The sequence below is a fragment of the Anguilla anguilla genome, chromosome 11 (assembly GCF_013347855.1).
Source record: "Anguilla anguilla isolate fAngAng1 chromosome 11, fAngAng1.pri, whole genome shotgun sequence".
Classification (NCBI taxonomy): domain Eukaryota; kingdom Metazoa; phylum Chordata; class Actinopteri; order Anguilliformes; family Anguillidae; genus Anguilla; species Anguilla anguilla.
Window position 1 is genome coordinate 34,499,060 of NC_049211.1, and position 107,678 is coordinate 34,606,737.

Below are 107,678 nucleotides of genomic sequence, written 5' to 3' on the forward strand. Positions count from 1 at the left end.
TCCTGTCTTTGCCATTTTCTTGACCTCGTCTTCGTAAATTTGATATTACTTAGCAAATATCACCAGCAATCAAGTATTTGTCCTAATTTGTACTATTGGCGGCTTACCATATATTCCATGTTCGCAGCTGGGGGAAAAACCTGAGACCTGACACGATTATGATAATCCAGCAAAGCGCTCAAATCTCTCGAGGAAATATATCGCTTGCGTCGACTCCTGCTAAAGTTAAGACAAGGCAAACCCCCGATATCAGAATCTGACGCGGGCGGTGAGTTCGACAGCTCGACGTCAGTTGAGTTTGACAGCATGGTAGACGCTGCAGTGTCCGGAATCATCCACAAGAGTGCAGCGAAGAGCAGCCAAGCGTGCGTCACACACATCGTGATTACCAGTGAGTGTGCCTGTAGGAACGCAAAACACTAATAAGTGACTGTGTAGCTACATTAAGAGGAACAAAGTGGCCTACTGTACACATTGCAACTTCATCAATGCAAACGGCAGGTGCTGAACTAGTAATTCAATAAAATGATTGTTACAAATTTCAAAGGACTAAGCACTAAAAATATTATAGTTCAATGTCTGCTGCAATTCTTGCTGTAATACCACACAGGAGTCATTATGCTGCTTGACAAATAATGTGAGATTTACCCTTGACATCTTGTAGTGAGCTATTTTGAAATGTTATATTCCTGAAAAATATTTTTTTTATGTGACTTACATCACACTAAAATCTCACACATGAAAACAGGTGGATTTATCCAGAAACACTACTGCTGTTGCTTGTTGTGCTCTTGAACAGAAAAGACAGGCTGAAAACAGAACCTACGCACAGTTTGCCACTCTGACATTACTGGCACTGTTGTAACTATTATACTCTGCCCACCCTTAAAGTAGTAATACTGTAGTTCTCAATAAACTGCATGAGTCAGAGAAGAGCAGTCATCACAGAGTGGAGCACTCATCACAGAGCAGAGCAATCATCACAGAGTAGAGCACTCATCACAGAGTGGAGCACTCATCACAGAGCAGAGCAATCATCACAGAGTAGAGCACTCATCACAGAGTGGAGCACTCATCACAGAGCAGAGCAATCGTCACAGAGTAGAGCACTCATCACAGAGCAGAGCACTCACCACAGAGTAGAGCACTCATTACAGAGTAGAACACTCATCACAGAGAAGAGCACTCATCACAGAGTAGAACACTCATCACAGAGAAGAGCACTCATCACAGAGAAGAGCAGTCCTCACAGAGTAAAGCACTCATCACAGAGAAGAGCTTTTCTCACAGAAAAGAGAAGTCAGAGAAGTCATCACAGAGTAGAGTACTCATCACAGAGTAGAGCAGTCCTCACCGAGTACAACAGTCATCACATAAAAGAGCAGTCATCACAGAGAAAACACTCATCAGAGTAGAACACTCATCACAGAGAAGAGCACTCATCACACAGTAGAGCAGCCCTCAAAGAGAAGTCATCACAGAGAAGAGCAGTCATCACAGAGAAGAGCACTCATCACAGAGTAGAGCAGTTCTCAATGAGAAGAGCTTTTCTCACTGAGTAGAGCACTCATCACAGAGAAGAACAGTAATCACAGAGCAGACTTTACAGTGAGACCAGATCAATCACATAGCATGAGACAAGCTGAAACAGGCTGAGGCAAAAGCAGCCTGGACCATAACCCAACAGACAGATGGACAAACAGAGGGAGAGATGCCTGCTGCAGGTCCCAGGAACTGCATACCTTCCCACGGTATCCCTGCGATGGAGCAAAGGAGCTGCACAGAGAGCAAGAGGGAGAGAAGAAGCAGAGAAAGAGGAGCTCAGCAGAGAGAGAGAGGATCCAAACTTCAACACCAGCCTATTCAAACATCCCCCTTTTGACTCACTCGGCAGAGAAATGTAACCCTGCCCACTTACTTTGGCACATCCGAGAGCGGAGTGTGCTGATATATGAAGCCCCCCATCGCCCCCCCCCCCCCCCCCACAACCCCCCCTTCACAGGAGCATTCCTGGGGTTTAGGAAACAGCCGTGATTTAACTGCCACTGCTCACATTGTGCTCACTCACACAAACCACAAACAAAATCACAAACAGACAGATTTATTATTTTATCCTTCAAACAAAAAGCAAGGATAAAATGACAAGCATTCCATGGTTTTGCAAATATATCACAGGATTTTTTTATTTATTTGAATTAAGAGTAGTAAGAATGACATTTTAAACTTGCTGAGCTTTTCTGTATTTATACAAAAATGCATACAATACATACACTAATTTAATTAATTATACTTTATCCACTGGTTTTCTCAATGTTAAAAATGTGATTATATGTCAAGTTCTCCTATGAAAGTAAAACAGTGATATATAGGCTACCTCATTGTTATAGCAGGTATATGAACCAATTTGCTCTTTCTGCATGACTGAACAATGTAACAGACTTGTCAGAACTTTAGATACATTTCATATTCTTAGGACATCAGCAAACATAAATCATTCTACAGTAAGGGAAAATCTACCCCTCCCACGCTCTCTCAGCTTCGCAACTAGACGCACTAAAACCATTAAATAAACAGTGCATTACAGGGAGAGGAAACGGCACGATGTGCGTTGCCCCAGGGTCACAAATCGGAGAGGGTTGAATCAGCAAATTTTTTGCCTTGGATTCCAGGAAACGCTCGCGGGATCTGTGCCATGCGTGTTGCACGGTACCCGGAGACTGCGGGCAATGCCAAAACACACTCCACGCGCCACACGGCAAGCGCTGGCATAGCTCCACCTCCCACAGTCATAGAGGCTGCCACGCTAGGAGAGAGAGAGAGAGATTCGAAGTGGTTGATAGCATGGTACAGCTACGAGCTTTGTGGGTTGCGACTCAAGGTTGGGCCACGGGAGATATATTGGGTCGTGAAATCGTTATGAGTTACCTCGGATTTACAGCAAACACGGCATCCCCGCGGCGCTCTCGTCGGAAGTAATTCATTTTCAATGCAGTGAGGCGACCACGTAATTCTTAAGCAACAAACTGCTTATAATAATTGCCTGACCTTAATGCTCTTCCTTGGCTAGAAAGTTCTTGTATAGGCCAGCGGTGCACAAACTGTGGGTCGGCCAGCCGAACTATGTCACAGGGTATATGTATTTGGTTGTGGTATCGTGTAGCTTACAGCAATTTTGCAATCCAATCAGCTCTATGAAAAGGGTGTTCGTATTCATTAATGTTGTTCCGTGTTTGTACAAATAAACGCTAAACATAAAAAATAAAACAGGTTAAAACGCATTTTTATCTTTTGCATTTGACGGTGTATTTCATATGATCACATAAATGCTTGCTTTAATGTTTAACCTCTGTTCTAATGTACATTAATGGAGGAGTGTGTGTCTGTTGGGGGACTGTTGAATCCGAAAATCATAATGGTAAAATAGAATTTGCGCAGAATGCCAGAATGTGATATTGATGTTGATTTATTTTACGCAATTCTAGTTATAGCCTATTGTGGTCGGTGTGTTGCCCTTTGGATTATATTTTCAGCTCAATCACTCCAAAGTGTTAAAAACTGTTAGATCATGGGTAATAGTAGTGCATTGATAGGCGGATTCTCTGTCCACGGGGTGGGCCCTACAGTAACCACAGGAACTGGGGCAAGGCCAGCCTCCTTACTCCCAAAACCACAAAATGCCACATCCTGCTGAGTTTCCTACCAATTCTATATAAAAGACCTTGATGTTGATTGGATGGCGGATCTCAGTGCCAGAGGGCCTCTGCTTTGAGCTTGTTGAGGCCTTACTGTACTGACATTACATGACGTGATGTCACATGACCTCATATGCTATGTCTGAATGTGGTGACGTATCGTGGAGACATTTACATGACATCACCTGTAACGGCACGCTGTGATAGGAGGAGCAGGACTGGCAGAAGCAAACAGAGCCATGTTGCTCTGAAACATTTGTGCCACTGCCTGAAATCTGGGAGATGTCCAGGACCCTGTACAGCACTAGCTTCACTCATAGGCAAGCACAGCTAAGAGTGACTGGCAATCTGGCAACCCCTGTTGTTTCTCATTCCCTTAATCAAGCCCAGTTATGAAGCTGCAACCCGCTGTGTTTTCACACGTTATTCACACTGCAGTTGCCAGATACCCTGTTTGGACCAGAATATCCCGTTTTCAAAATGTTTGTATAGGTCTGATTTTCAGCCCTGGCCAGACAATATAATGTCCTAATGTCGGGTCTGAGTAATTGGTTGAAAAAATGAGCAGTTAATTTGTAATGAATTTGCATCTGCACCATGCCCCAGTCCAGGAACCGTTCCAATGGCTTCCACCCCTCCACCTGGCCCATAAAAGGTTCCGGTAGTGATAACAAGCACAAACCAGCCCCACTCTCGGGTCCGCCATCGGTTCCGACAGCACCCCCACCCCCAGGTCCGCCACTGATGCCGACACCCACCACGCCACCCCCGGGTTCGCCATCGGCCCCCATCTCGTTCGTAATCTTCTTCTCTGTGCATGCTGTCCGGTTTGACAAATTCTAAATCTGACAACCCTAATTTACAAGTTCCAAAAGACTCTTATATAAATGCAGGCTTTCTTCATTGGCATCATCTTATGGAACCAAATGCAGCTAAGTTCATTTTTAGTACATTAAGCTTAGCAATTATGTTACCAACTGCATGAATTTCATAGGGATCATACAACAAAAGCCTCTCCTGTTCATTTTGCTATGGCCATATATTATGAACATTCATGTAAATGTAACTGCTTCCTGCAAAAGAAAAAAGAGAGTGAAAAAAGAGAGCTTCAAAGTAACATGTCTCTCAGACCAAAATCTGTGAACGCATTTCGAGCAATTCGGCTTAGCAGGAAGCCAATATCTTACGTCAAAATGATCAAATACCACACCGGTTCGGCCTCTTGACATCAAAGCCAGGGTACATGAACCAAGCCAGTTAGCTGAATGTCCACGCCGTTGGCCCCGCCCCTGGCTTCATTTCATTGGCTGTCGGTGACATTCAGTGAAAATGAGAAGAATGTTGCAGATACGTGGGAACAAGGAGCTGCCAGACCAGGAGATGTTTAGCGAAGACAGCCAGGATAAAAATAAACTTCAGAGGTTCCTCTGTCCTGCCCTTTCACGCTGCAGAGGAAGCTTTTCTGGCTTTTGATGAGCACTACAGGCAAAAATATTGCTGAATAGTTGAAAAGGTGGTCAACTATTTGTGATTTCTGCTCTTTCCCTGCAGATTGTAAAGAAATTGTGTAATTACTTCTTCAATTTGACCTGTTTTTAAGTACTAGACTGACCCTTTGAGACAAATACACGCTTGTACATACTCAGAAACATACGTACACATGCAGGAACAAAAATGAACCTGCACTTAGATTCACACAAACACAAGAAAAACACACACACGCACACAGGAGCTTGGCTTCCCTTCAAAGGGTACTGTGCTGTATGGTGAGTGAGACCTCTTTGACTGTGGGACCGAATGTCTGCATCCCAGCATGCACTGCTTCACCTTCCTTCAAAGAAGCTGCTGAATTCAGAGGTCATCAGACAGACTCCCTGCCTCCACTTAGTGTTCACCTAGACCTCCAGTCACAGGCCTTTCCCAGTGTGACTGACTGCCCCACCAGCTCTCAGTAATGCCTTTGTCCCTGAAGTTCACTCAGGGGTCAGAGGGGCTTGCTTGAGAGCAAACAGCACTTTGGTTTCAAGCTGCCTTTTTTAAATGAAGTAACATTAAAACATTTTTTTCATTTTACTGCCATTTGACGTGCTATTATTAATAATAATAAGGAGGGAGTTTTATCAGCATTACTGCCGGTCTACTCTGTTTCTTCTTTTTTTAGGAGGCTGTGTTTGAGCGACGTGAGTTCCCGCTGCAGCTGAATGGCAGTGACCCCGTGGGAACGGCGGGCGCCGGACGTGGCGGCGCTCAAGTCCACGGCAGTTCTCTCGCCTCGTTATCACTCCTGCCGTCGCACATCAAAGGAGGCCAGAACCGCGGAGAGGCAACGCAAGCCCGGGCGACCGCGCCCGCGAGGCGGGCGAGAGGACGTGTGGTAAGGCCAGGTAAACACTCCTGCACCGAGCGGCTGAAATCTGACAAATGAATCGGTGAATTATCAGTCAAAAATGGAATCCGACCTGTACGTACGCTTAGAAACTCCTTTAGGATGAGTAGATCTGACTCTCTGCTTTGCTGTATAATAAAAGCCTTCTTACATTCCACATATCACTTTGTGCTTAACTGGGTCTTCTTTCGGGTTGTGGGTAATACTGAGGTTACGTCCGATAGCGTATGCCTGGTTATTATAACGCAGGTGCGTTTGGGGTCATAACAGTGCCATAATGCTGTACTGATGATTTTAATATGCTAAGGCCAGTTGTGGCATTATGGCATTAACCAGAGCATGCACATTACATGAATAAGCAAAGCCAATGGGATTAAAATGTGACCAGCAACATACAATGTGTCAATACACAGAATACAATTTCTGTCTAATATGCATTTACACGGAGTTTGTGATTGAACTCCGTGTACACATTGCAGTGATTTAGATACATTGTTCATGAGACCATTTACCTTGCAATGTACTTATGATGAAACAATAACTGTTATATAATAGTATTAATGATGATATTTGAACTTCCATGGTTCTCTGATCCATCCTGTCTTGTCATGCTTATAATAATAATAATAATAATAATAATAATAATAATAATAATACATTTATTTTTATTGTTATTGTTGTTTTTATTGTTATTTCTATTGCTATTGTTATTATAGTTGTAGCAAACTGAGTGCTACCGCTCGTTTGAGAGATGAGAGAGAGACAAGTTCTTTTTTAGGACGCGACTGCGTCTTTTTATTTTCCGGCCGCCACGCGGCTTTCTGTTCGCAATACACAATACACAAGGTATAAGTTACAATTCACGGCTGACTGCCCGTCAGCTCTTCTTCCTCCTCCAGTTCTCCTCCTCTCTCTGTCGAGCCGCTTTTAAACGTCCAGGCTCACTGTCGAGGTAATCAGCACATTGTCAATCAATCAAACAATTAACTATCCGTGCTGATTAATAAACCCCAACAGCCGTGGCGCAGAGTTCCGAGAGCCGCCCCGCCCACTCTCTCTCTGCAGCCAACGCAAAAACCACGCCCACCTTACCACAATAGTATACTAATGTTGTTGAATATTTAGCAGCAGAGTTGTGTCTGGATCTGATTAAAACACTACAGTAGATGGAGGCCCAACATAAGGGAAAAGAAGCTGTTTCTGCAGGGCAGAGGGAGAACAATCCCAGTCTGGGCATGAAGCCGTATAAAATCAACTCATTAAAAGGACGGACTTCACAAACATTACCAGGAGTGACAGCTGTGCAGCAGGCAAGAAAAATATTTAATATCAAACTGAATGAAGAAGAGGATCTTTTACAGCAGCTGATGATCTTGGCCTCTGTGTGCCCGTGGCCAGATGTTCTTTTCATCTGGCGGCTGCATGCGTGGGCCTCTGAACTCCACCTGTGAGTAGAATCTTTACTGCGCAGTGTTGCCGTGGAAATATTCAGAGAACCCTTGGTCTTCTGTGGAGTTCTGAAGCATTACCCGGGTTGCCCACTCCTTGAGATCTTCATTGAACAGAGACTCCAGGTGTTAGTAGTTGGGAGAGTGTGATGGAGAGAAGTGAAGGTGATCAGGTAAAGCGGTAAAGGAAGCCACATAAACAAATTTAAGACAGGAAGCAGAACTTTTTCCACCACTTGGAACAATCAGTCCAGGCACCATTGGACAAAGAGGGAAATTCATCAAACTTCAGCATGTGGTTTTCACTCCGCTAACATTAAGGTGCTATATGTGAAGGCATTTATTAGCTGCTACTGTAATTCATTATCTGCCACCGCCTTGAATTGAGCCTGAGGCGCCTATCAGCCGCAATAATAGCAAAGCTCTTCATGTGATTTACACTGCTGGAACAGCAGCAGGAAGCGTCAGCCGCGGTGAATTATCCCCATTACTCTTTCAGCAGGCAAACGCAACGCTCACCTAACGCTGTCATTCTATATCAGCTGGGAAAATATTTGGACGTAGGCAAGATTTAACGGCCGAAAGATCAACTGAATCCCCTAATCAATCCACCACTCATCTTGTCAAAGTATTGCTTTTTCTCTTCTCTGTTTGGGTGTAAAAAAAAAAAGCACAAGAGGCCTATTGAGAACAGCCGACGGGTATGTCTAACAGGAGCAGTTATCCAGGAAGTTTGAATTGGGTCATGCCTGGATTTGAAGGACATGCCTGAGACAACTGGCCCAGCAGCAACTCCACCCTCGCCGCCCCACCCCCAATCCCCGCCGGCATTACGACATGGTCCGAGTCTAGACACTAAAGCACACCATCACTGGCCAATCTGTGTCTGGGAAAGCCAGGTTTACAAGCTTATCTAACAGAAAACAAATTTTTAAATCTGCCTCTCGTTTACCTTGGGAGGATATGAAATAGAATAAAGGCTGAAGCTTCACTGGCCCAAGTGTTAAACCGTCAGCCAGGACCCTTGGACCGCATTCACCCAGGTGCCTGCTGGGGGAGGGGCGGATCGGGGCGGATCGGGGGTGCTGGCGGTTCGGCGTGGCCGTTGGCACTCTTTCCCTCCCCTTGCCTTACCCGCGCACGAGGCCGCCATTTTGGCCAGGTTACGCACATCGTCCTCGGCTGTCCGTTTACGGTTCTGGGCATCAGCCTCCCAGCCGGGGGAAAGCACCATTAGGCTGAAGATGTTTCCGCAGGAGTTCTGCCTGAAAGAAGCTCAGGGCTCTCGAGCTGAGCCCCGCAGGTTAGCGCACAGCTGCCCGGAGCACCAGCCGTGTGGGCAGGACGCCCGCTCCCTCACTGCACATTCTGTTAGGCGTGTGTTAAGGCATGCAGCTCCTGCATTGGCCGTGAGACAGTGCCAAAGTAGCACGGAATTAAAAATATATATATAAATTGCATATATACATATACACTCACCGGCCACTTCATTAGGTGACAGGATTGGCACCCGGTGTGGTCTTCTGCTGCTGTAGCCCATCTACTTCAGGGTTCGACGTGTTGTGTGTTCAGAGATGCTTTATTGCATACCTTGGTTGTAACGAGTGGTTATTTGAGTTACTGTTGCCTTTCTATCAGCTTGAACCAGTCTGGCCATTCTCCTCTGACCTCTGCCATCAACATGGCATTTTCGCCCAGAGAACTGCCGCTCACTGGATATTTTCTCTTTTTCGGACCATTCTCAGTAAACCCTAGAGATGGTTGTGTGTGAAAATCCCAGTAGATCAGCAGTTTCTGAAATACTCGAACCAGCCCGTCTGGCACCAACAACCACGCCACGTTCAAAGTCACTTAAATCACCTTTCTTCCCCGTTCTGATGCTTAGTTTGAACTTCAGCAGATCGTCTTGACCATGTCTACATGCCTGAATGCATTGAGTTGCTGCCACGTGATTGGCTGATTATATATTTTTATTAGATATATTAACGAGCAGTTGAACAGGTGTACCTAATGCTGTGGCCGGTGAGTGTATATATATATATATATACATATGCATATATGTATGAAAACTTTGCATTGGGCAGTAGGTCATACCCGAAGACAACAGCATTACACCAGCAGCTGTAACACTACAGAACACCCCAAACAATCCATTGCCAATTTATACCGAGCCGGCCTCTGAATTGGAAGAATTGACCACATTCAGAGAGCTTTGTTCAATTTGTTGCATATTTAACATTCCTCGGCACCATATACCTGTACGTATACCTTACAAAGATCTTCTAAGCCTAAAGTGAGGGGATGAACGTGTGTTTGCAGAATTTTCTGTGAAAGACATAGTTCATAATGTCTTTTCTTTTTCTCCTTTCTGAAATGTGCGACATTATCGCAAGCTGCACTCCAGAGCAGCAAAGTTGAGCAAATACTGCGCTGGAACAGAGACACTGGAAGAAAGCCGGGAGACAATTTGGCAGCGTGGTCAAGAACCTGCACCCTCCTGGCGCCCAAAACGCAGATGGAAAATTTTTAAACAAAGCTCTTTTTCAATGGCTCAAGTGCCGTTCTAGACTAGAGCAACATCTCCCTTCCAGGAGCAGGTCAGACCTTCCACTTTCACCGTCTGCACTCACTCTGTCTAAACCGCCTGAACCTGTTCACTGGATATGTCCTGCAGCCCTGGAGCAGCAGCTATGGATCTCCGAACTCTCATTCATCCTTTGATAATAAAATTTGACCATACATAAGAAATTTCCCAGACTTTACCTTGAAGTTCAGTTATCGACAGATGGGGGGAAAGAAAGAACAGAGAATATCATTACCCATTTATATATTTCCATATATTAGGCTCACTTTCATATAGTGCAGGCGTGAACAGAAATGTCATGAGACAGGTGAGCATGCATGTGCAATGCATATAATATTATATAATAGAGGATAGTAATGCAAAAAAGAGTAATCTGGGTATGTGTTGAGTTTGTACTTCTTGGCTGTGCAGAAAGATACCTGAGAGACTGTCAGATCTCTGCAGCCAGGCCTTTCAGGTAAACTATTCTGGAAATATACACAGGCTGCACAGTGGTCCCCATAAAGTCTAGACACCTTGCACAAATACACACATTTAATTTTTACTGACGATTTAAACCTGCAAATTGGGAATTGTGCCATTGACTTTTCTCAAATTGTCTTGTCTGCACTTCATGATGACAAACCAAAATTTCTAAATCTCAAGGTTAAAGCTATTCTTCTTTCAAACAATCACTATAAAGTTTCAAGGTCAACTGTCCACGAGACAAAAATGATGAATGTGGTTATTTTACTGCATTCAGTATTTATTCTCCAGTAAATGCAGTTTCTCGCTAAACCTAACAAAACACATCACGGTGAAGCTGGGATCATCCTCTTTTGAATTATATAGAATGTCTGACATTTTACTTGATTACGGTGACAAATGAATAGTATCTCTACGGCTTTAAAATATCAGTGTGAAAACATAGAATGGGTAGATATTTGAGATTCACTCAAAACGATTTCAATTATCACACTAACTGATAGTTTTACATTGATACAGGGCTGACTGCATAGGGTACTGTAGAGCCAACTCAATGATCATTAGTATGGACATCTGTGAGATGGAAAAGATAATATAATCTTGTCCATCTCATCACTATTCATACTAATGGTAATGGAGCTCAGTATTACAGAACACTGACAAGAATCGATGGCCATCTTGTCTGGCCTCAGTTTCTAGACAGCTGCATGACAGAGGCCGTATCCAAGAGAAATACATTGTGAAAGTCAGGAGCAATAGATTTATAGCAACTGGAAGGATGCAAATATTCTGCAATCATTTTAACCCTTTTCAGATCCTTGCTCCATAGAAAAATACCGAGGAAGGACAAAATGTTGTTTTATATTGCTTGTTGATATAGCCCAACATTAAAATGTACAATTAAAGGGAAGAGTTTTGACTGTTTATGCCTAAATCCAAAGTATTTCTGTCCTGATATTTTCTGAGCTTTGCTGCTATCGTTTGGCCTCCTACACTAACAGTTTCTGTTCTCTTAACATTGGCCTTTAAAACAGATGTCATCTAGTTTTTGCTAAAAATGTGCACCCCAGTGTTTAGATAAAATGCAATACATGAAAGTGTGACTTTTGGGAACTGAAAATCATTTTCAGTGCACTCATCTTTCAATCCTTTTGTTAGCACAGGGTACTGAGCACACACGTGTGTGTGTGTGTGTGTGTGTGTGTGTGCGCATGTGTGTTTGTATTCATTTAATATACATCAGGATTTCATACGTCATGCTTTCATGCTTTGATGATTTCACGCTTTTATCCGCCCATTTTATGTAATAATAGTTACACTTCAGAAACTGGTTTAAAAGGAATTGAGTTTATGAAACAATGCAGAACTCAGAATATCATCATATAGGATTTGTTATTTTTTTCTCCTGGAGGAAAGAATGTATTCAAACAGCGCTGCACAAAGTTATGCCTCACGGACCTGAAGATCAGACAAAAGCAGCTCGGATATTTAACAGCTTATAGTGGCATACCAGCGCGGCCCTCGATGTTATTGAAACCCACGGCTTTGTCTTTTTAGAAAAACGTCTCTTTTTCGTCTGACATGGGGCTGTGCATTCTGCCGTGACTGCCGAGGGAAAAGCGGCCAAGCACAAGACAGTTTGGAAAACTTCCTTTCAGAGAAAGAGCCACATTTGCCAAATCCAGAGAAGGGCAAGGGCTAGACTGCAGAGCAATGTGGACTGAGTGCCTGACCCCTGGTGGGAAGGGACAGAATAGACATAAAAATGTAGAAACAGACCAGAGTCCTAGTTTAAATAATGTTACTGTCCTGAACCTAAAATATTGTATGTATATATGTTTCTGTATACAATGCAGTCTGTAAGTATTTGGACACCATTTTTGGTGTTTTGGGTCTGTATACATTTATACAGAGAGACAGAGACAGACAGATAGACAGACAGACAGACAGATGAAGCCAGCAAGCACATCACCCTTTAACCTTAATATTTAATATTTGTCTTTACTTTTTTCACAGATTTCTAATTTAGAATTGAATTTTCTCACAACACATTTATCTTCTTCCTCAAGTTATTTTTACTTCGTAATATTGTATTGTTTCCCCTGCATTCTGTGAATAATACCTGACAAGAGCAAGTTTTCTGAAAAATAAATATCTTTCATAACTTACACTGCCACCTGCTGGTCTGTGAGAGTTCTTTATGAATTATGAGTCAGCAAACTAGAGCAAGAACTGATTCAAACACACTATTTATGCATTTACCAAATGAGGACTATAGGACATTATTATAAAAAGCCTGTGCTAGCTTTTGTTCCAACCAGAGCTGCAATCCCATGATTCCAAAAAGCTGTTTTCTTAATTATGTGCTTTTTATGTTCAGAGGAATTATTTACCCTCTTACGCCATGTTATGTCAGAAATAGCTCTGCATCACATGAATAATAATAATTCTATATTCACATTGTGCTTATAGTAGTATATTATTATTATTATTGTTGTTGTTATTATTATTATTATAGCAGCGTACACAGGGGGTCCCCAGGACCAAGGTTGGGTACCATTGGTCTAAAACACACTGCACCTATGTGCACACATAGTCCGGGGTAAAACCCTGAATTATTTGATTTCTAATTTTAAAGAGATTTTAAAGATATTCCTACTTTTTATGTGTGATGTTTATATATACACAATCAATATTCTTTTTATGCATAATGTTTAGGTTTATTTGGAAAATACATTGCCTCGTGACAGTAAGTTTTACCACAAGTAACAACACATCAGTCAACTCTTGTACTGATAACCAGCAGTTCCATTTATCATATTAGAACATCAGATTATTAGAACATAGGATATTAGAACATATGATTTTTAGAACATACAATATTAGAACATATGATTGATAACTTATTTTCATGAAAGCTGTGACCCTGCAATGGTAGTTATTTAAAGTGTTGAATGGGTCGATTATTAGGTTCAGCATAGTTTGCTAACAGTAACTATGCAGGGGTGGGGTGGCCTGGGGCGCTGGGGCCCAATGCGTCATCGTTTCGTGAGACCTGATATTCCTGGCGGTACCCCCGCTGATAAAGACCAAGATTAAAGCAACATTTTCAATTACACCAATAATTGTGGAACGCGTTGGCTATTTGTTGAAAAATGAGTCGACGCCATCTCAACAAGAACGAGCCTTCCCCATTGGCCACTTGGTGAACGTGTCATATTTTATCCAATCATCTTGCTAGGTGTCTCAATGGCAATCCCCCGTTCAGATTTGACATTAACTAGTAGTTGGAAACATGGCAGCGATGGATAGTTTGGTGATGAACCTGGTGTCCTTTTGGAGGAAAACGAACATTCGCCAGAATTTTCCGTGGCTATTCCTCGTAATTTCAGTGGTGGGATCCATCGTGAAGGATATGCAGTTAATTCCGGAGACCTATTTCAGTAACAGCCGGAATGTTCTGAATGTGTAAGTAGCTAACTAGCGTGCTAAGTTAGGTATCAATGGACGGCAAACGTCAAGGTAGTTAGCCAGCTAATTTAGCCATGTCAAGATTTGAGGTAACTCGCTAAATTAACATCTTGGGCACGCAAATTACTGTCGTAATAGTCGAACCGGTGTTGTGCGCTTCAGTGCGTTAACATTAGCTTTATGGCTAACGTTCGTTTCTTTCCTACACAGATGAATGACGTTAGCGTTTTACGAGTTGCTTTTGCAGATTTGCAGAAAATACCTACAGTAGCCTTGATAACATTAGCTCGCTGAACGTACGTCTCTTGTTTACGGAACTTAAATCAGGGATTCAGAAATTAATTGTGGCTAAGAATCCCCATTCAACACTCATTATCATTAACCACGTTGCGACAGTGTCACTTTTATTGCATCACACTATGGAAGTACGTTTTAATAGTGATTCCACTAGGAATCTGTGCATTAGACTGGTTAGGCTAGATACTCGTATAATATAAATATAATTGTAGTTCTATGTATTAAAAATGTGAGCATGATAAAACATTCCTGATCTTGTTGTCAAGAATCTGTAAACCATATCAGGTTAATTTATTCTGAAAGTGTGAAGTCACTGATAAAATATGTAGGCTAAATACAAAACAAACAAAATATTCCTCAAGAATATTTATTTTCCATTTATACAGAGTAGCCCAGTTTAGGAATCCTGGAGTTAAAGGTTTTAACTAGCCAGCTAGACTCAAACTCATATGGCAAGCTGACAGATTAATGCTGGTAATCACTGAGTGTGTGTGTGTGTGTTTTTTCTCAGATATTTTGTGAAAGTTTCCTGGGGTTGGACTCTTCTCCTCCTCTTTCCTTTCGTCACCCTCTCCAACGCTCACGACCGAGGGCTGACGTTCGTCCTGCGGCGGCTCTGCTCGCTGGCGGTGGCGACGGGGGTGTGGTACGCCTGCACGCACACCTTCTTCTTCATCGAGGACTACACGGGCGCCTGCTACGAGTCCCGAGCCCTGGAGGAAGTGCGCCTCGAGTTAACCTCCAAGGCCGACTGCAGGAGAGCCGGCCTCGCCTGGGACGGCTACGACATCTCCGGCCACTGCTTCATCCTGGCGTACTCCGCCCTGGTGATCGCCGAGGAGATGGCCCCCATGGTCCAGCTGAAGGGCTCCGGCTGGCGGGGCCCGGCGTACGCGGGCGCGGCCCTGGACGCGCTCTACGTGGCGCTCAACGCCATCGTGGCGCTGTGGATATGGATGTTCGCGTGCACCTCCGTCTACTTCCACGACATGTCTCACAAGCTTCTGGGGACCTCCTGCGCGGTCCTGGGGTGGTACCTCACGTACCGGGTGTGGTACACCAAACCCCTCTCCCCGGGCCTCCCTCCACTTCAGACACAGGCCAAGAGACAAGCTTAGACCGAGTGTGACCTGCGCGACGCACCGAGTCCCATATCGCTGGTGGCGGAATCTGACTGCACTACACTGCGAAAACACTGACTCTAACTTCCTGCATAGGGTCCAGCTTGACCTCTCTCTTTTTTAAGATTTTTCCTCTCTTGCTTGCCCCCTCTTCCTTCATTCCCTCAAAGGTCGTTTAGGACTAGGGGATTGGTTTTCAGTCCCAACGTCCAGTGTGGCTGCGGCCGTCAGCTGCCGTACTTAAAATGACTTTGTGTGGGTAATCTGAGATCAGTGCTATGCGTGGTATGTGCTTCGGTGGTTGACGGTCACGTTGATTTTATTTTTTTGTCATTGTCGCCTTGAACACTGGACATTTTGTCTGGCAGTTTATCCCGGTACTGTAAGAGGGTTGCAATAAAAACAGCGTGTAGATATTTAAAGCTAGTTACTATTTATGTATATGGGAAATTACATTGGAATATTTAATATGAAAGCACTAGTGTTCACTTAACATCCTTAATATTTAAGTACGGTTTGACCTGTGCCCATATCATGTCAGTAGAATTCAAGACCTAAAAGATAATCTCCAGTGTTTCCCATATGTGCACACGGCAACATTGTGCCTTTCCTCCAGTGGGGCAGAATATTAAATAATGTGCAGTAAACTCTTATTAATGTACAGCAGGCCTGCCCCAACCCTGTTCCTGGAGATCCACCGTCCTGTAGGTTTTCGCTCCAACCCTAACAAACCACATTTCATTCAACAGCTAGAGATCTCGTTGAGCTGCTAAGCAGTATAAACAGGAGCGACAGATTTGGGTCAAAACGAAAACCTGGAGGACGGTAGATCTGCAGGAGCGGGGTTGGGCAGCCCTGATGTGTACAGCATAACTGGCCTCAGTGGGACCAGAGGGGAGGCAGATTCATGACAGCTCTCATAAACTGGTAAAAATTAAAACGAGTATGGCAGCTGGCACAATTTCAAAATGTGAACATGCAAAAATGAATTCATTATGACCAAAATATTTGGTCTCCCTGGTTACAGGTTGAAATGTTAGTCTTTCAACATAAAAATTGCCACAACATTGGACAAAAAAAATTATCAAATTAATTTAACGTGTGGAAATGTTTCAGAATTGGCCCACATGAGACGCAATGAATAAGCAAGGCTGTAGGCTGCCGCAATATAGTTACAAGTGAATTAATTCCTTGTTCAGAAATAGAGTTCATCGTAATTCTGAAATTTGAAAAGTTCATTGACCTTATCTTTGTTTAGCAGCTTGTTTGCTTTTTTGCACTGCACGTTTGGCCGTACCATTAATATACTGCATGAGCACAAGCTGCCAATCTCTATTAGAACTGGACATTTACATTAAAGTGGGGCTGTCTGATAACCTTATGTGGGAGGTGGTTATGCGCAATCTTACTGTAGTACATTCATTTTTTAATCAGAATATTTGTTTAGGCAAGAGTGAATGTTTTAATAAACCAATTTTGTCATTTGTGGCATACATTTTACAGAACCAAAGAGGCTGATCACATCTGTGTAAGCAATCAGCCTGTTTTTTGTTTTAAATGTTGATGTACAGACACCTAGTACAGTCTAAGCTGATGTTACCAAGCAGGTGTTTCTCAAAACAATGTCGCATTCATAATGTTGACTGAACTGAACTTGTTCGCAGCGCTACCTATTAAACTGTTAACAGCTGGAGGAATGTTTGGATTAGGGTCACTTTTTTATGGTTCACAGGGGGTAACAGGAGGGTCTCCGAAGTTGCTCGTCCAGACGGGGCTCTTGCTTTTTGCATAGTGCCACGCCCCTACTGTAGGGACTGAGAGGGCAGGGGTGGGGCCCCGAGTGGCAAAGCGTTCTTGGCTGTAGAGCCGTCAAGGCCAGGAGGGTTCGGTCTGATGTCCCCAGCCTCATCACTCCATAATTGGCTGCTTCTGTCTGCCTGCAGCAGCTGCAACGGTAACACCATCCCAGGTGCCACCAGTTTGGCAGGCCAGCTAGTCAACTGTATCATGAAAATGAGCTGTGGCTGATTGCAGGTTTTTTGGAGGTCATGCATGCTAGCATGCACCCAGAAGAAATGTCAGGTGCACAGTCCTACCAATACATTTGGGCATTCCAAATTTGAGGGAAATGGACTATTGAAAATAATGTGCTATGGAGAATCCCAAACAGTCCAACTAAGTCAAAACAATTGTACCGTATAAAACCGTTCTCTTGAATTGAAAATATGAATGCGGGCATGGATGTCAGTTTAGGTAATCAAAGAGCTTGAGTCAGACTGGCCATGGTCAGAATCACTCGGTCCTATTTGAACATGACCAAACGACCCAATCCATTCACTCCTCTGGGGCTGTTTGGTTTATAATTTCTGTTCCTTTCATTCTTGTGTAGTTATAGATTGTGTAGGTCTTATATGAAAATACATGGATCATTCTGTTCTGGCACTAATATTTCATAGTAGTTGTCTACTACAGTTATTAAACTTGATGCAATCAGGTGGTGTAATGGGGACAAATAAATGCTTTAAATATCCAGAGTTCTTGTCAGTGTCTTTCCAATGATAAACTGCTAGTCGGTGTTTGAGAGAAGTTATGAAAACCTAGTATCTGGGATCTTGAGAATGATTTAAAATCTTGCACGGGTTAAAAGTACTCTTAAAATGAACTAACAATTTTCAGTTTTCTTTAGGCACTCTTGATTCAGCCGTTTTTAAATCCTTTATTTGTCTATGTAAAAGCCTCATTGAGATTTAAAATCTCTATTGCAAGAGAGATCTGGCCAAACGCCAGCAAGGGATAACATTTAACGGCTACTTATGATATTCAAAAAACTTTTTTATACAGTGAAGAAAGGTTAAATGGTTGAAAAATTTGATTCATACAATGCATATATGACTGAATTTATGAATACAGCCCTGATAAAAGCATGTTAGTCTGAAATGTGTTGTAGTCAGGGAAAAAATCCCTGTATATTTTTCCCTGAGTTTTGGCTCATTTTTTAAAAATGCATAATCTTGCATTTATGCAACCACTGTCAACTTTGCCGATATGACCCGAAGAATAACCTTTTTTTTAAAAAAAGAGGAGGAGAATGAAGGGGGCAGGTGAAAAGACAGATCACAGCAGAAATTGAGATTCATCAGACCAGGCAATGTTTTCTGATCTTCAATCTTTCAGTTTTGGTGATCAAGTGCCCACTATAGCCTCATCTTCCTGTTCTTTGCTGACATGAGTGGAAGCTGGCATGGTTTTCTGGTCAAAGTTGCCATGGTCAAAGTTGCTTAGGTCATGCTATGGTCATGGTAATGTCTGGTCAAACAACAGCTAAATGTCTTCACCGTGTCTGCATGCTTTATATACTGAGCTTCATCCACATGAGTCACTGTTTGGAGGAGCAGGCTATTTGTGTTAATGAGCAGGTGTACTTAATGAAGTGGTCACTGAGTGAATATGACAAAATAATGGTCATATGCCTGTATGACCTCATAAGGTGAGACTACATATAAACATATATGCCTCATTAACAATGCCTTAACTTGGAAGATATTTTTAGGTAGATGCATTGTTGATCTTTTACCTGCATTTACTTGCTGAAGAATGCCAGTTGAAACTACTGCGGAAAAAAAGCTTGTACAGAAACATCTGTTTAACATTTTTAATTTTTATTTTATTATTATTGATGGCAACTGAACAAATTAAGGCTTATGAACAAACATCATAAAAGCACCGTAAATAAATGCATATTTATAAATATAAAAATAAAAAATACAAATTAAAAAAATACTATTGTAAAGTATAGTAGCCACATAGAACAACTAGGATTTCATTTTCCAAGAAGTGGTTGTTTACTTGCTTGTGAGATTTGTCTAAGCCTTGAAATACAGGCCTGGTATTTGACAGCTCGGTAAAAGGGATTTAGGTTTTGGCTCGAGTGAAACAATGTACTCGTGGTTATACCGTGCTCATTGTCAGTAGTATATAGGACAAAAGTATTTCTGACATTGGCTTCTTGTGGAACAACCGGACCTCAACGCCTCTGTGGTGTCATAATGTACATTGATGCTAATGTTGCTGCAGCAATTCTGGGATCCCCCTCTACAAGAAAGTAATATTGATAACATAAGCAACACAGACAACGTACACTTAGACATGAATATTTGTACATTGTGCGTCTGTGATCCTTTTCCTACCTTTCGCAGGGCTCAAACGTAGACTCCATTTTTAAGCTCTAGTAAAGATTAGCCTGAGCCACCGTTTACCAAAATTGTCATACGGACAGTTGTCTGTTTTTACAAACAAGTATCATGTATGACAGGCAATCAGGTTCAAAGTTGTCGTAAAGGGTTACTTACTTGGGTAACAGTTTCAGATACGCGTCAGACTCAGACGTAAGCGCTACTGTATACTTGCATAAACACTGCGCATTCATCCAAAGGTATGCCAATACACATAGACTGGCTTACGGTGTGTTAAGTCACCATCTGCATCATATATGTCATTAGGGTGGCATTCGATTTGAAGCTATGGTGATGTCACAACCATGTTATATGGCTGGCAACACAGCACACCCTTGATTCCATGTCAGTCACCATAGGAGTTAATGAAAGATTGCGTAATGCTCATCAAGGCTTTATGCAGCTGTTTCATTAGATCCTCCATAGAAAGTATTTCCTACAAAAACTGAGACTGATCTCTGACGTTCAGCATATGGTCTACAGTTCCCTGTATGCATACATATTTCTCTTACCCAAAATTATACTCATGTTTAAATATAGTATCATTTGTATAAAAGCAAGACATGTTTTTCATTATTTGCCATTCAAATTATTTGTCAGTCAAACTGCAATGCATTTTGTCCCTAGCCTTAGGTGTAATAAAATTTTGTGAGTTTTACTTTTTTGTTATATGTTTTCTGATACTTCCAGATTCTATAGAGCATAACGCTGGTAAATAAATACTAAGAAAGCAAGATTTGGTCAGAATGTGCATAACGTGGCTATGTTTAAAACTACGTTATGGTAACTAGGAAATTTGGACAATTATCTATCAGATTCCTTTCTATTGTTTCAGGGATTTGGTGAATATTATACTAGTATAAATCATATTATTGGTCACTGTCTTTGGTTGATTGTCTTTTAAAATAAAATAAAAACTTTATAAATACTCCGGATTAAAGAGGCAGTGAAAGCAAATGATCTTAAATTCTTCTCTCTACCGCCGCTCCCTACGTATTTTCGTGGAATCATGCTGTGACGTAACCTATCAAGCTCAAATTCCAAACAGGTGTTTTCTTCAAACGGACAGTTATATCAATGATGTTTCGGAAACAAGAGTTTAAATCATTTAGAGGGACGTAGTAGCACACAGCCCATTTTATGAACCCGTAAGAAAATATTTCATACTACATTGCGAAGCCATTACGTGGAAAATCCTATTAATTTTTAATCTTGAAATTTTCACGTTTGAGATTTCGTGAGCCTAATCCGCGCGCGTGCTAACGGGTCCGAGCTAAGAATGACAAAGACGTCAATAGCCATAAGAACCTACAGCGCGCAATAAGAGGTTTATAGGGTTTTTGCTGAGAGCAGGCCAGGAATTGCGGGAGAACTGCGCTACCCTTCCACAAAACATGTTATAACTTAAAATAATAAACAAAGGCCGGAGCTCTATCTATAAAGCTTCTCGGAGTAGGAGTGCTGAGTTGAGATCAGTTTAGCTGTGTTACTCATTACGGATAAGGACCGGATACGGTCAGAGGAAACCTGATCCTGTATCAGCACTTCTTTCCTGAGCAGGTTCGTGAATATGGAACCTCTTTGTCTCTTTCTGTGTCTCCGAAGGCTGAAATAGCAAAGTGTGAACAGGAAGTTATTATAAGAAGGACCCTGTTTTTGACTATCATACCAGCAGAAGATGCAGGGTTGGTGGGCGGGGTAGGTAACCCATGAGGGCAAGGTGCAAGGTGTTCTCTTCTCACACCAGCAGTAGGCTATTTAAAAAAAACTGCCCACTGTAGGACTGCAGAAGCAAGTTGCAACTGCTGCTGTCCAGCGTTTGCTTTCTCTTATTGATCCCCGTTAGCAAATGCGCCGCACAATCCTGATCCCAATATATTGCAATGCACGCGGGCGTCCGTTATACTCCTATCAACACTACATAACACTACACCAATGCATCTTAAGTGGGTATTATGAACTTTCTTGAAAAGTGCCATAACAATCTGCCTACTCGCTCTTATCTGAAAGCATGCTGCGTTTTCTCTTTCCTGTGATATTCCGCGTCCCCTTCCTGCCTGCCTTATTTAGACTCCACTGGCTGGCTATGTCTGGTTCGGCCTGGTTTTAGGCCTCCACGCCCCTCCACTGAAGCTGGAAAATGAAAATAAATAAAATTCATTTTGCAGTTTTTAAAATTTATATAACATTCTACAGATGAATACTGTGTGCGCTCGTGTTGCACTGTTACATCACACATGCAGTGTTCTAAAAGGTCTTTTATGAGAGATTCCATCTATACATCACAGTCTTAGTTGTGTCCTGGCAGTACTATCTGGCGGCCAGAAAAAAGTGTTATAAAGACACGGTGATATGTTTGATCGCCTGGCTTCAGTGGAAAGCCCAAGTGATTGGCTACAGGAGAAATGACATTTCAGAGCTAGAGGTGAATTCCTAAATCATAATATACTAAGAAATAAAAACAGCAGATGTGTTCTTATGCTATTAAAAATGAAAACAGCTCCACTTTGGAGCAAAAGGGATGGCTGTAAAGAGCTGTCATTCTCGCCAGGCATCAAAAACCTCCACAGACAGCAAAACCGTGTTTTGCGACGCTTGGAATTAATAAATGGTTGAGAGAGCGACCTAATGCATTCCCTCAAACTATGGGAACCCTAGCAGCCGATAAATGAAGAAGCCAACATGAGGTGAACCGAGAATTAAACAATGAAGGCATTAATTCACCGGACGAAAGGGGGGAAAAGAGAACCAAAAATAGATGCTGTGACAAATTCCTTACTACGGAATGTTCTTATTCTTGATTTGTTTGCCCAGGTAACAGTGTCTTTATATGTACTTTTACTTCGTATTTTGTCGCTTGCATCGTAAAACATTGTTACGGAAAATTTTGAAACATCACGCACATACACGGACACCGAACACTAGAGGAGGGCCATCACTACATGTATTTCTTTTTTAAATACCAGTAGGCGAAGTACCCCATCCCGCCTAGAGACCCCATGAGGAAGGACGCCCCGAAGAAAGAGGGGGGTTTTTTCTTCACCATCCGGAAGGCGTTGGGCAGGACGGCCGACAGCAGCGTGGTGTGGATGTCTCCCAGGACTTTGCGGAAGGCGTAGCGCTTCTGCGCGCGCTCAAAAAAGGAGCACAAGTTGGGCCGGTTCCCGTCCTCCCAGTATTTCTTGGATAGTCCCAGGAATTTGAGCCGGTGCAACGTTGCCCCGAGACAAACGTCGGCTAAGGTAAAATCGGGTCCGCAAAGCCACAGCTCACACTTTTGACCTGCCGAATAGAGGAAGATAAGAAAAGTGAGAGTCTCTTAAGACTCTAGTTCCATTAAAGGCATTAGTTCAACTATTCTTGTAGGTGCACGGATAAAATCTGGCATGTGAATGTAATTCTGAAATAAATTGCTAAAAAGCCATTTTATTTACTCCTTGGTTTCTCGATTAAAGCCTGAATATTTTGGGGTAACTGGGAATGTGGGTACAGATCTTGTGAGTATACAGTAGCAGTTCAGTAATAGTATCAAATTCTTCTTCTTCTGCTTCTTTCGGCTGTTCCCGTTCGGGGTCGCCACAGCGGATCATCCTGATCCCCATATTTAAGTTGGCATATGTTTTTACGCCGGATGCCCTTCCTGATGCAACCCTCCCATTTATCCGGGCTTGGGACCGGCACTGAGAATGCACTGACTTGCGCATCCCCGGTGGCTGGGTTTTAGGGGCATTGGATGGGATACGAACCCGCGCCGCCGGCGTGGCAGGCAGGAGCTCTACCACTGGGCCACCAATGCCCCCAGTAATAGTATCAAATTACAGTTACAAAAAAAAAAAATAGACACAAAACCAGTGTGAAATTGTTTGACTGCACCACAGCATTACAGAGCAAAGAAGATACCACACCACACACACGTACACAAAACCAACCTTGATATTCCAGCTTCCGTTTCTCCAGCTCGGCCTCCACCTGATCCAGTACCATAGACAGCTCCCCGAGGATCTTCTTCAGGTAGTTCACGTTGTCGTGGTCCAGGATCTTGGCCTGAGAGCAGGAATGCCTTGTCTAATGTCAGCCTTCTTTTTAACACACCCACTACCTCAGATTTATTAGGTCTGTCCTTTTCTCTCCGAATTTTAAGTTAGCAGTCCACAGGATCACTACAGCTTACACGGATGCACTTCTACAGTGCACTGTCCAACCAGTGAGTTTTGCACACGGTACCACAGGATAGAGTTAGCACCAGCTATTGGGGGAGAAGCAAATCTCTCACTGATGACAGCGGATACTCAGCTTGGCAGCACACATCGTTGGGAAGAACTAAAACAGCCACAACCCCAGAAACCTGAGGAACCCCAGCCTACTGAAACCCACCCTACCTCCAACCAAGCCCAAAGCCATAACGTAACATAACAACATAATGACAAGAACAGGCCACTCAGACCAACAATGCTCGCCATTTTCCTGACTAAATTAGCACTCTGATTTTCTACAGACTAGATATTGTCTAACATAGCTCAGGCTGAGGCTCAAACCTGCGACTACAGGGACTACGCTCACAGTGAGTGGCTCAGGAGCCCTCCTTGACCTGGTGTTGAGGGATGACCGGAGCGAGGCTTTTACAGACACGGTCAGAGACAGCTATATCTGCGCCCAAGGACTGTCGCCATGACAGCTGCTTCTGGGCTGACAAGCGGATCGATGTGGAACGATGTCAGGGCCCGACACAAGCGCTCAGAATAGCCTGTATATTACCGGGCTGAAATACTGTCAATATCAAACAGGCCCGAGGTCCATTTCAGTAAGTCAGGGCATGACACTAACAAACAGTTTTTTGTAAGGTCTGCCATCAAAACCGGAAAGGAAGCGAAATCCCTCTTCGGGTTCTGCTGCCGGATTTAAAGAAAGTAGATTCTTCCAGAGCATGATAAATCTTAAGGTCTAAGCTGTTCAGCTGGCAGCCTGGGTGCCCTGCCGTAAATATACTCCTGGTGCTTGCATTTTATAAGTATGTTTATAAAGTATATTTCAGGTGCATAAAATTTTGTGACTGCAGTATGCCTGGGTCTGCATCTGCAAGGTGTCAGCACGCCAACTATTAGAGACAAAACAACAGGCAACAGCTATGCATATTTAAAGAGGGCATCTACCCTGTCACACACACAGCACAACTTATCCATACTTTCGTATTATAAATAGTGTGTGGAAATGTCTCCCCTGGGGAAAAAAACCTTGTATAGAGTTGCACAAAAACTGGAACAGCTGACCTTGAACCTAGAACCGTCTCAAACTCTCTTCAAATTGGCACCCAGGATTTGGGCCTAGCTGTGGTCTGTTGAGATTGATCGCTCGTTTTTGTGTTAATTATAGCACAGTCCTGCTCTTTCAGATAAGGGTTAGGCCCAATGAGCATGGCAAAAAGACACAAGTTAATGCTGCGCTCATGTATTACAGTTCAGCACCTTGAAAACAGTATGAATTTAGCAAGCCGTGCATTTGCAGTGTGTTAGGCTTTGTACATAATTTTGCGTGACGTAAGAATGTTGCTCTTAAGGATCATTTTTGGAATGTTTTTTCATTGTTGTTTGTTTTGTTAGCATTTTGGTAGCCTGCTGCCATTTCCCCTACATCCACAGAGCATACTGCCATTTCCCCTACATCCACAGAGCATACTGCCATTTCCCCTACATCCACAGAGCATACTGCCATTTCCCCTACATCCACAGGGCATATTAGATAGATAGATAGATAGATAGATAGATAGATAGATAGATAGATAGATAGATAGATAGATAGATAGATAGATAGATAGATAGATAGATAGATAGATAGATAGATAGATAGATAGATAGATAGATAGATAGATAGATAGATAGATAGATAGATAGATAGATAGATAGATAGATAGATAGATAGATAGATAGATTTGCATACTGGAAAACGGACAGATAGAATGACAGGCAGGTCTGTGCAGGCCTTTCCGTTGGCTTTTAAAAGAAAGACGCCCTTTTCGGAGCGTCAGAGGGCACAGCCTCAGGGGGAAGTATAACTTTGTGGGGGAAGGAGCCCAGAGCTGGCAGAGCGGCCAGCGCTGACTGCTGCAGGGGTGAGATGTGACCCCCGCCCAGGGTCCGTCTGTCCTTGGGATCGGCCGCAGACTCCCCCCGCTGAGAGCCCCAGGGACACGCCCGCCTATTCCGCAGTCAAATACTCTGCGGCGTCTAAAACCCGCATTAAAATAAACGTTCCACTCCTGCGGTCTCTTCCCCTCCCCATCACCCAACCCCCCCCCCCCACCCCCACCCCCACCCCCCCCCCCCCCCCCCCACCTCCCCAGCCAAGTGCGATATGAAGGCGTGGTTATTTTTGGGGTAAATGATGACTCATTACAAAGGCATTTGCATTCGCTAGCATTTTTCCGGGCAGACAAATGAATAATAGAACTGTAATACATAATGTTCACAATAAAAGTTCTATTTTTGCTTAAGCTCTCATTTATGAATATTCATACAAAGAATAAAAGACCATTAAAATTCATTTTACACATGAACCTGAACTGGCAATCAAACACTGATTAAACAAATTGCTGACTGTTGAATATTCAGGTAGTCAAATATAGTGTCTCATCCCATGAGAGATCTGCCTCACTGGGTGGCTTACAAAAAATTAAACCAAAATTCAGCCTCCCCTAAATTCAATTCAACCAAAATTCAGGATGCCTAGACTAAAAATTGCTCCTCAGTTTCTAACTAGGAACTGGAGTCTATCAATTTTTTCCTTAAATTTCACTTACAAATAAACACAGTTTGGCAGATACAGCAGTCATCAAAATTTACTTCTAAAACCATTTTTGCCAACAAACAAAAATCAGCACTAATTTGTAAGTAATTTGTAATTTGAGGACAAATGTAGAGTTTAATCCAGGCATATGTTTCACATTATGTGTTTCACAATAAGTCTCTCTACTCTCACAGGGTCAGTCCTACTGCAGTTCTACCTTGCCAAGCTTTTGACTAGGCCACACTGGGGCCAGTTAGCTGACCGTGCATCCCTTCAGATCACCTACATCCCTAACAGTTGAATAACCATGTTCTTAATGGTGGAATCTCAAGGAGACAGAGGGTCTCCTAGCTGGGCTTGAGAACCAAGCCCTGGTATCCCACCCCACAGTGGGGTAATGTTTCCCCATGACAAAACGCCAGGTCTCTTGGTGAAGTGGATTATCCTGACACCCTTCCCAGCAGGCAGGTTCACCACAACATACCTTCTGCGGGTGTTTTCCTTAAAAGCTCCAGCATCGCTCTTTTCCGTTTTGGGTAAATCTGAGGGTGCCAAGCTAACACGGGTGGCCTTAGTGTGAATTCTGTTGGCCGTGTCCTACGCAATAATTGGGCTGCTCAGCCATAGTACCAGTCAAATGACTATTTTCACTGTCAGGGGAAATTGAGATACATCAAGAGAAGGGCCCTTCTTGGAGTGATGCCTGCTGCAACACTCTGACAGCCTGATGAAGCATTCAAAATGTGATTAACAACGAGCTTATAAAACTGAAAAAGCATAACTCCTAGGCATCAACGCTGGCCATCGATCTGCACAGATATAGAGAGCAATAAAATCGCCCGCTGTCCCAACTTATTTCCCTGGCACTGAAAACTTCTCTATCACTTTTCGTTTCTGTTCTGATGACCAATACAATTTTTACCTTTAAAAAAAAAACTAACTGACAGTAAACAAGCAGACTGAATTTGAATTCACAAACTTGCTACATCTGCTTTTGAGGTTTCGCTCCAGTCAGAACGGAGAATGTTGTACCCTGTTTCACATCCTTTTTATTTGTCTTGGCAGCCACTTACAAAATTTTCTTGTTGACACAACTGCTGTTCTCCATATGAGAAAAGAACATTCACATTATATCTTAACAGCCAATCTACTGTTTTAAAACCACACTATTACAGAAACTGATATTCACTGTTTTTGTTTGTATTCTGTTATTTCTTTATATTTTCCATACTTTTGTGTGAAGTGCTTCGTGTGCTATGTAGGAAACGCATTCTACAAATAAAGTTATTTATGGTATTGTTATTACTGAGAAATACTGATGCATCAGTGGGACTATATGTAGTAGCAAGCAAATGGAAAATTTGAAAAAGCAAAATAATTGTAAATTTAAAAAATATACATATTGCTAATATATTCACACATATAATTACTTAACTGGCATTGTGGTCATGGGGGTTGTATTTGGCAGGAGGGTGGGGGGGGGGAGCACATTTCTGGGCCTCACCATGAGTTTCTTCTGTTTGGAGAGATATGGCTCTGTGAGCTGAGGCTCCTCGTGGTCCAGCTTCATTAACTCTGACGCTGCGTTGGCCAGGTGTCCTGGGGACAGGGGCAGACAGCGTTTCAGCATGAACACCTGGCTCACCACCTCAGCATCAGACTGATCTCAGATCTGTCACTTCCACTTGCCATGAGGCCAGGGGAATGGAGTGCGTCATGACCACGTTCCATTGCATTTAAACATTTAGGTCAAGCTCTTAGCCCAGGCCACTTACACAGGTGTGACAGTTTTACATACATACAAAAAAAATCCTCAATTATTACATATTGGTCACACTGAATGGTTTCAGATCTTTAGACAAAATGTAATACTGGATACCTGAATAAAGATAAAACACAGTATTATTTCATTTATTTAATGAAAACAGTTATCAAACACCCATATCTCTCATGTTAAAAAGTAATTGCGTGCTTAGTTACTCAACCAATTAACCAAATTGAATTAATAATTATATTCAGCAGATTCAAAATAGCCAGGCTTGATTGCAGCCAGCCCTGTTAAATCTGAACCTCACTCATATTGTTGCTTACCATCAGTGTGAAGCAGTCAATGCAAACTATGTCACGATCAAAGAAAATTCCAGAAGACATTAGAAACATGAGAAAATTAGTTGTTGAAATATATCCGTCTACAAGGGGTTGCAAACTCATATCTAAGGCTTTGGGATTCCACCAAATCATGGAGACAGCCATTATCGCCAAATGGAGAACACTTAGAACAGTGGTGAATCTTCCCAAGAGTGGCTGTCCTGCCAAAATTTCTCCAAACATCTGTCACAATTTGCTGTCTAAAAAGTGTGGACCAAATGACCTGTCTGCCACTGGCTCAGCAGAGGCTTCCAGAAACTTCTTCCGCCAAGCATAATCCTCTTCCATGCTGTGAGACCGTGCTCTTTTTGGCACAGGGGACACTTTCTGCACTCAGACAGATTGTGTTGTTTCAACAAAAGCCAAAAACCACCACACCAAGGCAAACTGAACTGAATACCTGCACCCTGGGCACGGGTGCCATTAAAAAGCGATAAAGAAATGCTTACTTGAGGCGAATACCTGTGTTAAGTGCGCAGGTATTCATTTTTATTCCAACCATCTATTTACTTATTTTACGAACATTTACCACATTTATCTCTGTTATAACTACATCCGCACTTAGCACTTTCCATTCCAAAGAGGGAGGCATTGGTGGCAAACTGCCGTCATCAGTAGAATGCTAGTCTCGCATAGCCAGACCACACTTTGTTTCAGCACTGTGCCAGCGCTGGAGAAAGGTCTGGCTCAACCCATTATCATTGCGGTATAGGGGGAAAAAACGCTCTGGCTTGTTTGTATTTCTTTAAACCAATCACAATCGTCTTGGGCGGCGCTAAGCCCAGGATGCAGCGACGGTGTCCTTGCAAAAACGGTGACAGGCAGATAGCGGAAGGGGAGGAGAATTCCGACTGAAATAGTCGGCCAATGGCAGGCTTATACCCACAGTCTATATCCTGTGAGTCAGACTAGTAGAATGCTGATCCTCAGTAGGCCTTTCAGCACAACCCTCTGCAATCAGATTAAATTATTCACTCTCTGTGTCTTCCACCTTCCATCCCATTTCACTTCTCTTTTTAAAAAAAACTCATTTTCCCTTTTTCTTCGAAGGACACAAAGCCACTGAAGATCAGACTGAGCTGGGCCAGCGTTGGATTTACCCTTGTATAAATAAATATACATTAATAAATAAATAAATAACGTATTACCAAGTCTTTGGCTTCATTTGTTCAAAAATGTTGGCTGTGAATCTTTTAATGCAGTTACTAATTCTTAGCAGATCTTGTGTATCGCTGCAGCTCTGTTTTTAACCTCAAGGCCTGAATAAAATGTGATCCACTTGGGATATTGATCTGTAGTCTCGGGTGGTTGGGTGGCATGGTCAGAAGAAGCCCTGGTTCGGGCCTCATTATCTGGAATCAAATCCAGACTAAGGCTGGATCCAGGGGTGGGCAAAGGTGGCAGGTGCTCTGCCCTGGCAAACTTTGACCATTCACTTTGAGTAAATTAATTTGATCCACCCCTTGAAAGAATGCTACACTTTTTTTTTTACTACAACTTAATATTTCTTACTTTATTTCCAATCTTTCTCTGCTCAGGAGGCTTAGTCAAATTCTCTGTTCAACCAGTGAGGGTTGCTAAATTGTGATGAAATGTGGACTGAACTCCTATACCCTGGGCAATGAAACCAAAAATTGCCACCTAGCTGCTATGTGTTTACATATATTTTGAAGCACAATACATTTCTTGTAAAGCTGTTGTAGAGTTTAGCATAGGTTGGAAAACCCGGCTCCAAACTCACTTTGAGAGAAAGTAAAAAAATCCACATAAACATATCACTCATTTCCTCAATAAACACCGTGCAGTGAATAGTCAATGTGACTTCACAAGGAGGTTTCCCCTGGCTCTGTGTGAATGTCCTGTGATGTTTTTGGCAGGCCTAGCCCTGTTGGATTGATTGATGGAGAGCTGGCCCACTGCTTAAATGATGACTATGGCACCCCATGCTAATAACTTGGTGTCATTTTGCCATAATTGGATTATGAATCTTCATGAGGTCAAAACTGAGAAGTCACCCTGTGTCCACCCTGAGTTCCAATGCTGTGTGCAGGTGACCGCTGAGCTGAACTAATGCTAAATCTAGAATGCTAAATAGAATCTTTTCTAAAGGGCACTGCTGTGGTGCTAGTAAGATAGCTGGGCCAATGTGGTTGAGTTTCTGTTTAGTGAGAAATATTTATATTACAGAAGCTTGTAAAACAGTCAGTGTAAACAGACTAGTGTAAAAAGACAGTGTATGCCTGCGTATCACGTACACTAATGTACACCGCAGCCAGCTAGCTAGCAGGCTATGAATTTTGTCAAAATGTGTCCGTGTCGCTTTTCACCCCCTAGAGAACTTCAGCTGATGCCACTGAGCAAAAGCAATTCCAAGGTTAACTCTATATTGAACAAGCCCCGTCGACTTGTCTTTTTGCTTCACTGTATCTGGGCCATTGAAACGGCTAGCTAGCTAGCTAGCAAGATAGCAACAAACCACAAAGCTGATCCCAAACCACAGGCTCTGTAGCCACACTCACCACCGCCTACACAGAAAAGAGTGCCACGCCCAGAAACATCTCGAACACATTTTAGAATAACAAATACAGGTAAAGGTGCACAAACTCGGTGAAAGTGCATAAAGACAAAGATTGCCAGAGCATGATAGGCGTGCCTTAGCATGGTCATATTATAATATTTTCAAGTTTAAAATCCTGCCTAGCATGCCCTTTATCCTCCTTCAAACATAATTTACATGTCTGGATAATTTTGCCAAAAAGTGAATGTGTTTTTGACACCAAAGATAAGGTATGGCATGACTTCCTGAAACTGCACCCACACAGCTGATCCCTGACCCTGACCCTGACCTATGACCTTTGACCTGCTCTAAACAGCTTCCTGGTTACGTAACCAAATATTCAACCAAATAACCTGCCCTTTCTGCACAATGAGCTTCCGGTTGGTAACAGGAGTTTCCAGTGCTATATTAAAACATATCAATATTGATGAGGAGGCATGCACAAAAAAGAACCTCCGTTGCCACGGTATTGTCCCTGGCGATGCCTCCTCATTCATATTCATAGATGAATTAAATTTGAATGTTTCAGCTTCACAGGTGAGCTATTCTCCAGAATATATGTCACCAAGCCTGTATGCTTTAAAGGACTCAGTGGTGTCATGTCTTCTTATAATGTAACTTGTATGTCTGGATAATCTTAGCAAAAGCAAATATAGTCTTGGCACTACACAGGATCGACAGTGTGACTTCCTAAAATATAGTCTACTACACAGGACCTGCAGTGTGACTTCCTAAAAGCTTACCCTGGCAGCTGACCCCTGACCTCTGACGCCTGATCTGTTGTAAACGGCCCCCCAGGCAGGTGTTTTTCTCAGGGCAGTGATTGGTCTTCTCCGGAGGGCACTGAAGTCAGGCATCACTTACTACGTATTTCAGCGGTGGCGTACTTTGGGATCATGGAGTCGGCGGTGAGCTCGGGGTGCAGGATGCAGCCGTGGGTGTAGGCGTCCATGGGCAGCCCGTCCAGCAGCTCCCGGTACTGCACCACCCGGGCATGGAGCGGAGTCCCAGCCTCAGGGATCAGCGCGGCCACCGTATCTGAAACCCACACACACACACACACGTACATACACACACAGATACACACACACACAGGCAGATACACACACATAAACACAGACACACACAGGCAGATACACGCACATACACACACACAGATACACACACACACACACACAGGCAGATACACACACATAAACACAGACACACACAGGCAGATACACACACATACACACACACAGATACACGTACACACACACACACGCACACACATAGAGCTGTAATATAGTCAGTACACCACACAGCACCTCAGCACATTCAAACATAACTCAACCTAATTCCTTTTTCAGGGAGATGTCAACATTATGTTTCAAAAATCCCCTTTTCCAGATCTCAGACCTTATATATATATATATATATATATATATGTGTGTGTGTGTATAACAGATCTGTTATATCTTCTGAAAATATTCAATGTGGGTTTGGAAATTTAACAAAGCTAAAGAAGACCCTGACCAAGTTTTGACCTGATTTATGCTCAAGTGGTTTTGTAAATTTCATTATGAAGGAAGCTTGCTCCAGCAAAGTAATATCTAATATGGTTATACTTTAAAAGCAGATCTCTGAAACTGTACATGGGCTATGTCAGAGCCACATGAATTCACTGCATAGTCAGGCCTCCCTTTACTTTCTTAAACTTAGAGGTCTGCATACATTGTTTTATGAAAAGGACTGAATCCATTGTTTCATGAAAAGGACTGAATCCATTGTTTCATGAAAAGAATGCATACATTGTTTTATGAAAAGGACTGAATCCACTGTGCAATGAAAAAGACCGAATCCATTGTACCACTGAAAGGATTGAATCCATTGTGGCATGAAAAGGACTGAATCCATTGTTTCATGAAAAGAATGCAATCCATTGTTTAATGGAAAGGACTGAATCCATTGTGCCATGGAAAGGGACTGAATCCACTGTGCCTTGAAAAAGGACTGAATCCATTGTGATTATTTACTGATGACGCTGTTGCTGTCAGAGGGGGTTGGGGAGAGGTTTTCTGTGATATGGAGGGAGGGTTATGCTGGAGATAAAAGGGTACGTGAGTCTCCTCCACTGAGCTTGAAGCTGAAAGCCAGCGGCGTGTGGGCCAGGTAGAAACGCTGACAAATCTCCACTGTCCCCACAGGCTAACCATCACTGTGCAGTCACCCCACGCTGCTACACCACAGGTCCCCAGAGTTCTCCATCCCAGGGCTGCCTAAAATCTCCCCCCCCAACCCCCATGTCGGGGTTAAAGGGCAAATAGTTTGGCACAAATGCACCTGCACATTCCCGACTACGTCCCACAATTCTCCACTCTGACCCTTTACCTCCAATCTTTTTTAACAAAAAAAAACAAACAAGAGACATCATAAACAAAAAGGTTGTTTTTTTCCCCCCAGTGAATACAGTTACAAAAGCAAGGCTAGCACCAAAACTCATACACATTCAGGTACCGACAGACTCCTTGGGCAGAATATCTTGTTTCGTTTTAGTGGAGCCTCGCTTTCAGCTGAGTCACTGTACAACGAAACGGTCGCCATCATCAGCACAAAACTCATACTGATACACTCGTCTCATTTTCAGCCATCACACAGCTGCCGTACATGGGATACTGTGCAGCTTTTCTTCCTATTTTGCATTTTTGAGTGAGCGCTGAGGAAAAACTCCAGCTCCCGGGAGAAGAGGAGGAGGAGGAGGAGGAGGAGGAGCAGGAAGTGCTGGGGCCGTACAGGATGAAGCAGTTCCAAATGCACGACCATGCTTGTAAATAATTTATGCGCGCCATAAAAAAAACATCAAATTTTAATGTGTGAGCACAGAGTTCTCCTTTAAGTGCAGGCGTTTTGGTGTACTGGTGTATTTGCTGGTAGGGCAGATGTCTTGATGCCACTGAACGTTGTTACATGGCCCGCTTACGTGGAATGGTCATAACCAATGGTTAAAAAGCACCTACATGAGGTGTTGTTGTAAGTCAGAAGAGGCTTGATGAGACTTGATTTGCGGTTTGTTGCTAAAGGCTTGATGTGCATGCTGGGATTGTATAGGCCTACTGCACGCTCAGCTCTATATTCTTCGCACTGAAACTTTAAGCTCCCTACAGTTGAAGCCAAAACACTCCAATGTGATGCTTGACATGACTATTCAGTGTGGCCAAATACACCAAGTTCAGAAGTGGAGAGGACAGAAGGATCACAGGCACTGAACGTTTAGTCCGTCTGTACAATCTGGCATTCCAGACGAATTAACCGCAGTAACCCTCACTGAAGCTGCTGGGGTCCATGCATTATGATGTCACTGCACTAAAGCTGTGACAACACACAGCCCACAATGTACTGTTACATCAGTGAAATAATATAACAGCATTAGAGCAAGGAATCACAATGCAAGCAAGACAATAAGTCTTCTCTACACACTCCATAAAAAGTGATGAAATGGCACCTTCCAGAATGGAACCTTCTAGAAAGCGTGATATGTGCCATATTCAGGGATTTCACTCCATGATGAACTAAAATCAAATCAAAGTTCAACAAAACAAAACTCATAAATAAGCCAGAGAGACAATATTGCCAACACTTTAACCAGATAAATCCTGATTGTTCTTTTTTCAGTTAGTTTAACACATACAACTAGTTAAAAATTCCAACATTTCACACTAAGCACACCCAGCCTGTGACTACACATGCTATACACATCCCATGCTAGCCCTATTCTGTATTACAGCAGAACAGTGCAATACAAAGCCTATCTGGATCAAACCTACCCAATCCTGGCTGAGAAGTGAAGCCCTCCAAAAAACTACAGTACTCATTAAACAACACTTTAAACAGCCATTTCTGAACAGGGAGCAGTGGTTTAATTGGCCCAATTAAGCCATTAAGGAAATATATTCAGTGTTTAAGTTTCCCTGCGTGAAAGAGAAACCTCTAGACCGAGGCACTGGATTGGGTTTCCAAGCAACACATTCTCTTAGGGCCAAAGAGGCAGAGGTCCTGAAAGGGCAGGGGTGTCCACACACATGCCTGACAGATAATAGAGGGATAATTAATCTTTATCATGCAAACAGGATAGGGACTTGACCTTGCGAGCCCAATAGTTTCAATTTCTGGCCATCTGCTGCAGTGTCTGGTCCTTACTCTCCTCCAGCATGAGTAAAGGACCCATTCACTGGAGTCCCGTATTCAGATGAATGTGTGGGAGTCACAGTAATACATTTAGAAAGCTTAAGTACAATTACAAAGAGCAAAAAGCACCCAACCCGAACTACACAGAGTATGACATGTGCTGCTCACCCGCTAATGGGGGCATTACCCACCCTCACACGCACTACAAAACCAGCTGAAACGCACATTATCGCTTTTTTACTGCTGTCTGTTAGGAAATACTGGTATTAGAGTATAATGTTCGCAGTCACATATGTGTAAAGTCCCTAGAGGAACACAAAACTGCCCCCCCCCCCCCTTTAAAAATGGCCACTACCCTCTCTATCGTAATTTCTCTGTCTATTTTTTGAATCTCTGAATAGATTTTTTTTCAGAGAGTTTTTCACAGATAATGTTAAAATCATCAGTGGAACAGCTCGAGGGGGGGGGGGGGGGGTGGGGAGGCACTTTCTCTCCTTGCGAGCATGTGCCACTCCTAATCCCATGGAAGCCCCCTCTCAATCTGCAGCTCGTGAGGATGCTGCGCTTACACGACTGCAGCAGGGATTCTTCCTTTATTACAGGAAATGAAACAAATAACCTCCTAATGCTTTAGGCACCTGTGTGTAAAGCTGTGATGAATAACATTGTTATAACTAGTAGTAGTAGTAGTAGTAGTAGTAGTAGTGTCAAGTAGTATTAAGTATTAAATTCTGGAGTTTAAAAATTGGAGACACGCTCACCTCACAATATTAATACTCCTTGTCACATACATAATACAGTGTATTAGACTCACTGCCTCAAAGAATGCAACAAGAAAAGCAAGAAAATAAAAGCCTGATTTCCAACAAGAGCTCCAGACATGACCTTCAGTAGGCTTTACTGATGACAACCAACTCTGAGCACCCTGCTTTTACAGAAATAAAATAAGACCAAATCAGAAGACATGAGACAGATGAGTTTGAACGTGGACACACCTCCCACGAAGTTGGACTCCAGGTACTCAATGATCTGGTTGTAGTCGCTGACGATGGTGTCTCCGTGGATGAGGACAGGCACCTCCTCACCCAAGTTCAGCCTCATGAACCACGGCTCCTTGTGCTCTGTCATTGGCAGGCTCACGTCCCTCTCCTCGCACAGCAGGCCCTTCTCGTTGATGACCAACCGCACCTGCAAAATCAGAGATTCCCAAAATTTCAGAGACTGTGCCCATTTACTTTGCGAACCCCTTTTCTGTGACCCAACTGTGTCTTCACTGTAACTAGTGCTGTGTACATAACTGGTGCAGTGTTACAATAGGCTGGTGTGAATGTCAGTCAATGAAAGTTCATAACATACAGGGCATGCGTTATGCATTTACCTGATGATACACCTCCTCCCCTCTCACCACCCAACCCTGGTCCTGGGGAGCCACATGGTTTTATTTCCACCCTATAATCACCAACCTGTTCAGACCCAACTAACCAGGTGAGGTAGGTTAACTGTGTAATCAGCTGTGTTTACTGACATTACATACATTGTAACATGCAACATTTATTTGACAGAAGTTTTAATCCAAAGCAGCGTACAATAAGAGACCGAATAAATGCTGAGTGACGATGAAAGCCCACCCACCCTGTGGCTCTCCAGGAACAGGGTTTGGGACCTATGCTAAAATCAATAGATAATGTGAGGTGATATTCCCCTTATGGATCTATATAAGGCTCTAATTGCAAGTTTGGGGTTCCCAGGTGTGGTATGATGCTGAGTTCTCAGTGCACTCCTGACTGTGGCCAAGACTCCCAAAGATCAGCACATAATGGCCCTATCAAACGACTGGATCTTGACTGCAGACATGACTGGTCACCATGGGAAGTAATCACACTCTTATTGTTTCACAAGGGGCGATGTCACAGTCTCAGAGGACGATAACGTGCTAATTCACACCACAGTCTACAGTGGACATTAACGTGCTAATTCACACCACTGAACTCTATACTCTGCTACATTTCAGTTGCACACAGAAACACTGCAGCTGCCTGGCCAATCAGATGAGTCTCTTGCATGAGGCAGGGTGAGCCCTGCCAATAGACGCTCCCTCTGTGGCTGACATCAGCCAATTTGTGCTGCAGTAATGCTAGGCAGCCGTCCACAGACTACACTGTGCAATGATATGCAAAGCTATAAGCACTGTTAAGCAGCCCTGCATATCTAATAATAAAATTAATGATCGCCACAATCAAAATCGTATTGTCAGGGAAGTGAGGATTAAGTAAAATGTGTTTAAATGACAATTTCTGAATACAGCAGTTCTAAACGCTAACACCCTTGTTTAATGTTTAGCACTCTACAGAACACAAGTGGCATCAACAGTTAAACACCTCACTTATCCAATATGTAAAATATATTTGCTTGATTTAATTTGTTAATTATTATCAAAGGTATCATCTATCACAACCAGATTAAAATGAAGAGACAAATAATAAAGTTACAAATAATCACCATCTAATCTAAAGATAAAGGTACAACTACCTTAAAAAACAATAAATGTTACAGATATCAACAAGTTGCAGTCACAAAATAATGAATGAAAGAAGATACCAAACCATAGCTTGAAACCCTCCCAAGATTATCAGACGATTTCACCAAACTAATGTTGGTTGGGCCAATTGCAGACAAGAGGTCAGAGAACATGTCTACACTGGGGGCATGCACACAATGCCACGTTCAAACTCAACACATCGCATCTTTTTGTTAGTCTCTTGTTCGAAAAGGGTTGTTTTGAGTATACTGGGGCCTTAAGAGTATGAGGTGTGCCAGTTTGAGATTTCCAAGGCCACCCCTGTTCACACACACACACACACACACATACACACCCCCACCGACCGTCACACACCTCTAATGGCTGCCCTCCGGTGCCTGCTCTTTGTGTCTTATATCTAGGCTGCTCTGGCCTAGCCCTTTGAAGTTTCCTAGCGCCCAGAATGGGCCAAATGTTGAATTAGATGTCTGACAATATTATCCTTTTCATAATGTGCATATTGTCCCATGAATGAGACTTCAAACAGTTCTGTCATATTGTGGTCCTTCACACATCCCATGACACTTGAAAAAGTAGAAGTGTTAACCCTGGCTCTCAAGATTCAGCCACCTAGTCATCCTTAACATCTGATTCACTACACAATCCCCATAGAATTCCGGAGGCCAACACTGTCAAAGGGAATTCAGGCACTGGACAGATGTTCAGCACAGCTCAGCTATGCTGTCATTTCAAGGCATCGGTTCTGCCCCTCCAGACCTGAAGTAAAACCCAGCGTACTGTAGCTGCACAGCCAGCAGTTACACGCCAGCCTTTTCACTTTGTCACATTCAGTCACGCTGTATTACGACCAGCTGAGACCAATAAGCTTAATATTGGGAGATGGAGAACGTCAGAATTACGGCTATGAAGTGTTTGATTCCGATTTAGCGGTGAGATTGAGCGCAGCGACATGCCCCGCGATCTGGTATCAAGTCCTTACTGTGCCAGCGTCTACTGTGGTCGGCATCACCACACAGCTGGCCGTGGAATTGCCTAGGATAGGAGGGTTTCATTCGGGATGGTTTTCCCAAGCTCATTGCTCAAGAGCGGCTTGTCCGGCTGGCTGTGCACCGGCAGTCTGCCTGCACAGGAAGTGTCCACCTCTGACCACGCGACTGTGCAGCTCGCCCTGTGGACTGTGCCATGAAAAGCAGACGCACCCCGCAGCAGGAGACTCCGAGAACTGGTGGATGCTGTTGCAGTGATAGGGCGAGCCTACAAATACTTTAACTTTACTGCCATACGGCCCATTCATATCCAGAGTAACTTGCAGTACAGATCCAGAGATCGAATTGGAGTAAGTCCCTTGAGGGGCAAGATATAGTGCCAAGAGACACAGCAAGAACAAGACTCGACAAACAACTTTTCAAAGAAATGGATGGATGGAAGGGAAGGACGAGTAGAGAGGCCTGCATGTCAAGGTCAACTGCCAGAACATGTTGAGAATAACTGGTGGAAAATGTCAAAGATAACTGCTAGAACATGTTGAGGATAACAGGCAGAATATGTCCAGGATACCTGGTGCAACATGTCAAGGATAACTGGTGGAATATGTCAAGGATAACTGGCGGAATGTGTTGAGAATAACTGGCAGAATACGACGGAGTTAAATAGTTTTCCTCAACACCCCCTGCGCTGTTCGTGACACACTCTTGAACAAATAGTCCCCGCATATCACTGAGCCTTGGGCAGCAGCTGTCTCTGTTCCCTCCCACAGCCTGGGAGACCTACAGGCCAAACCCTGACAAGCAAGCATGCTCATCTGAGGCTGATCAGCCATCTACAATCAGCAACCTTCCTCTGGCCTGTTACTGAGACACAGCCTCCTGTGTGTGCAGGCCTCGTCAAACACACCCGTTGGGCTCATTCAGATCGCTTATTTTACCCGTCTTCATCACCTTGGTCCTCCCGTGACCCAGAAATCAATCGATGTGCAGCATCTTTAAGGACATTCCAATTCCTTAAATGCTCCTTGGAGGAGCAAGGAGCAAGGAGGCTTCTGGAGAAGGCCTCAGTGAGGATACGCAAGCACAGCATTTGTGGAAATCTTTTTTCCAACGGTGTGACGTATTTATGATCCACCTCTCCACAGCTGGCACAGTTTGAAACATGGCGGGAACATTCCTACACAAACATAAGTGTTTACCATTCCGTTCCGTTTATTATAAAGCACTTTAATCCATAGTGAAACTCATTCTTTAGGACAAACAAAAGCCATTTATGAACAAACAGGCCAAAAAACATTAGATTTAAGCATAAGCACAATATTTATTGTATGACGTTTATGTTTCCCATATTGTTCAGTTTGTTTGTTGCTGCATAGAAAACCCAACCTTCTAAGCTTAACGTTAACCCCTGTCCTTTCAAAACAATATTTAATTTTGCCATATGTGCTCTATATGTGCTTTTTGAATTGTAACTGCTTAAATATAAATACGTACGCTGCCTTGTGTTCAAAATCTTTTTTTCCTCACTCATGCATGAATGAGAAATAATGATGTCACTTTAATCTGTTTATGTCCATTTGCTGTCTTTTATCAATGCAATTCATGTTTCAGGCTATTACTATTTTGCATCATTTACTATATGTGCATAGGTCTGTAATGTCATTTCGTACAGGGCCAGCTGATAAAACCTTCAGCCTCATTCAGGTGAGGTCTGAAATTTCTAGTTCTATTGGACTGGATACTGCAGTTGATCTGATGGGACTAGATGATATGGAGCCAACTAATGTGTCATTTTTAATGTGCTTGGATTTTATTTGATAAACGTGCTTGCAAGTCCATCAATGAATACTTGAACTATGACCATTAAGCGTGTGGTTTATAGGCCAACTTACAAATTTAATGATGATCTTCTGATCTTTAATCATTCAGTTAATACAGGCTTGTGAATGTGTGCATGGGACATTGCGTGTCAAACAGCTCACATTTAATTGAGGAACAATATGTGCAATATTTCACATTTTATTTTCACATCTGTCATGTTCTATGGGAAGACACCACTGAAAATAACTGTACAGTGAAATACAGCATCCAGTAAAACAGCCATTTTCTGTGCAAAAACAAGCTCTGAGACAACAATACAGAAAGAAAAACCCGTTGCAAGCTCACTGACTGGTGACACAGCTGTGCAACACATCATTAGTAGCTGACATCGCTTCAAACTAACACTTGACTAAGCAAGAACTTTCCATTTGCCTAATACAAGTTACCCCAGTCTTTGCATCTAATCCTTGCATCTCTTTCTCACGTCCTCTGTTGGGTGGACCTGTGGAGTGAGGAAAAGATGCGAAGAAGAGATCCAAGGAGCCTATTGTGTCACTATAGTTCTCCATCCTTCTAGACTCCCTGAAAACTTATCCTGGCTACTGCTGTGTGTTCATATCCCCCCTGACTCACCATGTTTTGCTGCATCCAGACATGGGAGATATGTTTTGTTGACTGCCTTTATGTTTCCCGAGATGAAACAACCTAAGGCCATTTCCTGCATCCATTTTGGGTGTTCTCCAGTGAAATCGCTGCTCCACACAGTAGCTCCACCCTACACAGATTAATTTCCCTGGTTAACGAGCTTGCCAGTTTGAGGCTCACCCATCACTGCTGACAGCTTTCTTGCTTAATTGCTCCAGTTGAGACAGAATTAAAATACCACTGTGCCCTTCACACTAAATAATGATCACATCAAAGGGATTGCATTATATAAACTCATTTTGATATTAACAAACATCAGAGACCCTCCATTTCCCCCGAGTTGTCATCTATTTGTTACCTGCAGGTAAAATCGGCTCATGTGAGCCGCAGTAAAGTCATTGGCTCCGCAGATACAGTCAAGTAGAAGGTAACTTGGTCTGTTAATGGGGACACTTATTTAAATTGGGGGTGCTAGCTAATCACACTGAGAAACAGGTCCTGGAGGATTACATAATGGTCAGATCTCTCCTCTTTTCAGTCCCACCAGCTGGTTTACTACTGATCCAGACTCATGAAGGGGCAACAGAACCTTATGGATGTCGTATACTACAAACCATATGCATACTATATGTATATAAATATTTACATCACTTTTTGTTATGCAATTATTTTAGGATTTAGGATTGTAAATACTTTCTGGTTTTATATGGAGGTTAGCTAATTTGTATCATGGTTGTGAACTGGCGTCAAGTCAACTTATGTTTTGTGCTTCATTGATGTTGCATTAGTAGGTTATTAGCCAGCTCTGGCACTGATGCACACATAACTCATACTGAATATAATTTGAAGATGCATTCATGATTTCTGTCATTGTAAATCACTCTGGATTAGTGCATTTGCTAAATGAATGTAATATAACGTAGTGATGAGACTTCCCCAAAGGGGGGAAGCTGGAATACCACAGGCTTGGGGTGGGACCATCCCGAATTACATGTGGGGGATCTCTCGATGGGACTAGAGGGGCACAGACAAAATGGGGATTATAGGCCCTGTGTGGTCAGTGTGCAGATGTGGGCAGGACAGGTGTGTATCTCTGGGGTGTTTCAGGTAGGGGTTATGTGTATGTGTAACATGCAGGAATGTTGAATGCAGTATGTGCACACCTGTGGGGTAAGTGTATGTAAGGTGTAAGGTGGCTGTGCTATAAAAGATGTGTGTAAGTTGTGGTATAAGGTGTCTGTGTGACAGTTGTGCTATAGTGTGTGTATATGTGTAGCTGTGCTGTAAGGTCTGTATTATTTTATATGTGCCAGCAGTGTGTGCCAGCAGTGCTACATTGCAAGATGTATATACATATAAACTGTACCTGGTGTGGGGATTGTCCTGTAAGATATGTACATGTGTAAGTTGTGCTATAAGGTGTATACGTGTAAGCTGTGCTATAAGGTATGTATGTGTGTCAGCAGTGCTACATTGCATGTATATGTGTAATCTGTGCTGTAAGGTGTATATACGTCTAAGCTGTACCTGATGTGGGGGCTGTCCTGTAAGGTGGGTGTGTAAGCTACGCTACAAGGTGTGTGTGTGTGTGTGTGTGTGTAAGCTGTAGGGATACGGGGTCCAGCAGGTGCGTAGGCGTGTGGCCGGTGTGTGCTGCACCTTTACTCTCTGTCTCAGTGTGTTCATGCTCAGAGACTGTTCAGTGCGGTCAGATCAATTTCTCTGAAGCCTGGCCCCTCTTAAGTGCGTCTTCAGTGATGGTTTCTATGCTACTGATCCTGGAGCTCCCTTCTGTCTGTGGAAGCCTGAGGGAGATTCTCAGAGGATGAACTTCAATCAGTTCTGTGACTTTCCTGGATGTGTAGCTAATGGTTTCTGTTGGTGCAGACAGCAGTGTGGCGTGTCGAGCTAGCTCAAGTGGTTTTAACAGGCCGGTGGTGTTTCATTGTGCAGATATCTCATTCGCAGATCTGCTGGAGGACAGCATTTGTTTTGGCACACTGCGATGGCAAGAAGTCAAGCGTTCACATCCGAGGCGAAGGCTGAGTTATCTAATACACAAACATTCAGGATGAGAACTGAACATTCACATGGTGATTGTTTTTCTCCTTAGCATGCCAGAATAATATAATCGAAAAAGAGCAAGCTACAAATAGTTTGTAAAATGGTATCTTCCTATTAACCAAATACAATGACCTCACATACAGACAGCAGGCATGCACACCTGAGGCTGATCAGCAATCAGCTCAGGTGTTGCCCCTTGCCTTCGTCAGGCCCGTTCCCGAGGCACAGCCTCCTTGGTGTTGAGGAGAGAGACCTCTTAAAACACACTCGTTGTGTGACTAGAGCTCTCAAACCCTCGAGACCCCGTTGACAGCTTACCTTGGAAAGGGGATAAGATTCAGGGCTTAATCCAAGACAGTAAATAATATAAGGACAGAAAAATATACTGCCTTGTTTTGTGTAGTGAAGAGCCTGTCCAGTCAGAGGTACTGTAACAACGTTAAAACGGTATGCGTTCATCTACTGAAACATACAGGAATATCTACTCTTTCCCCATAAGGAGAATAAACAACAGGAGAAGTGCCAAGATGTAGGCATGGACAAGCTTAGTTTCCATTACAAGGTGCAAGTGACTGACACAGCCTGGACCCAGTCCTTTGCCAACACAAGGAAGTTGTTAATAGCAAGAGCAGACCATTCAGACCATCTAGCATCAACATTTTGTCCCACTGCCTACAGCAAGGGTGTCAAACCAGTCCCATTGGGCCAGTGTCTGCGGGTTTTTGTGGGTTTTTTTCAGTAGCCAATTAAGGCCTTGAGAACAAGGTCTTTGGAACCTTTACCCAATCAATGAATAAAATGAACCACTGGTGCCAAGAACACCCTGAAAACCAGCAGACACCGTGACCCTCCAGGACTTGAGTTCGACACCTGTGCTCTAGAGTGCATTCAGTGCTGTGCCAAACCTGGTCTTGGACACCCGAAAGATCTCTGCTTCTAGAGTGAACCCTGGAGTGAGGTTCTATGCCATGGATACTCAAATCTGGACTTTCAGGCCCTATTGCAGCAAACCATTGAGGGTTTTATGCATTACAGACATTTAGCAATTGGTGGTGTCACTGCTATGCCCTGATGCTTTGTTTGAGTTGCACATTGGATCAAAGTCACAATTTCCTAAAAACGAGCAGTACCCAGAATCCCTCTGGTGTACAGCGTCCAAAATGATGCCAAGAAAAATAGCTGCATCATTTGTTATAACCAAAGGGCTTTTATTTTGATGATAGGTGGAGGAACTCGTACTCAGAATTTGAGTACATCTGTCGTAATCAGAAGTACAAGAAAAGCAACAACCTGACCAAAACACCATTAAGAGAAAAGGGTGAGAAAAAATATTTTGAGATCAATTTCAGCTATTTTTGTCCAAAATCACAAACAATTAAATAAAAAGAAAATGAAATGAACTGAAAGGATGCAGGGCACACAAAATCAGACTTCACCAGTCTGAAGCAGCTACTGAGCCCTGAGATGAGGTTTACTACAGACAGAAGGCTGGTTATGGGCATTATTAGCCTGATTTTCATACCAACCTTTGGAGCAACTCTCTCCAGCATGCCGAAGCAGCCCCATAGTCCACCACTCTGACCCGGGCTGATCTCAGAACTCTGATCATCATCATCATCACACGGTCCTCGGGAGACACAAGCTCACGCAGCCACAGAGGAGCCAATCACTTCCGGGTTACTACTACACGCTCAGATGCACGCTGTGGCTAAGCAAGGCAGCTAGTCACGTTTTGTGCAGCATCAGCACAGGTCAGGTGGTTTGGGGACTGAGCTCGTTAACTGGAAGGTTTTGTCTTTACAGTCTACATGGCAGTTATTTTGCACTTGACTTCATCTGGACCAGTTTGGAAAATATACTCCTGTAGGCATGAATAATGTTAACCAGCCCACATTCATCAAGCAGTAGAGCAGGAGTGGGGATCAGGGATCGGTTTAGCCTTTAAGCTCATTATGGGCAAGGCTAGCAGAAACTGATCCTAGATCAGTGCGCCAATTCAGAGCTGCTTTATGAACACACGTCTTATGCTCTGGCTGAATTTCAACCTGGAGCTCCTGAATTGGAAGACACTGTTGTTATTGATTTAACTTTTATGTGTCTATTTTGGAGAAGATTTACCCTCTTAAGCTACACGTCATAAATATTAGAAATAGCTACGCATGTCATGAAGAATGAATATTACCTCATACTACTAGCTAAAATGGTCCAAATCCTGATTGATTAGAAGTCTTCAAAAAGTGAACAGCACCCTTGACTCTCTCATTCTGCTTCAAAGCATTGCCACACTCAATATTGCCATAGTTCACATAGATGTAGGTTTCATTTAAACACTGGGGGGGAAACACTCCTGCACCACCTTTTTTGGCGTAGCTAACCATCAAGTCTCACAAGCATACTAGCTGGTCTAGCAATGAATTCATATTAATGTATTAGGGGTGACACATCTCCCTGTACTCTCGCCGAACATATGCATATGGTTCATCATTAGAGTGAAAAATTAGGTGAATGGATCCTTTGCAGAAATCGCTTGGGTTACAAATCTCACTTCAGGGTGCAATTTCGACAGTCTGTTTACTTCTAAGTACTCTACGTCCTTCCATATGTCAGCACCCAGGGACTCAAGAAGGCGTGAAAAACATATCTGTTGTCCTTTTTGCAAACGGCTATTTATAACGAGGACATTTATCTTCGTGCAATGAACTGTGGTAAGTTCTGAAAACTTTAAAAAGGGTTTTTGCTCTGGAAAGGTTCTTCATTGAAATAATAAAGAAGGTTGGGTTTTATTTTTCAAACGCCACTCCAATGAAGCTTACAGCTGAAATGAGAATTCAGCAATCAATGCATTGGCAACCGTGGCTTTATTATCTCTGGTGAAAGATGTCTGTTTTTTATGTTGCGGTGTAGATGCTAGAGCCCCCCTTCGTTAAAATCAGTCAGCTGTCAACTAATCCAGTCATTTTCTAGTCACTGACTTTACTCATCTATATACAACTTAAACACCCCATGCAACTACTTTCATGCCTTTACAGAAAGTTCATTAAGTCTAAGATGAAGATATAAACTTATGTACTTTTTTAACAGGAACAGAAAATTCCCTTTTCATGTCAAGCACAGTCTATCATGAATAAGCACAAGAGCTACAGGTCTGACATGGCATGGATATTCTGTAATGATTACTCAATTAAATTCACCTCTGACAGGAAACCCACTATACAGTCACACTGCTGAGTGGTTAAAATATAGACTGCCATGTTTTATGAAATTAACAAGGACTCCAAATGACCAGTACAAAATCCTCCTTAGTAGGCAGTGCAATACTTTTGTTCCTTTAAGGATAAAAACTCATATCCCAGCTGAATAAATTAGGCTTTATATCATAGTGTTTTATTTATTTATTTATTCACTTCGTCCTTTTTTATGATAGAGAACCAGCGACTATTTTACTCCCTACAGACCACACAGCACTGCAAGAGAGCCAGTGATTACTTTACACCCTACAAACACACAGTACTAGAGGACAGCCAGTGACTATTTTACACACTACAGGACACACACAGTGCTACAGGGGAGTGCTATCACTGATCTGAGGAGAGGTGAATATCTCAATGATGACAACTGCCAGTCTGTGGGTGTTTGGCATGCAATTTAGATGAACGAATGCAGCAGTGACAGTTTATAAACTCAGTAAACTTGACTGACTTAATCCAAACCTCACTCTTTGTGGGCCAAGGCCAGCTTTGTAATATCCCGGTCACAGTCAATTAATGGCATAGATTAGGCCAGTGACAAGAGGGCCATACCTGAACACCTTCACCAACCATTACACACAAGAACCCTACTTCTTCCCACCTTGTTAAATAATCAAGTAAAAAGTCAGTCCATTTGATTAGTCACAGGATTTACTCTTGATGGAGACGTTTATTTTTTAAACTTGATGTTAAATAACCAGTCCAATTCTCAGCCACTGACAGGTCTTACAAGTGCAAGCATCCATTGTTCCCAAAGCGTTGAGCTTAGGGATTACGGGAAACCACAGGCTGAAGTCTCGTTGTGTGCAGGAGGCTGCCTGCTCTCCTGCACCCTGTCAACTGCAAGACTGCACCTTTCAGAAAGGCTGTCAACCACACCAGGACTGTACACAGTGAGGGACGTGTTCACTTAAACCCCACCGACATTAAGACCTGGCAGAGTATAATAAAGTCACCGAAGGCCAGATTTCCCTTTTGCTATGTCAGTCTTTCTGTCTTTGCGCTGTTGCAGGCTGAGAGAGACAGATGAGACTAAATGCGAGTGGGGAAAGCTGCTTTAGAAAGTTAATTAATAAAACAGTCAAGTTTGAACAGTAACGCTGCGTTTTCCCTTATCACAGATCAAACCTCCTTAAGATAAGGTGTATAATAATAATGAGACCTGTTCAATCCTTGCAGTACGCCATGGGAATCGTGACAAAACGGGCACGTCTAATGTGTTTACGGGACTGATGAGTGATCACAGCGCAAATCAGCAATTCAAAGCTACGGCTTTAGCCACCAGCTGATGGCTCGCAGGCTCAACGCCAGATCGACAGCGCAGGGTGAGTGGAGAGGACTGTAGCCCGACGAGTGCGCGGCCTGAACAGCGATTCTGTAAAACACAGAGCCGTTAAACCACTGATGTCCTGATGCGGCGATAACTACCAAGAGCTGCTGTAAATGTCAACGTAACCTTATAGTAAAAGGTCCTTGGGCGTCCTCCTAGCATTAGCATCATTGTAACAGTCATTAATTATTTGGATGAAGTAGTTTATTTGGTTACTTGTGTTCTTTGCGTGCTCAAAAAGGCGCAGTAATATTATGTGGTTCTTGGAGACCTCTGTAAGGAATTCATTTTTGTCATTTTGTATTCAACACCCAACCTGCAGATAATGGCATTCGGATACTCATGAACGCAGGAGTTTAAGAGGAATTTTGTTTTGTATATGTATCACATTTTCAATAAGGGGACAAGCCAGGGCAGTTCACGTGGAGCCTTATGTCTTTTACAATATTAAATGTTATTCTTCCCCCTATCTACATGCATCATGAGGTTCATCAACTGATAGCAGCGCTGTTCCGTCTGTCAAATCAATTCGTGGATTGAAAACGCGAGGAAATCGGGGTGGAATTAGAAATTCGTCTGCACTGCTCGAATTACTTAAAATTCAGCTTCCGTACACAGACGCCGCTGTTAGAAGCACGAGGTGACAAAAAGTTCGCTACTTTCGGTCTTTCCCTGCCTGTTAACCTTCCTCGGGCTCATTTTAATGAAGATTTTGTGACGCGCCATGTCTGCATGAGGTTAGAAAACCGACAGTAAGTGAAAACACAGTTCGTTCATTTCCTCTACCATAGAAACACCAAATTTTCCAATGAATTATTTACATTGGGCCACAGTTTGACGCACACACTAGGTGTAGCCCCTCGGGATTTTCGATGAGACGACAGTCAGGAGAGAACACCTTGCATAAATCACCCTGCACTGAATCATCGATTTGAAGTTAGAGTCTGTAGTGTACTGACTGTTTTGAACAGATAACTACATACAATTTTGCACATTCCGCAGCTGTTTCGTAATGATTTGTGATGAACCGGTGCCAGGGTAACGGTTTGTGTCTGGACATGAGAGCACGCGGATAATTCAATACCTCATACCTACGTGATTTAAGCCCTGTGGTAACATAACGTTGACCATTTCGCTGTAAAATAGAATATATACTAGAGAACACAGAATGCCCCCGTTTTCTAGCGAGGTCGTATTTTTACCTTCTGAGAGCTGAATGACTGCGTCCAGTGGTACAGCACTAGCCTGTCTTTCGAGAACGGCTTGGAATCCATGCTGTGTTCTTGGGTCTCCTCGTCGTCCGCGATTTTTCCATCTTCATCCATGGCTGATATGGGCCACCAGCTACAGTTGGTGGGGGTAACATTGTTGGAAGACGCCATGACAGAAGATTTTGTGAGCGTGAAGGTGTGGGGAGGAGAGGGACAGAAAAGAAGGGAGAGAAGGAGAGAGAAGGAGAGACAGATAGATAGAGGGTGGGACAGAAGGAGAGAAAGAGGGCAAGAGATTTCAGCACCACGAACAGAGCATCATCGATTTTAGTACCGCAGCATCCCTTACAAACCAGCCCCAGCAAGCCTTAGTCCAGGTTCAACGGAACTGACGCTCACTAACGTCTAATAAAGTGGAAAGGTGTAAAAAAAAAAAAAAAAAAAAAAAAAAAAAAATCCAACGTCACGTCCATGCAAACGCAAACGCTCACAAGAGCATGGCAAATATATAAAGCAAGATACTCTGTATTGCATCACACTGGGCATGCGCGTTGAAAGCCTTTTTAGAAACAAGAATAGGTTGCACCTCAACGGAGGGACAAGGTCAAAGTCCTTTCAGTTTCTTATGCAAATGCAATGCATATGGGGGTTATTTATGAATTTAAATGTGTAGCCGCACGGGTTTCGCCATCAAAGCATTGTCGTGTTAAAACAGATAGACCACAACGTTTGCACGGGCACTGTGAAGGATAGGTGTGACTAGTGAACAGCACAAGGGGAGGAATCTCATTTGAATGTATTTATGTAATATCCAATCATAAATCCGAAAACAAATGATGAAATAAAAAGTTGGCCCACCCCTTCCCATTGCACTTGATAATAATAATAATAATAATTATTATTATTATTATTATTATTATGTTGTTGTTGCTGCTGCTGATGATGCTACATATCTACAGTTAACAGTGTCTTCAGCAGGATCTCTGTTTTGTCGTTATTCGTTTACTATGATATTAAAGTACTGATCCAAAATCAGCAATGTGTACTATTATAATGTACTATAGGTAATGTAGCCACGATCTGCCGATAGAGGGCACCATTCGACCTGCATTCTCCAGAAGGTGGTCGTTCAATATATAGGCGCATTTTTGCAGTCAAATAAAATCATGAAGTTCTGAGTCTTGATGATTTCACAGTCCAAAAAGAAAAGAAAAGAAAAGAAAAGAAAAATCAACTCAGTAAAAAAATAATAATAATTACTTTTTATGACGGCATGCAATAAATTGAGGAATTGAGGAATTGTACCACAGTCAAAAATTATGTGTACACTAAGATGACTTTAAATGTAAAGCTGCAACGCATTTTAAATTAACATTTTATATCTTTAGACATTTGTTTAATATTTGGCTATTGTGTCGCCTATATATGGAATTATACATACGACTGAAGCGCCTAAATCTGGATATAATTCAGATTTTACAGAAGGTCTGGTAGATATTCTGCTGCCAGCAGGAGTATGGTTGGCGCAGTCCTTGCTGGGAATCACGACTGTATTCCCAACGGGGTTTATCTCAGCGCAGGATGAGTGTAAACCGTTCGTACCACTTATTAGAGTTCCATTTTTATGCATGTAAATGCATAGACTAGTGCTAGTCTCCCACGTGTTATGATGTATCTACTTTTATTTATTTATTAGCCTTATTTGGTATCTTTGCGCTTTAATCTGACTGACCATTGAGTTTTTTTGTTTTTTCTTTCCATGTAACATAATCCAACCATTAATTTTTTTTTCAGTGAAACACGCTCCAGCCAAGAAATCGCAAAGGTCCAGGAAGGCTGAACCTTGCCGGAAAAACGTACCTAACGTGCGTAGTTCAGTTCCTAAAACCTTTCTACCTCAGGGTAATTTACACCGGTAAACTTGCCTACTTAGCGACAGCAAATTCGTTTGATCTCGAAATGGACAAATCCTCGCCCAGCCCCCTCGGTTACACGCACTTTGGCACCGCTTTTAAAAGTGCCATGTTGCAGGGTAAGGATTGGACTGTATTTTTGGAACCGTGTGCGGATCTGATAGCCTTGTTGGGTCCGTTATTACATTTCCACAGTCCCTCGCAGCGAGCGAGGAGAGCGACAGTGTGGGGGTTCAGGGAGAGGGGACAGGGGCTAGTCACAGCCTCCTCTGAAGCCATGAAAAAGCCCCGGCAGGTCGACTGACAATTACTTTGGAAAATCATGTATCCAAGTAACAAACTGGCAATATTTACTGAAACAGAAGAAGGACACGACACGATTTTAAAGAGGCACGATCACAATCAACCCGAAATAGCAAGTCGCATTGCAATAAGTTCATGCCAACTTTGAAACTGCACTGATTAACAAAACGGGAAAAAAACCTGGGATATTTTCAGGACGCAAGGAATAAACGAAGAAGCGCTCATTCTTTGGAAACAATGTATTTGTGAGAAATATATGTTATGACAATACAGAAGGCTATATGAATACAACAAAAGTAAGTAAGGGGTCCTTGCAATTCCTAGGGCAAGAAAATCAAACGACTCGCTCATAAAAAGTGCTCATGAAATTTGACAACAGCTTCTTGCAGTTCAGAACTTGGACTCATTTGCATACAACTTTAACGCTCATAGGTGGTTTACAAAAAAGCAAACATGAGCGGCGGTCGCTTTGAATTCGATGATGGTGGAGCCTATTGCGGCGGGTGGGAAGGAGGCAAGGCGCACGGACATGGAATCTGCACAGGACCCAAAGGGCAAGGAGAGTTCTCCGGTTCCTGGAATTACGGCTTCGAGGTTGTTGGAGTCTACACTTGGCCCAGTGGAAACACGTACGAGGGTTACTGGTCCCAGGGGAAGCGCCACGGTCTTGGCCTCGAGACGAAGGGACAGTGGCTCTACAAGGGAGAATGGACGCACGGGTTTAAAGGCAGATACGGCACGCGCCTGAGCCAGGCGAGCGGCGCTAAGTACGAGGGGACGTGGAATAACGGTCTGCAGGACGGTTACGGAACGGAGACGTACGCAGATGGCGGTAAGCAAGGCAACTTTTGACAGTGTTTCTATCCCCCCACCCCCGTCTTGTAAACTTGAAATAATCAGCACATTTCAATCCAATATGGAACTGACCACATTAAACTGGACTGGATTTCATATTGCTGGCTGTGAATTATTCAGAAACTCATCAACCTGCACAGTAAACACAGGTGAATAACTACACAATAAGGTGAAATATTCAGTGTTGACATTTCCCCACCTTCCCATGGAGATGTAGTATAGTTTTTTTATTACCTTTATATTTGTGAATCATTTTTCAACACATGGGCACCCATTATGAACATGAACTAAAAAAGACTGCATAAAAGTATGATATAAGTAACGGGTTACATCATGTGCCCAAAATTTGAAAGCTTTATTTGTTTTTATATTTCTAGGGTAAAACTACTACTTCTGTTTGGTTTTATTGGATTGGTGAACATGTTGACGAATCACGTATTGCCTTCATACAGAATATTTCTAGCTGCTTGTGATTCTTCAGTTGGTGATTGTGGACCAACCTCTTTGATTCAAACCACCTCTTTGATTCTATCCACTAGTCTAGAGTAATTTTGTAGCCATTAACTATCTCTTGCTTGATTTAGAAGTATTCTTGGGATCATTGTCTTACAAAAATTTCATCTGCAGCCAAGTTTGAACTTCTTTGGGGGGGTGGGGGGTACCAGGTTTTGGGCCAAAGGGTATTGGTCCTTGCTGTAGTTCATGGTTCAATTGGCCTTAACAAGAGCTGCAGGACATGCAGATGCAAAACAACTGCATAACATCAAACATCCACCGCCCCAACCTTTTTTTTTTGTTGTTGCCATTTTTCTCCCATTTTCTCCCCAGTTTAGCCGCAATTTGGTCTGGGGAGGGTGTAGACTACCACATGCCTTTCTTCCGATACATGTGGAGTCACCAGCCGCTTCTTTCCCCCTGTCAGAGATTCACGCTGTCTCCCCCAGATCTAAAATAGAGCCCTTTTTTGCACTGCCAAAGAGTACCTGCCCTCTCCTGCGGCCTTTGTCAGAAACTCCTTGACTGTTTGGTAGGACTGTTGGATGCGTGCACTCAAACGGATGTGAAAAGGCTCTGTCAATAGAGAAGCCCACAATCTGAAGTAGATAGAGTATGATACAAAGGAAAATGAACCATGAACTTCAGATCCAAATTCCCTAAACCAGCACTGTGTATTCATTCAGCAAAACACTCCTGTGCCTTTTGGGAAATGGATGAGGTGGACACTTTTTTGAGAAACATTTTGTCAGCCAGTGCTAGGTTCAGAAAAAAGCAGCAGAGACTTTTTTGTTCTATTAGCAGGTCATAATTGTCAGATTTTAAGATGGCCCCACCCACTGACTCCGAAGCTGAAGGACAGACCGTTTTTGATTGGTTGATTGAAGTTGTGATTAGAGGCAGTAAACCACAGAACCCCCTGCGTTCAGTCACAGATGGACCATGATGGCATGGTTATCGCTATAGGAACGTTTGCCAATGAAGGCTGGGGAGAAGGGGGGGGGGGGGGGGGGGGGGGAGTGCGAGTCAGAGGACTAAATGCGGAAATATCCGGAGATCTACAGTGATGAACAGCAGGCACGTGAACTGGAAACATAATCCGTGAATTGTGGTTGAATCTGGTCTGCTTTAGGCTCAGTTTGTGTAGAATGTGAGTTTTTTCCCCCTTTGTCATTCACTTTTTTTTTTAGCTAATTGCTATTGTTTATCTTGAACAGCACACAGCCTGGAAGATGAGCTGATAGTAAATATGGTTGCATGGGAAGAAAGGACATACTGAAACCAGGGGTGCCACCAGGGAATTTGGGCCCCATAAAAAGACCTCACATTGGGCCCCGAGCACCCCGAGCCACCCTATTCCCGCGCAATTGCAGCACAATTTTTTGAGGGTCCCTGTCAAGTCAGGGCCCTTAGAATCATCGTCAACTTTGTACAACTTTACTCTACTCTAGTGCTGAGTAAAGAAACTGCACTACGTTCATGAAGTGCGGAACAATTAAAGCAAAGCATTTCTGTCATGACCAAAAAACACCCAACAATTTATTTCTCAGCATACACAGTTAACCATGATTCCCAGACATACTGTATGTAATACTGAAATCTCGTATTCCAGCCAGTAGAGCGGAGAATATAGTTTAATGCCCTGCTGTGAAATGGGCATTCCTAATTAAGAGATGAAGGCATTGAAATTTTTCAGCTGGAAGCAGTATGTCTGAATCTTCCCAGCATCCTTTTAGCAGGTGATAGGTTCCATGAACATAGTTACCCGTCTGTAACAAATCTAAACTGAACCTCTTTGCAGATGTTCAACACACAGGACAACCACAGGCAAACACAAAAAGATAACTTTAAATCAACAGTGTCAAATTCACATTTGCATTCACATTTTAGACTCTCTGATTGGTTTGTCAGCACCTGTCAGTCATGTGGTTAAATCCTTTGGGGATGTTCTAATTCTGATTTCCACTGTGGTTGGTCCTCAGAGGGAATGTGTTTATAGAAAAGTTCATTATTATAGGCAGTAGCTGTGTAGCAGGAAGGTTTGGGTACTTCTTTAGTCAGATCCTCAGGAGACATAAGTTTGTGAACAGGCATGTTAAATGTGTGGCTGAGATTTGTATCAAATACCTTTCGCCTGTACAGTTTGCACTGAATAGCACTGCATGGTCATTTCAGGACTGCTGCTGCAGAAAGTCAGGGGTTTCTGATGTGTGAAACCCTGATTAAAAGTTGTTGTTGTTGTTGTTGTTGTTGTTGTTGTTGTTGTTGTTGTTGTTGTTGTTGTTGTTGTTATTATTATTAATAATAATAATAATAATAATAATAATAATAATAATAATATTAGTAGTAGTAGTAGTAGTAGTAGTCGTAGAATCGTCATCAATAAAAACTAATAAAAATAATTTGTTTTTAGGGGAGAGCGGGGCCAAATGCAACATGGGACAATATGTAACACAGACTTTTTAGGCGGTTGCATCAAGCTTGATGAATGTATTTCAGGTTAACGCAGAATTCGCTTCTCTTTGCCTTCAACAAACAGGAGATAAATATTTCTGGAGATCTAAAATAAATTATGCTAGATAAATATGGCAAAGAGTAAAGTGTGCCAGCCGGTCTCCCCTACTTGTATGCCATCAATGAAAGAATATAATCGGTCTAAGCCAGTTTTTAATAGACACCATCATGACATTTCTGAAGCATCTGCATACAATACAATGCACAAAATAGCCTACAATGACAAAGTATAAATACAACATACAAACACGTGGCTACACAATGCAGAATAGATAGACAATCAACAGCCATCTGTATTTGTTCACAGAAAATGAGAAATGAGAAAGAGAACCACTGACAGGGGTCCCCAGGGAGGTCTTTGATTGATTTGTTGGAAACAAAAATATGGAATTAACTGCCTGTTGTGAGTAGACAACTGATTAACCGATTGATTGGATTTGTTCAGCTCTGACCTGATCTTTGTAAATATATTTAACTTACCTTTTACTTTAGGCTACATGGTGACATGTGACATTGACTGATACATCTGTTGGATTGAACAGACATTATTGTTTGCGTTTTTAAAAATGATGAATCTAGCTCTAATAATATTTTCAGAATTGGGCCAAATACAAAAACCGTTATTTCCCCGCTCTGCCCTATTACTTGTCATACAAGAGTAATTATATTGTTGTTGATGTTGATAATGAGGATATTAATTGTTGATAATAAATATATTAATTGTACTACTACTTGAATGCCAAACTTTAAAGCCTCACAATATGTTGACTGTAGTATCATTTAATTAATTGGCAGGTTGCTTCTATTGTGTAAATTGTGACTTATCTCATAAACTACATTTCATTTAGGCTCTTTATAACTTATTAACCAGCCAACTTGTGGATAAAATCGCGTCTGATAAATCCATAAAGGTAAATGATGAACGGGTGCTACCGTACCAACTCCCACCACCTATCGATTGCGCCCGTTGCCCCCAGGGCCTGAGTCATCAAATTTGCGCGCGGTTTGGTGACTGACATGCTGTCGCACCGCGAGTGCTGGAAATAATAATAGCGCGGGGGCTAGTGTCCTTTTGGCCTCGCTGTCTCCTGGGGGTGATGGAATCCAGACATGTGTCTACTCCTGCGCGAGGAACCCGAGCCGTTACGAAGGCATAAATAACTAGACTGAGCACTAACACGCACAGCTACTAAATATGAAAGCGTATGACGCTAATTCCGTGCGTTAAACCATTGTGCGTATGATCCGCTGTCACTGCTAGAATGTGGCTCAACGTTTTTGCGCCCAACAATAAATTCTGTCATCATTGCTGCTCTAATTCAATGGAGGGTATCCCAAGTTTGCATTTTTGGAATTTAGCAGATGTTTTTAGCCTGGGCGAGTTACACAGCTTACGCTCTTTTACATACAGTCCATTTATACGGCTGGATATTTACCTGAGCAATTCAGGTTAATAACCGTGGTCAAGGGGTTGCAAGCGAAGTTCCCTCTCAAGTTCTTCTGGAAACCTGTTTTATAATCTCCTTGCAAAGGATATTTTATACTTCAGTGCATTCTAATGAAAATTCACTGGAATATGCCGAAGGCTTTTTTTCTCATGGCTTCTTGTAATACGTGCAAATTGAATCGTCCGTTCAGTTCCGGAATATATCCCTCTGTCGTTTCTCATCTGTCATTGTGGGAATAGTAATAAAGGATGAAAGCCTACCAGGAGGATTTATTCTGAAACAATTTGAAGTGAGGTGCTCAAAGATTTCATAGTTGACTGCCTTTAAAAAATTGCATAGTCAAAATGGCTATTGATTTTATCATGTGCTTGGTGATATTTCCTTAAAATAACATTAAAATAACAGGACAATACTTTCGTAATCATACTGATAAAACTTAGCTTCAAACTCCCAGAAGCCTTACGATGGGGATGTGTTATGGCTTGAATACTGGTTTGTATTCAGAAAATGATTATTCTTTCTTTCAATGAATTTTTTCTATGAATTCCTTCAGCATAGTGCTTAAATATTTGACGGTGACTTTGCAATTCTTGTCTGTGTCCAGGTGGCCCTGGAAACGTGTGTTTCCCTGAGCCCGTGAGCAGCTCCCCAAAATACAGTAATGGCAGGTCCCTTTCTTATGTCACTAGGTGACAAACTGGCATTGCTACAGGAATGCATCCACTGTTCAATGATGAAATAATTAAATACATTTTTAAAATCCCATATAGAATGGTTGGACCTTGTCAGGAAAAAACCATTTAATGAAGGAAAAAAACTGTACAAATCTGTTTAACTGTATAAATCCTGTTATTGTATGGGATGCCTGTTAAATAATGAGTTATTGGCATTGTTCTAAATGTTTTGGAAAAACTGAAATCCTGTAAATATATATTTTAATTTCCGATTTACCGTAAAAGTAGTTTTTTTCTTCATATTCTTTGAATCTTTGTAAGAAGTATGGAAAGTACAATACAAATAGTAATATTTATGTATTTGTTAATTGGGAACACATGAAGTATAAAACTCCATAACTTGAGTGAAATAAACCACTTAATTCATTTTTGCTTTAAATGTTCATCCATTTATATGAACTTAAACACTTTTATATGCTTACTATTAAAAGAGATATTACTTCAATAAATACTTCCAATGTCATAAAAAGAGGCCACAGCTAAAATGATTATGAGGGAATGAAAGGAATGGATAGAGTTGGGAGAGTTGGGTGCAGAGTGTGCAGCTCAGCTGGGGGACTGCAGAGTGACTGCGCAGCTCAGCTGGGGGACTGCAGAGTGACTGCGCAGTTCAGCTGAGGGACTGCAGAGTGACTGCGCAGTTAAGCTGGGGGACTGCAGAGTGACTGCGCAGCTCAGCTGGGGGACTGCAGGGTGACTGCGCAGCTCAGCTGGGGGACTGCAGAGTGACTGCGCAGCTCAGCTGGGGGACTGCAGAGTGACTGCGCAGCTCAGCTGGGGGACTGCAGAGTGACTGCGCAGCTCAGTTGAGGGGCTGCAGAGTGACTGCGCAGCTCAGCTGGGGGACTGCAGAGTGACTGCGCAGCTCAGCTGGGGGACTGCAGAGTGACTGCGCAGCTCAGCTGGGGGACTGTAGAGTGACTGTGCAGCTCAGCTGGGGGACTGCAGAGTGACTGCATACACACTAGTCTGCACTCTCCTGAATATTGATGCAGGACATTGCAATGGTGAGGCCAGCAAACACAATCAGGCGAAAGGGGGGGGTGGGGGCGGGGGGTTTAATGGGAGAAAGTCTTTTTAAAGTCTTTTTAAAGTCTTTTTAAAGCAGGGTTAAGTCCAGTCCCTTAAACCTGTTTATATCACTTCTATATTCCTTAAGCCTGTCTTCACATCTTCTCTTATCTCTTCATGTTTCTTAGACTTAATATGAAGCTCTCCTGCCATAAGTTATGTCTGACATATAACTGAGGAAATGAGGAAAAGCTTCAGTGTTAAATCAGCATTTAAAGTACTTCATTGGAGTTACATTACATTACATTATCATAAGAAGGTATACTTATCCAGAGTGACTTATGAAAGTGGAGAACACCAATACCTCAGAAATACAAAAATGTGATATTCCCAAGACACAGAAAGCCCATTCATAATCAATAAGTGTAAAGTTAACTAAAGAAAACGGCAGGTAGTATTGTAAGCAAAAGTAAATACTATTACACAGCTAGCCTATCCAGGAATAAAAAAGGGTAGCTAAAACATGTAACAGGAGCCAGGGAACAGGTGATTTATGCTGAGCACTGTTCTGTGTGTATGTGTGTGTGTGTGTGTGTGTATGCATGTGTGTGTGTGCGTGTGTGTGTGTGTACTCCCTCCTCTCACACAGCTGGGAGTAAGCAGTGGTTATGTTGATAGGCACTGTACCTGCAGACGAGTTCCTCTCTCTCTCACACTCACCTGCTTCCTCTGCCGTTTCCAGGCACCTACCAGGGCCAGTTCACCAGCGGCATGCGGCACGGGTACGGCATCCGGCAGAGCGTGCCGTACGGCATGGCGGCGGTGGTGCGCTCCCCGCTGCGCACCTCCCTCACCTCCCTGCGCAGCGAGCACGGCAACGGCACCGTGCCCACCATCACCGCCACCGACGCCGCCGGCCAGGACGCGCCCGTCAACGCGCCGCGCGCCCCGCCCGGCCCCGCGCGCGGCGGCTTCGCCCTCAGCCTGTACGCCGACCCGGAGCTGGCGCAGCCCAAGAAGAAGGGCCTGTTCAGCCGGGCGTCCATCCTGGGCAAGCTGACCAAGTCGGAGTCGCGCCTCTCGCTGGCCAGCGTGCGGAGCAAGATCAGCTTCCTGCGCAGCGACTCGGCGCTCAGCTCCGCCGCCAGCGACGCCAACTCCACCGCCAGCCTGGGCGACGAGAGCGAGGCGGCCGCCGAGGACTTCCCCCCCGTGGAGGCCGACATCGACGCCACCACCACCGAGGCGTACTCCGGCGAGTGGAAGAACGACAAGCGCTCGGGCTACGGCGTGAGCGAGCGCTCCAGCGGCCTCAAGTACGAGGGCGAGTGGCTGGACAACCAGCGCCACGGCTACGGGCGCACCACCTTCGCCGAGGGCGGCGCGGAGGAGGGCAAGTACCTGAACAACACGCTGGTGAAGGCCATGAAGAAGCGGGTGATCCAGATCAAGGGCACCAAGATCCGGCAGAAGGTGCAGCGCAGCGTGGAGGGCGCCCAGCGGGCGGCCGCCATCGCCAAGCAGAAGGCCGAGATCGCCGCGTCCAGGTACAGTAGGCGCCAGCGCCGGGAAGGGCGGGCGGGCGAGCGGGCAGAGCTCCCGCTCGCTGGGCTCTGCCATCGCCTGGTGAAGTCGATAGAGCCTTTAGGGTGGGGATTAATAATTGTGGATGCTGTAGTTATAGAAACGATAGGCTTAAAATTTCGTGGAGATAACATAGAGATATTTTCAGGTTTTCACTGAAACTGAGACTTTGGATAAACTAAATAGAGCAGCTGTATGACAACTGCGTGAAATTTAACCGATTTTGTGTGTGCGGTCCCAAAAAACCACCAAAGCAGCCGTCGTCTTTGGAATCAATAAGAGCAGGCTATGTAAAATTGATTTGACTGATTTGACTGATTTGACTCAGTGTTATAAAAGCCTGTTGTTTGTGCAGCTTCCATGTCAAACTCCACCCACTTCTGGTTTACGCCACGCCCACTTCTGTTTTTTCTCAGAATACAAATACATACAAATAATTTTGTTGTTGGAACAAATACAGATACAAATACAAATAGTGGCATCTCCATCCACCCCTACGGTGTAGTTTTCACAAGTTTACTCAGAGTGAAATCCAGGCATGGGTTTATTTTTAAAAGCTTGGGTGCAGGGATGGGGGACAGTGCAGCTTCGCGTTTCAGGGATTTTATTTCTGTCGCCCAAAAAATCGGTGGCGGGTGGGGAGTTACTGTGAATGTTGTGCCCTCAGAAGAGGAAGAAGAAAAGAGGAAAGGGTTCGAAAAATTGTGTCCTTCAAGTCCAGCATCACACAGGAGTGATGATACGAAACACTGCGGGGCCGATGGGCGCATGGGTGTTCAGAGCAAGAAATGGGGCCTGGAACCACCGGGGGAGGAGGAGGGGGGGACCCATGACCCAGATCAAAGTTTTGTTGGGGTTGGGGGGGGGGCTCTTTGGATGTATGCAGGCTTGGCACTGCTTCAGGGGCCCGTGCCCTTATTGCGCCCCAAAAGGTGGGGCCAAGGGGCCGATTGGGGTCTTAGATTGACATTCAATATCAGGCCAGGGGGCCCAAGCAGGCAGTAGAGCGGTGCCTTAGCCCAGAGGCACCCCCCTGTACATTCATTTGTAAACTTAAGCCCAATTTTCCATTCTTATTTTCTTCCACAATTTGAGATGGCCAATCACAGCCGTAGGGCCCCGCCACCATGGCAACAAAGCGCCTCCCTCAAATCAAATCTTTAAATCAGTTGTGAGCGAGAGACGAGGGTCCAGCAGCCTGAGACTCGCACACAATGAGTCAACTGCTAAAAATACGCAGTAATTTGGAGTAGCCGCCCTGTCGGAGGCCCCCTCTGGTGGAACCCCAGGGTTGCGGGGTGCGCTCTATATATGAGCTGAGGAGGATCTCGTGTTACCGTGTCAACGCGCAGAGTGGCCGCTGCTTTAGTTCTTACAGGCCTCGTCCCGGCTAGCACCGGGCCAGCGGTGAGCTGGCGCGTTCAGACGACAGGAACGTCCGCGGCGCGGGGGGGGGGGGGTACCTCTGCCGAATTTCCGATCGCTTTGCTCGCTCGTTTCAAAAGCAAAGTGAGGACACCGTCTGAATCGATAGCTGGGGGATTGGATTTTTGTATTTGCGGTCGAGCGTCCGCGTCTGTGAGCGTTCTCATGTTTAAACGGTATTTTTAGACTGTTGGGAATCGCTCAGCTGTGCTTAAACCAACCGGCAGGCCTGCGTTTATGTCGCTCATTTGATGTAATTAAATATCACAGTTACACTTCTTCTTTTTTTTATCTTCCCCTTGTACATGAGGCTTGAGGTTAAAGCTCAGGTCTTCCTATTCCCAGGATTGATTTTTTCCAATTACTGAAATCAAGATCGTGTTTACGATAAGCATTTCCCCTCAACAGTTTTCACTGACAGAGGATTAATTTCCTTTAGGTGCATACGGTGTTGTAGAACCCCCATTAACTTGGGTTAATTTGTGTAACATTAATGAATTGCATTGATAGAGCACCTTTCATGGATCTGAAGGCGTTACACAATAGGAATGTGAAGGTGGGGAGGGGCACGCATCGGCCGTCAGCTGTGTGCGTTGACCGTTAGTCAGACGTAATTACTGAGCCGAAACCCAAGAGCACAAACACAAGTTTGCCGATTTGTCTTTTTTTTTTTCGTTATTGATTTCGGGAATATTGATTCTGCCTAGTTTCTTGTTTCTAGCCGGGTGCTTCGCCAAAGCTTTGCGCGATCTTCGCGGGTGCGAAGGGTTACGCCTGCTAACCGACAGTGAAATGTAAACAGCGCGCGGGAGTCCAGCGAAAGCACGCTGGCCGGCTGCCTCCATAGAAGGCGCGAGCGCTTCACCAGGGCTTGCGGCAAACGTTCGGCCAACGTTTTACCAACGGTCACGAGAGAACTGACGCACAGCAGACACGGGGTCTGGATTTGCTGGAAGTAAACAGCGTTCCCGGCCATTAAAGCCCTCGTTCCTCTCTGTCGGAGCGTCAGAGGCCTAGTGACGCCGCCGATAGCTGCTCTGTGTATAAACACCTGCGTCTGGATGGGCAGCAGAGGTTATTATTTAGAAGACGTAAGGTGTTCTCATCGGAGCACGCCCCAGAATGAGGTGTTTCTGTGTTTGCCCAGTTCAGAGGCTCTGAGACTGGCCTGCCTTGGTCAGTGCAATAATGTGTCGGCTGTAAGGTTAAACAGCGGTGGTCCTTTGAGAAAGCTAAAAACCCTTGCCCGGGTTTAGAGATGACCCTTTCTCTGTCTCTCACCCTCTCTCTCCCTCGATCTTTCACTCCCTCTGTCTTCCTCCCTTTCCCTTCTTCTCTATCTCCCTCCCTCTCCATCTCTCCATTTCCCTTCCCCTCTCTCTATCTCTCACTCTCACCATCTCCATCTCCCTCTCTCTCTATATCTCTCCCTCTCTTTCTCTCTCTCTCTCTCTCTAATTCCTTCCCTCTCTCCGAATGTTGTATGCAATTCTTCTAATGAAAGTCACTGAAGGATGTTGCCTTCACTGTGTAATCGTATCATAGTCCCGGGCAGTGGAAGGACATACGATGAGATGCGTGATGCGGTCTGTAGTGTAGAGTAGTGTGGCTCTGGAGCCACGTCCAAGTCCCCACACACTGGTGTGGGCCCGGCCTCCCGCCATGGCCCCTTCTGAGCTGAGACTTCCCTCCCTGTCTGTTAGCCTCTCTGCTTTATTTCTGAATGGAGGGCAGACCGCCTGCTCTCATTTACAAAATGGAACCTAAATGGACATGGATGGAGGCTGAAAAATCTTAATGTTTAAATATCGAAGAAGAATGCAGGCATGTAGCAGAACAATGATTGTGAGAGATAGCTCAAAAGCAAGCTAGCTTGCTAGCTACACAGTCTATTTGTCAGTTGTGTAAGAAAACGTGACATCATGAATAAATTAATTTAATTATTCAATCTGGCAAGATAAATTCCCAAACAAATGAACCTGCTTCATGAATACGTAAAAGAAAGACGGTCATAGTGTCAATAAATCTTTTTTTTTAATTTTTTTTTTAATTTAGTTCGTAAGTCAAACCATTTGTTTTTGCTTGTAGATTGTATGGACAAAAATCCAGTGGCTTGCCTCTTTTCCTCTCTGTCCTACTTCTTCCATTGAAGCTTTTGTAAAAGCAGAACTTACAGAGTAAGCACAGGTGGAATGAGTGGAATGATGTTTTTGTGTAACAACAGCCATTGGATCTGCATGTCTGCATGTTTTTGTGTCCTCATGTTTAAAAACCCCAACAACAATACTAACCCGAAAAATCAATTGTAGTTTCCAGGTTTTCTCAAACACGTTTTTTAAATTATTATTTCATTTATTTAGTGAAATATTTAGTGAGAAAGTTATCAAACACCCATATCACCCATGTTAAAAAGTAATTGACTGCTTTGTTACTCAATTAACCTAATTTAATTGATCATTAGATTCAGCTGATTGAACACAGCCAGGCTTGATTGCAACCAGCCCTGTTGAATCTGACCATCAGAGTGAAGTAGTTGCCAAGCACACAATACCAAGATCAAAGGAAATTCCAGAAGAGATAAGGAAAAAAAGTTGTTGAAATATATCAGTTTGGGAAAGTTTACAAAGCCATTTCTAAGGTTCTGGAACTTCACCAAAACAGAGTGAGAGCCGTTATTGCCAAAGGGAGAACATTACGAACTATGGTTAATATTCCCAGGAGTGGCTGGCCAGCAAAAATTTCTCTAAGTTTGCTGTGATAACTCATCCAGGAAGTCACAAAAGATCCCAGAAAAGATGGTGCAAAGATGGGTGCGGTAAAATTCCTCCACAGTGATGTGAAAGACTGATATCAAATTATAGAAAGCATTTGGTTGCAGTTATTGCTGCTAAAGGCAACCAGTTATTAAGTTTGAGGGGGCACTTGCATTTTCATGGGTGATTTGGGTGTTTGATAACTTTTCTCATTAAATAAATGAAATAATTAAAAAAAAAATTTGTTTTGTGTTTATTCACATTCCCTTTGTCTAATAATAATATTTGTCTAACGATCTGAAACAAATATGTGACAAACATGCGATAAGAGGAAATCAGGAAGGGAGCAAATACTTTTTCATAGCACTGTACTTGTGTGGGAAACGGTGTTAATTCACACCTTCCAACCAATTGGAATCGAGCATTCACCTCAACCTCAAGCTTTTTCATTGGGTTTTACATTGGCAGTCTTTGAGGCTTTTAGAGATTCTGGCGAGTTACTTAGTGTTGGGCAGGGCCCGCCCTACACCAAGCGCCTGGCATGGGGAGGGGGAACGGACGAACCGGGGGGGGGGGATGTCTCTACCCAGGGCCTGGCATGGGGAGGGGGGGGACGGAGGGGCCGGGGGGGGAAGGCTCTACCGAGGGCCTGGGGGACGGGTGTATAAATGCAGCTGACCCATTCAGAACTCTGACCCTTGGTGTCCACGGTACTCCCTCTTGACCTAAGTATTTTAGTGTGGTCTCCAGTGGCGGGGGCAGGGTGGGGGGCTCAGGGGGCGGGGCCTGGAATGAGATCTCCTCGGAGACCATGGCGGCGGGCGTAAATGACGCACGCAGGCTCAGAAAGGAGGCCAGCCCAAATAAGGGCAGACTGCGGGGCCGAGGGTATCACAGTCACACTGCGATATGCAACAGCTGATGGCTCTCCCTCTCTTCCTCTTTCTCCCTCTCTCTCTCCTTTTCTCTCTATCTCTCTCCCTCTCCTTCTCCCCTTCTCTCTCCTTCTCCTTCTCTTGTTTTTCTCCTGCTCTGCACCTCTCTCTACACTTTCCCACTCTCTAATTATCACTGAAATTCAATAATGCTTTATTGGTATGACTGAATATCAAATATTTTTTATTATTAATAATAATAATAATAATAATAATAATAATAATAATAATAATAATAATAATGCCACTGCCCACTGATCGCAATAGAAGCTCAGCCTGTCGTCTGAGCAGTAGCGTTGGGCCTCATTTACAAAACTCTGCGCATGTTCTATACTGGAAGGTTACGTATGCACTAAAGGAGGAAACTGCTTCTGGTCAAAAATAAATTTATAAATCTGTCCGTATGCTCACACACCCTGCATGCAATTTTCTCTTCACAAATTGCAATCAACTTGAAATTTTGCATAGGTAACGTGCACAAGCCCAGTATGCCACCTCGTTAAGTCCCACAATTACCCATAAATGATTGAACGTCCGATATGAATATGATGTGCATATAAATCAGCATGTCATTCCAATGAATTGTTGGAGACAGAGAAGTCAGACCTCAAAACAAATAAGAGAAATTTAACGGAGTGTGAAATGGAGACGCTCGTTACAGAGGTTGAGGTCAGACAGACTATAGTGTTTGGTGGAAATAGTTCTGACGTAACCGACAGAAGACATTTGTAGGACATTTATTTGCATTTCACTACTTCGCTATCGGAGTCGGCAATTTCCACAGACTCCAGAATGTGCATGGGTCACGGTGCATATTTTGACGTCAAGTTTTTTAAAAATCCCCAAATTTTCAGAAAAAATGGTATATAGATGAGGCCCATGGGGTGCGTCTCATTGCTTTTCACTCCTCACATCCTTTCCTCCACTTCCCCACTAGCACTCGATTCCTACCCGGAAGTACGTTTAGGAAAGGAGGGGAGGAGAGCAGTTCAGGAAAGGAGACAACGAGGTGGCATGGAGAAAATTGGGAAAGTTTATCTGCTTCTCCGTCATCATCTGACGTTGACTATTGAGGAACTAGCCCTATCATTAGCATTTTTTTTTCCAAGCTTGCAAACAGTTCCACAGCAAATCACAGCCATCTTAATAATAGATAGTAAGTTTTAAGTTCAAGTATCTGCATGTTTGTCCAGGCACCTGGCATTGTGGTTCACGCTGAAACATTAGTTAACATGTAATCAGCAACATTAGATCAAAGTAGGAATCTCTGAGTATACACAAACATTACAATTTACCTTAATTCCAGAATCCTGGTTTGCCCAATGTCGGAACATACCGAGCATTAATTCACCTCAAATACTCTAGTTACAGTACTGTGACTGCCTACATTCTATTTGTAAACAAGAATTTGTTCTTAATGACTTGCCTGGTGAAATAAAGGTGAAATAAAAAATGAAATTGCCAGTTAATTCTCACTCAGATAGGCTATTCAGGAACATAGATTAGCGAAACGAATCTGTCGCTTCATATTACCTCAGTTATTATTTCCCAATGTTTAGTGTTCACATTGAAAAACAATTATGTCCCACTGTAATATCTGAAATAAAATTTGTTGGTAATAAATATGTCCTTTGGGAATGGTTGGATAAATTCATTCATGCACAGGCCCTACTATTCACATACTGAAATAATGGTAGCAGGCGTGCTTATTTACGTTTAGTTGTGTTCATTTAGGTAACATGCATATGAGCAAATGAAATACCTCGTCTTAAATTTACAAGCTTGTCTGTTGGATTAGAGCCACAAAACGAACACGAATGCATATTTAATTTATAAATCACAAATGTCCCTAAAAGTATGTGCATGTGCTTTGCAACTGTGTCTGTGGCTGAGTCTGAGTCTTTGGCTCTATGACTGTGTTTCTGTACCTGAGTCTGTGTCTCTGTGCCTGTGTCTGTATCTCTGTGCCTGAGTCCGTGGCTCTGTGTCTCTGTCTCTGTGCCTGAGTGTTCGGCTCTGTGCCTGTGTCTCTGTCTCTGTGCCTGAGTGTTTGGCTCTGTGCCTGTGTCTGTGCCTATGTCTGTGTCCCTGTGCTGCTCTGAGCAGCAGGTCTGCCTGTGGCAGCCAGTCTCTATTGCTAGGCTGTGCTCACTGAGTCTGTACTTTGTCATCAGTCACGGCCTGGTCCACCAGGATGTCCTGTCTTTACAGGGCCAAATAATATTCAAGCTTATGCTGATTTGGGAGATTTTATTCAAGTAGCTGATGTATTTTTTTAGTTATAATTTGATTTGGTCTAATGTTATGAATGTCAATATCTGATTGGCATTACTACAGCTGGTATGTTGATGAACTGAGCCTCAGGACCAGCTGGCTGAAGGGGCTCTTTCATATGTTCAGTGCTTGGCACTGATTTGTAATATGATTGGTAGTTCTCTATCTCTCTCTCTCTCTCTCTCTCTCTCTCTCTCTCTCTCTCCTTGCTTCTCTAACTATCTGTTCCTTTCCCCCTCTCTCTATTTCTCTTTCCCTCTCTCTTCCTCACTCCCTCTCTTATAGTACCATAGCATGTAGATGATCTGTTTTTGGGGGTGTCTCTGTACCGTACTCATCATGTTCTGACTGTTCCATCACGAGGTTGCTAAAGGATTCCCTTGGATCCTTTTTTACTAAGTGCTTTTTCTTTAATAATGAAAATTGTAAAAAGGAAAAAGCTTGCTTAATTTGTGTAAGCTAGATGGCCAATATTTTTTTTGTGACTTGGCATTGTTTTGATATCAATACTTTTAATGGAAGGCCTATATTTAGCAAGTTTTTAATGACTTCTAATGTCTAGAAAGTCCTTTTTTATGTGTGAGTAATGTGGCATTCTTGCCCATTGAAAATGTGTTTTTGATTAGATAAATATTACAGCGCAGGACAGAAGAGCAGTATATTACATGCACATACATAATTGTCATTCAACACACTCGCATAACACTGTAATTCACCCCCTCCCCCAAAATGTCTACAATGAGTCGGGAAAGTCGTGCTCCCCCCCATGCAGAAGTCCGGTGGTACAGGCCACGATGGCAGATTGCATCTCGTTGTGTGCAATCTGTACCGCGGCCCCCAAGCCAAAAACCAAGCGTGCTCTCGAGAACTGACGACAATGACGCCATGCGTTTGCCATAGGTGTGTCAGTACTAGAGGAAATTTAGTCCAGCTCAATGATCCTTGGGTGAGAAGAACTTTGTGTTCAAAACCCTGCTTTTATAATGCCGTGGTCATGTGACAAGCAGGTTGACAGTTTTTTTTTTCTTTTATCAAAGTGCTATTGATTGTTCAGGTCAATCTTTCAGAACAATCTTTCGTTTTCCTAGTTATTTCTTTTCCCATCTAGCCTGGGAGAGTCAGGGTTATGCATCCCACAGCCAGGGCACCACGGGGGGTTGGGGTCACATCCCAAAATACCAGCTTTATAGAAGTCTGTTTGAAGTGAGTCAATCGATAGCGGGCAATGCAGGGCGGCGTGCGAGCGGCTGTGCTGGGGTCCGTCCCTGGCGGCCTGGTGGCACGCTGCCCGCATGGAAGAGGCCATCTGCTCCGGGCGGGGCCCCCCGGTCACCTGTCACCTGGCAACACGAGCCATCGTTTACTGGAGGCATCCCGTAAAAACACTGCGCTTCTACCCTGGGTAATTTTCCCAGCTTACGCCGTTTGTCTAATCCCTTTTTTTTTCTTTAACCTTATACACGGTTTAGCGTCCACCAGAGTCAGACCTCTCTAAGCCAACATTTTACCCTGATAGAGTAGCCTACATCTGTTGATTTATTTATCTCACTCTTTAATAAGTTATCTTTAGCTTCTCTATTGCCTTACTTTGTACGTTTGTTGTTTGTATGTTATTTTGTGCTGCCTTATGTTCTGTACTATGTATACGTTTTGCCTTCTGTATTTACTGTACTTTCTGTTTTTTTTACTTTTTAACTTTGTTAAGCGACCTTGGGCTCTGGAAAGGCGCTATAAAAATAAAATGTATAATTATGATTATTATTATGATTATTATTATTATTATTAGTTTAATTATCGCTGAACATTTTCTCAGTAGATTATGAAGCCAATGTTATAATGAAGACATTATTATTATGGGCTGGCAGTGGAGAATAGCAGTTAATGTGCTAGTTCTGTACCCAGATCTCACATAGGTCAGGCCCTTGAGCAAAGCATTTAACCTGCATTGTTATTATAGGTAATATTAATTTTATTTATATGTTTGAAACTTGCCTTGGGTAAGAGCAAGACTCTGGCAATTAAAGAATAATGTTTGTAAAGACTTCAGCCACACAGGTGGTGTAAGTATCAGAAGGATTGAAATACTGAAATTAATCAATAATCTAAAACTATTTCATAGATTATTCATTGGCCCACACCGTAGTAGGCTATAACTTATTTTGCCCTGAGGCGACCTCATGAGTTGTGTTGTTCATCTACACAAGACTGACATTAAGTCGTAAGCTACGTGGCGCTCATTCGGGTAAAAAAAAATCAACTGAGGTTCAAATGTTTCATGCGAAGGAAGTTCCCGGCAACTCTCTTACGAGTTAATTCGCCTTGAAATCCAAATCTGCCCATGGTTTGTGGAAATGTGGAGTGAATGTGTGAATATGAGACCCGTGTGTCGGACAGTGTTAGCGTGAGTTAGAGCAGAATAAAGAGACGGAACACGCCCGTGCTCTCGCGTGTGTCCTGCTCTCGAGCAGGCTAACGGTCTTCTATTTTAAACCAGCGGTGTTTGCGCGGTGCTAGTCGAGGTCTGTCGACTCGCGGGTATTCCGTTTCTTTGCGTTGAGTGAAAGTTGTGAGTGCGACCCGTTGTCATCGCTGGGAAAAGGGCAAGCCGGCGGCGGACGTTTTTGGGGGCTTGAATGTCACCGGCTAGGTCCGCTAGGTCCCCCACCCCCCCCCACCCATCTCCGCAGCCGTATTACGGGAAGTTTGCGCGGACTGCCGCGGAGGACCCCTTTTAAACGCGGATGCTGATCTGAACCTCGGTGTCAGAGAGTTTGGAAGCCCCTGTAATTGTTCCCCTGGGCTGCGCCGGTCCCCTCAACGTCTTTAAGTCAGTGCTGCTATTCTGGGCGCCCAGTGTAACGTTACAGTATGTCAAGTATTCATGGAGTAATCACAATCAGTAATACTCCCAGCATGCGGCAGATATCGGTAGCACCGAACACCCCCCCCCCCCTCAGGCAGCCACACAGAGAGAGGCTATAAGTAGACCAGAATTAACCCCTCCAGCCTGGGGTTTCAATCGGGGGTCCCTTGGCCAGTCTTGAAATGCAATAACTATGTTCAGATTTTGAAAATATTAGATTTGAAAATATTTCAAATATGAAACTTTTTTTTTAAATGTAACCTTTTTAAACTTAGAATGGAGGTCCCCTGGTTGCCTTTGCCTCTGGGTGGGGCTCCCTGGCTCAGTAAAAGGTCTGAAAGCGCTGCCCGAGAGCAAAGACAACAGAGGAATATCCCGGGCAGTTTACACAGAGCAAATATTTATTTTATGTATAACACATACACTATATATTTATTTTATGTATAACATATACACTATATGTGTAATTTATGTATGACATATACACTATGTATTTATGTTATGTAGTAAAATGAATATATAGTGTATATACATACATACACTATATATTTGGATGTTTACTAATACTGTTCTGGTTAAGCACCCAGCTGGAGGGTACAACAGCAGCGCCTCACCTGGGAATCAAACCTATAACCTTCTGATGACGAGCCCCAACTCCTAACTGCTCTGACACGCTGTGGGCCAATGAGCTGAGAGGGCCACACTGTGGAGCAGGGGTTAGAGAGCTGCTCCTGTCATCAGCAGGTGTTAAGCTTAAGTCCCAGATGTTGAGTGTCTGTGTCACTACCACACCTAGGTGCCTACTCCGAGGCACCTCGCTTGAATGTTCGGCTGTGTGCGTGATTGTGTTAAATATTTGATATACAAATAATGTAGAATTGTGTTTCCTTGAAAATGATTATTATTTAGGACTACTTCCAAATATTACATTGCCGAAATTTCACATTATTTCACTTCTTTGTTGGCAACAACCAATTGATAGTCGTGAACTTGTGATATTGGTGTGCTTGATAAATTTTCAAATAAATGTATTAAACATAACGAGCTCCGTTTGTATGGCCCTTTAAGAACAAAAATTGGCAGAATACAAAAAACGGGCCTGTGTATCATAATGTGCTAATGAGATTATTAGACCAGTCTGGTTTGTTGCTAATGCAGACGGAGGGAGAAGTAGTACGGCTGCTCGGCCGAAACCGAAAATGATCCCGTGGTATTTCTAACGAGCGCTATTTCAGGCGCACGCCAGTGTATAATGATCGCCGCTTCCATTTATAAGTATACAGAGACTGTACCTGAGAATCAAAGGAGTCTTACAGTCAAGATTTGCGGGTAAGGGGACACCGACAGACCTGCCGCTGAACGGTCGCTGTCCGTGCGGCTGCTGTTTATTTATGTTTGAACGTCACTGCGGGACAGGACGGTCGTAGCGGCTAATAATAATGACCCAGGAGACCACGGCTCCACGCGCGTTTGCTCGAGCCCCTGAAACGAAGGAATGTATCAAACATACTGCCGAATATTCAACAAAGGCCTCCTGTCCCGTTTACCTTCCACAGCCGCACTGTTTATATTACCGGAGCTATAGCTTCAGAGAAGTATTTATTAAAACTGGGAGCTAGGTATGGACTGGTATCCTTAAGTGTTTGGGAATCTCAGGTTGCTGTTTATAGATTGATAAAGAGTGCCAAAGTGTCTTTCCAAACACAGACAGCGGGAATCCTTAAAGGGTGCCTAGTCGTGCAACACTTGCAACAAAATGTCCTGTGGTTCTCCTACCTCAACATTTGTTCTTTTGAGACAGTATAATCATAAGTATGACTTGTCTTTTTTATATTTTTCAAATGATTGTTCTAGATAGGGTAGTGCTTTGGTGTGTGTTGATGGATCTGCTTTTTGATCTGTGATGTGATCTACTCTGGAACAAGCTAGTTGCACAGCAGGCCTACAGCATGGTAGGCTATTCAGGAGAAACCTCTGGACACCACATTTCTGTTTATGACAACCATTATATTCTGTAAATTGGAATCCCTGACTATATATTATAGTAACAGTTGTTCATAATGTCAGTACAGACATGAATAAATGAACAACTTAACAGATAATTATAATGGAATAGGTAATACAAGGAAACAGATTCAAATAGCTTCTGCAAAACACAGTAAGTGCAAAAAAGGCTGTTGCCAAAAAATGAGCTGTATTAGTCAAGGCCTGGTGCAGCTCTGTATTTGGCAGGAAATAAATGGGACATGAAATTGATGTCTGGAATCATGCGTTGTCAACACATGAGCAAATGAGAATGAGCAAACAGGAGGTTGACAACGTGTAATTCCAGACAACAATTTCAGGTATTTTGACGCGTTTGGCCTTCCATTCTAGGAGAGGAAGCATGGATGGATAAAATAATCAATTGGAGTGAGCGCAAACTCTTATCCTTGCAAAACAAGGTAATGGAGAAAGCATCACTCTACACACGCCTCTCCATATCCTTTTCAACTCAGACAACAGACCTCAGCATTTCCGGTCGGGTATCACGTCCAACTCCTTCATTCAGATTCAGATATTGAATTTCGCTCAGTATCCCAATTCCAGGTAATCCGTTTTAAAGACTTTTTTATTCTTGGCCATTGGAATCCTCTAAACATGTATCCTGGGATCTCTCCTCCAATCCACCACTGCCTTACTGCAGAGGATATCCCGGTGATCCCTGCAGATACAAGGGACACGTGGTTTAGTTGGCAACCAAAAGACAACGGAATATGCCGAAAGACCTAGAGATGAAATGAACAACGCCAGACCTAGATGCCCACTTCCAACATACTGTCAAAAACTCCTCAGCTTGCCCAAAACTAAAAGAAAGCCACATATTTGATCTAGTGAAAGAGAGGATGGGGATAGACACCCCCTCTGACACTCGCAGAGAGGCACACAGATCCACACCTCAAATGGCACCTCTAGAGTTTACGGAGAATGGTATGGTGAACAAAAAACATCCAGTGAGTGACAGTTCTTTGGTGGAAAACACTGTGGTAATGAGAGAGGTCAGAGGAGAACAAGCAGGCTTCTTCAGGCAAACGGGGAACAGATGCTCACTTAACAGCTGTTCACTACAGCGGAGTGCAGAAGGGCATAACATTTTGAACCTTGAAGCAGATGGGCTGCAGCAGCAGAAGACCACGTCGGGGTCCACTCCTGTCAGCTAAGAACAGGAAGTGATGCTTCCTGTTCAGTCAAATGATGCTCAGTTGGTGTAAAGGAGCGTCATGTTTGCCGAGAAGAAAACATTCCCCACGCCATTACATTTCCACCACAGTCCTAAGACATGCTGGTTAGGTTAATTGGAGACTCTAAATTGCCCCAAAGTATGAGTGTGTGCCCTGCGATGGACTGGCAATCGGTCCAAGGTGTATTTCTGCCTCTTTTGCCCACTGATCTTCTCCACTTTGCATAAGAGCATCTACACAGTGAATGTAAGGTAATGCTGGGTCACTCCTTTGTGTGGATGGGGCCACAGGTTGAGAAACTCTGGACTACAGCATTGCAAACAGGGTATTCAGATATCTAGCCTGGGAGGAGAGAGGACACTGTAATTGCAGCCCTTCCCCCCACACCCACCCCTACGGTTAAATCAAATCAGGGCTTCGAAGAAATCATAAAGTTATTTTACGGCAGTTTAGTTTATGGTGTTGTGGATGATCTCTATCTGTCACACTCCACCCACGCCGTCTAGGCTTTGGTCCAAAATTATATTTTTTAAAACCTGTATGATTCTTCTTGGCATTGTTCAGTTTTATAGTAAAACAAACTAGTAGTGATTATGAGTTGCACATACATGTATGGCCTTCATCATGGTTTAGGAATGAAAAAGGTGTGTCTCAGCCTGAAAATAAACACTTTGCAAAAACGGGTTTGTGTAAAACGTTGAGAGGGGTGCGCACAGAATAAACAGGGCTCGTGGAGAGGGCACGCTGTTCAGCCGTCTGAATTCAGAGGGATTGGGAAGGACGGGACTCAAATAAATATTATCCTTGGGCTGCACAAAGGCAGCACAGACTGGCTCTGTGATGGAAGTGCTCCTGTTCCCCGTGCTCCTGTTCTCTGTGCTCCTGTTCCCCATCAGCGCCCGTGTGGTAGCACAGCTGGGCCAAACCCAGCATTCCCCAGGCTTCTCCAGGCACGCCACCCCAGTGGCTGCTGTCACATTTGCTTACTCCACAAAGATCTAGTACGCTTTTCTCATAAAGGACAGCAGACAGTACCCCAACCTCCTTATGTATGTTTCACTTTATTCAGATAGGAGGAAAACAGAGGGTTGCATGTAGAGGTGGAACATGCGCCTCTACATCATGAAACCTATGCACTTGTTGTACGTCGCTCTGGATAAGAGCGTCTGCTAAATGCCTATAATGTAATGTAATGTAACATCACCAGCCTCAAATTTAGGTATGTTAGGTCTGTTTAAGTTTGTTAAAAACGAATTAACTTGTGGATAGAGTAAACATAAATATGAAGTGAGTGTGCAGTACAATTCTAGATTGGAAAAGGTGTTATTTTAGGGATTTTTGGAAGAGGTAATGGATCCCTGTGTTTTGTTTTGTTTTGTTTTTTGGCAGAACAAGCCATGCTAAGTCGAAGGCAGAGGCAGCCGACCAGGCCGCCCAAGCCTCCAGTAACGAGTCCAGCATCGCCAGGGTGGTCGCTAGGGAGCTGTCCCCCTCCTTCTACCAACCAGGTGAGGAAGCTGCATATGCTCCGCCCACTGGAGGGCGTGGCTTTAACACACTCAGCATGCTCACACACACACATTTCCTGAGGAGTGCTCACCAAATTAAAACTGGTCCTTTTGCACAATGGCAGTGGAATGAGAATCAATCTCACTAGTTGTTTTCCCTCTGCCTTTCCTGTTTCATTTTTAGTTTCCTAATTATGTCAAAACAACATTTAAAATGCAGGCATTCTATTGGAAAACACATGGTCACATGTTTGCAGCCTACGTACGGGGCACTCTCAAAGTAGACCCTTGGACAAGCAGTCATTAGCAACACTGTGGACACAAAGCATGATCTGAGATAGAGAGGAAAAAAGAAAGGAAACACTGAAACAGCGAGGTGTTCACCATGAATTAAGAACGTACACAAATCAGAAAAGTGGGGGAAAAGTCTGCCGATATGTGAGATGCTGTTTCAGCGGGTGGGACAGCGGATTCAGCTCGGTGTCAGCAACCTCTGAGCGTCTAAAAAAAGGAGAGTCTTACTAGCAAGATAGCCTTCCTCAGATCCTGGGGGGGGGGGGGGGGGTTCTAAGAGACTTCCTGAATTGATGACCAGTGGGTTTTTAAATAATAAAAAAACCCGATAAAAACGCGATAATGTAAAATTAAAAGTAAATGAATAAAATTGTGCTGAATATTGTTCAGAAATGTAAGCACTAACTTGCCTGCGCAATTAACCTGCTGAAGAGTGGGAGTGCAGTTTTGCATCTGTAAAAAATATGCAGTTCCTTTCAGAACCAGAACACTCGGTTACGTTTGAATTTACAGTATGCGTGTATCTAAATCCCACAGTCTGCACTGTGTCTTTAATCATAGAGAGTTCAGTCACCATCAGAGGCAGCCGTAGACCTGAGGGCAATATTTAACACCATACATCGTGTTCCATGCGGTTTCAACTGCCCCAAACACTTCTGCTTGGTCACTTATCTCTATTTTATTTTATTGGTTCATTCCTCGTGACACGGCTGCAACCCGACCTGTGAACAAACAGCAGACAGCGTTAATGCCGTCTGGGCTAGTCCAAAGCTGAGCATCATCGCAGCGCTGCCAAGGCTGTCTGCATTTAATGAGCTGAGAAATTTAACGCAACGAAGCATCTGTTCGCTGCTTTGATGAAGGGGTTTGACGCAGGTGCTTCCCTTTATATTATGGTGGCAATGCAGACGACACAGGTGGGAGGGGCAAGGGAGGACTCTGTGTCCAGGAGGGCGGTGGGGGGGGGGAGAGAGAGAGAGAGAGAGAGAGAGAGAGACAAGAGCCCTGAGTGTAAATACTGATTAAGGATACAGTCCAATGGAAGCTTGTTTCTGAAATAAAGTGTGACTCAGAAATATAGCCAGTCAGTCCAGGCTATGTTTGGCTCAACAACAGTGTGTAATGGAATTATGAGGAGGGGATATCAGTTTTTATTTGTGTAGTTCATTAATCCATCCATACCTCTCAGTGCCCTGTGTGTGTGTGTGTGTGTGTGTGTGAGCACGAGTTCCGGTAGCCCCGAGCATCAGGCGCTCTCTCTCCCCGCCCCCTGAGTGACAGGCGCTCTCTCTCCCCGCCCCCTGAGTGACAGGCGCTCTCTCTCCCCGCCCCCTGAGTGACAGGCGCTCTCGCTCCCCGCCCCCTGAGTGACAGGCGCTCTCTCTCCCCGCCCCCTGAGTGACAGGCGCTCTCTCTCTCCCCGCCCCCTGAGTGACAGGCGCTCTCTCTCCCCGCCCCCTGAGTGACAGGCACTCTCTCTCCCCGCCCCCTGAGTGACAGGTGCTCTCTCTGCCCGCCCCCTGAGTGACAGGCGCTCTCTCTCCCCACCCCCTGAGTGACAGGTGCTCTCTCTGCCCGCCCCCTGAGTGACAGGTGCTCTGCTCTCTCCCAGGTCCTGAGTACCTGAAGAAGCGGGTGATGCAGGAGATCTCCGAGGGCAACGAGAACTCGGAGAGCATCATGCCGGAGCCCCTGCTGGCTGAGGAGAAGCCGCCCACCCCCCCCGAGAGCCCCCAAATACACGAGATGGACAACCTGAGGCCCGGCTCCACCCCCGCCCGCACCCCGTCACCCGCCCCGCCCGCCGCGAAGGAGGACCCCAATCTCCTGAGTCCGGGCAGCTGGAACGGGGACAAAGGGGCGAGCCGCGGGAGCAGCCGGTCAGGGAGCAGGCCGAGCAGCCGCCCCGCCACGCCAACGTCCGCCACCGTGCCCCCGGCCCCCGAGGACCGCCCCGCGTCCGCCCCCCCGGCTGGCCCTGTGTCCGCCACCCCTCCCGCCCCAGCCCCCGCCCCCGCCGCCGGTCCAGCCCCCGCCTCCGCCCCCGCTCCCACTTCCTCTTCCGCTCCTGCCACCCTTCCCGTCCCCACCGCTGGCCCCGCCCCCGCCACTGGCTCCGCCCCCGCCAGCCGCAGCCACTCCCGCAGCTCCAGCCGGCAGAGCAACAAGGCGGAGCCCGTCCCGGACGTGGAGGTCAAGCCCCCGCCGAAGACGCCCGAGCCGGAGCCCGGTCCAGCCGCCGCCCCCGAGGAGGAAGACCAGCGGCGCCCCCCGGCTCCCAAAGCGCCTTCCAAACCGGTCACGCCCGAACCCCCCAAGCCGCGGCCCGAGTCGGCCCACGAGAGGCCGCCGTCCGCCGCCGAGGCGCGGCTCGCCAGGTCCGCCAAGGCGGGCAAGACGGAGGCCAAGGCGGCGCAGAGACGCGAGCCCACTCCGCAGCCCAAACACGCCCCGACGCCCGAGCCCAAGCCCGCCCCGACGCCCGAGCCCAAGACTGTCGCCAAACCCGCCCCCAAACCCTTCACAAGAGCCGAGTCCTTGAAACTGGAGGCCAGGGTGAAAGCCGTACTCAAATCACCCAGCGAGGTCAAGGACTTTGAGCTGCCCGACCAGGTGGGTGACTTCAATCTAACCGCGCAGCGCTCTCTGTCTCAAACTTTGAGTAACGGACCACAACATGATAGCACTTCTTCGTCCTCAGTAACGTGAGGATGAGTTATTTTTTATTTTATTTAAAAGGTGAGCAACAGTCTGCCCTCATTCTCTTCATTCAGACGGGGGAAAGTCGGCGAGGGTCACGGGTGGAGATGGGATCAGCGTGGTAGGGAATGGTAGAGCCTGTGCCACAGGGTCTGCCTGAGAGTCCTAAGCATAAAACCAATACAAATTAAACCATCCCTCCTCCGCTCAAAACACATATTTCCCCAGCCTTAGCTTTTAGCTCTTCGGGATAAAAGTCCTACTTTTTTGGAGCCTGATAAGGTCATCTCTGGGAGGGGGATTGTGGGAAGGAAAGGGGTAACGTTAGGGTGAGAGGTTTGTGTTGGGTAATTGTCCCTTGAGGCCATCGAAAGCGTCCAGTGACGCACGTGGCCTGTTTGGGGGTTAGCACTGCGACCGGGAGAACGGAGGCCAGTGTTCGGGCCCCATGTCCCCACAGTGTCAGATGTCCCGTACGGTATCCGTCCTGCAACCCACAGTAATGCCACATATCCAAAAATGAGGACATTACAATTTGTATTACCTTTCATTCACTTTGACATTCTCCTACTGAAGGGCGACTGGTCAGGTGGTTTGTCTCCATGGCGATCGGGCAGGAGAGTGGACTTTCGGAGTGCCAGTGCATGCCAGAGTCATTCTTGCCCCCCACCCCCCCTCCCCTGCCTTATCTGCCCCTTCCATCTCAACTCCTCTCTCTCTGACCTTAAACATCATAATTACCTCCTTCCTCTCTGCCTGTTGTCCCGGTAATTACCCCATCCAGCGCTTTATGTTTACACCCTCATCCCAGTCCTCCCTGCTCCCTGTATCGGCGAATGGGACAACGGCACGTACTGCGGACATTCTCAGACCCAAAGAGTTGCAATGGGGATTTCCATCCCTTCCCAAAGGTCCGACAAGATCCAAACAGCACTGTGATTGGTTACGAGGTCCAAACACAGCAAAGTGATTGGTTATTGGTGCCAAACACGGCATTGTGATTGGTCCAGCCTTGGCTCATCTCATTTACAAACAAAATATTTGAAAACCATTTTCCCCCCAACCTCACCCATCTGAATGAGTGTCTTATCATTTTAATTTCTGCTTTTTAAGCCCTGCTGCTGGAGCAGATCTGGGCTGTTCCCGTGACAACAGTATCGCTGTTTACATTTTATGTTATGTGGCGGCTATGCAGAATTTCCTGTTACGTAAATGCGAAGTGGTCTGGGGACCAGTCATGTCAATTGCAGGGCATCCTTAGGGAGAGTGGGTAGAGGGGTTGGCAAGAAAACTCATCAAAGCAAATGTTGCACAGATATCACAATCATTGCTCCAAATGCAAGGGCAAAAGTAGCAAAGAAAAGCACACCTGCATGATTTATCTGAGCAAAATCAAATAGCAAATCAAAGTTATTTTTTCATCATTTCGGTTTTGCTAACTTCTTAAACTAATAAGTGTAGACTATGCATTTCAGTAGTCCATTTGCACTGGATTTAGTATCTTGGGTTTGTATTTGAATTTGAAATTGAATCTAACGTGTATATTTGGCATGTATATTAGCGTGCATTTGATTTAGAATCTAGCATTGCTCCTTATTGCTTACTGCCAGAAAACACTGGGATGTAACCAACTGTCATCTGTGAGAGATTCCGTCTCACTCCTGATTGATGTGGAAAATAATCCCTGGCTTGCCGCGTATTGAAAGAATGTGCACTGCTGCTGCAGTGCCCCTTTTATGACTGCAAGGGGCGTAGCAGTGACACGAGAGCAAAACTGCCCAATCCAAAATGGAAAGAGAAACGGGGGAGAATTAAAAATGATTTAAACCTGCTCTCAGCTCTGAGTACACAGTGGTAGTCTGTCACTAGATTCTAGAGATGCTAAACCCTGCTGTTCATGTGGGTTCTTGTTGACCTTTGACTGGGAAACATTTGGTACCTGATTTTGGGAGTCTTATTTAGAACAGGACTGTAGGATTACCCAGGATGCTCTCTGTATGCACTGGGTTAGCAGGACCATTGAGGAAAACCTCTTTGGAAAAGTTGCATAGCTGGAGCAAAAGTACTTGGGGGGCGGGCAGAGAAATGATTGCACACAAAAATTTGAGGGCATTTCTTGTCTTTTCGGGAGAAAGGGGAAATATTCCTTTTCAGCTGCAACACTTGACTTTTGAATTGTTTTAGATAAAAAATGATCATTGTTTGTTGAATTTTATTCACCATGCATGTCTAAAAATACAGGAACATGGGTCATCTTTGATCCAAAGGGACTTTCACTGATACATTGGGAAATTATCCTGTGATGTACCCACTCACCACAGAACAAGAAACACCTACTTGATGGGTTTTTATAAAGTACAGTGGGCAGCCTATGAGGCTCAGTTGTCTCCCTGACAAGGCTTCCTGTAGCGATGCATCGCCATGAGAATATGTCGTCCCCTGGTGTTCATGAGAGCCAACTGCAGGATAGGACAGCTCCTGTGACTGATGCTGGTGGATTGTGTTTCCCAAAAGTCTGCACTGTAAGAGCTTTTCGCTGTAAAAAGTTCCTGGAAGTGAAAGTGGGGGGTCAGAATTTGCTTCTCCAGTACAGCGTTAGTTTGGGAAACTAAGCTCCTCCTGTGGGCTGCCAATGAAATCAAAGCAAAGCACTCACTCACCAAGACCTGTGCAGCTCGTCACTGTACTCTGGTTGATAAGTGTTTCTGAACAGCTGCACCCCATCTGATCGGTAAGAGAAGATGCTGAATCACAGATCATAGGTCACAGAGACACACTCACCAGTCAGTCTGCAGAACCTGTGATCTGACATTCACTTTGGTTTAATTATCATTCCTATTAGTATTTATTCACCCAAAATCATTGGCTTTACTCATTGTAGGTGTTTACAAACCTTGAAAAGTACAAATTGCGGCCAATACATATTGTCATTATTGCTGAAGGATTGTTTTTAAATGAAGTGCGTATGTATTAACAAAGTTTCACTTCAGCATCAACTAATTGTTTTCAAAAATGTTTGTTGTGATGTTTTCTCATTGTTCAGATATTAATATACTCCTCCTCTCCTTTACCAGGGGCCAAACTCAATCATGATCTGTATGGTGATATTACTGAACATTGGAATGGCCATTCTTTTTGTCCACATCTTGTCATGAGATACTGTTACCCAGGTAAGACAGAGCACTACCCCACTAACACTGTTGATTTTGGTAGCGATGGAAAAATACCACGCGCTGTCAGCGAAGTACTGATATAAACCAATCAGAGAATTTTGCTGTGAAGAGTCTTTTGCTTGGTTGAGCCAGTGATTGGTTGAAATCAGTGATTTATAACACAGGGTAGCTCAGCGTATAATGGGGTTCTCTCATATTACTATACATTAGTGTTTGACTCTGGATGTGCATAGTATGCATTAACACTAATATAAATCCCAGCAGTATCCAAAAATTAGGGGTGGTTGTTTGTTTTCAAATTATTAAATGTTTTTGTTTCATTTTTGTTTGGATTTGCTTGCCATTTTACATTTTATTTTCCATTTTTGTTTGACAATTTTAACTTAAATATTTACTTCTGTGATGTTACTTTTTGATGATTTTTTCAACCTTCCTTTCACATGGTGTCTTTTTCTTTTGGATTGTCTACCCGTAAGTCAATGAAACGTAGACGCGCTCGTCGGTGAAGGGGTCGTTTCTCCCCCCGACCTCTCCGGGTTTTGTTCGCAGGAAGTCCCGGTTCGGCGGCGCTCCATCAGCGAGGACTCCAGACGTCACCTGGGAGCGAGTCATCTACCGACGCCGACGGCCGCACCGCGAGCTTCGGACGCGCGGAGCGGCTGCGAGGGAGGGAGGAACGCTCTTTTCTGCCGCTCGTCCAGACGCCTCGCGCTTCAACCGCACAAGCAAACGAAAAGGGGAAGTAAACGAGAGGGGAGGGAACCATAGAGATGCAGAAACGTGGTCTGAGTGCATGTTGGGAAGACTTGGTGGTTATTCAACCGCGCGGAAGTGGGCCCCTGCATAAGCCTGTCCACCATTCAAACATGCTGTCGTTTATTTCAGTGAAACCAAGGTTCAGCCAGAAATAGCTCCTCTAATTCAGAATATGGCAGCCTTCCGTTTACAGCATGACTGTGACCCTCACAGAATATTCAGGTAAAGTTTGGGGAAGGTGACAGGCATAAAAATAACTTTACAAAAAATGGTAAATTTAAAAATACTAAAACTGCCAGTAAGCAAGTAACTTTCAGGCTTGCCCATCACATTAGTAGGCCTATTGATATGAAATTGATATGCTTCATTCGCCAGAATGAAAAAAAGTTTGTTTTTTTTTTTACTTTTTTGCAAACCATTAAAAGATGCTGAGGTTGTGAGACATATAGTATAGTTCATGAGGCAAACTGTTTATGTTTAAGAGAAAGGCTTTAACTGTTTTCTGGGTAAAGGTTTGGTATTGTGCACTTCAATATCAAAACATCTGAAGGATCTCTTTGACCTGAAAGTCAGGGAAAGACACCAAGCAACAGAAATGATACCTTATAGAAGCGCTACTCCAGGTACTGCAGGTTGCAGGGTCCGCAGGTATTTGCTACTACCATGCATTACACCACCTGATTTCACTAATTATTTTACCTTCTCGCTCCAGGAAGTAAGCTCATTTTAAATCAGATGGTGTAGTGCATGGAAGCAAACACCAGCCGACACTGCGGCCAGCAGGACCTGGAGTCGAGCTGCCCTGCTTTAAAGGTAATTATTATGCTATGAAACAGCAGGCTAAATTAAGCTAAAGCTAGTGGCATCACACAAAGTAATTTATTTTGTGCTTGAAGATCATCGTACGTAGCCTTCTGCTGGTGATTTCTTAGGGAAGGGGTCTAGTCAAAATGTAGGAAATAACCTCTTCAGATCCTCTTTTTCAGATCAGAAGAAAATCAGTCTGTTTCTTACCAGTAGCCATTCATGTTTCTTAATCTTGAAGACAATTATTTGTTTAGTTGTAACTTTTGATAGATATCACAAATTATCAGAGAAGCTATGTGCTAGCACTGTATGATTAAGAAATGTATTCTATTGGATTTTATTGCATTTCAGTAGGTGGCAAAGATCAGAGTAACGGCTTCTGGAACAAAACATTGTTTCCTAAGGCTTCATATTGCAGACAGGTGATTTGAATATGCACATGAAGCAATCATAGATTGTTGACGAGAACGCCAGCTACATACTGCACCAGGACAAATTTGTATTTATTTGTCTGTATGCTTTCTGCACAAAACAATGTTGTGCCATGTTATGTAATGAAGGGATAGGAAAGGGAGTCTTTTGCACATGATAACAGCATTATTTCACCATCTTTACAGGATTTTGAAGGGTTTTTTTTTAAACTAGGAGTTATTTAAATAAATGTGTTTTGTACTGTTACTATGGAAAGGTTTCACTTGTCACGTTAGGATTTATTTGCTACCGGTTGCATTGTGTCAGCTCAGTGGTTTCTCCTTCTGAGACGCCGGAGCTGTGTTTTAACTATGTGGCCACAGGAAAGAAAATGTCAATCTTGTCCAATGAAAAGTGGTCAAGCGTCAGGCCAGATCCGGGTTTCTTCTGAGAGCTTTTATATGCATGTGTGCACTTTTGTAGAGTGTGATTTTGTAAATTTTTAAAGTACCTTTTCATGTACAAAAAAATATTTGCATTTTTCGTGAATGTATTAATATTCGATACAGCTTGCTTCGCATTTCCCTTTTTTGAATCTGTAAGATTTACCTCAGGCATTCAAGATAATAATATATATTCTATAAACGGAACTCCAGGTCTTACAACGGAATGTTGAACGCACTCTAAAAAAAAAATGCATCCTCCCTGCATTCTTATTTATGCCAACAGAGTATTTAAGTTATATCAAAATTTATATCACCAGCAGTAAGGATTACAAGACAGCCAAAATTATTTGATGCTGATACAATTGCAAGAATGTACAGACGGACATCTCCCTTGCACACTGGAATCTCTCCTGACCAGCATCAATACAAGACAGTTATATTTTTCATAACATAAGGGGGAAAACACTTTACTACCCTTTATTTATATATTTTAAAAATTTGAATATCTACTGCTGCCATCATGTTACCACAAAGTATTTTATAAAATAATGTTGCTATGCTAGACGTTTACGTACAGTAAACAGGATCATATTCAATTATGCAGCATTTTCAGCGTCCTGTGTTTTTGCTTGAGTTTTAATAAAATATGGCATAGATTACAGTATTGATTGTGCAAAATTTGCATCTGGGCAGGATATTCTATGGAGACACCCCCCATTTTTAACATATTCAGAATTATGTGGCTTCACTAGATAAGTGAAAGAACTTCATAGAAATATGTGCAATACAGCAGTGTCTGTTACCTTTCAAAAAAAGTGTTTCTTCTTAATCATATCACAGAAGTTTCATCTATTTGTTTTAATGAATTTTATTAAATGTCCTAAACTCACGGTATTTCTGGTCCTATCCCAAAGTACGAAGACTGAAATAAAATCCTTTTTCAACTCAGCTTTGTTGCCATGGTTCACTCTATCACACATGCTCTTTGTGTCTTCTCAGCAGTAGTTTTCTTTGTGTTCTACTCACTCTGTTTGCTTGAGCGCAGTAATACAAGATTCATTCAGCAAACATAGAACGCACACAGAATTCCCACTGCATGTCAAATACATGAGTACACACCAGACAAGAAAATAAAAAAGTAATGCAATTAATACACAAGACATGTTACTTGCGTCTACTAGATTGACAATGCCGTGGTAACAGTTAAATGCAATGTCAAAGTGAACAGCTAGAATATGTGTATTTATTTTTGTTAGTTAGCTATTTTAGGTGCCAGTGAGGAGGGTGGGGGGGGAACAAAGGCAGTATTTATAAACTCCACCTGTCAGCCTGCTTCACCCAGCCCTCCAGCCCACCCCCATGCCTCGTCCTGGGATATGAATACCAGGCCCCAATTTTAGATGGGGGGTGGTGGACTGGGCTCGCCTGAACCCTGAGATAAATACTCAGCCTCTGACCCAACAGCACTGAACTCAGCCTCTGACCCAACAGCACTGAACTCAAGACTGTGACCCAACAGCACTGGACTCAGCCTCTGACCCAGCAGCACTGAACTCAGTCTCTGACCCAACAGCACTGGACTCAGCCTCTGACCCAACAGCACTGAACTCAGCCTCTGACCCAACAGCACTGGACTCAGCCTCTGACCCAACAGCACCGAACTCAAGACTGTGACCCGACAGTGCTGAACTCAGCTTCTGACCCAACAGCACTGAACTCAAGACTGTGACCCAACAGCACTGGACTCAGCCTCTGACCCAGCAGCACTGGACTCAGCCTCTGACCCAGCAGCACTGAACTCAGCCTCTGACCCAACAGCACTGAACTCAGCCTCTGACCCAACAGCACTGAACTTGACTGTGACCCAACAGTGCTGAACTCAGCCTCTGACCCAACAGCACTGAACTCAGCCTCAGACCCAACAGCACTGAACTCAGCCTCTGACCCAACAGCACTGAACTCAGCCTCTGACCCAACAGCACTGAACACAAGACTGTGACCCAACAGCACTGAACTCAAGACTGTGACCCAACAGTGCTGACCACAGCCTCTGACCCAACAGCACTGAACTCAAGACTGTGACCCAACAGCACTGGACTCAGCCTCTGACCCAACAGCACTGAACTCAGACTCTGATCCAACAGAACTGAACTCAGACTCTGACCCAGCAGCACTGAACTGAGCCTCTGACCCAACAGCACTATACTCACCTGCCGACCCAACAGCACTGGACTCAGCCTCTGACCCAACAGTACTGAACTCAGCCTCTGACCCAACTGCACTGGTCTCAAATTCTGACCCAACAGCACTGAACGTAGACTTTGACCCAACAGCACTAATATTTCCAACCAATTTCATACATCCTAGGCAATAATCTTGCACTCATTCTCCTTCTCCTTTTCGAGGGATTGTTATTCCCTAGTTTACAAGTACTGAGAAGACACTTTTCATATTTCTGCGGCTACTTTGCCGGCCTCTAGTGGCCGATTGTCACCACTGCAGGCAACACTAAACCACTTACAGATGAGACATGTCAGAGAGCTCGTGTTTGCTCAACGAGAAAAGTAGCTGTGGCGGGACGCGCGCGTTCACCTTTCAGTGTGCTATCCCAGTTTCATCTTATTTTTGAAACCGGGATACTCCAACAAACTCACAAATTGAAGGCCAGTTCCGGTGACTTGTGCATTTCAGCTCTATAACACACCCAGACAAGAAGCCTGAATGAAACTCTCAGCAACATTCATAAATGTTGGTAAATAAAAAATTATCTTCTGGAAGTAATGTTCGATAATAAGGCATTATTTTTATTTCCAATAAATCAAATACATAACTTAAAACAGTCATCGGCCCTTGAAAAGTTAGTATGATTTTGAAGATAAGGCACACTAGGTGGTGTTGAAAACCACCTACATGTAATGTCGTTAAAGAAATGAATTGTAGTTTAATCATCAACGTGTTTGACTTATAAGTTAGTTCAGTGTTTAATGTAAATGTGTTCAACTAATTTTCTTGCTGTGTTGACATAGCATCATCTTCTGCATGATGCAAGAGATTAATAGAAAAGAAACAACCACCTAACAAGCAGTATAATAAGCATACAGCAGATTGGTCTTTATAGAAAGCTATTTGCTTTGTAAAAGCTTTCCTGGGTGTTAAGAAACAAACAAAAGCAGCTTTCTTAATCGATGTGGATGTTACCACAGCTCACTTCACTGAAAATTACGCTTGTGCGTCACAGTCTTTGTTTCCATAAATAAAGCCCCACGCTTCATAATATGAGGATGTGGCTTGTCTCACTTTACGATTTGAGATGTGTTTCCTTGATTAACATTAGTATATGTGCAGGGGGGGCACCCATATGCGTATCGTAAGCATTTTCATTTACTGTTACAATTACTCTGTCCTCTGTTACAATTACAAATTAAGTTCGAATGTATGAATGTAACATCGGACTGCTTGTTCTTTGGTTTACATTTTATCCAACTCGATTAAATTATGAACGTAATTGAAATGGGTAAAACAACTAACATGTCAACGCTGTTTGTAGTAAAATAGTTAATGAGCAAAATCCGAAAACTGTTCCATGTATACCAATTCTCCCGTACATTTTCTGAACTAAATTCCAGATTGTGTAGGCTACTTTGAGCGCATGTAGATCATTCATAATAATAATGTCACCACTGTGCAGCCTACTCTGGGGAATGACGTGGTTGAATTGACTTGTAAAAATAATAAATAATAAATGAACACCTTCGTCCTTCCCCCTCACGGTTTCAGAACAAAAACAATGAACTTAGATAACACACTAAAATAACAAAGACAAAAGAAAGCAAAACTGAGGGGCAACTTTCCAGCTAGCTGCTGCTTTTCAGTGGCGGTTTACTTTCTCTGCGTCTTTTGTGCTTGGACAAATTCAACTTAAAATTTGCTCTCTCGGTGTGTACTCCCGATCTCGGCCCCAAACTGTGGAGAGAAACACACCTTAAAACACCTGGGCTGATTAGTTAACACAACCCAGGTGCGCGTGCTCTCTACCAGCTGACGTTTCTGCGACCAGTCCGCTTCTCCGGCGGACTGAGTGCTACAGTGTTCGCTAATAGTAGCCTTCGTGTTGCCTTTTAGATATTTAAAGTTATTTTAGATAAGAGGGCATGCTGCAAAGATAGTCAGCAATTACCCCAATTTCTAACTCAGGACATCTGTAAGGAATTGGAGGAAGGGGTTTTAGAAAAGAGGACCATCTTCAACTCTGGCTTGGGTTACATCTGCCTGCCCGGTGAGATCCTGCAACCTGCGCTGAGCCTGAATTAATGCTTTGAACATCTTTCGGACATGTAGATCTAAATCCCTGCTTTTTAGTATAATAAAAACCTACTTTATATATCACTTGGTTATTGTAACGAAGGTGGGTGTGACAATTTAGGGCTGAAATGAAAACCTACAGGAGGGTAGATCTCCAGGAACAGGGTTGGTTACCATTGGATTAGGGTAAGATTAAAATGACAAAATAAGATTTGTTGTAACTAATAAAATGTTCTATAATGAAGAAAACAAATTTGGTGGTTGGGTTAGGCTATTGCGAATTGCACATTTGCTCCGCTTCTGGGAAATGTCCACGCATTTACTTCCAGAAATCAGTAGTACAGTAGTAGTCGTATCTAGTAACTGTCGAAGTGCTCGACGAAAACTGCACGTCTTTGGTAGCCTAGTGTGTCGTGAATTTAACACTGACGCTAGATTAGCCTATACACTTTCTGACCGTTATCTTCAAAGCCTTTTCAAGTTAACACTTGCCTTTTATGTTTCTCTAAAGACCGTTTATGTTTCTCTAAAGGCAGTCAATCCAAGTTATTTCAGACGCAGGATTCTCCTTCAGTTCCATCCACTGAGTAGGCTACTGTTTGTTCTTCTCAGCTGTACACGGGGTATATGTCGAAAGACAACCAAAAGGTGGCGGTGTTGGCGCAGCGGGTCCTACAGTGAAGTGTCCTGAATAGGGAGCGTTTATATTATGGTGTGTTCGAACACTTGTTCGATTAAAATACTTTATGATAGTGACCATTTCTGATATTTATTTATCAAAGCAATTATATGTACAAGCACCACACAATGCTTGCTATGTAATGCTTGCTATGTTATGCTTGCACATATAATCGGTTTGACAGAATTATTACACAATTCTGCTGCTAACGTCACGAGCGCAATGTTTTATTGTCATTGAGGAAAGCTATTACCTGAACAGCTTTTGGTTGATGCTCTGTGTACTTATTTCAACAAGGTCTTATATGAAAGCTTGTTGTCTAGCTATTAAGTGCATTTTTGGTGCATATTAATGTGGCTATAGCACCCCGTATGACTGTGACCTTATACAGTCTACAGCAATAGTGCAGAGCAGTGAATGACGTAGACTCAGATTATTTGCTTTGGATATGCTGCATTGAATGCAGTTGAAACAAAGCCAAGTGCTATGTCCAAACAGAAAAAAGTCTAAATGCTTTTGAGGCCAAAATGACAGCATAAGCAGAAGGCTTGGACATGAAAAGACTTATTTTTCTGATTGTAATAAAGTGTCTTTCAATAGATTTCACATGTCCAATTCTAACATTACAGAAACACTGCCACCACATTCACATGACAGCTGCCAATCAGGGACTATCAAACTAGCTGTTCACGTGAAACACATGAAAGTGCCTCGTGAAACACATGAAGTGCCTCACACAAATGTGCAAAAATATCAGGAGGATCTGAAGTCTTTTGCAAACACCACAAGGAAACTGATGTCATAATGAACCTGAAGGAGCCAGTAGTTAATTTGAAGGACTTTTCCAATAACAAGGACTACAAGCAGAACACACACACATTTCATAAATAATATAAATCCTCTTATTGTACGTTTGTGGTTAACTCCTGAAAATGTGCACACAAACCGTCGATCGATACCCCAGTGTAAAATCCCACTCTCGTTTACCTACCTTGGCGTTGGCAACAAAGAATAAAAAGTTCTCTTTGTGACAGTTCATCCTCCATGCAGTACCTTATTCAGCAACAGGGAACATTTTTCTACACGGCTTGAAGTGCAGCTGAGAGCAGAGAATTTTCATCTATCCATTTTCTAAAGCACATACTCCTGGTGAGGGTCACAGGGAGGCTTACATTGGGTAAAAGGCAGAAACAGACCCGGGACAGGTCACCAATCCACCACAGGGCCCACACACCATTCACTCATACCCCAAGGACTATTTAGACTCTCTGAATAACCTAACCTGCATGTCTTTGGACTGTGGGCAGAAATCTATGCATTCATGGGGAAAATATACCAACTCCACTCAGAAAGGCCCTCGGCTAGGATTTGAACTCAGTACCTTCTTGCTGTGAGGCAAGAGCACTTCTCATTGCCCCACCTTGCCGTCCATTGAAATTACATGACTTCAGCTAGAACGGACTGGGGAAATCAGTTTGCTGTAAATTCCCTAGACTGAGGGATGCCTGGCTTTTTCTTCTTAAGCATAACAGATTGGTTAATTTGTTTCTTTTTTGAAGATGTTACAGTATACATGATATTGCAGACATGCTAATTGACATGTTCATGCTTAATTTATTCTCTGAAACAAATGCACACAATTACTTTGTTATTTTTTAAAACGTATTTATTGCATGGGATGGAAAATAAATAATGTGTCAAAACATGAAATTAAATCAAATATCATGATCACAGATCTGACAACTATAGAACAGTCAATCTTTTAAAGATTCTTACTATGTGATTGCAAAGAGCCTGCCTTCCTGCCATGGGGGCAAGAGACACCTCCCACTTGCCACAAACGTCACTAGATTCACACATGGATAGGATGAGATAGTAGAGTGAGTTTTTTCCACATAGGTGTGCCACCTTTAGTACTCCTCTCCCTCCTCTTCTCCTTCACCTTCGATGGAGTCGACGCCCACCTCCTCATAATCCTTCTCCAGGGCGGCCATGTCTTCTCTGGCCTCTGAGAACTCTCCCTCCTCCATACCCTCCCCCACGTACCAGTGCACAAACGCGCGCTTGGCGTACATCAGATCAAACTTGTGGTCAAGGCGGGCCCAGGCCTCGGCGATGGCGGTGGTGTTGCTCAGCATGCACACCGCTCTCTGAACCTTAGCCAGGTCTCCACCAGGAACCACGGTGGGGGGCTGGTAGTTGATGCCAACCTTGAAACCAGTGGGGCACCAGTCCACAAACTGGATGGTACGCTTGGTCTTGATGGTGGCGATGGCAGCGTTTACGTCTTTGGGCACCACGTCACCACGGTACAGCAGGCAGCAGGCCATGTACTTGCCATGACGAGGGTCGCATTTGACCATCTGATTAGCTGGCTCAAAGCAGGCATTGGTGATCTCAGACACAGAAAGCTGCTCATGGTAAGCCTTCTCAGCAGAGATAACGGGGGCATAAGTAGCCAGAGGGAAGTGGATTCGGGGATAGGGCACCAAGTTGGTCTGGAACTCTGTCAGATCAACATTGAGGGCACCATCAAATCTGAGGGAGGCTGTGATGGAAGATACAATCTGGCTAATGAGCCGGTTGAGGTTGGTGTAGGTGGGGCGCTCGATATCAAGGTTTCTACGGCAGATGTCATAGATGGCCTCATTGTCAACCATGAAGGCACAGTCAGAGTGCTCTAGGGTGGTGTGGGTGGTCAAGATGGAGTTGTAGGGCTCCACCACAGCTGTGGACACCTGGGGAGCTGGATAGATGGAGAACTCCAGCTTGGATTTCTTGCCGTAGTCAACAGACAGGCGTTCCATCAGCAGGGAGGTGAAACCAGAGCCGGTACCACCTCCAAAGCTGTGGAAGACCAGGAAGCCCTGGAGGCCTGTGCACTGGTCAGCCTGGGGAGAGAGTGCAGTCATGTTACTGCTGGAGGAGAACACCTGGTGTGATTCAACACACAACATCTACATATATAAAGGCCTTCAGTTTTACAGGGCTCAAACAGATACCCACCAGTTTGCGGATCCTGTCCAGCACCAGGTCGATGATCTCTTTGCCGATGGTGTAGTGGCCGCGAGCGTAGTTGTTGGCAGCATCTTCTTTTCCAGTGATGAGCTGCTCAGGATGGAACAGCTGGCGGTAAGTCCCAGTGCGCACCTCATCTGGGGAGGTGGACAGAAACCCATGAGTTAGCAAGAGGGTTCAGGACCGCATGTGACAACCTCATTTCTGCAGGCCAGGGATAAAATGACTTACCTATTACAGTGGGCTCCAGATCCACAAACACAGCCCTGGGGACGTGCTTGCCTGCTCCTGTCTCACTGAAGAAGGTGTTGAAGGAGTCGTCCCCTCCTCCGATGGTCTTGTCACTGGGCATCTGTCCATCCGGCTGGATGCCGTGCTCCAGGCAGTAGAGCTCCCAGCATGCATTGCCAATCTGGACACCAGCCTGGCCCACGTGGATGGAGATACACTCACGCTGGATTGAGAAAGGGAGGAAGGCGAAGCCTTTATGTAGATTATGTAGCAATTATGTAGATTAATCCAATCAAAAAGGCCGGAGAGAGAGGGGAAGAAGTGAACTTCACATATCTGTGAAAAGATTGCACATAGATGACTAACAAGACCAGGTCAAAACCTAGTATATGGCTGGACCGAACCGGCCGACCAATGGTGTAACTTCATCACTCAGTCACTCAGTCACAGACATGCGCGGTGTAACTTCATCACTCAGTCACTCAGTCAGTCACAGACATTCACGTTTATAGGGCTGGCCCCGCTGTTGCGGTCCAGCCAAAAATCTACATTTAATGTATCTTGCATTTCATATTCCCTTTTTTTCATGAACCTGATAAAATAGGCCAAAGAGCCTTTTGAACAGAGAGCAGAAAAAAAACAGTTCTGCATTGGAAATAACTACTGTTTTGATGCTTCCAACCTAGACAAAGACATAATCTTGAGGTCCCTCGTACATCTTTAATTGCTGGGTGTGGTCATGTTACCAGCTACAGGGCTGTCTGTGTTGTTGCAATTTTGTTCGTACCGAGCTTTAACACGCCATTTTGCAGTTGTCTACTTGCCTTCTGCTGAGTTAGCTTGCCTTCTGCTGAGTTACTTAAAGATCCAGAAGACTGTTAGGGTGTGGTACAGTCCCGTAACGGAAAAAAGAAACATCTCTCAATCCACTTTACAATAATGTTTACATACGAAAGGTAGTTTTAGAAATGTATGCTTTGCCTCGTCTATCTGGGTAGATGTTGTTCTCAGATGTGCCTGCTCCTCTTGGGTTTATTTCAGATTTATCTAGGTCAGCTAGCTACACCCTTCTGCCGCATTAAAGTCTGATGAGACGAGAGGTTGATTCCACCAGAGTCCTCTTTCCCATCTTTTAGGAGTGGTCCTTCGCAGGAAATCTTTTACAGCCAGAGCTTTTTATTTTATTTATTTTCAAAGTCAAGATGCTTCAGTATGTAGACATTATTTCTTTGAAATCATGATTTCTGTAGCTGGATTAAAAACCCAGTTGTCTCTCCGTAGCAGTTGTAGATAAAATCTTCAGAATGTACGATATATTGGATTAGTGGGGACAAGGAATTTGAAGTACACACAAGACATAAAATGCTGTTACATGCAACAAGATTCCAAATTCGGAGATTATTATTTTTTTGTACCTATTTGTCCTGGCAGTAATCTCTTCTTTATCATAAAATGGGATCATGCGGGGAAACGGCCACATAGAACTGGTCTCGATTCTCTATAGTCTTATTTTATTTTATTTTATTCACCTTACCAGCCGTACATCTGCCGTACATAATGTCCTCGAAATTATTCACAGCAATCTCAAAATAGGGGTGCTTGGGGATGCTCAGCCTCCAGATTCCTGCACAGGTCCCCCGAATTATTTTTTCCACCGTATTATGAAATAATAAATGGGTTCTGCGCCAGGTAGACCCACATCACATGCATAGTAAGGACAAAAAGGAATTCCCCTCCCAAATGGCCGCCCTATACATGTATGGCGGCGTCGACGTAATCCGCTTTAAGATTGCTATGCAACATCATGAAGGGCAGACATGGAAGCGCGAGACAGAACGCCGAGCATACTTCTTTGTCTGTCATTAATCGGGCAATTGCTTGTACGATGAAGGTTCGAGCTCAGCAGTATTTGTAGAATTAGTGTTATGCATTATTTGTTGAGGCTTCATATATGCTATTTAAAAGCGTCAGTAAGCTATGCAAACATGGCAGGTGTTCTGTAAATGCTTCCACGCACAAGGTTTAACGTCGAAGGAACAAATACTTCCCATTTTATTAAATTAAATGTCACCGTTTTTCTGTCATGTTGGCTTTTTTCCGATTTGTCAAAATTGCTGCATTAACTTGAAGGTCAAAAAATTATATATATTAAAAAAAAAAAAAAAAAATACGATGCGATTCCCAGCTATAGTCCAGAAGTCTATCGTCCACTAAATCGTTCACTAACGGGAAATTTATAGATATTAAGAAAATTACTTACCATTCTGATTGCTTGGAGATGATGATGATGAGCTGTGAAAATAAGCAGAGAAATTACGCTACTCGTCCAGACGGCGAAGAGTCGGTGCGAGTAACTGCGACCGGAGGGGGAGCTAATCCTAGTATATAAGGTATACGACGGAGCTGCCGCCCTGAATATGTGAATATATTATTATAATGAGGTAAAACGCCCAACCATTGCAATATGCGGCAATTGTGTTATTTATCAGAATCCAACACCAATGACAACCCGTCAAATATGTGTTGTAGGCCTGCAGTATGATGCAATCGGAGGGGCACGATATTTTTGCGCTGCTATATTCTGGTGAATTCTTAGGCACAATATACAAAAAAAATAATTGGTGCATTGTTCCGTTAAGGTCTGTAACGACGGGGTCGACTGCTGAGAGAACTGCAAGGCCTATCTGTAATTCTTATACCTATGAAAATGTACAACTTTAAATATACAGCGAGCTCCATAATGTTTGGCACAAATACTTATTTTTTTCTTGATTTGGTTCTGTACTCCACAATTTCAGGTCTGTAAAATTAACAGACGAACAAAATACAGTTATCTTTTAAAAACTTGGGAAATGGCATCTTCGGTAGCCTAACCCTTTGTGATTTCGTATTCGGGGGATCTTCCTGTTCCTCTTATCATCTGCGTGTCCTTATCTTTGTTTTACTCATTCAAACCAAAAAGTTGCGTTTCCTTCAAAACGTAAATACAGGCATGCCCTGGGCTATCTGTGTAACTGATGTAGCTACCTTAGTTTTCTTCTTTAGTATTTAAATAGGGGAAACGACAGTATGATAGTAAGAAATATTGTCCCTATTCCCTATTGCGATGTACGGATGGTAGAATGCCAGTATCATCTGGTATCACTGAATTTACCACATAAATCAAACGGTGTAATTAGCAGTGACAGTTCATCTTAAATAAGGGCCGTTTGCTACAATTGTACTCTGAAAACTTTAGCCGTTTCAGAAAGTCATTGACAGCTTTTTGCTTTTTTGTTCTTCCAGAGGATGTCACAAATATCTGATGAATATCTTCTGATAGCTAGTTTAGTGAGGTGAGAATTAATTTTTTGAAAAGCATTTTGTTTCATCACTGACACTGTCAATAGTACATTTTATCATTCTCACATTATGCCACTTATCCTCTCACTTCTCCTGGCTGCCAGTTGCCATTCGGAACGCATCCACCATACCGCCAATCAGCCGTCAGATCGTACAGGCCGGCCAGATGGCCCTGCTCTGCAGCCTCAGATGTCTGTCCCCGCCCTGCCCAGCTGGTCTCCCTGGTCACAATGCCCGTCTGCACTGGCATCACGGTACTGAACTTCCCATGGTGATCAAGGAAGCATATTCAATGACCTTCTTCAGCGGAATGAAGATCCACCTCTTCGCATTGCACCCTGGCTCTGTTCCTACCCTTTCCTGCTAGCACTTGTTAATTAGTATGATGACTGCTGGTATTGACAGTGTCACTTACGGTGTATATTTACAACTGCGTCATGGTACTTGGAGTGTTGATGGCTTTGCCTGTATTTGTGTTTCTCATATCTAATGTGGACCTTATGTTCTTTTGCATTGTAAGACCTTCTGGACAAGAGCATCTGCGAAATGAGAATCTCATTTGGGCTCATAAACTCAGTGTTGAGTTGAATATACACTGAACATTTACTGTGTAGATGGATACATTTGTTTAATACTAAAATATGTTCTGCAGAATTGCTTTGCCTTTCCCCCTCACTTAAAGGAACAGAAGTGGCTGCTCGTTTGCATGCTTTCTGCAGTGTGTACACTAGTCTGCACCCTAACCCCAACACTAGGCCTTGTCATCATTTATTGTGACATTCTGAATAGACATTTGCTTGATGAATAGCACAATTGTTGTTAAACAGAGAAGAAAAAACACCTTTCCCAAAAATCACAGTACAGGAGATAATTTTAGACTGGAATTTTTATTCATCATATAAACTGTCAGCCCATACAATGTTCTGCCAATGTTTGTTGAATTGAGACTCACAAATCTGAGTGGCATTGCTGTTTGCAGCCTGTAACAGAAATTCTCCAGTTTAGTACTCTTCTCCCTCCTCTTCTCCTTCACCTTCGACGGAGTCGACGCCCACCTCCTCATAATCCTTCTCCAGGGCGGCCATGTCTTCTCTGGCCTCGGAGAACTCTCCCTCCTCCATACCCTCACCCACGTACCAGTGTACAAAGGCGCGCTTGGCGTACATCAGATCAAACTTGTGGTCCAGGCGGGCCCAGGCCTCGGCGATGGCGGTGGTGTTGCTCAGCATGCACACCGCTCTCTGAACCTTAGCCAGGTCCCCACCAGGAACCACGGTGGGGGGCTGGTAGTTGATGCCAACCTTGAAACCAGTGGGGCACCAGTCCACAAACTGGATGGTACGCTTGGTCTTGATGGTGGCAATGGCAGCGTTTACGTCTTTGGGCACCACGTCACCACGGTACAGCAGGCAGCAGGCCATGTACTTGCCGTGACGAGGGTCACATTTGACCATCTGATTAGCTGGCTCAAAGCAGGCATTGGTGATCTCAGACACAGAAAGCTGCTCATGGTAAGCCTTCTCAGCAGAGATAACGGGGGCATAAGTAGCCAGAGGGAAGTGGATTCGGGGATAGGGCACCAAGTTGGTCTGGAACTCTGTCAGATCAACATTGAGGGCACCATCGAATCGGAGGGAGGCTGTGATGGAGGATACAATCTGGCCGATGAGCCGATTGAGGTTGGTGTAGGTGGGGCGCTCAATATCAAGGTTTCTACGGCAGATGTCATAGATAGCCTCATTGTCAACCATGAAGGCACAGTCAGAGTGCTCTAGGGTGGTGTGGGTGGTCAAGATGGAGTTGTAGGGCTCCACCACAGCTGTGGATACCTGAGGAGCTGGATAGATGGAGAACTCCAGCTTGGATTTCTTGCCGTAGTCAACAGACAGGCGTTCCATCAGCAGGGAGGTGAAACCAGAGCCGGTACCACCTCCAAAGCTGTGGAAGACCAGGAAGCCCTGGAGGCCTGTGCACTGGTCAGCCTGGGGAGAGAGTGCAGTCATGTTATTGCTGGAGGAGAAGACCTGGTGTAACTCAACACACAACATCTACATATATAAAGGCCTTCAGTTTTACAGGGCTCAAACAGATACCCACCAGTTTGCGGATCCTGTCCAGCACCAGGTCGATGATCTCTTTGCCGATGGTGTAGTGGCCGCGAGCGTAGTTGTTGGCAGCATCTTCTTTTCCAGTGATGAGCTGCTCAGGATGGAACAGCTGGCGGTAAGTCCCAGTGCGCACCTCATCTGGGGAGGTGGATAGAAACACAGGAGTTAGCCAGAGGGCTCAGGACCACATGTGACAACCTCACTTCTGCAGGCCAGGGATAAAATGACTTACCTATTACAGTGGGCTCCAGATCCACAAACACAGCCCTGGGGACGTGCTTGCCTGCTCCCGTCTCACTAAAGAAGGTGTTGAAGGAGTCGTCCCCTCCTCCAATGGTCTTGTCACTGGGCATCTGTCCATCCGGCTGGATGCCGTGCTCCAGGCAATAGAGCTCCCAGCATGCATTGCCAATCTGAACACCAGCCTGGCCCACGTGGATGGAGATGCACTCACGCTGGATGCAGAGGAAGGCAAAGCCAAGCAATTATGTAGATGAATCCAATCAAACAGCACCTATAACCCATCTACATCTCAGAATTTGGGACAGCTCTGAAACATTTGTCTAGAAATGTAATTATTGTTCAGTAGTTACAGGCAGACATGGGTCAGTCTTCAACAATATGCTAAATCCCCAACTTGAATTGAGGCCTATCTGTACAGTTGATGAGACAATAAAACATAATCTATCAGTCAGTTCAACAGGATATAATTTGACAATTTATTAACTTCTAAAGATAATTAATGAATTCCTATTGATATTATGGAATTGTTGTCAATTCTATTTAAACGGCATTTTAGCCCTGAACTGCATCTCACATGTACTATAATATACTCTGCAGCCCTAAATGATTTAAAATTGATCATTTAAGCGTATTCAAACTGAATTCATCACTTATGACAGCCCTTGATGAAAAGAAACTTCCGGTCTCATTATGTCAGTCACAGATTTTGAACTAGCTCTGCTGCTGTTTGTCCAACAGAAATTAACACAAAACCCACATCAAACACTGCAGCGTTTTTATTTTTATTGGTTCAGCTCTTTTGCACAATGCCTCAAAAGAAAATTATGTGACTTTAACTGAAAAAAACGAGTGTGGGTACACTAAACAAAAGACTGATTCATTCTAAAGAGATTTTTTCAATCGCCGTTCTTTAAGCAGGCCTGAAATAGGTCATTCTTTCTAGCAAGTACAGTAGCTACATTTCCCCCAGGATCATAATGGTGATCAGTGCTCGAAATTAATCCCAGGTCTTTTCATAATGTTGCCTGACCCGCACGTACATTTTTAATGAGTAAGTAGCCATGCTGACAGTCTCTTCCATTTCAGCTGTCACCAGATACTCAGGCTAGTATTTCCTTTACAAAACACGACCCAGTTCGACGATTTACACCGCTTCCCTCGGTCCCCCTGCCGGTCTGTAAGTCTACTCAAAAGAAGACAGATGTGTGTGGCGGTTGGCTCAAGGGGTTGGGGCCATATCTTTGTCCTAAAAATTGAAGTGACAGCCCCGCTGGCTTGCGTTAGGCCGGCTAAATCCAGATAATGTATTCGGATCACATCGCATTTCTATCAAGTTGGCTTTGTCTGAAACTGGATTCCTCTCGCCACGTAATCACTACGCCGCCGTTCTCTTCGGTTTTGGGTACATGGTATCCCATGGTTATGGACTTACGACTCTTGAAAAAAGACTTATTTAATAGTGCTCTAAGCACAGTGTATCTAAGCAACCCGTTGTTCGTTTTCCTCATTTTACAGGGCATTTGTTAGTTATATGAATCGTAGGCGTTTTATTTCTCGGTTCTTTGTCGCTACAAATGATGTGGCACTGACGCCTACCGGATTTGGATTCATTATAGGAATATAACGATAGTATGATATAGGTCTACAGTAGTTTCATGCAAAAGGAAAACGAGTAAGATTGTGGTAAATTCAGCGAAATCAATGAGACACGGTGCTTTCATTCTATAGCCTACGATTTTCTTTGAATAAATGGCATATTTGGAAACTGTACAGTATCATAATTAAGCAAATTAACATAGCTTACTAATTATATTTAGACAATAAAAATCGATAAATTGTTACATTATAGTGTACACAGTATGGCACTGTGTAAACTGTAGTCTTATTAAAGAAACATGTAAAATCTTACCATTGTATTTACTGGATGGTCTGGATTGGCAGGCGAAGGATGAAATTCCGTCCGAACGGAACGTCTTACAGTGCGACAGCAAGGAGGTCGATGTAAGAGAACTTGCGGCACATGGGTGCGAACCTGTTAATATACACGAGCGTTGCTGATGCGACCGCGCCTGCTAAATTACTATTGGTCAAATCGTCGACTTCCTCAAGTATATGCGAAGTCTAGCCTTTTCTCATTGGATAAAATGACAACATGGGACGCTCTTCCTCCCACACTCGGAACCGCACCCAGTTTTATAATTACTGGACGCAGTTAGCCATCACCCGTTGTACACTAGTATTTACTTTGCCGACATAGTATATTTTGTCAGAGAACGTTTCAAAAACGTTTTTTCTTTCTTAACATATTCATTTCTGCCATCTTAAGCGTAATTAGAACGGCATCTGACGACTGCTCTAAAGTGTAGAGAAGAGGTAGACCTGCAGTGGATTGACAAACTCCTGTAACTCTGGGCATTTTCAGGTGCTTTCTTCACATTTTCAGCAAATTAAACCGGGTTGACTATGGATTTAAAAAGGTGGCCAGCCTACAGCCTGAAAATGAACTCCACTAGCATTTAACATCTGTCCTAGTAACCGGAGCCCCGTTCTTTCTCCACCGACCCCCTCTTCAGCGATAACTGCATGTTCACCTGACGTAATGAACAGATCATCATATGGTGATGGCTACATTGCCTGAGTCTAGAGATGCTGGATCGCAGAAATGACCTACAAACCCATTTTGTATTGAATGGCAGTGTACCTTTGTTCTGAGGACCATAGCTCATGTTGAATAGCGGTATCCCCTACCTTTGCCCCAAGGCCATTCACTCATAATGATTGTTGAGGCTGTGAGTGTGTGAGACAGTGCTTGCCTACATTCTGGTGGTTTATTTCAGTGGGAATGAAAGTACTTTAGATTCACACTCCTGCTTCCCTATACCTGGGAGAAAAAAATGTTGTATATCAGACACTAAACAATCATGTTTGCCATCTCCTTTGAGCATCAGAAGTAGGAGAGAGATTTAATTTTATATCAGCGTATTCAGAAATTCAGCTGTCACAAGCACGTTAAAAAAAGGTGCGTCTCCTAACTCAAAGATTGCTTATCATGCATAACATCATTGAGAAAAGAAGCTAATTCATGCAAAGTTCCATTGGTTTCTGCAGCCAAATGAAAGACCCACAGCAAAGTCAGAGGACGCTATAAGACATACTGGGCAGAGAATAGCAGCAGACCCCCAGCCCCCCAAATCCTTCCCCTCCAGACTCCCAACGGTCACTAGGCGATGAATAAGTGTGTTGCCTAGATACCAGAGAGTAGGCTGGAGATAGTCTGCCAGCCCCCATAAAGCGCTTTTTTTTTCCTTTTCTTTTTTTTTTGCGGAGTCACATGATCTGACATCAATGGCAACACTAATGGCCGGAATTCAGCTGCCTCAGGGGGGAGGGGTCTGGGACCCAGCCCCCCAGCCCCCATTGGGACCCAGCCCCCCAGCCCCCATTGCGTGTCTGTCCCTCCTCCATACAGTGAGAATTCTCTCCTGTCTCTTTTAACTGCTGTACATCCCAAGCGTTCTTTATTCTAGTTTTGTTTTATGTTCATTTTCACCAGGAAATCCCACTGAGTAAGGAATCACTTTTCTAAGGAAATCCTGGCCAGACCTGGACTCATCTTTGACATCACAAATGAAAGCGCTAATGTTTTGCTTTTGTAGGTCCTGCTTGTTGAGTTCAGCAATTAACCAAAATTACCTCCCCATAATTGCATTTGTTAAGGAGGAAAAAGACAAATGCCTGCATCTATTTGTGAGTATAAGATGAGGATGAAAGTGGATTAAATCCAACATAGTCAAGCCTGACCAAATGAGGCAGCCCTGAGTCACAATTGGCCTCATTCACAAAACTTTTCTTATTATTAAAAATTTTTCTTACTTTTGTTCCAAAAAATGTTACTACGAAAAACCAATATGGAATTCATGACACATGTGCAGACCTTTGAATTTGTGCATATCCCAGGTGTATGATATGATGAATGCTGGCTGTTTTTTTATGTGCAATCATATGCATGTGATTAGCAAAAGGAAACAGCCATTAACAAATACAAATAAGAAAAAAAAATGATGAATGCCAAAATGTTCCTGTTCCTCACATACAGTATACAATCAAATGTGATTGTACACATACTTCCTGAATGAGGCCCAATATATTAGGACATGCTGTGTGCACATGTAAAATCAGCCCCAGTGCCAAGCAAGAGGTGATTCATTAGAAAAATTCCCACGCACTTCGTTGAATGCTCTCAAGTGGAATGTGTTAGCTTGACAAACATCAACGCACATCTACACACACACACACATATACACACACACACACACACACACACACACACACATACACGACTCGGATAAATGGATGACCTCGTTGTTTTAGGCTGCGCGGCCACATTACAGCGGGGGAGGGCTCAAAGGAGACCTTTGTGGCGCTGTACGGAGTCCTGGCTCAGTCCCAGAGAGGTGTGGGACCGTCAGGGCGGCTCAGCGCTCTCAGGCTGACATTGTCCCATCGGGTCTCAAAGGAGGCGCGTCAAATCGCAGCTCTTTATCTCTTATCAGGACAAACCACGGACACGCCCGTTTCGTTCACAGCAATGGCCTGTGGCTGGCTTTGTGTGGCACGCAGTATCAGATTAAAGCAGGGAGAAGATCAGCTGCAAAGTCAAGATTTTGAACCGACCCAGGGAAAAAGTCCATAAATATGAACAGGTTCCTGCAGACACATTTATTCACTCACTCCCAGGATAGCCCTACAGGCTCATGTGAATGTGTAATTCCAGGACAGATTCTCTTTTTAAAATAATCCCCACACCTCTGGCATTTCCCTACTCTCTCTGTTTTAGCACAACGGCAAAAACACACACAGCGGATATTTCCTGCGCAGTCTCTCCCAGCTTTTTTGAGATTAATGGAAAAGGCACTTCCTCCCTCTCTGTTTCCCTCTGGTTGTTGCTAACAACAGTGTGAGCTCCACGGCAACCGTCCGCCGGGGTCTTGTAATCTGCCTGCCCGCACGTTTGGGCGCCCGGAACCGCTGCCAAACGGCAGGGAACCGCTGCGGTCGCCAACAGCCACGGGAGGAGGACGACGCCTTTAGATTGTGATGCACGAGCAAGGGGATATTTTCATTAAAACGATAACTCTCTCTCCTCCCCGTATTTCCCGTATGGGTTTCAGGGATCAGTGCCCATCTCAGCCCGCATGCGGAAAAAGAATTACATGTAACGAAGGTCCGCTTTCGTGCGATATAAATCTGAATCACGTTCGATCGTTCTCCCACAAGAGCTTCCTGTTTACCACCAACCGGCTCATGCTGCAACTTTCAGGCCCGGTCAGTGTGAAGTGAACCCCCTCTCTCCAGCTCTCTCGTTTCTCCTCCCGGACTCTCCGTGCTGTAAATCGATACTGCTAATGCGTTTTGCTCTTCTTTCCTCCGCAGTACTTACCAGCATTAAGAAATGCAGCTCTTGACTGAATTAATATCTACTGTACACACCCTGTTCTTTTTGTACTGTGCAGTTTCATGTGGTCCCATTATAATCACCAGCGATGTTACTTACTCTGTTTTCCAGTTATGAGCATGAGGTCATTATGGCGATGACTGAGCGTGTGCGTTCATCAGGAGTCGACTGCATGTATAACCTAGGTTTCTGTCCAGTGAGAGCTGTCACCAAGTTCTCATGGAACAAGACATCAACTGTGAAATCAAAGGACTAAAGAAGGTACCAGATCACGCACAACATGTGCTGTCTCTGTGATTATGCTTTATTTGTTGTAACAGGTTCAGGCCTGCACCAATAAAAAATACTCAGAATAGGTCAGAATACTCAAAATTTCAAGACAACTTTACTATTTTTTTCAGTTTAGTGTTCCACTTAGATTTTCAAGTTATGCCAACTAACATTCAAGTTGTTTTGTTCAGTAAACTTAACTGTCATTATTAGAAAAACCTAAAATAAAGCCCCCAAAGTGAAAGACCAAGGCCCCCAGCAAAAGGAAATAATCACGCTCTCCAAGGATGACATCACAGCCTGTCAGAGATTGTAAATTTAGACAAACAAATCAGCAATTAGTATTGTAAATGTAAATAAATGGCACTAAGCCGCTAACCTGTCTTTACATAGCAATTCCTATAACCTTACAATCCCAAAAGTAAATGCGAAAGGAAAGAAAGAGGATAGATAGAGGACAGAGCCAATGAATTGAAAGCCATGGTTCAGGCTGAAGAGGAGAGTCATCGAAATGCATTAGAGGGTGGGAAGGGTTTCTGCGCTGTCCTGACAACAGTGGAAAGCGCATTGCACCACTGGGGGGCCGAAACACACGGGACACATGACCAGGAATTGTAGCGATGCAGATGGAGCGGCCAGGCCCCCAGAGGTAGCAGAACTGAGAGGTCTGGCAGTTGTATAGGGTCTGATGATCTTTTTAAGATATAATGGAGCTGTCCCTTCAGCTGTCCAAAATATATCCTTCAGGGCTTTTTTCAGCTTTATTGGGTAGTGCAATGCAGATGGACAGGAAGAATGGGGAGCGGGAGAGACAAGCGATGAAGGTCGGGGAGCCAGATTCAAACCACTGAGCATGGTGCAAACATCACAACGAGCATTCGGATGGTGCCCTACAGGCTACGCCACTAGACACAGCCAAGGGTTTGAATTTGATGCAAGCTGATTATAAGTAGCCCGTGGAGAAATAAAAGAAGGGGACTGAAATGGCTGAGTCTGGGGAGGCTGTAGATAAGATGAGCAGCAGCATTCTGAATGAGTCTGTTGACAGAGGCAAGGAAACCACAAGGAGTTGTAGGAGTCCAGATAGGAGATGATCAGCCCCTGGACTAAGAGCTGGGTTGAGTAGGTGGTGAAGAACAAACTGATTCACCAGATGTTGTGCAGTAAAAATCTACATGTGCAAAATGCCACTATGATGTTTTCAGAGGGACATTTTTTTGTCCAGTGCCACGCTGAGATTCCCAGCAGATGAAGACAGTGACACTCGAGTGCCTCCTGGGTGAGGGAAAGGTCAAGCAGGAGGGAAGTAGAGCATCTCAATTTTATCCAACTTGAGCTTTAGGTGATGGTCTGTCATCCAGATGTCTTGCAGGGAAGCTGAGATGTGCACTGAGACCAGTGTACCGGGCAGGGGGAATTGTTTGTAGATATATTGTGTATAGATGTTAAGACAAGTGAGGAGATGACAGAAGCAAAATACATTATAGAAACAGATGTATACAGAAGGTCTAAGAGAGAACCATGGACCAAACCTTGGGGCCACCTGTTGAGAGGTTATAAGGTCTACAGTCTTTACATACAATCTGTTTATACAGCTGAATATTTACACATTCTGATATGATGGCAGTGTGCCACCAGGGAATGAAACCTACAGCCCCAGCTGCAGGCTTTTTCCCTGCTACTGTCCTGTATGTCCTTAATGGTCTTTTCTCCTCTGGCTTGTTTGCCTGGGTGCTACTCATTGGTGGTCTTTGAAGGGTCCCCCACCCCCTCTTTATTGTAAAGCCATTTGAGATCATAAGATGAAAGGCACTAAGTTGTTGTCCCTCAAACCAATCTCCCTCAAAATATTTTGTTCTGTGCTTCCCATAAAGCTATCCAGATCTGTCCAAAAAACCCTACTGCCTCATCCCACCAGCTGCCGAAATTCCACCCCATGCCACAGCTGCTCGGGGCGTCCCGCCGGAATGCCTGGCCCGCGCCTCTCCCAGGCTGGGGTCCACCCTTCTGCCCCCCTGTCCCATCTTGGTTGCGCCGCGCTAACCCGCCCAGCTGGCATACTGAGCATTGTTGCAGCATATCTGTGACAAAGCTTTGCAAAATATAGTCTGGAGTCCATGACAGATTCAATAAGCACGGTGCATGTTTATTTTACAATGCTCAGGTGGCCAAGGGGGGGTCCCTGTGCCAAATTCCCCAATTTGAGCTTTGTTAGTTTGTGTTTATATACATTTGTAATATTACATTTGTACTTACATTTAGGAAATCATTGCTGAACTTGGTAGGTGAGCTGAGAACTTGGCTCTCTTTCGCAGTGGTGACCTGGGGAATCAAAGTGGGCGATGCAAGAGACAGGGTAACCAGTCAGATATGGGGGGATAGTTAGGGGGCCGAACCTAGAGAAACTGTTTTGCAAAATTGACCAGGATGCCTGGAGTAACACACCTAACTCATTTGATAAGTGCAATCACAGTGAGTAAGGACTTCAGGATAACCTATTGTTCAAAGGGAAGGAAACTAATGGATGAACAATTAATATGTATCTCCACCTTGGACCCCCTTTACATCTGGAATCAACATGCGTCTCAGGTGATCGGATTGCAATCGGAATAGCACTTAACCTCATGAACATACAGGCATACATGTGCCCGAGACGCATTGAGGACGGATTGTGATCCGACCACCCAAACCACCCCCAGAGGTGGTCGGGGACACATTGTGATCACACTGAACACAAGCGGAAATGCAAATTCGTTTTCAATCAAGCATGCAGCCACCACGTAATTGGATATACGTGTTCGCATAGCTTCACGGATGCCCACAATTATCTGTCAAGGGATCCTTTCTTATTGCCAAAACAACACAGTAACATTAGCCTACAACAAGCCAGTTGCAATACGTTTCAAGGGACTCGTGCACTAGGGGAAGAGGACATCATGTGTGCGGTTGTTTGAGCTGGAGGGGAGACCGGATCGTGATCAGACCTCTATGCCGACAATGGAGACGCATATTAACCGCAGGTATAAATATAATCCTATATCGATACAATTTGGCTACGAGATTGTTAGTGCTAGGTGTACAGGGAGTTTTGATTTCCTTACCTGTGCTGAAAAGTGCAGACTGAAGGCACAATTTTATTTTCCATCCTTGCTTGAATTCCATCCGACAAGAGCAACAACTGGCTTGAGTTGAAAAGTTTTTGGCTTCCTGACTCCTTGGTCCTGGAGTAACTGTGAGAGGTATTACTTATCTTGCTTATTTGTTTTTATTGTGTGTCATTAGTGCTTGTCATTGTATCATTTTTGTTTTTATTTATTGTGCTGACCTCCTGGCCAGGTCTCCTGTGTAAAACAGATTCTATGTCTCAGAAGGATTTTCTGATTAAATAAAGGTTAAATAAAAAAATACAAATAGCAATCTGCTCACGGTACATCTGATAAATGAGAGCTGGCTCGGTGCACTAGTACCGAGGAGAGGGAGTGAATGGCACTTACTGCAGCTGGACTGGGAGCACATGCACTTCCAAAGCATACCAGGAGAGAAGGACTTCCCTCATCCACTCAGAGAAATACTAATATTTCTAACAATATACTAATAATATACTGCAATATGCTTCAACAATAAAAACATGTGGACTTTAAATATCTTTGAGGTCCTTCTAACTGGACTGGATGATTGAATAACTGTTACAATGTGATCAATCCTGCAGTCTGGTAATAGTACACATTTTCTGGGCTAGCTTTAGCACCGTAGTGATGAAAGTATTAAGCCACTAGCTGTGCTGCTTACTGTTTTGTCACTATCACCACGGAAACTCACCTTTAATCTTTTTTTTTTTTTGTAATGGGATCTGGCGAACACATTTTGATCACTGAAACTCTTTTTTTGGTCATATATGTTTGCAGTGATCCAGCAGCGCATTTTCTGAGTCAGGGAAAATGTGCCAAGCGGTGCTTTTCCTCAGCGGTTATAACTGGGTCTACGGGCCGAACCGAGCTGAGTGGAGGACTGGGCTGCGGCCTGTGGTGGCTGGCAGGCTCCAGCACTCCTGTGTTGGGCCAGGAAGCACACTGAACCACCTCAGCAGGATGTGATTACAGCCACGGCGAAGGCTTTTCCAGGGAATTCGAAGCAGCTGTCCTCTTCTGAATCCCCCCACTGTGATCTGCGCGCTGGGAAATGATAAAGGGTGTGCAGTCACAGACGTCCAATTTAACCGAGGAGGAATGGGGGTGGGGAGGGGGGGGGTGAGGAGAGAAAGGGGGCTTCTGTGGTCTGCGCTGACAGAGCTTGACAGCGACACATGGGTCACATGGTCCACTGCAGTGGGATGACATCATTGCAACAGAAAATCTGGGACATAGAGGGGGCGTAGGCCTGTTGTGCTGGAAAGGGGTGGTGCTTAGGAAAATGGAACT

At 43.9% G+C, this 107,678-nt stretch overlaps 6 protein-coding genes and 1 long non-coding RNA gene across 7 annotated transcripts in view; 3 read left to right on the top strand and 4 right to left on the bottom strand.

Annotated features, from left to right (window-relative positions):
• r3hdml (R3H domain containing-like) overlaps positions 1-1,840 on the bottom strand; it is a 5,203-nt gene extending 3,363 nt beyond the window's left edge. The window contains exons 1-2 of the mRNA XM_035380996.1: positions 1,743-1,840; positions 108-401 (exon numbers count right to left, since the gene is read on the bottom strand). Coding sequence (XP_035236887.1) covers positions 108-380 — 273 coding nt within the window. The 5' untranslated portion in view covers positions 381-401; positions 1,743-1,840. The remainder of the gene's footprint in view (positions 1-107; positions 402-1,742) is intronic.
• A 12,000-nt stretch (positions 1,841-13,840) lies between these two features.
• Positions 13,841-17,998, top strand: fitm2 (fat storage inducing transmembrane protein 2). The gene is made up of 2 exons (XM_035380498.1): positions 13,841-14,043; positions 14,855-17,998. Exons 1-2 carry the CDS (start codon positions 13,871-13,873, stop codon positions 15,459-15,461), a joined length of 780 nt encoding a protein of 259 aa, XP_035236389.1. The 5' UTR covers positions 13,841-13,870; the 3' UTR covers positions 15,462-17,998.
• A 1,108-nt stretch (positions 17,999-19,106) lies between these two features.
• gdap1l1 (ganglioside induced differentiation associated protein 1-like 1) lies at positions 19,107-49,622 on the bottom strand. The gene is made up of 6 exons (XM_035382655.1): positions 49,181-49,622; positions 36,341-36,533; positions 32,046-32,219; positions 27,981-28,075; positions 23,626-23,740; positions 19,107-22,978 (listed from the first exon to the last, which is right to left on the bottom strand). The coding sequence occupies exons 1-6, from the start codon at positions 49,358-49,360 to the stop codon at positions 22,635-22,637; spliced, it is 1,101 nt and encodes a 366-aa protein (XP_035238546.1). The 5' UTR covers positions 49,361-49,622; the 3' UTR covers positions 19,107-22,634.
• A 1,385-nt stretch (positions 49,623-51,007) lies between these two features.
• On the top strand, positions 51,008-84,560 carry jph2 (junctophilin 2). The gene is made up of 7 exons (XM_035382656.1): positions 51,008-52,237; positions 59,205-60,009; positions 74,907-75,025; positions 76,932-77,264; positions 77,418-77,932; positions 81,094-81,189; positions 81,742-84,560. The coding sequence occupies exons 1-6, from the start codon at positions 51,859-51,861 to the stop codon at positions 81,172-81,174; spliced, it is 2,232 nt and encodes a 743-aa protein (XP_035238547.1). The 5' UTR covers positions 51,008-51,858; the 3' UTR covers positions 81,175-81,189; positions 81,742-84,560.
• A 5,681-nt stretch (positions 84,561-90,241) lies between these two features.
• LOC118208664 (tubulin alpha chain) lies at positions 90,242-94,253 on the bottom strand. The gene is made up of 4 exons (XM_035383550.1): positions 94,103-94,253; positions 91,843-92,065; positions 91,600-91,748; positions 90,242-91,484 (listed from the first exon to the last, which is right to left on the bottom strand). The coding sequence occupies exons 1-4, from the start codon at positions 94,103-94,105 to the stop codon at positions 90,504-90,506; spliced, it is 1,356 nt and encodes a 451-aa protein (XP_035239441.1). The 5' UTR covers positions 94,106-94,253; the 3' UTR covers positions 90,242-90,503.
• LOC118208665 lies at positions 94,138-95,470 on the top strand. The gene is made up of 3 exons (XR_004761613.1): positions 94,138-94,232; positions 95,128-95,177; positions 95,289-95,470. It is a non-coding gene; the product is annotated as an uncharacterized LOC118208665 (long non-coding RNA).
• A 584-nt stretch (positions 95,471-96,054) lies between these two features.
• tuba1a (tubulin, alpha 1a) lies at positions 96,055-99,601 on the bottom strand. The gene is made up of 4 exons (XM_035383542.1): positions 99,445-99,601; positions 97,525-97,747; positions 97,282-97,430; positions 96,055-97,166 (listed from the first exon to the last, which is right to left on the bottom strand). The coding sequence occupies exons 1-4, from the start codon at positions 99,445-99,447 to the stop codon at positions 96,186-96,188; spliced, it is 1,356 nt and encodes a 451-aa protein (XP_035239433.1). The 5' UTR covers positions 99,448-99,601; the 3' UTR covers positions 96,055-96,185.
• Positions 99,602-107,678: the final 8,077 nt, after the last annotated feature.

Bases quoted from the DNA above. Each gene is read 5' to 3' on its own strand.
- fitm2 (XM_035380498.1), top strand. From the start codon at position 13,871: ATGGCAGCGATGGATAGTTTGGTGATGAACCTGGTGTCCTTTTGGAGG. The intron at 14,044-14,854 runs GTAAGTAGCTAA...GTTTTTTCTCAG, and splicing joins AGCCGGAATGTTCTGAATGT to ATATTTTGTGAAAGTTTCCT.
- gdap1l1 (XM_035382655.1), bottom strand. From the start codon at position 49,360: ATGGCGTCTTCCAACAATGTTACCCCCACCAACTGTAGCTGGTGGCCC. The intron at 32,220-36,340 runs GTGTGTCCACGT...TGTGGGTTTCAG, and splicing joins GGAGTCCAACTTCGTGGGAG to ATACGGTGGCCGCGCTGATC. The intron at 23,741-27,980 runs GTGAGGCCCAGA...TCCTGCTCTCAG, and splicing joins CCAAACAGAAGAAACTCATG to GCCAAGATCCTGGACCACGA.
- tuba1a (XM_035383542.1), bottom strand. The intron at 97,431-97,524 runs GTAAGTCATTTT...CCACCTCCCCAG, and splicing joins TCTGGAGCCCACTGTAATAG to ATGAGGTGCGCACTGGGACT. The intron at 97,167-97,281 runs GTGGGTATCTGT...CTCTCTCCCCAG, and splicing joins TGGACAGGATCCGCAAACTG to GCTGACCAGTGCACAGGCCT.
- LOC118208664 (XM_035383550.1), bottom strand. The intron at 91,749-91,842 runs GTAAGTCATTTT...CCACCTCCCCAG, and splicing joins TCTGGAGCCCACTGTAATAG to ATGAGGTGCGCACTGGGACT. The intron at 91,485-91,599 runs GTGGGTATCTGT...CTCTCTCCCCAG, and splicing joins TGGACAGGATCCGCAAACTG to GCTGACCAGTGCACAGGCCT.
- jph2 (XM_035382656.1), top strand. From the start codon at position 51,859: ATGAGCGGCGGTCGCTTTGAATTCGATGATGGTGGAGCCTATTGCGGC. The intron at 60,010-74,906 runs GTACAGTAGGCG...GTTTTTTGGCAG, and splicing joins GCCGAGATCGCCGCGTCCAG to AACAAGCCATGCTAAGTCGA. The intron at 75,026-76,931 runs GTGAGGAAGCTG...GCTCTCTCCCAG, and splicing joins CCCCTCCTTCTACCAACCAG to GTCCTGAGTACCTGAAGAAG.